The sequence below is a fragment of the Rattus norvegicus genome, chromosome 8 (assembly GCF_021556685.1).
Source record: "Rattus norvegicus strain SHRSP/BbbUtx chromosome 8, alternate assembly SHRSP_T2T, whole genome shotgun sequence".
Lineage (NCBI taxonomy): Eukaryota > Metazoa > Chordata > Mammalia > Rodentia > Muridae > Rattus > Rattus norvegicus.
In genome coordinates, this window is record NC_141541.1 from 60944000 (window position 1) to 61088178 (window position 144179).

The following is a 144179-nucleotide window of genomic DNA, read 5'->3' on the forward strand; positions in this document are numbered from 1 at the left end:
TGAAGAGGGAGTTTTAAAATGGATTAAATAGGCTGACAATATCTGAATACACTGGAATCTTAAAGTCATGGAGACTAGAAATCAAAGCATGTGCTTTTACTTGTTTTTTTCAAGAACACAGATCAACGTTCTTTACAAAACATGGAGCCTGAATCTAATCAAACCTCCATTAAAATACTAATTTATAGGAAGCACAAAACCAAAAGAATGTAAGGGACACCTCTATAGTGTGAAACTCGAAATTCAATGTGGGAAACTCTACAAAAGAAAGAACTCAGCAGGAAGAGGGATTAGAGACTCCACAGATGCGGAAGCTGTAACCATACATGTAAAATATAGATTTCACTGCAGTGACACGAGACAGCCAAGAATGAAAAAAAAATAAAGATAGTTCTTGGCTATTTGAGTGCAGTAAGCAGTAGAACATGTTATGCATGACAATTGCATCCTGGCTATGTTTGTAAAACACCTCAGATGTAGTGACCTAAGTGTTTGCAGGTAAAATGATAGGGTATCTGAGATTTGCTTCAAAAGAACTTGGTGTGATATGCAATTGATAACCTATTGGAGCAAAAACCTATTGAAGGTAATTTTCTCTTCAGTGTTTCACAGTGCCATTCTATGTCTGAAAGAGGCAGCTGTCAGGCATGGGGGTGCTTTGGGATTCTGCCTTATTGCATTGAACCATCTGACTTCTGAAGCTAGTGATATGCTATGTCAAGGGTGGGAGGATTTTCATAAGTCTTGACATTTGGTAATGAAAATTCAGGCACCTGAGTCTTAAGAATGTTGTGGCTTTTTTTAGATTTTTATTTCTATTCTGTACACAATTTAGAATGAGCTTCTGAATTTCCACTCACGAATCCCTTTGGATTTTTGCTGAAATCATCATGACTAATTCATTTTCTTTACTTCCTTTTAGTTTAATTTTTCTGTTCTTTACATGATGGTTTGCTATGGTATTTATTAATTATTATAGGCACAGTTATTAGATTTTGATTATATAACGTTTTCTCTACTTTAATGGTTACATGATTTAACTATTTTTTAGAAATTACTTTAAATATTTAATTATGCCATCTTTATCCAAGTTTTCCGTGTAACGGTTAGTAGTTTTGCCCACTTTCCCAAAAGTGCAAGGCCTTAAAATTTTAAACACACTTTCAATTTACAAACTACCATTTTGGCATGTTTGATGAGGAAAGGAGGAAAGGGTTTGTTTGGCATACACATTACAGTCGATCAGTGAGGAAGGCCAGGACAGGCGCTCAGGCAGGAATCTGGAGGCAGGAACTGAAGCAGATACCATGGAGGAGTGTCCCTTAGGAAAGCCAGCTCCCTAAAACTTGCTTAGCCTGCTCTTTTATAGAGCCCAGAATCACTTGCCCAGGACTGGCATTGTCTACAGTTGGCTGTGTCCTCCCATGTCAGTCATTAATCGAGATTTTGAGTATGTTAATAAGTTTATTTTAACTTTATGTGCATGCATGGAAGTGCAGATGCCTGCAGAGGCTAGAGGCTAGAGGCATCAGCTCCCTCTGAGGAAGCATTAGAGGGATCTGAAACCAGGTCCTCTGAAGGAGCTTGATGCACTTAACCACTAAACCATCACTCAAATAAGCTTATTTTAAACTCACAAGATATTGTTACTGTCATATTAATATTTATTTACCTATTTTCTTTTTAATTCTTCTTGGATCTTTCCAACCTAAAATCCCCAAGAATTCAATTTTATTTCTTTTAATAGGATACTGTAATAAAGGAGTTATTTTAGTTTTTCTTGACTTAGAAAAGTCTCACCATTCTTGAGGAACATTTTTGCAAGGCAGAATTATTTTGAGGAGGAGGCATGTGGTGTGTGTGTGTGTGTGTGTGTGTGTGTGTGTGTGTGTGTGTGTGTGCGCGGCACACCTATAGGCCAGAGGCAAACTTTGGGTATCATGCTTAAGTGCTATCCATCCTGTTTCTTGAAACACTGGTCTGGAATTCACTAAGGAGGTTAGCAAGGTTAGCATTGGGATTCCAGTGTATACTATCACACCAGAGCTCTTACATGTTCTGGGGGATCAGAACCAGGTCTTCATGCTTGCAAGACAAATACTTCATTGATACAGTTATATATTTCCTATGTCATCCTTTTAAAGTGTTAGTTGATTCTAATCATTGTGCCTCTCCCATCCTTCTGAGAGGCCAGCATAAGTGCTAAACTTTCTGGCTGTACCCCTATTGTTTACCTTCCCCTCTCTATCTTCCATACTTTAGCTTCAGAGGGATTTATTCTGGTATTTATCTTCATATATCCCACAGTATTTGCAGCTCTGTACAGTGAGTGGCTATTATGGTCACCACTGAGTTCTTAGTTTTGGTGAGTGTGTTTTTTAGCTCTAGAACTTTTACTCACCCATCATTCATACAGCAAACCTACCATCCCATTACCATGATTATCTTCCTATCTTGCTATCTTTTCTTTTTTAAGAATTATTTTATTTTATTTATATGAGTACACTGTCGCTGTCTTCAGACACTCCAGAGGAGGGCATCAGTTCCTATTACAGATGGCTATGAGCCACCATGTGTTTGCTGGGAATTGAACTCAGAGCCTCTGGAAGAGCAGTGTTCTGAGCCAACACCTGCAGTCCCCACAAATCTTATCTGTTGCCTATTATTCATGCACGCTTTGTTCATGGCGCCTTATGTGATACCCCTAGTTATTCATGATTATGTTTCCATCTTCTTTTCAATAGAAATTACTAAAGCCCAAGATGCTGTGTTTCTCCAAAGATAGTTTCCTTTTTGGTAGGGCCTTGGGCAGCATTCCCTAAAACAGTCAGTCTACTCCTAGCTTTTTCTTACCTATAGAGTTAACACGTCAATGTCTAATCCAGAGCAACAAGGATTCATACTCTTGCCTTAGAAGCCTGAACATTCCAGTGTCAGCTCCTCCCTGAAGCATCAAAAGGCTTCCAAATACACTGATCAGCTGTTCGTCCCATTAGCAGATGCCTGAGGAGTTAGGAGATGTCTCTAGGGACAAAGACAGCCTCAAACAGATTTGACTTTTTCTAGCTCTTAGCACAGTGATTCTTCATTGTCTTGTTAATTTACTCATTACTTTAATTAATGAGGGTTTTTTTTGTCCAGCTTTTCTATTTATCTTCAGTGGAGAACTCAGTTCAAAGGACCAACTTTACAAGTATAGAGTTCCTTGAATGAGTTTTTAAACTTTAGATTTTTAATTACTAATGCTAGGCTTTTTCCTGTAAGTAAAGAGAAAAATGTAGTTTATCACCTGCCTTCACTATGACACACATTTAACTACTGTCAAGATAGGGCATCATCGCAGGGAAGATGATGGACATTTATGTTGGAACTCCCATGCCAAGGATACATGCAAATAAACAACAGTGTGGACTTGAGAGAGAAGTGATGCTCTAAACAAGGAGGAAGGGACGTGGAAGGTCTTTAAGGAAAATGGAGCAGCAGCTGATGGTTTCCAGATGCAGCAGGGAGGGGCAAGGCTTGCTGTGATTACTGTGAGGTTACACTGGTGAACTCTGTGCCTAAAGGGAGCTTTAAAAAAGAAAGAAAAGAAACATTTTAAGGTATTTCTTTGAAGCTACAGTAAAAAAATTTCATGGAGTATAACTTTAATTACTTTAAATGTATTATTGCTGTGCTGTATTGTGTGGTGTGAGTACAGGTGCCATGGCACAAGCGTAGAGGCTAGAGGGCAACTTTGGGGAGTTAACTCTCTCTCCTTCCACCTTGATGTGAGTTCCAGGGATGACACTTCAGTCACCAGGCTTCACTTTAAGTGCTTTACCCACAGAACTGGTCTTCCAGGTGTCAAACAAAGCTTCAGAGCTATTCCTTTTACCTTTATTTTACCTCTTTCCTAAGTAGGATAGATATCAGACAACCTTAAAGTATGGTGGCACTCACACATCTAAAGCCCATAGTCACCTTAGAATGTAAAACGAAAATAAGATATATCACATTAGGGTTGGGGATTTAGCTCAGTGGTACAGCGCTTGCCTAGCAATCGCAAGGCCCTGGGTTCGGTCCCCAGCTCAAAAAAAAAAAAAGATATATCACATTATAATTACAGGTTTTAATTACAGGCTTTTAAGAATATATATTTAGAATTCCAAAGAATGTTAGTAAATCATCGTGATATAAAAATATATAATTTTACAGGGATTATGAAATAATCATCAATTAATTGTCAAAAACAAACAAGTAAAAATATCTACTCCTGTAGCCAAACTGATGGCTTACAGAATCAGAAAGGTAAGGCAAGAAGATTGTCACAGTCGGAAGCCCACCTGGTGTCAAAAGCTAACTTAGAGAATGGCATGAAGATTACTCAAATTCAAGGTCAGCTTTCTTCTTCTTCTTCTTCTTCTTCTTCTTCTTCTTCTTCTTCTTCTTCTTCTTCTTCTTCTTCTTCTTCTTCTTCTTCTTCTTCTTCTTCTTCTTCTTCTTCTTCTTCCCCTTCCTCCTCTTCCTCCTTTTTCTCCCTCCTCCTCCTCCTCCTTCTTCTTCTGTTAACAAGCTTCTTTTTTTCTTTTATTGGATATTTTTAATTTACATTTCAAATGTTATCCCCTTTCCTGGTTTCCCCAGAAATCCACTATCCTGTCTTTTCTCCCCCTGCTTCTATAAGTGTGCTCCCCCACCAACCCACCCACTGTCTCCCACCTCCCTGCCCTGACATTCCCCTACACTAGGGCATTGAGCCTTCACAGATCCAAGGGCCTCTACTCCCATTGATGCCATCCTCTGCTATATATGTGGTTGGAGCCATAGTTCCATCCCTGTGTACCCTTGGGATGGTGGTTTAGTACCTGGGAGCTCTGAGGAATCTGGTTGGTTGATATTGTTCTTCTTCTTATGGGGTTGCAAACTCCTTCAGCTCCTTCAGTTTCTTCCATTGGGGACCCCATTCTCAGTTTAGTGGTTTGCTGCAAGCATCTGCCTCTGTATTTGTCATGATCTAGCAGAGCCTCTCAGGACACAGCTATATCAGGCTCCTGTCAGCATGCACTCCTTGGCATCTACAGTGTTGTCTGGGTTTGGTGGCTGTATATGGGATGCATCCCCAGGTGAGGCAGCCTCTGGATGGCCTTTCCTTCAATCTCTGCTCTACACTTTGTCTCCATATCTCCTCCTGTGAATATATTTATTCCCCCTTCTAAGAAGGACTGAAGCATCCACACTTTGGCCTTCCTTCTTCTTGAGCTTCATGTGGTCTGTGAATTGTATCTTGGGTATTCCAAGCTTTTGAGCTAATCTCCACTTATCAGTGAATACCATGTGCATTCTTTTGTGATTGGGTTACCTCACTCAGGATGATATTTTCTAGTTCTATCCATTCGCATTCGAATTTCATGAAGCCATTGTTTTTAATAGCTGAGTGGTATTCTATTGTGTAAATGTACCACATTTTCTGTATCCATTCCTTTGTTGAAGGACATCTGTGTTCTTTCCAGCTTCTGGCTATTATAAATAAGGTTGCTATAAACATAGAAGGTCAGTTTTTTTTTTCTATACAGAGAGTTCTAGATCAACCAAGGCTACACAGTGAAATGCTGGCTACAATAACAGTTCCTCCTCCTCTTCCTCCTTCCTTCCTTCCTTCCTTCCTTCCTTTCTTCCTTCTTCCCCTTCCCCCTCCTCCTCCTCCTCTTCTTCTTCTTCTTCTTCTTCTTCTTCTCCTCCTTCTCCTTTTCCTTCTCTTTCTCCTTCTTCTTTTTGCATTTATGAAGCTGTTTAACCAGCTCATTCTTAGTGGTAACTAAAAAGACAAAATATATCATATCTCGAAAGAAATAATATATTGCCACAGATACTATTTTTACATGTATGTGGTTTCAGATTCAGGACAGATATGTGTTATTCAGGAAAATAGCTGGTGAGTCACTTGAAAGAGAGGGAACCAAGAGGACAAGAGAAGTCACCTGGGTATTCTTATAACAAAGAGGATGAGAATGGCTGGTGACCACAACACGACACAGAAGGGATTTCAACTACCTGAGTTTTAAGGTTTGGTTGTGTTAGCTTTCAGTCTTATAACCAAGTCACTAAAATCTACAAACACCTTTTGAGGAAAGGTTGTGAGCGCATATAGAGTTGCATGAGTGCACACCTGTGGGGAACATTGAGGGTTATTCCCAAGCACAAACCAAGGAGGAAATGAGAACAAATTCCACATACAGGTTACTAAGAAAGAGAATGGGGTCAGGAAAAAGGATGCAATGTATCATCCATAGTCTGAACTATTCAGAGCAAGAAGTGATTAATCCATACACATTAATCCATAGATGTTAAATCCCTACATGGTAGAAAGGGAGCCAGAATGAGACAGTATTTCTGATTGTTTTCAAAGGTTGTGTGTGTGTGTGTGTGTGTGTGTGTGTGTGTGTGTGTGTGTGTGTGTTTGTATTCCCACAGAGGTGAGAAGAGAAAGTCAGAGTCCTGGAGCTAAAAGGAGGTACAAGAAGTTATGACTCACTTGACCTGATATGGATGCTGGGAACCAAATTTAAGTCTCTGCAAGAGCAGCAAGTGCTCTTGATAGCTGAGCTGTCTCTCAAGCCCCAGTGCTTCAGATTGTAAGACAAACATGAGAATATAAACTACTAAGAATTGCCAATTCTTTCCAAGTTAGTTTTCAGATTTAAGCTGTTCCCAATCAAAATCACAACTGTGTCTTTACAATATTTTGATGAATGACTCCAAAGTTCATCTGGCATAGCTAATAAATGAAAGGAAGCGTAATGGCCTTGCTAGATAGCAAGACAGTGTGAATGCAAGCACGGCGGGATTAGCAGGAATCAGATAGACTGATAAGGCTGTGCACAGCTGGGCAACCTGACCACGCCGTTCATGGGATTAAAAGACCATCACAGATCAGGGAGAAAGGGTGGAGGTACTAAGGATCAGTGTTGAGAACCAGTTTAAATTACTTTGAAAATAATGTGTTCAATCTTGATATCATTTTATCTAAATAACTTCAAGATAAATTGAGAGGTTAGACTGGCGGCCAGAGAGATGGCTCAACAGGACAAGGTGCTTACAGATCCAATGGCCCGAGTTCATGTCTTAGATAATGCAGGTGGTGGGAGAGAACAGACCCTGAGAAAGGTGTTCACAAACACACACACACACACACACACACACACACACACACACACACACACACACACTAAATAATACATCTGAATTTTTCTAAATATATTTTAATTAATTATTAAGAAATTTTGTACATTGCACCTTTGATCATACTCATTTCCCATTCCTCCCAGAGCCATCCCTCCACTCTTGCTCCCTCCCCTCAACAACAGCAAAACAATACCAAGACCAGTTTCTGTTGCCCATATACTCATTGGAGTATGGTCAAACTCCCAGGGGCCAGCCCCTTAAAGAAAATCAAGTCCTCCCCCTACCTTCCATTCCCCACCCTCCCTCCTCCACCCCCTCCCACCACACCATAAGCCATCAGAGTCGGAGGTCATCTATACCACTACAAACAAAGCTTCCTCGCCCATAGCTGCCAGCGGCAGCACAGATCACGCACTTCCACGTGGTTTCCGGAAGTTGCGTGGATTGTGGATTTCATGGTTTCATGTGGCAGCTCAGATCATAGACATCAGATGGTTCCTGGCAACAGATGGACAACAAAATGTAGAGAGAAGTTAGACTTGGAAAGGAAGATGCCTCCGAGCAAAAGTGCCTACTGCACATGCTCGACCACCTGAGTACAGCCCCGGAATCTGTGTGTTGGAAGGAGAGCATGTACCACGCAAACTTGTTCTCTGGTTTGAACACATGCAGCATAGAATGCACATACACACAGCAGTAAATAAATAAATAAATAAATAAATAAATAAATAAATAAATATAAATAAATAAAATAAAGTTAGGTTTTTTTTTTTTAGATGAAACCATAGAAAACAGAGGACATAATTAAATGTCTGTCTCTTATTGAAACAGAAAAGGGCATTCTAGGTTTAAAAGGAACTTTGCAATATTTTAGGAATATTGACAGACTTAATAACATAAAACATTCAATGTTTAGAATTTAGATAAACCATTGAAAAGACAATCAATAAAAATTTAGGTATCTATATTTAAGATAAATGTAAAGTACCTGGAAGCCAAATAATTTGGTAAGAAAATGTTAATTGCTGTTTCATATTCCTCCTAATAAAAAGAGATAAAGTTTATAAACACAGGTCACCAGAGAAACATTAATAAACACCTGAAAGGCATTTTAATTAATTGTCAATACAAAAGTAAAACTTCTGAGGAATTCATTTTGGCCAGCTTTTTAAAACAAAGGAAAAACAAGACATGGTATATTGTAGCTTCCTGTCACTAGCAAGCTGTGCTACCGAGGACTGGCCCTGACTAGCTTGGTGAAAACCAAGTGGCTCAACGATTCTAGAAAACAGTTTTGTGTTGTATAATTTGAAGATATAACTGTTAATAGTTTTTAACCCAGAAAATTTTACAGTCATGGAAATTTACCTTAAAGGAGAATGTAAAACACGTGTTACAGTCATAGATATTACCAACCATGCTATTCGTAATCACAAATACTCGTGAATAGACCTCAGTTCTCGAAAATAGAGGTTCAGGATTCTTCTGTTTGTGCATTACAGAATATTATGCAGTCTCTAATAAGGCTTTTTAAATGAAACTGAAAATGTTAAGAAAACGACCAAGAAGTTGCATGTGGAGTCTGACTAGAGTTGAGTCAATTAGTTTGCCTGGGAAAAAGAAAGCAGAAGTGTTGACAATGTGTAATTACAGTGAAAGGTGTCATCCATCGGGTGGCTATTTTATGATTCTCTCCTTGTATGGCCTAATAATTCTTTCCCTCAGCTTTGGATAGCGAATCTACATTATTCTCATCTTATAATTTTTTGGAAAGGAAATGCTGTTTCGTTAATAATTCTTGATGAAAGACCTGTAGTCAGAAATGTCCTGTAGTCCCTATGCACTAACACATAAAATCCCACAGGGCCCTAAAGTGAGGAAGCACTACCATGACGGAAGCCTGGCCAAGCTGGTCTCTTTTTCTCTCTTTCTCCCTGAGCCTGGTCTTGCTGGCAAATGCTTGTGGCCTGTGGACTAATATATCCCCTGCCTAAGCTTTTGTGTATATTCCAGAAACAATTAAGCCCTCCTCCTCTGCAGGCCCACAGTGTAGATCATGGCCATCTCATAGGCTAGCAGTAAGTAAGCTTTTAGAACAGTGGTGGCTTTGGTGTGGTTGTTGTTGTGGTTGTGGTTGTGGTTGTGGTTGTTGATCTGCCTTACATCATTGTCCATTGTAGGAAATCATGGAATGCTTCAGAAATGTTTGGAAACTTACAGAGAGCTACACGGATTATGAACATTCTGCTCTCCCGGCACTGTTTCTGAAAATGGATTTATTCATTTAATAAGGCACTGCTAGTCCCCCCCCCTTTATGAAATGATCCAAAATTAATACAGACTGATATGTTTCCTGGAAGGTCCGCTAGTCTGGGAGAATTCAAGCCTGTCAGGGATAGATTGCCTTAGTCTGCAAATGCTTGCTTCTGTGATTCCTGAAACTCTTCACTGTCAATGGCAGCAGCTGAAGAGAAACACTTGAAATATCCCAAAACCACTCTCGATTTCTGAACAGAATGTTTAAGGGCAGAGACATGAAAACAAAAGATAGTGTTTTTTTTTTCCTCTCTATTTCTCTCTAGTTATTCAAAAATGGTTTTGAAGCTGAGAATGAATTCAAACTCAGTGTATTTTTGGAATGTGTTTGCAACTTTGTACTTTTACTTTTAAAAAGGGAGAAAACACAGTTTGACCCATGCCCCAAGGAGTCCTGCTTGCCAATCAATAATGGTTTTCCCAATGATATGCAAAATATATTGAAGCAGGTTCAAATGTTAATGGAGCCTTGGAGCAGGGTCCAAACAAAGAAAATTAATGTACTTTAGCTGCCAAACTCTAGCCTGTCCTCTACATGCCCTGTGAGGAAACCTGCCCACAGCATTCATGCCTCACCTCCATTGTAGAAAGAAACTCAGGGGTGAACTTGTTTTCCCCAAGACCACACCTGAGTGACAGCCAAGAAGGTATGAGTGTAGAGCAGATTCCCAAGCCATGCTTGTCAATCACAAGACATGTCAATCGCAAGTCACCCTCTCAGGGTGCTGGAGTTGAGTACTCACAATCACAAATGACAAATCAACAGTGAGAACACTGAGAAGTCTCGGGTTGGTGCTCAAGGGGACACTGAAGCACACCGGCCGTTCAAGAGAGAGCTGAATCGAGCAAGTCATTAATGCCATGCATGTGCAGACAGCTCTAAGGAGATTTCAGACCCACGTGATAGGATGGAGGACTCTCTTTTAAGGGTTTCAGGAAGTGTTCCAGGCCACATGTTTGGTGTGTAGTCAATGGTTGATGACTGTGGTGAAGCTATCTCTGATGGGGAACAGGCAACAGGAAAAGGAATTTGTGGCATTGTGAACATGAAAGGAGTAGAAAGGAGGAGGCCAAGCAGTTGATTTGTATCCAGTGCAGCGCCAGTAGCCCCTGATAGCCTGGAGTCTGGGGTCTTTCCACAGAATCAGCTCTGAGGATGGGCAGTGATGCAGCTGAATTCTAACAAATGCCAACTTTCCAACAGCAACAGGGAACCTTCAGGGAAATGGCATTATCTGAATCAAGACTTAAATATACACATGAAAGGAAAAGGGAATAGCTATTGCTAAAAGGTGAAGTGTCTACCCTAGATCCCTAGAACAAAGGAAACTCAAGACGGATGATCAAAATGTGAATGCTTCACTCCTTCTTTAAATGAGGAAAAAGAATACCCTTGGCAGGGAAGGGAGAGGCAAAGATTAAAACAGAGACTGAAGGAACACCCATTCAGAGCCTGCCCCACATGTGGCCCATACATATACAGCCACCCAATTAGACAAGATGGATGAAGCAAAGAAGTGCAGACCGACAGGAGCCAGATGTAGATTGCTCCTGAGAGACACAGCCAGAATATAGCAAATACAGAGGCGAATGCCAGCAGCAAACCACTGAACTGAGAATAGGACCCCCATTGAAGGAATCAGAGAAAGAACTGGAAAGCTTGAAGGGGCTCGAGACCTCATATGTACAACAATGTCAAGCAACCAGAGCTTCCAGGGACTAAGCCACTACCTAAAGACTATACATGGACTGACCCTGGACTCTAACCTCATAGGTAGCAATGAATATCCTAGTAAGAGCACCAGTGGAAGGGGAAGCCCTGGGTCCTGCTAAGACTGAACCCCCAGTGAACTAGACTGTGGGGGGGAGGGCGGCAATGGGGGGAGGGTTGGGAGGGGAACACGCATAAGGAAGGGGAGGGGGGAGGGGGATGTTTGCCCGGAAACCGGGAAAGGGAATAACACTCGAAATGTATATAAGAAATACTCAAGTTAATAAAAAAAAAAAAAAGGTGAAGTGTCCATCAGGATGCTTGCAGCCATATGTCATCCTTGGCCAGGCTTCTACGACTCGGCTTGGTCTCATGATGGTTGGCAGAAGAGAGATACCCTAATCAGCAGTGAATGCTGTTGGATGCCCACACATTTTCCTACATGTTCAGAGTTTACAAATGCTCAGGACATCAGGGCTTAAGTGGTTCATCCTGGCAAAAGGAGACAGACCAAAGCATCTACAGTATTGGAGCTTCTCATTAAATCACCACAGAAGGGTCTTCTTTGGCCTCTACTATAAGTCCTATACCTTTATGTTTGCTTGTTTGTGACAGGTTCTCATGTATCCCAGACAAGCCTTAAGCTTTCTAGGCAGTCTTGAATTTCTGACCCTCCTGGCTGTACCTCAGGATGCTGGGCTTACAGGCTTCTGACACCACACTTGGTGTATATGGTTCCAGAGGAGATCGAACACTTCAATGCACGCTGAGTGAGGACTACACCACCTGAGATACACTCCTAGTTCAGTGTGTAGATCTTCTTAGAAAGTCCTCATGATCCCATGCACTGGAGATGTGGAAAGGGGAACAAGAAAGTTGGTTAAGACACCAGCTTTTGACTTTTTCCAACACTCTGTGAGATCTGTCTGAACTGGTAAAGTGTTGGTGAACATTTCTCTAAAACCCTTAGCCATCTTTAGCAACCACTAAGTTTTAGATAATTGCCTCAGACAGCTTTGGCTCCCACAGGGAGTTTATATTCTGTTTCCCTTTCTGTCTTTAACACACTCACATATTCCAGATAGATACTCATGTACATACCTTCATCATTGATACTCAGAACTCCTCTGGCCACAAACAATAACATTCCACACCGGAAGAACACTCTGGAGGATACACTATGATGTGACTTTAAAGTCACATAAGTATAATACTGAAATGTCAGCCTTCATAACCTCCTGGAGACTCAGCTACAAGATTTTGGAATTCAGAAATTCACTAATCTTTGCTCACACATAATCTACCAGGCACCATGGTAGATACTAGGAAAAAGAGAGAAAAGTCATCTCAGATTTCCATGACATTTCAGTCTGAGAGTAGAAAATGTTATACTCTTGCAGGAGCTAACCAATGATTTTAATTCACTATCCTAAGAGCTCAACATCGCCGAGCCTTTACTGAGTTCTTATCATATGCCAAAGTTCAGTAAATTCTCTTCCCATATCATTATCACCTACAGAATCTCCAAGCAACCTTTTGAGGAAATTACCACCTTGCCTTATAGAAAAGGACACTGAGGCATGGAGAAGTTGATTAACTTGCCTGTGGTTATGCCGATTGTCACTAATTAGCTTGGACAATGTGCTTCTACAGCCTGAATTTCTGGCCTGTTAGCTCCATCACAGTAGAACAAATCAGATGACAAAGGAAGTCTCGAGATGCGCATGACCAGGTTAAAAAGAAGTCTCTCTCAGCGATGTTGTAAAGAAATAAGGGACTGGCCGGCAGAAAGGAGAGTTAAAGAGAACTCAAGAGAGGGGATATATCCAAAGAAGACTCAGGTGGGAAGTGGCAGGGGGCTATCAAGAAGCTATTTGGACCACTTTTTAAACTAAGTTGATCCACCCTCAAACAGTCCACTCGACCTTGCAAATTTCATGAGAAGAAGCAAAAACAAAACAATGAGCTAATTTACATAGTGAAAGTTTTTGTTACCATTTTGGTCAAGAGGCAGAAGCAAAATAAGGTCTTATCGAAAAACAGCTACAGAAACAAGGCTAAGACAGCTCTCTGTGCATATTTGGTAGGCAGATTTCTATTGAGCCCGGGTTTATTTCTTCACCAGCAATGGCATGCATTGGCCACTTTCCTTCAATGCCTTCAATACAGATGAGACACTCATGGTTACATAACAGACACGCGAATGTATGGATGTGAAGTGACTCGGTAGTGACATGGAGCAGAAAGAGAAATTTAATCCCTAAATCACACCAGAATCAAAGTATTCTAACTGCCAGAGAGAGATATAAGAGCAGAATGCCTGTAACCCCTGCATACAATCAAAGCCCAGATCAAACCCGTGAGAGACAAGCTCCATCCACGGCTGCCAACACTTCTTGGCTGCCACTTCTTCAGTATTCCCTTGAAACCAAGTCTGACTGTGTTCATTTCATCTTAATGTCTTTCATGAGTTACACTTTGAAAATAGAATTTGTGTGGTACAAAAAATGACCTCGATCTTATTAATAATAACCAAAGCTGTGTAACCCAGTGCTAACCTAAAGGCCTAGAACATGAAATGAGAATTTAAGGTTTCTACATATCTTACTAAAGAGAACATCCAAGGGCTAAAATTGACAGCCATACTCAGCTCTTCAGGCTGTCCTGAAGGAGGACATGTATGTTTTTAAGTAATAGTATTTACAGAATATACTTCATATCCTTCCAATTGGTGTAACTTCACTTTTTAAAAGCTGTGTACTTTTTGTGGAGGATACAAAGACAGTTTTCCTGAAAACCTGCTAGAAAATGACAAATCTATAAGGCAATTAAAATTATAAATGAGTTATTCCTAATAAAAGCATATATTTTTTTTCCTTTCCTCTCCATCCAACTCACCAAAAATAACAACAGCCCACTGGCAAAAACATCTGTACAAACAGCTCATAATATAAGTGAGAAATTATACCACCCAGGTAGAGGACAGAAATGAGAAAAAGAAACATTGAATATATGTTACAGTTCCTAGATCAAAATCCCCCTCAATATTGCAAAACATAGCGATAACAGAGGTCCTTTCTGCCTGAGAAATTCTTCATGCAGAAAAGAAAACAGCAGAACAAAACCAGAACAGCATCCTCCCACACAGCTCTGGATAAGTAAACTGAGTTTGTAGACATCAACATTGGGCCAAGCCATGGCTCCAGCAATAGGTCTAATTCTAGAATCAACATATATACCAATGAAATCTTGCTGCTCAATCAGTCTACTTATAGACTCTGACAACAGCTATCCACTGATGCCTTGGTAAGACCTACCCACACGTGTAGGCCATATGGTCTAGAATTGGCAACTAGGCCAAATGGCAAAAGTAACTTCCTTTATAAAACCAAGATACAAGACTAGGAGAAGTGACAACTTATTCATTTGTACAAATATCAAAGCAAGGAATCTGGGAAATAAAACATCATCAAAACAACTAAAGGGACTTACCAACCCTACACTGAGAGAGTTCAAAGAATAATTCAAAGACATTCAGTGAACTATGAGAGAACTAAAAAAAAGCAACTAAATGATAACAAAACAAAACACAACAACATAACAACAACAAACCAGAAGGGTGTTCAGATGCCCCGACACTTAAAACACTGTCTGCTCTTCTAGGAACCTGGGTTCAATTCTCAGCACCCACATGATAGCTCACGACTATCTGTAACTCCAGCTCCAGGTGATCCAATGCCTTCTTCTGGCCTCCTTGGCACCAGCCATGAAGGAGGAATATTTTGGTTTTCAACGAGAAGCTCAACAGAGCTAGAAAGTATTTGCTTTATTCTAGGTATTGTTCTCATTTATAAATTATTTCATCATTTTATTTGTATGGACGTTTTTCTTGAATAAACCAAAACACTTCCAGCCAGGCATATACCCAGGGCTCAGGGTCATGGGAACACAGTAAAAATTACTGATGCAAGAGATAATGAATGTTTCCCCAATACTGCCTCTCCCCTCTGACTCTAATTGATCTTGGATGTCATTGATTTTGTTCCACTTATTTTGTGACTTTATTGACATTGAGAATAAGTCAGCAAGCCCCTCCCATGATGATCCTCCCACCCACAGGACACCCTAAGACTTTAACAGTATCCCCCCCCTTTTTAGTCACATCTTGAGCCAATCTTCTAAAGGTGTATTCTTTAAAACAACAACAGCAACAGAAGTTTAAAAATGTGTCTGTTCTGAATATCACTATTCTTAAAAGACTCAAAGGAAAAATTTTACAGAATCAAGATGACCCATTGAAGAAAAGTCCCATTTTGAATAGGTAGTAAACCAAGGGTACCATCAAAGTTCAATACTGAGACCACAGTGGTGGTAAGACTGGACTTGTTGGCATGTGAAACTCTAGACTCAGTGACAACTCAGGACATAACCACATCCTCTAATGTTTTTATTTATTCATAAAAAGTGAGAAAAAGACTTCCCTTGTGGGGCTGGAGAGATGGCTCAGCGGTTAAGAGCACTGACTGCTCTTCCAGAGGTCCTGAGTTCAAATCCCAGCAACCACATGGTGGCTCACAACCATCTGTAATGAGATCTGATGCCCTCTTCTGGGGTGTATGAAGACAGCTCAGTGTACTTATATATAATAAATAAATCTTTAAAAAAAAAAGACTTCCCTTGTTATTCTTATTCCTATCTGTTTCCTTCTCTTTGAGCTCCTGGCTGTTACAGGAAATATCTTTTTCTCTGTCAGACAAAATGTTCTGAGTTTTCATAAGCATAAGCAATTCTAAAATGTCAGGGCTTCCTATCAATTTATATATGAGAGTAAAGCGACGTTTGTTGAACTTTGAGTGCCATATGCTAAGAGAGGCAACTTCTGTGTATCCCATTGACTCATGCCAATAACTATGAAGGATGGGTCAAGTTATATATATATATATATATATATATATATATATATATATATATATATATATATATATATCTTCCCCTGCATCAAAAAACATGAACAACAGTATTTTAATGCTCACAGTTTTACTTTTAAGGCCCTCAGTTGCATAGATGACAAATGTCAGGGACAAAGTTGTTTTAAGTCATCAGTGTAAGACAGCTTTGTTTTGAGTAATTATTCTTTGAGCATTTTGCCCATTTTCAAATGTTTTCCTCTTCCAGTTCCCTTCCCAATCCGTCAGTAAGGTTGGAGAAAAGTCAGCCCATTCCCTTGTTTTGTCACAGGACTTTAGTGGAGAATCATAAACAATGCTCTTCAAAACAATAAAATATGATTTAGCAGTAAAAGCAAATAGTGGGGGTTGGGTGGGGGAGGGTTGAGAGAAAGGTCCCATTTCAGTGAAAAGCAGATTCTATCCAAGAGCAAATGCTTCTGCCTGTCCTTAGGAAAAGGACAATGGGAATCTCAGGCTCAGACACCCCAAGAACAACAGGCTCAGAAGAAACCCTGGGGAAGCCCCACTTCAAGGTCAAAGTGTCTGCCGGTCCACATTAAATTGAGTAAAATACAGCATCAGTGCAGGAGGACACTACAACAGTAACACACAATATTCACTACTCCATAGCAATACTTCCCAAATCAGAAAATAAGTTACACCTTCAGAGGAGAAATAATTTTTGACACCCATATCTAAGTACCTGTCTTAACATTGACTAGTGTTGTCTTCCCATAAAATAACATCCGATCGTATTTCTACTACCTTAAAGCCAGATGTACTTCCTCATGATTTTCACGGTAGGTTTAAAAATTCAAGAATAAGTATGTACTCTTAGGGATGAAATCTCATTGCTTTTTAGGCATCTCCCTGATTCCCAAATGGTCTCTGGATATTTTTAAGTTGCACGCTCTGCTTTTTCATTAAGATTGCATACTGTTGTGAGATCCTGTGAAGCATATTGCCAATACCCTCTTGAGTGTTCATTCATTCAACCCGTTAGTATCTTTTGGAAGCGGGCAGGGATCACATTTTAAACTGCCTAAATAATTGTAATGAGCATGATATTAATTTAAAACTTTGTAGATAAGCATGAAATTTTTAATTACTTTGTGAATATGGAGACTCTAATTGATTCTGGATGGACCACAGTAGCTACAGGACACACCCAAATCACAGTGAGGCTGCAATCGGAGGAGAAAATACCAGAGAAACAAATGATTCACCCACTGTTTTATTCCTACTCCCAGAAATAGCCATGTAGAACTCCAGTCATTACCCGAGCATGCTGGGAAATCTGGACCTTCCAGTAAGATATTCACAGCATGAATTTAATGAGTATCGAATACAAATAGAAAGAGGGCTTGTTTAGTCTCCGTGTCCCAAGAATGGTCACTTAATTAAATTACCTATATTATAGTACAGACATGATAAAAGGTAATACCCCATAAAAATAATATTACAGGATGTTTAATACGATAGAAAGATATTGGTATTTTAAGAGCCCATTGATCTTATCTTTTGCAAAATGAAATTTACTTGCAAATAAATCAAGTTTTTTTTTAAGCTTGAAGCGTATGTAATATGGAAGGATTACTTTACGGAAAAAAATCCAAAATAACAAATACAAAAATGTACATATTCTTATCAGGGTCTGGAAGAAACTGCAAACTTCATTAACTTCAAACAAATCTGGTCTTGTCTGAAAGTTCCTATATAAAATTTTAACAGGCACATTCCCAAATAATAGGATGACAGTGACCTTTCATGTTCTCTGTGCCTAGTTTTCTCAACTTTCTACTTAATGAGGGAAAACCATGCTTGTTAAATACTTGTTTACTGAGACTTGCTAAAGTCTCAGTAAAGTAACATCCAGGGAAGGACACAGCCTCCCATTTTACACCCCTCCCCGTCACTGTTAGAAAACACATGGTCCACACAATTTAAAAGAAGAGTGGTTTCCTCATGTCCACAGTAGATGTCCATCATAGCAGGGGAAGCACCACAGAGTTCCTGGCAGCAGAGGCATGCAATGGAGGCTCCCACGTCTTAGCAGATCTGAAGTGGAAAGCCAGGACATGTGTGGAAGTGGGTACTGCTGAGACCTACATAAACTAGGCAGCCCCTGAGTAACATTCCTTGCTACCCAAAGCAATGCCAACATCAAGGGATCAAGTGTACAAAGCATGAGCCTGTGGGGCAGATGCTAGATTCAAACCATAACCCTGACCAAAACCAGGTTATGTTCCCTTCCTTAGTCATTGAAATTATTCCAGAGTAGAATTAATGTGTTCTATTTTCAATACAGTGACTTTTCAAAAGTACACTAGCTTTTCTTTTATACAACAAATGAATCGACAATTTGTTTAAAATTTCTTAACTTGTAAAGAGAACCTACTTCCTTGCCATTGTACAAGTTCACCAATGTCTACTGAGTAAAGTCACTGTGATGTCCCAGATCTGTACTAATGTCATTTCTGGGTCCTCCCGGGTGTATACCTCTAGTATATAGGTTTAATTATCTCATGTGTTATTCCATTGTAACCCTTTCCAGTAAGTGTCACGAATGTTCATCTCTGTAACACTCACCAGTCAAGACTGTCCTGTCTTCATCATTGCATACCCAGGACCTGGCATCACACAGTCCTGAGGACATTAAAAATCTCTTAATTATATTTCAGTAAATAAATTTGAGTAGAACATCTCCATCATTTCAACATGAATCTTGGGAATGTGTCTTATTGAGCTTAGGAACTACTCCTCTCTGTTACCCAGCTTCAAGTTGGGGCATTTCCAGGTATGAGAAGCTCAGTTCATTGGAGAAAGTCAATCTTATCCACAACCCACCTGTTCAGCAGAAAGGTCTTCTTTTCTCCAGTTCTCCAAACTCTAGTTTTTATTTTGGCTTTAATAAGTGAAGTCTAGTGGCTAGAAAGAAGATGCAGCAGTTAAAAGCCCTGGATGCTCCTCTGGAGGACTTGGGCTTGATTGCACATAGCAGCACACAGATATCAGTAACTCTAGCTGCATAGGATCCATGCCATCATCTGTCTTCCATGGGTACTGCACATACATATGGTAGGCACATGACATGTATGTACAGAAATATCCACACACATAAAATAAATAAATCTAAAGAGAACTGATTTCCCACATGTTTTTCTCTGATCTACATACACATCTGCACGTACATGCCTATGCATGCACATACACAAATAAATAAACATAAAAATAAACAAATGGGATACATCTAAGAGGCATCTATGTCTCATATATAAAAAAAAAACCAAACCATTTAAGATATCAGTCTCCATCCATAGAACATGCCCCAGTGTTTGATTTGTAGTGCTTTGGTTGTTTTATTATTTTGATTTCTAAAATAGGGTCCGACTATTTCATCATGCTACGAGCTTGTCCCATAACCTGGAAACATAGAATACAGTTTAGTTAACAGCTAGCAGACTCACTAAGGTTGGAGACCAAAAAACCGGCATGGTCGATGACTAAAAATATCATGCAAAGTTGCTTTGACCGGTGAAATGAGTCATGGTCATCAGCCAACAAGCAAGTTAAAGGTGAAATAAAAAGGCTTCAGTATGTACCTACGCCCTGAGTAAGCATTAAAGAGCATGTGATCATCTCCCTTGTCATGATAGGGGGTATGCCCAAGGTGTGTGGGCCCGCCACTGGCTCACCCACAATATGCTCAGAAAATGAACAGATCTCAGTAGAAAACACCTCAGTATTTGCATTCTGAAGTAAGTCTTTCTAAGAGGCTCTACGACAAAGAGCTCTGTGGTAGCTTCTCTTACACACCCCTTCATGATTCCTGGGAGTCTTCAACTCTCCTGCATTCCTCCTACAGTATAATGCAGAAGTAATAAATCCTCCTTCTGAAAATATTATCTCTGCAATAAAACTCCCTTTTGAACCCAGCATCCACTGTCCATGAAATCCATTTTTTTGACTTCATGAGATAAAGGACCCAGAGCCTCAGATTCAATGGAGGATTTGGTGACTACGAACAGCTAGCATCCAAGCCCCTGAGTTGAGCCCACATGAGATGAGAAAGTCACCACCAATCTCAAAGCCCCCCTTCCCCCATTTCAACTAGAGATAGAATACAAATACTACCAAAGAACTAAAATTACGTAACATGTGAACTATAGTTTGGCAAAAGTAAACAGTTAAGATAATCATAGAACAGAACAAATTATAACTCCAGCTGACAGAAGAAATGATAGTAAGTCACTTAACAGCACTAAGGAATGTGGGAAGAGACCTGGGTGATAAAGGAAGACAGAAGTAGGACCTGGAACACTAGATCCTTCTGGAAGCTGGACACAGGCCCTGGAGCTCAGAAAAACAGTGACAGCTGAAGAACAATAGACGTTTACACCTTCAGAACAAATCCTAGTATAGGAAAGGAAACCACAGAAACGGGAGAGATTTTTTACTAGTTACTTAGAAAAGATAGTCCTTAGAAAGAGGAAGAGAGAAAAAGATGGTAACAAAAAGTATGTTATTGCTCACCCACCCATCCCCAAAAGTCAGTAGAACATGGCAATAAATTGCATGAAATAAATACTAATATACGAAGAGTGGGGCGGAGGGTTATAAGTAATTGCTTCTTGTGGATGTGAAGACCAACATGTCCTGTCCTATGATGGCACAGGGGCAGTAGTGGTGGCCTCCAGGACCACTGGTGTGACACTTACTGTCTAAGTCCCAAGTGTTAAGGAGCAACATTTGTAAGTTCTTATTCAAAGTCCTAAAGGCCAGAATATCCAATCAGGTAGATCATAGCCTAAGGAAATGCAAAGTCCTGGCACAGGCGGTCAGACAGAAAGAGCAAACTCCCTTCTCCTGTTTTTGTTTTATTCAAATTCTCAAGAGAAAGCACGGTATCCCGACCCCAACATGCAGAATTAAACGCTTATCTTTTCTAGAAACAGACCTAAAGTTACTCTCAGAAATAACAGTTAGCCAGATATCTGGACCCTTCATGGCCCAGTCAAGCTGACACATGAGATTAAACATAACAAAGGGAAAGTTCTAGAAAGATAATCTTCTCTCCTCTTTTAGTAAGACACTGCTACCAAATAAGAAAAGGAAGTTCAATCTTTTGTTCTTGCATTTCCTATCCTCTTCCTGACAGATTCATGAAGCACCTGTCACTTCCACACCTCATATGGCATCTAGTCACCATCAATCTAAATGTCCATTGTCTGCAACCAGTTAACAGAAGGTCCCTGGTTGTAGGACCAAGTGCATCAGGCTGTTGGTTGATAGAGGGATATTACCTTTCTAGATTTGTTCTGGAGTACACTGGAGATTCTCCTCAACTCACTGTACTAGATGTCAGCAAACAAACTCAAAGACATGATTTATCATTTTGTTTTGTTTGAATGTTTCCCACTAAGGTCTATTTCTTTCTGGAGTGTGAACTCCTCCTAGTTGAAGGGAGCACATACATGGATAATGTTAGAGTACAGTAAGCAAGGTTTGCATATCTTTGAAGATGTCAGTGAAACCCAGCAGTAGAGCCCTGCTGATGTAAAATTACTATCACATTACCTTGCTAAGGAACCTAACTTTCCATCCAGCTTGAGTCACACGAATTATCACCGTAGATAAGTAGTCACACATATATGCTTTTCTACAAACACTCATGCACACCTTCTAGAAGGAGGTGGAGAGAGGAGGATGGAGGGAAGGAGACAGAGAGAGTCCAAGAGACAGAAAGACAAAGAAACTGCAGAAGAAAGTCACTGTAAGGAATTATTATAAAATTCCTATTATAAATGCCCTGGCATTTTATACCTTATATAGAATGAATGGCAGTTTTCTCTCATGTTGATCTTTCAACAGTCATTTATCCAAACAAGCATAGGCAGAAAACATGACTGGAAGAGCTAGCCTGGTTGTAACTAATCAAAAATAGTATGTTTATAAAGAGATTGAGAATCTAGTATTAATTCAAGTGAAGTATGCAAACTCCCTCTTCTCTCTTTCTCCCTCTCCCTCCCCCCTCTCTCTCTCTCTCTCTCTCTCTCTCTCTCTCTCTCTCTCTCTCTCTCTCTCTCACACACACACACACACACACACACACACACACACACACACATGTTAATGCAAAGCTCAGAAGTGGTTGCTCGAGGCCTCCCCCAAGAAACTCAGATTGGTGGGTATGTCTAATGCTGCTGGATTAGCCTAGATGTGTGGTTTCCATGGCGATGAATTGAGATTTTCCTACTACCTATGCTGAAGAGAAGGGTCAGAAAACAGTAAAATACCTTGTTCAGTAATGAAATATAACTATCAAAACCAACTACAGTTGCTCTTACCACTGTCAAAAGTAAGTATTTTATGAGATCCAGGATTCCTACCCTCATTAAAAACAGAATGAGGGGCATATTTACAAAGTCATCATACAATAACTTTACATCACCCTAACAGATCTAGAAAACAAACAGAAAGGCTAGTGACACTTTAAGCCACTGAGTGTGAATATGTGTGCTTAGAGAATACCAGAAGGAATTGTGACAACGAGGTCATTTGTGGCTGTGTTCTTAACATTCCCCATAAACAGTGACCTAGGGACTATGCAGTTTTGTGGAAAGAAAAAACCAACCTCTGGCCATTTTTTAGTAAGACCCCAGATTAAACTCTTTGAAGAGCATGCAAAGGTATCACATATCCACGGTGGATATCCACAGATCCTTCCAAAGTGATCTGTGAGTCAACTTTAATTTCTTGTACTTGTCAATATACTTGTCCTGGACTATACTCCATGAATAAAGTTTTAGAATACTCTAGAAATACTCAAGACATTTATTCAGTCTAATCTACAAACATCATTTACCCCAACGTGGCCATATATGCAAAGTAAGCCTGCGTTCCTTGAGAGGCTTGTACCAGGGACAGTGGTGGGAATTAACGTCATTTAATGCCTTCAGCAAATTGAAATGAATTTGGTCTGCCTCCCACCTGCTGTGGACAGTCAGTGTGGAAAGATGAAATATATAAACCTTTCTCTCAAGGAATTTAGGGTCTAACAAGGTACATACCTAATAAATCAGTGAAGTCAAAACTAGAATTTAAAAGCAAAAATCTGGGCTATGTTGGCCTTAACGAGCAAAGCTTATCCATTCATCCCAATGTTAATTAACAAGACAAGATATTATAAAAACCGAAAAAAAAGTAATTGATTTATTGGGGAAAGGAACAAAAACTGGTGACCAATGACCTTAGGTTCTTCTTCTGTGTATCGATTCAAGCTTTAGATTCAAACAGAAGGAGGAGTGGGACAGGGCCAAGAAGTATACATCACTAAATGGTCCTGATCAAGGCGTCATCCAATCCATCATCACCTTAGTGAGTCCTGAAGGTGGGCTCCTAGTCACTCCAGCAGACCTAGGTAGTTTCTTAAGATAGTCTGCTCTACCATAGAAGAATATTCTTATCTTAGGGTAGTATGGCTTGCCTTGTATGAATTTGCTGTCCCTGGAACCTAAGGTAACTTCAGGCTTAGGATAAGGATTTACCATTGTGATTTCAGCCTTCAGGGAGGTTTGAGGATGAGATAGGTTAGGGAGGCAAATCATAGAGTTTATTACGATCCAGCTGTCACCCACTCATTAACTTGTATTGCTCTCAGATTCATGGAGAGTTAGCAATGCCAATACGGATGAGCAGAGTTCAAACCAAAAAGTAAACCAGACAGCACAGAACGAAGACAGAGATTGCAGGGCTTCGGGCTTGTGTTTCCCTCACATTTTTACAATAACTTTTATATTATTATCAGAAGCAAAAGTTTGTTGTTTTCCCAGTGTCTTCATTCTATCAGTTCCATTTTACCACAATCGACAATTTAGTGTTGCACTTTCAGTAGCAGAACAATAGTGGAGTGAAAATTCTTTCGTATGTATTTGATCATCATATGTATGACTTGTTGCCAAGCGTAGAGACAAGAATAGAACTTGGAGGCCATAAGGCGCACATATGTTCAGTTTCATAGATACTGTCTGACAGCTTTCCTAAGTAGCTGGGCCAATTTATAACCACACCTGAGCACACAATCATTCAGATTGCCTGGCATCCTCCAACTCCTTTGAATGCAGTCCTCATTTGCATGGGTATTAGTGTGATTTTGACTTTGAATCTGACTAATGATGTGAAGCATCTTTTCTTAGGTCTTTTGCTGCCTGAAAACCTCTTTATCGAAGGGCTGTTTCCATCCACTGCCCTGCCCATTATTCATTTGTTCTCACAAAGATTAATCTTTATGAAGTCCTTTGTTCCTATATATATTCCTACACTCTGCAACATGTAATTTAACTCATCTCATAGTGTCTTTATAATTACTTATTCTGGCAGTAATTGGCTCCCAGTGGGTCTTACACACACCTGCCCAGGAGATCTTTGGATTTATGAATGAAAAACACAGAGAGACACAAACAAACAAACACACACACACACACACACACACACACACACACACACACACACATCAGTTAATTTTTGGCATATTGTGACTAACTCAAAAGTTGGGTACTCCTAAACTTTCCTCTGGTAGCAAATGCTCCCCTCTGGTACTCCTGAAACTCCTAAACCTTCCCCTGATACCCCAAGCCCATTGGGGAAGTGGCCAGCGGCCAGTTACCTGAATACTTACATGGCTGGTTGGCTTTCTCTCCTGCAGCTCTTAAGGCCCATCCTTCTCCTCCAAATCATGAAGGTTCTCCATCTTCCTTTCTTCTTGTTCCTAGCATGTGCAAATCTAAAAGTCCCTTCTCAGTCTATCTACCCAGTCATTTGCCATTGGCCCTTTATTGATCAATAAAAAAAATCAATTAGAGACAAGCACTTTCAGTGTTTGGACATGCAGATTCCTGATTTTAGAGGCCAGATTATTTCAAAGCATTGGAACCAATCACCAACAATGCAAAAACTTCTATTATAACCCAACTTGCCATTCATTTATTTATATTTACTGCTTTCTGACTTTTAGAAATGTTTATATGGTCATAAAATACACCATTGTGTTTTATTTTACCTTTGTTATCATGTCCTTCATATTTAGATCTATGGTTCGACTGAAATCAACTCTCACTCTGTTATGAAATGGGGAATTGAGGTTATTCATATGACTTTCTAAATCATATATAGTTCAAATTGCTAGTAAGTTGTTTTTTTCCACATAGTACCACATCCTGACCAAGCATAAGTGGTGTTTACGTAAGTCCAGGTCTGCTTCTGAATGTCTATGATGGCTTCTCTCCCTACCTACATTTGCTTATCACTTAGTTACCTAGCATTATGGTATTAACAAGGCATGTTCCAACTTATCCAAGACTGCCCCACTATCCAAGGTGACTTACATCAAAAATCAATTTATCAATTTTTAAAACAACTTACCTTAATGGGGATTGGTAGTAGCCGAAAGGGTCACATCATTGTAATATTAGATGTTACAGGCTAAGAGCAGTCTGTCTTTCCATGTATTCATTTCTCTCAACCTTACACACTTTTCTACTGCTGCGTGCAAATATATTTCATCTCATTGCTCTTCAGTCTCCCCTTTTGTGTGCTTTGGTAGGTCCCCTGTTTTGACTATTCAAATAGTTGCAGGAGCAGGAATGAACGATAATTATATTTGAATATCTTCACGGTTAGAAATAGTTACCTCTGTATGATTTGTGCTTTGGAATACAGTTGTGGGATTGTGAAATATGAATCACCTCACTTTTTGAAATGGATTTCCAAAGTGAATTTGTGCTGATTTGTAAATTCTACTAGTGGCCGTAGTGGTCGCAGAATGCAAGGATACCAACAGCTCCTGGCCCCTCAGCCAGCCCCGCTTTATGGTACTTTCTCCATCTTAGTCATTTTGGTGGGTGTGTATTCTCATAAGATAGCCATTTCTAAATGAATTTTGAGAGAGAGAGAGAGAGAGAGAGAGAGAGAGAGAGAGAGAGAGAGAGAGAGAGAGAGAGGGGTATGTGCAGGGGCCGGAAGCAGGCATCGCATTCTCTGAAGCTGGAGTTACAGGTGGTTGTGAGCTGTCTGATGTGAGTGCTGGAGACTAAATATGGATCCTCTCAGAGAGCAGTGCAGACTCTTAATGGCTGAGCCATCTCTCCAGCCCTATGAAATGGTCGTTTAATTTTAATTTTCCTGATAGCAAATGCAGCAGAGATCATTCACAGGGTTTTTTTTTTTTCATCACTGGAATATTCCACTTGTTTGTTCTTATCTATTTTTATAGATTTTTATATATCCTGGATATGTCTCATATCAGATATACATATGATAAATATATTCTTCAGCCCTGTGGGATATGATTATACTCTCCTAAAGCTATACTTTGACAAAAATATAAAAAAATCTTGACTTTAGGATTTCAATTTATAATTCCCTTCCTTTTGGTTAATATGTAATATGAATGACTGTTGGTATATAGCAATACATTTATTTGCCTTTTCATATTGCTCCCCTACAATTCTATGGCCTTGTAATTATTTATAGAAACTATTTTGGTAAGCTGTTTTGCATTTTCCTCATATACTACCATATTATATTGAAATAGACAATTCCTGCTCATTTCTAAATGTTAATGAGGATACCTCCTATTTGATATTCTTGATTTAAACCGCTGTGTAGAGCATCTGGGACAGTGTTGAAAGAAGAAGGTGTCCTGGGTTAGGGAGAAGTATGTGGACTGTTGCCATTAAGAATGACATTAGCTGTCTACTATTAGTAATGAGACTTTCCCAGAATCAGCAGGACCAGGAAGAGGATAGGGTCACGAGGACCACCAAGATGCTACATTCAAGGAAGCCAACACTTAGAACTATTCTGCCTTGCACATTAATTTTAATACATAACATTTCTACTTACAAATTGGGGATGGTATTCAGATGGCATGGGAACAGCTTGCTAGTCAGATAAAATGTTTGGTTTTAGTTTAGAGAGGAAATACAGAAGTGTTTCATGGTCATTTGGGGTATTTGCTGGAATTTCTTTCTACTGGTTAAGGGCAGCAAGGGAGAGTTAAGTAGTAGATATAACTAGAAAAGAATCAAAAAGATGCTCTAAACAGGGGTGGAGGGTGTAGAGGCAGAGATGGGGTAACAGAGATGGAGGGATCTCCTAGACATAGGTATAGGCCTCCGAGGAATAGAATGGAGCATATAGTATAATCAATAGAACAGGGAACCCAGGAACAAACTGAAGAAGCTACGTGACTCTTGACAGAGAGACAGGAACCTGAGTTGGAAAAAAGACAGACTCTTTTATAAATAGTTCTGGGGAAACTAGATATTCACACATAAGAGGATGAAACTAGGTCCCTGTCTCTTACTCTATACAAAAATAGATTCAAATGTATCAAAGATCTTAATGTAAGATCTGAAATTTTAAAATTGCTAGGGCAAAGTACTCCAAGACATATGCATAGGGGCGAAGATTTTCCGAATAGATTTCGAGTAGCTCAGGAAGTGATAAGAATTGACAAATGAGATTGTGTCCAATTAACGAGTTTCTGTGCTCCTTAATTTCCAGAATTTAGAAAGCTTGCAGAAAGGAGATCTTAAATAGTTATTCACCCAGTGGGGACTAATAGTTAAAGTAAAGAACTGAAAAAAATTACACACCAAAAGAACAAACAATAAATGGGGCAATGAACTGAACAGACATTGCTCAGAGAAATATAAATGTCCAATAAATACATGATAATTTTACAACATGCTTAGCTATTGGGGAATTGCCAATGGAAAGTATAGCTAATATCATCTCACTTCGATGAGAATAACTGTGATCAAAAAACCAAAACAAAACAAACATAACAGTGTGGAGAAAACAGCATCTTTATACACTGCTGATGAGTATGTGGCTTGGCATAGCAACTGGAAACCAGTAGGGTGTTTTTTCAGCTAATGGGAACAGAACTACCTTATTATCCATCTATATTGCTCCTGGGTATGTACCCAAACACTCTAAGTCAATGCACAATTCCTGTACCTGATTACCACAGCCTTTTCACAGTGACCAAGTTACAAAATCAGCCCGGTGACCATCGACAGATGGATGCATAGAGAAAACATGCCGTATAGACATAATGAAGGTTATTTGACTATAAAAAGGGAGATTATTTTGCCCTCAGATGTAGAATCTAGACACTTAAAAAGATAGAAAGATAGAAAGAGGTTATTTGGGAATAGAAAGTGAACCAAAGGGAAGAGAAAGGGACAGGAGAGAAGAATGGAGAAGAATACGGTGAAAGTACATCTCATATGAAAAAAACCATAGACTAATCCGTTATTGCATAGAATACACACTAGTTATACACATAGACATCCAAAGAATGTGGTACGCACACACTCATAGACAACACAATGAGTTTCTTGAGAGAAAACAGCCCACCAATTTGGAGGAATAATCCTTATATATCAGTGATCTGCAATTGCTCTGTGTTCTAGGAGCTGGCATCCTGTAATTCCGTGCACACTTGCATAGCCGTGTGAGGCATATTTCATCCAGGGAATTGCGAGGCCAGCAATCCCATCTCGGGTCCCCTTTGAGCACCATCATTTTACTCCCTCTGACCTAATTTTATAAAACCATAGTTGAAAATAAAAACAGAAGCTTCATTTAAAACTGTGTTTCCACCTTTGAACTACTCAACCGCACTCCTACACTCTCAACCGCACTCCTACACTGTGGGCAAGACAGCGTCCATCACTTCCTCTTCAGATCACAGAGATGTGTAAGGTTGGTCACGCTGTGTTAGGAGATACCTGTTGAAAATGTGGGGATGAAAGTCAAATAATATGGGTCGGTGAGAACAACCGGGGGATGAAGGTGATTGCTGCCAAGTATGAACACCTGAGCTCAACCCTAAGAACCTGCAGGGCAGAATGAAAGAACATACTCCCATAAGTTGTAGTTTGAACTCTATATGGTAGTTTGAACACACACATGAACAGACGACAGACAGACAGACAGACAGACAGATGCAGTGATGAACTTAAAACCCAGATAATCAACTATACCACTTAACACTGGTCAAAACAAACATGGAATTGGAAAGCATTTCCCATGAACTTTCAAATCTACCTTGACCAAGATACAATCTAGTTCTTCTTACTGCATACCTTAATGGGGTGTCAGCATATGTGTTGACCTTTAGATGTGCTTTTTTATGGTTTAGTGTTTCTCCAACAACCCCATAGAGTGGTCATTGTCCTTATCATAGATGAAACTATAACTTACAGAAGCACAGAACTTTCTCCAAAGCACAAATTAAGCAGTGGAAGCAGGAGGCCAGACTCAGCCAGACTCCCTAGGCAGGCAGGCAGGGAGGCAGGCAGATAGACAGACAGACACACAGACAGACACATAGACAGACACACAGAGAGAGGGGAGGAAGAGGAGGAAGAGAGGGAAGGAGGGAGAAAGGGAGGGAGGGAGGAATGCTGTTTTGCTTTCTGGAATCATATTCAATTCTCAAATATCTGTAGGTCTGTCCAGGGAAAGAAAAGACCAAGGTTCATGGCTGCACAGAAGCAGGACTAGAGTGAAGACATCCTCATCAAGCTCTCTGTCCTCCTGACTCTACCTCCTGATATCCTTTGCTACACTTAAAATAAACAAAATGTTGATTCAAGAATCAAGAAATCTCTGCGAGCTCCCAGGTGAACCACCAACCAAAGAGCATACACGGTCTGAGTCCCCTGTCACATACACATCAGAAGGCTGCCCTAGCTGTCCTCAGTGGGAGAAGATGCTCCTAGCATAATCTTGGAGAGATTTGATGTCCCAGGGTGAAGGGATAAGAGGGGGGCACCCTCTAAGAGGCAAAAGGGAGGGAGGATGGGGAAGAACTCTGATGGGAGGACCAGGAGGAAGGGCAACACTGGGATGTAAATAAATAAAATAATTAATTTTTAAAACAAATCAAGAAATCTAATGAAGGGTATATATCACTCAGATAGTGGAATCTTACAGACTTAGCTGCAACCAGGCTATGGTCCTGCAAACAGTCCCATTCTAGTGAAGAATTGCACATGCCTGCCTTGGTTGGCTATGAATTTATATTTAGTTTTATCTAACAGGGTGATCTTTCATTCACTTCCAAGTTCCTGGAAAGTGCTGCAGTCAAAGTGCATAGAAAATGATGATGTCTTGTAGGAATGCTATCACACTTAAATCATAGCCAGTCTTACTCTGTATTGTATGGAAAACGGGAAGCTATTGACATGATACAGCTCCTGCCTTGAGGGCACTTGAAATTCAGCAACGGAAACTGAATGGACGGCTGGTAATCGTAGATATGGTGAGAATACAGACCAGCTACTGTGGCTCCTTTTGAATTTGCCTGCTCTTCTCTCAAAGGAGGTTGTGCCTGCCTGTGCTTCCTCAGTTCTTCGTTCCCTTTGCTTGGCCCTCCTCTCAGAATTTTCTGAATATTCATTAATCGCCTTCTATGCCAGATTCCTCATGTCTCACAATGTGCTTGACTGTGAGAAATGCCAAATCACAACAGGGACACAGGTGGCAAATGGTTTTTGGAGAGGAAAGACTCCTTCATTTTCCTGAACTAAAAATAAGGTGGAAATGAAATTAATATTTGTCGAGTGCCTGGCTTGTGACAGGCTCAATTCCAGACATTTTAATCTCACCAGTCCCTATGTAACTACACATTTCAAGTACTAACCGCACTTCAGTGGAGTGGGACTTGAGATTATCTGGCATTGGGTTAGTTGTGTGAGTACCAAGCAGCAAAAACTGCATGTGACCCCAATCGGCCTGTCTTCTATCTATATACTGGCTTTACTGGTATCTAGACTCCTAGACTAGCATAAAAAACAAGAGACATTGTTGTTGTTCTTATTGTCATTAAGACAATAACAACAGCTAAACCCACACAAAAGTGACAGGAATTACCTGTCACTCACAAACACTCACCCCCAATCATCTGAACGATCACAGAATGGGAAGCCGTGGTTCCAAGCTGTGATCTACAGTACTGAGGCCATTCTAAAGGCAATTAGACAGTACTGGGGAGAATTCTGTGAATATTCTCGGCAGTGCAGTGGAAACTTTACAAAGCAGAAGGAAGAGATAGCTTTCAAGTGCCCGCTGCTGCCTTGCTGGGAAGCTGCCTGTCCCGGCCACTTCTCGTGAGAGCTTCCCAAAGGGACACCACCCACACCGTCAGGGCTGAATCAAAGCTGGTTGGTTTCAAGAGCAAACACGTCTTTTCATTCCCGGACATTCCTAAACCCAGTCAGTGCTGCTGTTTGTCCTAGGCCCCAAGAGAAGCTCTCTCATATGAACATAAGGAGATCTTTGCTATTGTCAAGTATCCTGAACTCAGCATACACCGTGGGAATGGTTCAGAAGGGAAGTGAAGCAATACAATTGTCTGGACTCTTGAAGACAATCTTTGGGAGAGTTGGGGAAAGCAGATGTGCAAACAAAGTAGATTTGACATTACCTCAGAAGATGGTGAGTAGCATGGTGGGGAACATTTTTATCCCTCTGCATGTCATGCATGGGGATAAAAGTCCTAGGGATAGAGAATGATCTACAAATTTAGGACTTGGATTAGCCAGCCAAAGTAGACATAAGAAGTCAGTTGAGTCTTCCTAATAGTCTTTTAAGCAAGTAGTGGTACAAGGTTGTGGGGGCTAAGGAGCTATGTGGTTCTGGCTTGTTGGATGCATGGCGAGCTTGGGGGGACCCGCTACATGTGACAGTGCATTAAAGATGAAAGAAGGGACTGTTTTATCTTGAAAAGTTAGAGTTCTTGAGCATTCACTTGAGAAGATGAAGTTTGGGGTGGGGAAAAGGGAGACTATTATCAGCTCGTAAAATCTATCATAAATCTCTTAATGACTTCAGAATAGCATTGCGTTAATCCCAGAATCAATAGGTAAGTAAGCCAATTTTGACAGTCCCCAAATAAGTGCAACATGCATGCAAACACTACATTCTTGTTCAAATGTGACATGTAGAAGCCGTGTTCCTGTTCATCGTCACCTGGGACAGCTCTAGCACCCAGATGTTTTTCTCATGAGCATTCACAGCTAGCACCATGTTCTTGAAGCCATGACCACTGCCCTGTGGTCCCTCACTGAGGGTCCTGAGCTTCCTATAAATGCCTTCATCCAGTGTGAAGCACTCAGGTTACCCCTTTGCCTTTCTTAGGTCAGTGAAGCACGCAGCCGTAAGTTGCTTTTGTCTTTGCTGTGTATCACAGATCTACATGGACGTGCCATAGCTTCCCATCAGGTTATCCAGGTAACTTGTAGTTTGGAACCACTAGAAGCAATTTTGATATAAACCATTTGTTATGCCTGATAGAGCGTACCAGCTCAGGAATGGAACTGCTGAGTCACAGGGAGTTACACATTTTGTTTTAGTATGTGATAGTTGTCTAGAATCTTTACACTAGTTTACACTCTCACTAGAAAACCTTACCAACCCCAGTGGTTGTACATTACCATAACTCTTGTTACTCATACCAGAGAGTCCCTCTGTGTAATGAATCACCACAGTCAAATGGTGATTCCCACAGCACCATTTACCAAGAGATAAGCCATTTCTGTCATTCATTTATGACCTCTGTTCTATTCCCTGTCCTACACACATTAGAGAGTAAACTCCTCAGCAGTGTGCACTCTGATGCTGTATTTCTAGCTAGAACTGGTAAAAGGCAGTGCTCAAAAAACAAATTCTGATGAATGAGTGACTTGGAAAACAATTAAATACCTCACTTCTAAGAAAGTAGATTAATTCTGTAGCTCCAGCTTTAATACCTACCATAATTAAAATATTAAAATTTCAGATAAAGGTTTACATAGAGATAAGCACCACATTTTATAATATTTATAACATTTTTGCAATCACACTGAATTGGAAATAGTCTAAATATTGAATGATTAATCATCAACCATTAATACACATTAATGATTAATTCAATGAGGAACATGATGCTTAGAAGTAATCTGTGGTTTTTCAATCATTTCAAAGACTATGTACCATCCACTGCTATGCACTCCCCAACTACATTAGAATAACATTTTCATGTGTGCGAGAGAACATGTGTTTAGGAGAAAAAAAGAAGACACTCATGTTTATGGAGTAAGATAATGTGTCAGAAGCCTTTCTGAATGGTAAAATCAAAAACAGAATTTTTTCCCTTGTATTTTTCTGTTTTCTCAGATAAGCACAAGTTTCCACTAGGGAAACAGTACTTTTATATAAAATTAATTGGGGCTCTGGCAACCATGTAATAGATCAATTCCTCCTAGAATCCTGTCTCTAACTAAAACTCAATAGATAAAAGACAATAAAATAGGAAAATTCTGAAATGCAGACAGATGGTAGATTTTATTTTATTTTATTTTTTTGAAAACCTTAGGTTGTAAGGCTTGCCAGTGGAACAGCCCCACTGGGTTTCGCTATTAGCTTCCATTCAGCACCCAAAATATGGTTCTACAGGCCTCCTTCATTTGGATCTGCCAATGGGCACATATTCAAAAAGAACAGAGCCAGGAATTCTGTTTGCCTTCCCTTCTTGCCCATCTTCATTCCTTGTGCCAGATCCGGAAACCCAGGAACGCTCTCTATCAGGGACCCCCCCAGTGGCCACATCGTCTGGACTCGGTGGACCATCGGGTGTTGACTCTCTAGGATCTGGCCTCTCTCGCCCTCAGTGCAGTAAGCAGCCTCCTGGCAGGCGCCCCTCTTCCACTGTAGCGCCACTCTGAGAACTGGTATGAATAGTGACCTTAAAAAACGAGTTTAAAAGTGCAGCTTTCTCTTTTTAGAAGAGTTTAGAAAAGATGGGTAGTTGTTCTTTTTATAAATGTTTTATAAAATTCTCCCAGGATAACATCTGGCCTTGGGCTTTCTCTGATGGGAATATTTTTGATGACTGAATCCGTCTCCTTTCCTGTAATAGACCAAACAGAACTTCTGCTTATTTATAATTCAACCCGGGTACAGTGTAAGTTTCTCCAAACGCATCCATTTCCTGCAGATCATCCATTTTGGCATATAATTATTCAAAGTAGTGTCACATTGGAATCGTGTCTCTGACAGCACCTGTGATGCCATTTCTTTCAATTCTAGTTTTATTCATGAATAACCTCTCTCTTTTGTGGTTACTCTAGATTTGATTTAAAAAACTGTCAATTCTCCCTACCTTTAAAAACATTTTAGTTTTCTTTATATTTTTCTAATTTTACCCTCTCATTTAGCTTCTGTTGTAATCTTTGGTTTCTTTTCTTTTCTTTTTTTTTTTTTTTTTTTTTTTTTTTTTTTTACTATGTGATTAGCGTCTTTTCCTTTTCCTCATGTATGTATTTGTGATACGACCTGAGTAACAATGTGACGGAATTTAGGGTCTCTTGGGAAACACACTTCTAAGTCTGTCCAGGGGTGGGGTACGGAGGGGATTTCCAGAGTGCATAACCGATAGAGGGAGATTTCACCCCAATGTCCAGCGCCTGCCAACGGATGATGACGCAGATACTAAGAAGTCCAAGGAAAAGCATCACAGGTCTGCCTTTGCTTCTCTTCGAGTGAGCACATCTGCCTTTGTTGCCACCATCCTTTGCCAACAGAACATTCCAGCATCCGTGCCCTTTCAATGTATACTGAATACTGTGACTCTGCCGGCATGCAGCTTCACCAATTTGCTGCTCCCAGGTTACAGCCTCTCTAGCATTCTGGCAGCCATAGTTAGTCTCACTGGTCCGTATCAGGTAATGCGATCTAATAAGGACCCTGCGAGTTCCATTCCTCTGACACCGCTACCCAGTATAGCATTCATCACTATAAAAGTTGTTCTTAGAACTGCTTTAGTTCCATATATTCCACTGTGTTCTGCTTCCATTTTTGTCTTAAGTCATTTCTTAATTTGCTTTTAAAGGATAAAAGCCACGGGCTTACACCCAACCTCATAGCCAATAATGGGAAACTCCGGTTCCGCCTCTCAGATTCGGAACAAAACAAGGTACCCACTTCACTGCTCTTGTTCAAAAAGGTGTTGGAAACCCTGGCTGGAGGTAAGAGAGGGAAACAGAAGGCATCGAAATCGCAACAGACAGCCTATACTTTGCAGATTATAAAAATACCTAAAGATTTTCCCCTTTGAAAATGACAAAGAACAAATGAGCTTTGCAAAACACAGAACACAAAGTCAAAGTAAGAAGTAGTGAGTGTTTCCCTGTGCCAACAATGACCTTGGTTGTATCATCATAATGACAAATGATGTGGCAGACAGCTATGAGTGATACCTCAAGGAAGCTGCAAAGACCAAAATCTTCTAAACATATTAAAAAAAAACAAAAACAAACAAACAAAAACAAACAAACAAAAACAAACAAAAAACCCCACCAAAACAAAAAAAAACAAAAAAACAAAAAAAAAGGAAACAAAATAAAACTCCCACAAAGGTAGAAGAATGTAGGTACAAACCCTAGTCACACCTATGAAAAGGACTAAAAACAATAACAATGGTTGCAAAATGGAGGGGAAAAGGATACATCTCTAATGTGAATTAAAATGAAACATATCCAGGGCTGGGGAGAGGCCTCACCCTTAGAAGAAAACACATGAAATGTGCTCAAAAGCTCTTTGTATCTTTTCTTACAACTGCTCGTTAATATGTGATCATCTCGAAATAAAAATAAATTTAAATCGCATACTCAAAGAGGAAACGGAAGCGGTGAGAAAGGAGACATCTACTCCAGTCGGCGCTGTCTAGCTGCTGTACCCCCAGCTCCTGACAGGCTAAACTATGGAGCTGGCTCCAGCATTGTGGAACACACACTCTTTTTCTGGAGTCTGCCTCGCTTCCTTGCAAGTTAGCCCAAGAATGCTGGCAGTATTAAGGAAGATTCAAGAGTTGACAGATGGAGTTATAAAAAAAAAATCATAAGCCCAAATATCTGTCAAGGATAGACTATCATAACCAAAATCAGAATTGTGTTTTAGTGAAACTGGGGGTTTATTTTGCCTGGCACATGAATGTCTACCTAGGAATTGTGGGATTCGACCATGGGAGGTAAACATGGCATGTGAAGGATCCATAGAGGAGCTAGAGGAAGCACGCGGACCAGGGAAACACAGGAGCCGAAGTGTTGGTCCACCAGGTGCTTCTGTCAGCCTCTAGAGCAGGACCCGTGAAGAATTCTTTAAAGTTGTTAAACTCCAAATGAAATTAGAAGTATTTTCATAGCTTTATTTCTGGAAGAGGTAAAGAACATTACAGTGATCTACCAAAACAAAACAAAATACTAGTTCAGCCTTGTAAAATTTCCCGCATTCACTCTGGCCACAAATGGACTCCATAGGTTTTAATGTGTGTGTGTGTGTGTGTGTGTGTGTGTGTGTGTGTGTGTGTGTGTGTGTGTGTGTGTGTGTGTTTACATATGCATATATGTATGTACATGCAAGAATTATAATTACAGAAGTTGTGAATTTGAGAGAGAGTAAGGAGGTCCTGAGGAAGTGTTGGAGGGAGGAGAGGCAGGGGGATAAATGATATAAATATAGTACTTATATTTGAAAGTCTCGAAATTGGTTGGAAATACTAATGAAAACGATATCATATTTTTAAAAATAAAACTTACCCAAAATAAAAAAGCTATAGCAAATTATAAGAACACTGGGAATTTTTTTAATTGGTATAGTTTGAGCTGTGTAGAATCATTTTAGTATTTATCTTACCAAATTTGAACAAATTCTACGTAAGTGACATGTTCAGAAACAGAAAACAGCCAAGCAGCTTGCTCCTTTTTTTTTTTTCTTGAGACAGTTTTACTACTAGACCCAACTCACCTAAAACTCGCTGTGCAGACCAAGCCAGCCTTACCTATCTCTGCCTCCTGAGTGCTGGAATTTAACATGTGTACCACCACACCCAGAGCACCACAGCCAGAGCTCCACACCCAGAGCACCACAGCCAGAGCACCACAGCCAGAGCTCCACAGCCAGAGCTCCACAGCCAGAGCTCCACACCCAGAGCTCCACAGCCAGAGCTCCACAGCCAGAGCACCACAGCCAGAGCTCCACACCCAGAGCACCACAGCCAGAGCTCCACAGCCAGAGCACCACAGCCAGAGCTCCACAGCCAGAGCTCCACAGCTAGAGCTCCACAGCCAGAGCTCCACAGCTAGAGCTCCACAGCCAGAGCACCACAGCCAGAGCTCCACACCCAGAGCTCCACAGCCAGAGCTCCACACCCAGAGCTCCACAGCCAGAGCTCCACACCCAGAGCACCACACCCAGAGCTCCACACCCAGAGCTCCACAGCCAGAGCACCACAGCCAGAGCTCCACACCCAGAGCTCCACAGCCAGAGCTCCACAGCCAGAGCTCCACACCCAGAGCTCCACAGCCAGAGCTCCACACCCAGAGCACCACACCCAGAGCTCCACACCCAGAGCTCCACAGCCAGAGCTCCACAGCTAGAGCACCACACCCAGAGCACCACAGCCAGAGCACCACAGCCAGAGCTCCACACCCAGAGCACCACAGCCAGAGCTCCACAGCCAGACCTCCACAGCCAGAGCTCCACAGCCAGAGCACCACAGCCAGAGCTCCACACCCAGAGCTCCACACCCAGAGCACCACAGCCAGAGCTCCACACCCAGAGCACCACAGCCAGAGCTCCACACCCAGAGCACCACAGCCAGAGCTCCACACCCAGAGCTCGACACCCAGAGCACCACAGCCAGAGCACCACAGCCAGAGCTCCACAGCCAGAGCTCCACACCCAGAGCTCCACACCCAGAGCACCACACCCAGAGCTCCACACCCAGAGCTCCACAGCCAGAGCACCACAGCCAGAGCTCCACACCCAGAGCTCCACAGCTAGAGCACCACACCCAGAGCACCACAGCCAGAGCACCACACCCAGAGCTCCACACCCAGAGCTCCACAGCCAGAGCACCACACCCAGAGCACCACAGCCAGAGCACCACAGCCAGAGCACCACAGCCAGAGCACCACACCCAGAGCTCCACACCCAGAGCTCCACACCCAGAGCTCCACAGCCAGAGCACCACAGCCAGAGCTCCACAGCCAGAGCACCACAGCCAGAGCTCCACAGCCAGAGCTCCACACCCAGAGCTCCACAGCCAGAGCACCACAGCCAGAGCTCCACACCCAGAGCACCACAGCCAGAGTTCCACACCCAGAGCACCACACCCAGAGCTCCACAGCCAGAGCTCCACAGCCAGAGCTCCACAGCTAGAGCTCCACAGCCAGAGCTCCACACCCAGAGCTCCACAGCCAGAGCACCACAGCCAGAGCTCCACAGCCAGAGCTCCACACCCAGAGCTCCACAGCCAGAGCTCCACACCCAGAGCTCCACACCCAGAGCTCCACACCCAGAGCTCCACACCCAGAGCACCACACCCAGAGCACCACAGCCAGAGCACCACACCCAGAGCTCCACAGCCAGAGCTCCACACCCAGAGCTCCACAGCCAGAGCTCCACAGCCAGAGCACCACACCCAGAGCACCACACCCAGAGCACCACAGCCAGAGCTCCACACCCAGAGCTCCACAGCCAGAGCACCACACCCAGAGCTCCACAGCCAGAGCTCCACACCCAGAGCTCCACAGCCAGAGCTCCACACCCAGAGCACCACACCCAGAGCTCCACACCCAGAGCTCCACAGCCAGAGCACCACAGCCAGAGCTCCACACCCAGAGCTCCACAGCCAGAGCTCCACACCCAGAGCTCCACAGCCAGAGCTCCACACCCAGAGCACCACACCCAGAGCTCCACACCCAGAGCTCCACAGCCAGAGCTCCACAGCTAGAGCACCACACCCAGAGCACCACAGCCAGAGCACCACACCCAGAGCTCCACACCCAGAGCACCACACCCAGAGCTCCACAGCCAGAGCACCACAGCCAGAGCTCCACAGCCAGAGCTCCACAGCCAGAGCTCCACAGCCAGAGCTCCACACCCAGAGCACCACACCCAGAGCACCACAGCCAGAGCACCACAGCCAGAGCTCCACAGCCAGAGCACCACAGCCAGAGCACCACAGCCAGAGCTCCACAGCCAGAGCTCCACACCCAGAGCACCACAGCCAGAGCTCCACAGCCAGAGCTCCACAGCCAGAGCTCCACACCCAGAGCACCACACCCAGAGCTCCACACCCAGAGCTCCACACCCAGAGCTCCACACCCAGAGCACCACACCCAGAGCTCCACACCCAGAGCACCACACCCAGAGCACCACACCCAGAGCACCACACCCAGAGCTCCACAGCCAGAGCTCCACACCCAGAGCTCCACACCCAGAGCTCCACACCCAGAGCACCACACCCAGAGCACCACACCCAGAGCACCACAGCCAGAGCTCCACAGCCAGAGCACCACAGCTAGAGCTCCACACCCAGAGCACCACAGCCAGAGCTCCACACCCAGAGCACCACACCCAGAGCACCACAGCCAGAGCACCACACCCAGAGCTCCACAGCCAGAGCTCCACACCCAGAGCTCCACAGCCAGAGCTCCACAGCCAGAGCTCCACAGCCAGAGCACCACAGCCAGAGCTCCACAGCCAGAGCACCACACCCAGAGCACCACAGCCAGAGCTCCACAGCCAGAGCTCCATACCCAGAGCTCCACACCCAGAGCTCCACAGCCAGAGCTCCACAGCCAGAGCTCCACACCCAGAGCTCCACACCCAGAGCACCACACCCAGAGCTCCACACCCAGAGCTCCACACCCAGAGCACCACAGCCAGAGCACCACAGCCAGAGCTCCACACCCAGAGCACCACAGCCAGAGCTCCACACCCAGAGCACCACACCCAGAGCACCACAGCCAGAGCTCCACAGCCAGAGCACCACACCCAGAGCACCACACCCAGAGCACCACAGCCAGAGCTCCACACCCAGAGCTCCACAGCCAGAGCACCACACCCAGAGCTCCACAGCCAGAGCTCCACACCCAGAGCTCCACAGCCAGAGCTCCACACCCAGAGCACCACACCCAGAGCTCCACACCCAGAGCTCCACAGCCAGAGCACCACAGCCAGAGCTCCACACCCAGAGCTCCACAGCCAGAGCTCCACAGCCAGAGCTCCACACCCAGAGCTCCACAGCCAGAGCTCCACACCCAGAGCACCACACCCAGAGCTCCACACCCAGAGCTCCACAGCCAGAGCTCCACAGCTAGAGCACCACACCCAGAGCACCACAGCCAGAGCACCACACCCAGAGCTCCACACCCAGAGCACCACACCCAGAGCTCCACAGCCAGAGCACCACAGCCAGAGCTCCACAGCCAGAGCTCCACAGCCAGAGCTCCACAGCCAGAGCTCCACACCCAGAGCACCACACCCAGAGCACCACAGCCAGAGCACCACAGCCAGAGCTCCACAGCCAGAGCACCACAGCCAGAGCACCACAGCCAGAGCTCCACAGCCAGAGCTCCACACCCAGAGCACCACAGCCAGAGCTCCACAGCCAGAGCTCCACAGCCAGAGCTCCACACCCAGAGCACCACACCCAGAGCTCCACACCCAGAGCTCCACACCCAGAGCTCCACACCCAGAGCACCACACCCAGAGCTCCACACCCAGAGCACCACACCCAGAGCACCACACCCAGAGCACCACACCCAGAGCTCCACAGCCAGAGCTCCACACCCAGAGCTCCACACCCAGAGCTCCACACCCAGAGCACCACACCCAGAGCACCACACCCAGAGCACCACAGCCAGAGCTCCACACCCAGAGCACCACAGCTAGAGCTCCACACCCAGAGCACCACAGCCAGAGCTCCACACCCAGAGCACCACACCCAGAGCACCACAGCCAGAGCACCACACCCAGAGCTCCACAGCCAGAGCTCCACACCCAGAGCTCCACAGCCAGAGCTCCACAGCCAGAGCTCCACAGCCAGAGCACCACACCCAGAGCTCCACACCCAGAGCACCACACCCAGAGCACCACAGCCAGTGCTCCACACCCAGAGCTCCACAGCCAGAGCTCCACAGCCAGAGCTCCACAGCCAGAGCTCCACAGCCAGAGCACCACAGCCAGAGCTCCACACCCAGAGCTCCACAGCCAGAGCACCACAGCCAGAGCTCCACACCCAGAGCTCCACAGCCAGAGCTCCACAGCCAGAGCTCCACAGCCAGAGCTCCACACCCAGAGCTCCACAGCCAGAGCTCCACAGCCAGAGCACCACACCCAGAGCTCCACACCCAGAGCTCCACAGCCAGAGCTCCACAGCCAGAGCTCCACAGCCAGAGCTCCACAGCCAGAGCTCCACAGCCAGAGCTCCACAGCCAGAGCTCCACAGCCAGAGCTCCACAGCCAGAGCTCCACAGCCAGAGCACTTCTGTCTGCGTGTACACTTTGATCCTCATAGTCATAGAGACACAAACACACACAAAAAAAGCCCTAAATTATCAGCCTATCAGTCCACTCAACCTTCACAAACAATCCTAACAATTCCCTTTGCCAAAACGTTTAAACACTGAAGTACCAGACAAGTGTCCTACTTTACTTTTGACAGGGACCTTTCAGAAACACCGCTGACTGTCTGCTGAACTGTTAGATTTGTGACTCACGGCTACTCATTTCCTATAAGAATGATAACAGCCTGTAGTAAAAAAGTGTGAAAAGACATTAAGAAAAATGAGAAAACACTTTATACTGGCAACTTCGACACCTTTCCAGAATTTTAAAGAAAGCTGTGAATAAACTCCCTGCTTAGAAACCATGCTCATTGCATCCTGCTTGCAGGTGACTAATAGCAGTAGCAGGGAACCGAAGAATAATACTTCACAAAAGCCAGGTACAGAAACAACTCGAAAGTTAAACAGGTTTTACCTCAATTTTACCCTAAAGGGCAATAGGGAGAAAATACTACAAAAAAAAAAGTAAAATATCTTCCAGTTTCCATCTGTACCCTGGAGCTAACCCTGTGCCACAGCTCTCCATATCCAAATTCTGCCCAGAGAGAACTGGTCTCCCAGGAGTACTGTCAAAACTAAGTTCACAGGTGAGGCCACCACTATTGCTCCAATCCCTGACCCAAGAGGGACCCAACAGGAGCCTACAGGGCAAAGGAACCACAGAGCAGCCAGGGACAGGATCCTTCTAGTTTGAATCTGCGTCCCGGAGCTAAACCTGTACCACAGTTCTCCATACCCCAACTCCTCCCCAGACAGAGCTGGTCTCCCAGAAGTGCTGATATACCCAAGATAACAGGCTCACGGACTCACTGAAGGGACAATCTCCAGTCAGAGATGGCAAAACCAGCTAACACCAGAGATAACCAGATAGGGAGAGGCAAAAACAAGAACATAAGCAGCAGAAATCAAGGCTACTTGGCATCATTAGAACCCACTTCTCCCACCACAGCAAGCCCTACACACTGAAAAAGCAAGGTTCTGATTTAAAAATCACATCTCATGACAATGACAGAGGACTTTAAAAAGGACATAAATAACCCCCTTAAAGAAATACAGGAAAGCATGTGCCAAGTCCTTGGTCCTGCCAAGGTTGGATCCCCCAGTGTAGGGGAATGTCATTGGGGATGGTGGCATGGTTGGGCAGGGGGAACACCCTTATAGAAGAAGGAGATGGGGACGAGATAGGGGGCTTATATCCAGGAAACCAGGGAAGGGAATAACATTTGAAAAGTAAATAAAAATATCCAATAAAAATTATTTTAAAAAAAGAAATACAGGAGAACAAAAGTAAACAGGTGGAAGCCCTTAAAGAGGAAATACATAAATTCCTTAAAGAAATACAAGAAAATACAACCAAAGAGTTGAGGGAATTGAGCAAAACCATCCAGGATATAAAAATGGAAATAGAAAAAGAAAGAAATCACAAAGGGACACAACCCTGGAGATAGAAAACCTTGGAAAAAGATCAGGAGTCATAGATGCAAGCATCATAAACAGAATACAAGAGATAGAGGAGAGAATTTCAGGGCCAGAAGATACCATAGAAAATATTGACACAATAGTCAAAGAAAATGCAAAATGAAAAATGTTCCAAATCCAAAACATCCAAGAAATCCAGGACACAATGAGAAGACCAAACCTAAAGATAATAAGTATAGAAGAGAGTGAAGATTCCCAACTCAAAGGGCCAGTAAATTTCTTCAACAAAATTATAGAAAACTTCCCTAATCTAAAGAAAGAGATGACGATAAACATACAGGAAGCCTACAGAACCCCAAATAGATTGGACTAGAAAAGAAATTCCTCCCATCACATAATAGTCAAAAACACCAAATGCACAAAACAAAGAAAGAATATTAACAGGAGTAAGAGAAAAAGGTCAAGTAACATATAAAGGCAAACCTATCAGAATTACACCAGACTTCTTAACAAAGATGCTCGAGGCAGATGTCATACAAACCCCAAAAGAATACAAATGACAACCCAGGCTACTATACCCAGCAAAACTTTCAATTACCATAGATGGAGAAACCAAGATATTCCATGACAAAACCAAACTTACATCTTTCCACAAATCCAGCCCTACAAAGGAAAATAAATTGAAAACTCCAACACAAGGAGAAAAACTACACCCTAGGAAAAGCAAAAAAGTAGTAATCTTCTTGCTACAAACCCAAAAGAAGAAAGTCACAAAAACAAAATTCCAACTCTAACAACCAAAATAACAGGAAGCAACATTCATTGGTCATTAATATCTCTTAACATCAATGGATTCAATTCCCCCAATAAAAAGACATAGATTAACAGACTGGATACATAAAAGGGACCCAACATTTTGCTGCAAACATGAAACATACCTCAGTGACAAAGACACTACCTCCGAGTAAAAGGCTGGAAAACAATTTTCCAAGCAAATGGTCCCAAGAAACAAACTGGAGTAGCCATTCTAATATCAAATAAAATTGACTTTCAACCAAAGGTTATCAAAAAAGATAAGGAAGGACACTTCAAACTCATCAAAGGAAAATATCCACAAAGATGAACTCTCAATTCTGAATATCTATGCCCCAAATGCAAGGACACCCACATTCATAAAAGAAACCTTACTAAAGCTCAAAGCACACATTGCACCTCACACAATAATAGTTGGAGATTTCAACACCCCACTCTCATCACTGGACAGATCATGGAAACAGAAAGTAAACAGAGACACAGAGAAACTAACAGAAGTTATGAACCAAATGGACTTAACAGATATTTATAGAACATTCCATCCTAAAACAAAAGGATTTACCTTCTTCTCACCACCTCATGGTACCTTCTCCAAAACTGACCATATAACTGGTCACAAAACAGGCCTCAACAGATACAGTAAGATAGAAATGATCCCATGATCCTATCAGATCACCACAGACTAAGGCTGGTCTTGAATAACAACAAAAATGACAGAAATCACATACACATTGAAGCTGAACAATGCTCTACTCAATGATAACTCGGTCAGGGAAGAAAGGAAAAAAGAAATTAAAGTTTTTTTAGAACTTAATGAAAATAAATGCACAACATACCCACACATATGGGACACAATGAAAGCAGTTGCTAAGAGGAAAACTTACAGCTCTGAGTGCCTCCAAAAAGAACCTGGAGCATATGTCAGCAGCTTGACAGCACACCTTAAAGCTCTAGAACAAAAAGAAGCAAATACACCCAAGAGGAGTAAACAGCAGGAAATAATCAAATTCAGTGCTGAAATCAACCAAGTAGAAACAAAATAACCCTACAAAGAATCAACAAAACCAGGAGCTGGTTCTTTGAGAAAACCAACATGATAGATAAACCCTTAGCCAGACCAGCCAGAGGGCACAGAGACAGTATTCAAATTAACAAAATCAGAAATGAAAAGGGAGACATAACAACAGAAACTGAGAAAATTCAAAAAAAAACCAGCAGATCCTACTTTAAAAGCCTACACTCAACAAAACTAGAAACTCTGGAGAAAATGGACAATTTTCTAGACAGATACCTGGTACCAAAATTAAATCAAGATCAGATAAACCACTGTCCCATAACACCTAAAGAAATAGAAGCAGTTATTAAAAGTCTCCCAACCAAAAAAAAAAAAAAACCCACACAACACACACACACACACACACACACACACACACTCACACACACACACACACACACACACACACACACACACACACACACACACACACACACTAAAACCCTCAGAACCAGATGGGTTTAGTGAAGAATTCTATCAGACCTTAAAAGAAGACCTAATACCAATACTCTTCAAACTATTCCACAAATAGAAACAGAAGGAACAATACCTAATTTGTTCTATGAAGCCCCAATTACATTTATACCTAAACCACACAAAGACCCAACAAAGAAAGAGAACTTTAGACCAATTTCCCTTATGTATATCGACTCCAGAGAACCAAATAACCCTATTAAAAAGGGGGAACAGAGCTAAACAGAGAATTCTCAACTGAGAAATATCGAATGGCTGCGAAACACCTAAAGAAATGCTCAACATCCTTAGTCATCAGGGAAATGCAAATCAAAACAACCCTGAGATTCCACCTCACACCAGTCAGAATAGAAAGATCAAAAACTCAGGTAACAACAGATGCTGGCAAGGATGTGGAGAAAGAGAAACATTCCTCCATTGCTGGTGGAATTGTAAACTGGTACAACTACTCTGGAAATTAATCTGGTGGTTCCTCAGAAAATTGGACATAATACTACCTGAGGATCCAACTATACCACTCCTGGTCATATACCCAAATGATGCTCCAACATATAACAAGGACACATGTTCCACTATGTTTATAGCAGCCTTATTTATAATAGCCAGAAGCTGGAAAGAACCCAGATGTCCCTCAACAGAGGAATGGATGCAGAAAATGTGGTCTGTTTACACAATAGAGTACTGCTCAGCTATCAAAAACAATGACTTCATGAAATTTACACACAAATGGATGGAACTAGAAAATATCATACTGAGTGACATAACCCAGTCACAAAATAACACCCATGGTATGTACTCACTGATAATTGGGTATTAGCAAAGAAGCTCACAATAACCACAATACAACTCAGAGACAATATGAAGCTCAAGAAAAAGAAAGACCAAAGTGTGAATGCTTCTGTCCTTCTTAGAATTTGGAACAAAATATTCACAGGAGTTAGAGGGTAGGAGGAACTTGGGAGGAAGAGAGAAGGGGAGGGGGGCAGGATCAGGTAAGGGAGGAGATGGGGATGATATACATAGGATCAGGAAATTGAATAGAGGTGTGTAGCAATGGGGGATTGGGAACTGGGGGTAGCTACCAGAAAGTCTCAGATGTCAGGAAAGCATAAGTTCCCAGGACCAAACAGGGATGAGATTAGCTGAAATACCCAACAAAGTGGAGGAAGAACCTGTAGAAACCATATCCAGGCAAGGAAGGGCCCTGGTTCACAAATGGGGCCACCCATTCATCTCCAAATTTTAATCCAGAATTGTTCCTGTGGAAAGGAAATGCAGGGACAAAGTATGGAGCAGAAACTGAAGGACAGGCCATCCAGAGACTACCCCACCTGAGGACCAATCCAAAATACCAAACCAAGACACTATTGTGGATACCAAGAAGTACTTATTGACAGGAGCCTGATATAGCTGACAAATACAGAGCTAGATGTTCACAGCCAACCATTGGACAGAGCATGGGGACCCCAGTGGAAGAGTTAGAGAAAGGACTGAAGGAGCTGAAGGGGTTTGCAACCCCATAGGAAAAGCAACAATATAAACCAACCAGACCCCCCAGTGTTCCGAGGGACTAAACCACCAACCAGAGTACACATGGAGCTACCCGTGTCTCCAGCTGCATATGTAGTGGGGGATGGCATTTGTCTGGCATCAGTGGGAGGAGAGGCCCTTGGTCTACTGTAGGGTAATGCCAGGGTGGTGAGGTAGGGGTGGGTGGGTGGGGTACAATGCTCACAGAAGCAGGTGTAGAGGGGATAGAATAAAGGGTTTGCGGAGGGAAAAAGGTATAACTCTTGAAATGTAAATAAATAAAATAGCCAATAAAAAATAAGAATAATAATAAAATAAAAAATAAGTCATACAATTAACCCTTTGTGGAAAATAAGCACAAGCACAGACTAAAGACATCTTCAAGAATTCTCTATATTTTATATAACTAGTCAACTAATGGACAAATACAGGCAGAATTAAAAATTTCAGCCATATATATTAGAATTCACATACTGCATTCTCTCTGCTACATAGGGCTGCAAGTGAATATACCACCAGCACCAAAAAACACCTCATCTCCAGCTCCAACTTTCCTCTACTTCATTAGCATGCCTTCCTCTCAAAGCTCCTATAATGCTTAGCTTTGTCAACTTGACACAGCTTAGAATCTTCTGGAATGAGTTTCAATGAAAGATTTTCTATAGGGTTAGCATGTGAGCACACCTTGCAGGGGAGGGGAGTCTCAATTAAGTTCATTGATATGAAAAGACCCAGCTCACTGTGGATGGCACCATTCCCTAGGCAAGGCCGTAGACTGTAGGAGTCGAGAAACTGAGCTGAGAACAAACAAGCAAGCAAGAAGCAAGAAAGCATGGCTGCATACATTCTCTTTGCTCTTGCCTATGGGTGTGACTTCCTGATATCTTGACTTTCTTACAATAATGGACTACAACCAGGAAGGGTGAGCTAAAATAAATTCTTTCTCCCCTGAGTTGTTTTCTGTTAGAGTATTTCGTCACAGCCACACAAATGAACCTAGAATAGCAGCCACCTGTATTCTGAGAATTCTTCCCTGCCTGACACCTGACATAAACTGAGGCTTCTTCATTCAAAACCTTTCAGACTCTTTCCACGCCAATCTAGTGTTAGACTATACTTTTTGGCTCTTGCACTGGGACAATTGTCTGAATCTAACGACAGTATGTACATGCAAATATTTCACTGTTTATGGTCATCTCCACTTTGACTTTGCATGACTGGTGTTTGCTCACCTGACCTTCCTTTCTTCAGCTATACTTCAGCACTGGACACGTTATGGTCACAGGTGTCTCCACACAACATCCTAAACAGTCTACCTTGGTTTTAATCAAACAGTTTTTCTCCTGCCTCTCTTCCCTCCTTTTCTCATTATCTTCTTGTAATCTCCCCCATAAACTTTAAGAGAGCAGGGAAGTGCTCTTTTTCAGTTGTTTAATCAGTGCCAACCTAGAAAATAAATTAGTAATTATAAGGGCAGGAGAAGGTTTCAAAGCTGAGAGGGAAACTGGTGTATATCAATTCCATTATACTAGGTGATATTTAGAATTTAGTCATATGTCAAGTCAGGCTTGCAAAAGCAATGTTCACTAAAGGAGGGAAAGTTGGACTTGAATGGGTACTCAGTAATTTCTACAACAGACTACATTTAAATAAAAAACCAGCAGAAGATGCCAATTTGTTTACCTCGATTTGAGCACAATACAGTACATACATGCATTAAAACACCGCATGATATTTGAGAAACATACAATTTCTTATGCATGTTGTAGGTACATGTGTGTAATGCATGTTGTGGGTACATGTATGTATCCATGTGTAAGCACACGGAGGACAAAGGACAGCAACAAATGTCATCTGAGGAAAGCCACCCTAACAGGGTCTCTCATTGATATGGAGATCATCAGTTAGGATACAATACCTAGTCAGTGAGCCCAGGGAGCCTCCTACCTCTGCCACTACAGAACTAGGGTTACCAGCAGGCACCATCATTCCTGGCATTTGATGGGATAGCTAAGGACTGAACTCAGTCAGTTCCTCATAGTTGCAATTCAAACACTTTAGGAGCTGAGCCATTCTTCCTGCTTCAAATATGTACAATTATATGCACGAATTAAAATTAAAAAGTAAACAAAAGATAATTATAGCATCAGCAAGAAGTACAAATGTATAATAAAAAGGAACAAAAAGTTACTTGTACTTGCCATAAATACCCACTAGAAGGTAAACTGAAGCTAGCATTAAAATGAGAAAAGTAGGTAGTAAGTCTTTGGCTGTCTAGATGTCTCAGGAAGGATCATGTGGATCTTCTAGAGGTTTTATATAATCACTGTATTTCTTAAACTATTTTAAGTCATTCTTTTTTAATACATAACATTATAGAGCATGTTATAGTATTGGCAATTCATGATGTCATGTAAACATTACTTGTAAAACAACTATGAAATAATCCTGTGAAACACTAGTAAGAAGAATAAACAAAGTACTATTTAAAATGCAACATTGTAGCTATAATTGTGTTTATGTTAAAACCTTGCTACAAACCAGTATAGTGGGGCCCCGGATACAGTTCAGTAAATATAGGACTTGCCACTGAGCCACACAACTTAAGTTCAATTCCCAGGATCTTAATACTGGAAAGAGAGAACGGACTTCCTCAGGTTGTCCTCAGCCTTAGTGCTTGCCCTGGCACATATGTGTATCAACAGAGAGAGAGAGAGAGAGAGAGAGAGAGAGAGAGAGAGAGAGAGAGAGAGAGAGAGAGAGCTCTGTAAACCTATCCTCTTCACAGTTACAGTCTCATCAACACAGTTAAAATAAACTGACTTAAAATAAACTGAGTTAAAAGAACCAAGTGCCATATCTAAAAGGAATAAATATTGTGCTCAAAAAAGGATTCACGAGGGGTTGGGGATTTAGCTCAGCGGTAGAGCGCTTGCCTAGCAAGCGCAAGGCCCTGGGTTCGGTCCCCGGCTCCGGAAAAAAAAAAGGATTCATGAAAGGTAAAGGAGATAATTTTCTGTCTAAAAAAGGATGAGCTGGGTAGTTTTGTGTTGACTTGACACAAGCAAGAGTAAAGGCCCAAGTGAGGATGCCTCAATCTCACTCGGGAGAGAGAAGAAAGCAATCACTGAAAGACCCCCTCCCAGAAAGGGAATTGTACAAGCCCAAGGCCCTCAACTATAGAAGTAAAAAGTAAGTTTTTAGATATGTGGGACAAGCTGACCCATCATTTAGACGAAACAGACCAGAAAAGAAAACAAAATGCAGAAACCAGACTAAATTATGGGCATTGCTCCATGGGCCACCTGGCAGGAAAAAGAAAAAGTCCCTGACCCCCTGGAAGCCCTGACCACCATGTACTTTTTGCTAACTCACTGTTATGATTATAGCCAAAATAGGTAACATACACGTATGCCTCATTTACTCCACCAATCACATCCCTGTAACCATGCATCTGCTTCTGTAAGCCTGCTTCTGCTCCCCAATGCCCTATAAAAACCCGTCCCTGGTTCTGCTAGGCGCGCCAGTCTTCCAAATTGACTGGGACGCCCACAGATACCTGTGTATCCTAATCAATAAAAATCCTCTTGCAGATTGCAGCCGGTGGACTCGGACTGGTCATTGGGGCTTGAGGATCTCCCTCCTGAGGGAAGATTCTCTCTGAGAGTCTTACATCACAAGGGGGCTGGGAGGGATCTGGCTGGGAAAGGAGAGGGGGTGGGGGGAGAGGAGAACATGATATTGGGTGGAGGAAAAGAACTGCAGCCCCGAGAGCCAGCACAAAAAAATGGAAACAGGCAATCTTGGGAGGTAGGAGGTTGGGGGGACCCTCCAGAATGTACCAGAAACCTGGGAGCTGAGAGACTCTCAGGACTTAGTCCTACAGTAGGGAGAGAGAGCTTACAGAGCCCGCTTCCAGAAGAGCATCAATTGAGGGATGGGGTTGCTATCCCACAGTCAAAACTCGACCCATAATTGTTCCTGTCTGAAAGAACTGCAGGGACAAAAATGGAGAAGAGCCTGAGGAAAAGGAGGTCCACCGACAGGCCCAAAGTGGGATCCAGCTCAAGGGGAGGCCCCAAGGCCTGACACTATTACTGAGGTTATACAATGCTCACATAAAGGGACCTATCATGACTGCCCTCCGAAAGACCCAACAAGCCGCTGAAAGAGTCAGATGCAGGTATTGCACACAACCCATGAACAGAAGCTGCTGACCCCTCTGGTTGAATTAGGGGAAAACTGGAGAAAGCTGAGGAGGAGGGCAACCCTGTAGGAGGATCAGCAGTCTCAATTAACCTGGACCCCTGAGATCTCTCAGACACTAGGCCACCAACCAGGCAGCACACCCCAGCTGATATGAGACCCCCCCCAACACATATATGGCAGAGGACTGCTGGGTCTGGGTTCAGTCAGAGAAGATGTTCCTAACCTGAAGACCTCAGGGAATTTAGAGGTCTGGTAGGGTAAGGGGGGGGCCTCTTTATGGAGACAGAGAAGTGGGAAGGAGGTATGGGATGTGGAACAATCAGAGAGTGGACCAGGAGGGGGATAAAATCTGGAGTGTAAAAAAAGATTAAATAAAATTTAAAAATAATTTAAAAATTTAAATTAAAGAGAAAAGAAAAATATGAAAAAAAATAGAAAGTGGCCCCAATGGATTGGCCTGGGCACAAATCTGTGGTCCATTTTCCTGATTAATGATCGGTTTGAGAAGGCTCTACTCACTGTGGGTGACACTGCTCCCACACCAATAGTCTTAGTGGTGTATAAAAAACCAAGCTGAGCAAGTCATGAGGAATAGGCCAGTAAGCGGCGATCCTCCATGACCTTGCCTCAGTTCCTGCCTCTGGGTCCCTGCTTTGAGTTCCTGCTCTGGATTCCCTTCATGATGGACTAAAAGAGGAAGACGAAATAAATTCTTTCCTCCCCAACTTATTTTTTGTTGTGGTGTTTTATCACAGCAACAGAAACCATAACTAAGAAAACAGCTTTGTGGGGGCTGGGGCATTGTATCTAGGAATGATTGCTTGGGTAAATTTGAAGAAGTAACAGACTTAGACCTTTTTATTCTGAGAGAAGCTAAGAGTTCTTGACAGTGCGGTGACCCTGTGGGTAGAAACCATGCAGCAGTGCCCACCCCTCCAGCAGCAGAAAGGCCCTCCACTCAGCAGTCTGTCATTGTCTCAAGCTCCCTGGCAAGCCCCCATAAAGGTTGTTCTTGGAGACTCCATCTGCCAGAAGATGTAGAGTTTGTCTCGTAGTCAGGAATGCCGTAGTCAGAGAGGGCAGGTGGACATGTTAAGGATGGCCTGGTATAAATCTCCAAGTGGTGGGGCAGGGCTGTGGTTTGCTGAGAAACAGCAGCGGGCACACAGACCCTCTCAGTGGGAAGCTGTTAGAGTGGAGGCAGCTGGTTTTGGAGCAAAGGAATCCATCCAAGTGAGGTGGAGACAGTTTTGCTAACACTGGCAGGCTTTCAAGAGACACTATACCCAAGAACCAGAAATGAGCCCTGTGTGATTACAAAAAAGGAAGGGCCGCCGCTCCCAAATTGATTCTTACCAACCTTCCACCACTCCATCCCAGAGCTCAGGCCCACTATCAACTAGTACCAACGATGTGAAAATTAAAAAAAAAAAAGAAAGAAATAGATGAAGAACCCCTACATCGGATGCAGATTCACAGGCAAGGCTTTATGCGTGGTTTGAAACCTTCTTCAACAGGAAATCAGACTGGAGACTTCCGCGGTGGCACCAACAGCAACAGTGTTGACCCAGGCTTACGTTTTCTTGTGCCGGTACCACAGATAACAAGGATTTTAGAAAGACCCACTCTGGGCTCAACACAGTGATGATGCCTAATAGGATATCAAAGGGGCCTTTAAAAAAAAATCTCATCACCAAAATCAACTCAAGGCACATTTAATATGGGGGAGTGAGATTACACAGAGAAGTGTGTCGTGGTGATGATTTCCGTGAACAGCAGTACGGAGAAATCCAAATGAAGAAGTGGGATGTGGGCCCTGGAGGGAGGCGGGAGGGAAAGACAGGCAGGCAAGGGGAAAAGGAAGAACACCGTGGGAGGGAAGAACAAACCTGGAGAGGAGCGGGTGTGAAATGAAGGTCACAGCATCTGCTGGGAACTCATGGACTCATTTCTACTGGGAAGAGATCTGATGCTGATCATTGAGCTGACAGCCTTATGTACCAGGTCAACACCAGCCCACTCGTATTATGTGAACGTGTCACGCTGACCAGGGTCATCATCATATCTCACACTCTCAGCAAGGGTGACCTACAATATCAGAACTGGTTAGACTAACCGGCTCTCCAGATAACCTAATGTCAAGGACCTTTCCTCCTGGCCGTCTGTCTTCACATTTAAACCTTAGGAACTTTTCTCCCCAGTGTGACCATTTTACCGAAGACCGTGAAACCACCCACGTTCATCAACTTTATCAATCACAAAGTATTAAATACCAACCATGAAGGGGTCATTTGGCTATTATGATAAATGACATAAAACACAGGAAAAAATCATAAAAATATAAATAAGTTCTTACACTTTTAGGACTAAAATAACAAATATATTAAATAAATTCTCAATATTATGTACCAAGGTAGGATTTGGGGGGGGGTCCTCATATCCAAAAGAAGATATGAAGGAATAGGTTAAAAAAAAATACAGAAAAGCCATTACAACCTAGAATATGAAGAAAAATGACACTTGTGAGCTCTGAATATCAGAAGTATCAGCTTAGGTTTGTGGCAATGCTGTCTAGCTATCAAGGGCTATTTATTGATAAAGATACTCAGACATGTGAAGTGAAAATGTTAAGAGTTCTCGGTTGTGTTGGACAGTGTTTTGCTTGGGTATACACATGAAGGAACATTTCATTAAAGTGGACACAGCCATGAAAGGCTAAGGCCAACTCATGAAGGAATATTTCACTGAAGCAGACACAGGAGAGAGGACGTTCTGCTAAAGCACGCACATGAAAGGACATGTGATGAAGGATTCTTGGCTAACAACATACGTTATATTGATCCACCTTACATTTCATAGTTGAGCTCCATTTGTCTGTTGGGAGTCAACAAAATCAAAGTAATTGGATGCACATGCTAAGGCAAGGCACATGGAGAACACATGATGTTTGGAGGGTACAAATATGACTTGAAAGAGTGACGGAGACGGAGCTTGGCTTGCTGGTACAGCTAGCTGTGTGACGTTGTGGGTCTCGAGTCTTCACTGATCTTTGCTTCCTTGAGAGAGGCACAGCCAAGAACTTCTGGTGGTCTCTGCTAGGTAGTGCCACCACTGCTGAGTCAGGTTTCCTATCCTGACCCTGCTGAACTGGACTGCTGGTGTCTCCTAAGTGTTTGTGAGTGGATAAAGCTGCCTGGTAACCTGTGTACAGAACTGCTGATTTCCTGACAACACAGATGGGAATTGCTTCAAAGAACCTTTCTAAACAGGCCCACTTTCCCCCTATCCTTTCTTTTCCACCACCTCTGGTGAGTAGTGGACTACAAGGGAGGTTAAGTGTTTAAGAAGCATCATTAAAAATAGGATTTGAGTACAGAGAACTGTAGCACAGGGTCAGCTCTGGGTGCAGGTGGAAACCAGAAAGATCCTGTCCCAGACTGCTCTCCTGTGTCCTGAGGGCTCTGGGTGGGTCCCTGGGAGCAGAAGTGGTGGTCCTACCTGTGCTCTCAGAAGTGCTGACACACCAGCTCTCTCCCATTGGGATCTGGGTACAGAAAGCTGTGGCACAGGGTCAGTTCCGGGCTGGGAAAAAAAATAGGATTTGAAAATATTAAAGTTACAGACATGATTTGTCTTGGAAGTGTGGAAGACTGTCCTGGCTACTTTCATGTCAACTTGACCCAAGCTGGGGTCATCTGAAAGGAGAGAATCTCAACTGAGAAAATACCTACATAAGATGTAGCTGTTGAGCATTTTCTTAATTAGCCATTTGTGGGTGGCGCTATCCCTGGGTTGGTGGTCCTAGGTTTTATAAGAAAGTAGGTTGAACTAGTGGCAGCAACCCTCCTGCCTCCAGGTTCCTGCCCTGTGTGAGTTCCTGTCCTGACTTCTTTTGATGAGGAACTGTGATGTGGAAGTATGAGTCAGATAAACCCTCTCTTCCCCAAGTTGTTTTGGTCATGGTCTTTCATCGCAGCAACAGTAATCTTAACTCAGACAAAGACTTAACTCAAAAAGAGGAAAAGAAAACAGTGGTGGAAGAAAGATCGAAGACACAGAAAATCAGGACAGGATCATTCAGAAAGCTGACAATGTTCATGTTAATGAAGCACAGCACTAAAGAGCAGGCTCTTCAGCAATAACAAAAGTAATAATAATAATTAATAATTAGGCTCTTTAATAATAATAAAATGGAACTGTTCAGAATGCCACAGACCAGACATCAGGGACCTACACGCCAGGTCATAGAGTTTGATCTTTACCATAGAGTCTCCAGGGACCCACAGAAAAATATGGCCGCAAAGCTGGGGAGAAGCATAGTGGCTTTTGTACATGCACAGGGTCTTGGATTCAATGTCCAGTATCACACATGTACCCACACATGAATGACCACATAGGAAACTCTGATCAGGTTTTTCAAACCTAGGAAAATTAATTTCTGAAAGAGTTGAAATCTTTAAAGACCACAAATCAAAGATAAAGTTTTCATGTGAGTAAATAAAAGAGCACAGTAAATAAGAATTGCCACTTCAGAAAATAAGAGGGGCCAAGGGGACTGCCTGGTCAGTGAAATGATGCCTTGCAAGCATGAGGCCTTGAGTTAGATTCACAGAAGTCATACCAGGCATGGTAGCATACACTCGTAATTCACTTACTAGGAAAGCAGAGATAGGCAGATCCCTGAGGGACAGGGGGCTGGTTACCAGCTGGCTAGCCTTACCTAACTGTTAAGTTAGAGACCAGTGGGAGACCCTGTCTCAAAACAAGGTGAATGGAACATCATCCAACACTGTCCTCTGGCCTGCCCATGCACATGTGTACCTGACACACAAACCCACACACCCTTGCACAGAGATGTACACACACAAGAGATCAGAAATTTTTTATTGGATATTTCTTATTTACATTTCAAATGTTATTCCCTTTTCCAGTTTCTGGGACATAAGTCCCCTATCCCATCCCCCTCCCCCTCTTCTGTAAGGATGTTCCCCTCCCCATCCACCTCCCCTTCCCGCCCCCCCCACATTCCCCTACACTGGTGGGGGGGTCCAACCTTGGCAGGACCAAGGGCTTCTCCTTCCGCTGGTGCCCCAACAAGGCCATCCTCTGGTACATATGCAGCTGGAACCATGAGTCAGTCCATGTATAGTCTTTTGGTAGTGGTTTAGTCCCATTCAGAGCCTGCCCCACATGTGGCCCATACATATACAGCCACCAAAACTAGACAAGATGGATGTAGCTAAGAAGTGCATACTGACAGGAACTGGATATAGATCTCTCCTGAGAGACACAGCCAGAACATGTCAAATACAGAGGCGAATACTAGCAGCAAACCACTGAACTGAGAATGGGACCCCGTTGGAGGAGTTAGAGAAAGGATTGAAAGAGCTGAAGGGGCTTGCAACCCCATAAGAACAACAATGCCAACAACCAGAGCTCCCAGGAAAAAAAATTTTAATAAAACAAAATTTAAGTAAAACAAGACAACCTAGGAAGAAATCAGATTAGGAGAACTTGAAGAAAGAAATAATATCAAATCAGCCAAAACAGATCAAATATTTCAAGACAATTCAAATAAAAGTGATAGATATAAGTTTGCAGGAGAACCAGTGACTGCCAATGGTAAAAAAGAAAAAAAGGAAAAGGTAAGATACATTTTTAAAATTAAGGACATTTTCATAAATTAAAGTAAAAGTCCACCTATAGATTTAAAGGACATATTGCTGCCGTGGAAAATAAAATGTCTACACAGCGATGTTAGTTAGTTAAGGATCTGTCCTTATATACATGGGAGCCTCCCTTCTCTGAGGAGGACTAGAGAGGGATGGGGGATGGGGGATATGGGAAGGGAGAGGGAGGTTGGGAGGAGAGGAGGGAGGGGAAGCTGTATGTAATTAAATTACACCTGGATGTAATTAAATTAATTAATTGAGAGAGGAAGAGGGAGAGGGAGAAGAAGAAGGGAAGGGAGAGGGAGAAGAAGAAGGGAAGGGAGAGGGAGAGGGAGGGAGAGGGGGAGAGGGAGAGGGAGAGGGAGAGGGAGAGGGAGAGGGAGAGGGAGAGGGAGAGGGAGAGGGAGAGGGAGAGGGAGAGGGAGAGGGAGAGGGAGAGGGAGAGGGAGAGGGAGAGGGAGAGGGAGAGGGAGAGGGAGAGGAAGAGATCTAAGTAAGAAACATCTAAGTCATTCGCCCAGAAGAGTCTCCATTAGATTGGACATCTTGACAGCCGAAGTTCACATTGGAATGCAATGTAGCACCTTGAACATAGTCAAAAATGTAAACTAGGACTTAAATCTACCCACAACTTATTTCAGCATAAGGGTCAGAGATGTGGCAGACTGGGCTACATTCTTTCCAGGAGCCTGTGTTCAGCATTCACCTGGAAGCAGCTTTAGGTGAGCAAAAAGTAGCTGAAAGGATTTTAACAATGTTTCAGGATTCAGGACTACGTGTATTTACCTACAGAAATAAGACTAAAGATTATTGTTATGATGATACTAAAACAATATCAAGTAGCAGCCAAAGTAACCGCTGTCTCTGAGGTATTTCCCTGAAGGAATCCACTACGAGTAGACAAAACCATAGCGTAGACTGCAGAAAGAATCTTAAAATGAGTCAGCATGAAGAAGTGCTGACTGAAGTGTGTGTGTGTGTGTGTGTGTGTGTGTGTGTGTGTGTGTGAGAGAGAGAGAGAGAGAGAGAGAGAGAGAGAGAGAGAACTGTAGACTGTAGTTTCTGTTAGTTTCCTTTTGTTTATTTGTGACGTAGGCTCTCTTGTACCCCAGGCTGACCTTAGTCTGGTTATCTAGCTGAGGATGAATTTGAACTCCTGATCCTCCTTGCCTCCACCTTCAGAGCACTGTGATACAGACATGAGTAACCTTTCCAGACTGAGTTTGTTGTTCTTGACCTTAACATTGTTCAGAAGATGTAGTTTACAACCAGGCTGAAATATTAAGCTTTTTTTTTTCAAAATTAAATATAGTTTAACCATTAAGGTTAGCAAGGAAGTGGTTTATTTCTCTAAAGAATTTCCTTTTGTGAATTAAACTGTAAGTGGGTTTCTGAGCTGTGGTATCTCTGGCTATGGTAAGGTTAAATTAAAAGCTTTCCTATGCTTTGGCCTTAAGTGTGGTTCATTTGTTGTGTTACAGTGTTGTCTGAACTTCCAAAGAAGAAAGTTCTGTCCTTGTAGTCAAACTTCACAGCAGTTTGAAGTTTGACAGATGTGCTTCAAGTGCTTGACCTAAAGCCAAGAAAACAGAAACTAAATTGGCTTGTGAGAGACTTCCTTCCCTTCACACATTCCCTGAATTTCTCTAATCCTCCAGTCCCACCTCGGTACATGCTGTAGTGAATAGCTAAAAATGACAGATCTGGACAAAGAAAGAGAGAGTGAATAGGAAGTAAAACGTGTTTGTTGATTAAGACATAGTTATTAACGGGACTGTATGTGTGCATACTCCTAAGCATATAAATCAATAAATGTCAATACTAATGTTCTTTTTTTTTTTCCGGAGCTGGGGACCGAACCCAGGGCCTTGCGCTTCCTAGGCAAGCGCTCTACCACTGAGCTAAATCCCCAACCCCAATACTAATGTTCTTAAAACTAAAAAACAAATGTTGCTCACACATCGGCAAACAAAACTGGAACACACTAGATCAATGGGAGAAAGGAGTAATGTTTTTAATTAGTCTCAATATTGGTCATCAGAGGAAATAAGTAAGTTATACCTAATAAGAGTGTTACAGAAAAGTAAAAATGTCTCTGTTACTGTCTGTTTTCTTAGCTTTGTGTGTGTGTGTGTGTGTGTGTGTGTGTGTGTGTGTGTGTGTGTATGTATGTATGTATATGTGGATCTCTGTGTGCACGTTTGTGTGGAGCTACTGGCATGTGGAGTCATACTGGTTACATACCTCCACATACTGGTATGTGGAGGTCACAGGACAATCTCAGGTGTTGGCTCTTGCCTGCTGCCTTCTTTGAGGAAAGGCCTCTTTGATGTTTGTCCCTACATATGCCAGGCTAACTGGTCAATGCTTCCAGACATTCTTCTGTCTGTCTCCCAGTCACTGCAGAAGCACTAGGATGACAGAAGCAAGCTATTGCTCCCAGTTTTACATCTGTGCTGGTGATTTTAATGCTGGTCCTCATGCTTCTGTGACAATCACTTGACCCACTGAGCCATATCCCCAGCTCCAGAAATGTCTCTTTCAACAAGTAAGCTTTGAAACAAAAAGGAAAAAGTATTCACACAAAGCAAAAAAGAAAATACACAAGTTTAAAATAGACAAAGTATAAAAACAATACCAAATGTAACCATCATGCCAATAAGATTATTACAAAAAAGTTATTCTCGTGCTGACTTCTTTTAGCCTATTTTATTCAATGTCTCTTCTGTTACTATGATTTCAAAAGATATTCTGGAAAAAAGCTTAAGGGTGGAAGGGCTAATTTTAGGTCCATGAGAAAAGATGGACTACTTAAAAATTAACAATATATTAAGCCACAAAAAGTTAAAAATATTAATAATTTCCACAAAAACTAAAATGGTATACTTTTATCATGGAGAAATAAAACTAAAAGTATAAACCCCTTCTTCCTGGAAATACGAACCCCACACCATTCAAATCTTGTGGCAAGAAGATAAATAATATAGAAAGTATAAAAAGTAATTGCAAAGTTTCTGAGAACTGAAAAAAATAAAATGCAGTGTTTCGCAGACAGAGGGTACGAATGAATTAAATGCCCAAGTAAAAGCACAGGACGTCCAAAGGTTTCTTGTCAGTGAGAGTGGCAAGTGGATGAAGTGCCAGCTCCGACGTAAAGAACAATGATAGCTATCCCAAAGAAAGAATAATGGGCTGGGAACTGGCTCAGCTAGTAAGGCAGCCTTGCGAGCATGAAGGCCTGGGTCCCCCGAAACCACATTGAAAAAGCTGGGCAATGGTAGAATGTGCTTGGACTCATAGCACTTGGAGTATCCCAAGGGCTCACTGCTGGCGGTTCAGCCTATCTAAAAAGTTAGGCCAGTGAGTGACTCTGTCTCAATGGGATAGGGAGAGAGATAGTGCCTGAGGAACAAGAACAAGGTTGTCCTCTGGCTTACACACACACACACACACACACACAATATTTGTTCCTTTGGATAACATTAATAACATAGGCAAACCTAGTAAACCTATTTTCCTTTCTAACAAACACACAAAGTGGCACAAATAACACAACAATCTTACCAAGGAAAACCATCGAAGTTAATTAATTTTAATATACATAATTAAATTGTAAGAGTTTCAAGAAATCGCCTTTTAAATCCTTGATGAAACAGATAAAAGGATGTCTCTAATCATCCCAAAGATTACTGTAAAAATTATAGGTGAAATATTAAAGCAGGATCTTCTGCAGTGCTGAAAGAAAATCCATAACTTGAGGTTTGGCCTTTTACTACGTATGCTAAGTGTGGACCCCCCAAGACCCGGTTGCCCGAGAGATGAGAGAGTCTGCACGTAGACCCAAGTGACCTTGCTATGTGACCTTGCCCCCAGGTTATTTCTGATTGATGAATAAAGATGTCTACGGTCTGTAGCTGGGCAGAATTTAGATAGGCTTGGTGTTCCCAGCTTTGAAGTCAAAGGAGACCGAGAGGGGAGAAAGAAGAAGGTAAGGAGGAGGAGAAAGTAGCCATGAGTTAGGAGTCAACAAAACATGGCCCTGGGGGTTGGCCAATTGTGGAGTCAAGAGCAGCCCAGATGAAACATAGTAAGGAATAACTCAGATTATCAACAGGGAAGGATTGAGTCTAAATAGCATAGAGGGTAAATATCTGCCCAGCTCTTGTAATTATAAAGGTCGCATGTGTCTTTTATCTGGGAACTAATTCTCAAAGGTGGGGTAGAAACCCCAGATTGGGATTAAAATTTTCTATAACAACTTTATTCTTGGGAAGCTAAATGATTAAATATGAGCAAATCATCCTGCAAATTATCATAGCAGCATGCCAAAGCCATTTCAACTGTGACAAACCTCTTTTTTACAATTCAACATTTATTTTTAGTCATATACACACTTACCATACATATTCATTCATTAAAATAAGAACCAATTAATGAATGTCAAAACGCTAAGCAACTGCTCCCGGTTGATTTACTCTTGAACGTGATATCGCTATAACCCGCCAATGGAATTAGGCGGAATAGATCCTTGAGAAGTAGTACTGAACCAATCCATACAGTAGAAAAATTTAAGATTAAAAAAAAAAGTGTTCTGAAGATAAGAGACTTGACAGATTAACAAGATATAAAATTGTGTGGAAATTAAGACCTTCCACATAAGTAAATGCCGAGTGTTGTGAGATACAAAAGAATAGAACACACTCTACTTTGAGAAGATTAAGCAAAACATCTGACAGCAATGAGGAACAGTAGGGCCTAGTATGAATGAGTAAAGGGAGGTAGAGGCTAAGGAGACAGCTCAGTCAGTGAAATGTTTATTGCACAAGAATAAGGACATGAGTTCATTAAATAAAACAAGTGGGGGAGTAAGGGAGGCTAAGTAACACACAATGTAATCCCAGACTGGAATGGCAGAGAGGAGATTCCTGGGGTCTGGTGGCCAGGTACTCTTGTCTAATTATGCTACAAGTGCAGTGAGAGACCCTGCCTCAAACAATAAGAAGAAACACTATAGAGAAAGACACCCAACATTGACTTTTGTCTTCCATATGTATAATGTACGCGCACACACACACACACACACACACACACACACACACACACACACACACACACACTAGAAAGAAACCTTCCTCTAGATTAAAGAAAATGTACAGGATAACTCACTTGACTGGACTGGTGTGGATGCTAATTAACCTTGGGTCTAGGGTTCTAGTAAAGTGTTGCTGACCTGGATTGGGCCCAGTAACTACTGCTTGTCTGATTTTTTTCTCTCTTAAGAAACTGTTGGGTTGGGGACTTGGCTCAGTGGTAGAGCGCTTGCCTAGCAAGCGCAAGGTCCTGGGTTCGGTCCCCAGCTCCGAAAAAAAAAGAAAAAAGAAAAAAAAAAAAAGAAACTGTTTCCCCTTAAAGACAAGAGGTGGATTAGGGGTTACATTAAATGTATTCCATTTGGAAAAAGCAAGCAAGTCCCAAATTTTAGGTCTTTAATTACTAATAATGGTACGCTGTCTTTTTCCCTGTTGTTTGTGTTTTTGTGATGGCATCTGGAATTAGACTGACTGTCTGCTCTTGTCTTTTGCTGTGGCTATCATACCCACCTCTGTTGAGTGGGGGCTTGGATCGCTATTGGATGGTACTCAAACTTGGCATATTTGTGATTCTGGATAGAACTTGATGCTCAGGCCGGAGCGGCTTGTGGTGATATATGATCGGGGAGTCAGAAGTGGTCCTAGCTCAGAGAGGACAAAGTGAAGCTTCTGACAACAAGAACAAACCCCTGTAGGACTAGTGAGATCTGCATATAGCTCAGAGTACAGATCCCTTCTGATTATTACTAGTATAGTTGACAAATCTCACAAATGATTAACAGGAGTATGAAACAATATTCTTAGTATGATTATTCTCCAAACGCTTTCCTAAAATTTAATTGAATTAAGCCCTCGGGTTTTCTAACTCTTTCTTTCATGAATACAAGATACTCCCAATAAGATTTCATCTCATTGAGAGGAAGAATCAAATTTTGTGATTTTTTTTTAAACACTCCAAATCACTGTGAATGTTTCTGGGGCCTAGAGATCAATTAGTAGGCATGAATAGAACTGGGTGGCTGGTGGAATCACGGAGTGAGCCAAGTTAATAGCAGGGTGAACGTTCCTCCTTATGAATTTGCCATCAAGCCTTCAAGCTGCTTCTGAAGGTACACAGGACAAATCAGAGCCTACAGTCCAAGAGGGGTGTGTGCTCTGTGCCTGGGCTTGCACTGCCCTGTGTCTCCTTAGAAAGGATACCAGTGGAAAAGGTATTTTCTGGAATCGTGTGTATGGAATTAGAAGTACCTAATGACTTGGTTGGGCTTGTCCTCTTTTGCTAGTACATTCTAACAGGTTATCTCTGTTTGCCAAAATAAGATCTTTTCACATGTCATCCAGACCCAACTCCATGAACATGTAACCAAACGTGTGTGTGCAATTGCAAACACAGATACAACTGGATGGCAATATAACTCATTTTTCTTCTTAGAACGAAGGGGATAGCAAATGCAAATTCTCAACATGGATTTCTAAGATAAAATTAAAGTAACATATCCACCAACCTGGGCAAGGTTTAAATAGCTTAATATTGGAGAAAGACCACTCAAATAAGTATGACTAAGGACACTCTGAAAGCTTAGGGTGTCAGCAGAGTCACCATCAAGACCACTGTCGTCAAGAGGTTCAGCTCTTAATCTTTTAAATCTTAGCAGCCACAGCCTCGTTCTCAGAACTTCCTGGCAGGGATGTGAAGAGCGTGGGATCTGCAGCCAGACACTCTGTTGTGTGGGGAGAGAAGCCTTTTCTTCTAGTTGCATGGTGGGCCATAATCTTCCTAATGGGTAGAAACCGCTGTGTGATCTATGACTGCAGTTTGTGAACAGACTGACGGGGACAAATATAGCAGCCCAAAGAGCTGGAGCTGCCATCTCTTTGCATAATAGATCACTGACCCAATGACCCTCTTAGACAAGCTAGCTAGATCTCCTATTTCTCCACTTGAGCACTACTAACAAGAGAACTTCATCATTCACCTCTTGGAGGACGTAATTAGGGTTCATGCTCAAACCCCAGAGGAGAAAGGAAGAAGCTGATGTTGGAAAGTATTAAAGCATTGCTAGGTCACAAGTCATAACATTTAATGATATCAGGACCCAGCTATAATTCATATTCACTGTCATTGTTATTGTTATTACCAGCTTTAAAGTGGGGATAGTCAGTTTACAACCTCACAGAACTTTCTCATTTTTCTAGGGTAAACACACACCTGCTAAATCCTATCTTACCATCTGGCTATGTTTTTCCTGTTATTTTTGGTGTCCTTTACTGAGTGGAAGGCACTGTATTGGGATATATGTGTGTGTAGGTGTATATGTACATTGTATGCATATGTATTTGTATTTGTATATGTACATGTATGCATACGTATATAAATATATTCACAATATTGATTAATCAGCCTTGACTTTTCATCCTGAAGTTAACTATCATCATTTTATTTAGAAAGAAATGGACAGTAAAGTTAAAAATTAGTATAACACCACATAGAGCTTAGGATGACAGACCTACAACCCAGAGCTACTCAAGAGCAATAAGCATACTTCATGCAAATGAGCCTCTGTTACATTTTGCCTCTGAAAGGCAACCGTGGCCCATGTATTGGTGCCTTTGAGTCCAGGTGGTGACACTACTTTGAGAGCAGCATTGGTATCAACTTTAGGGGGCAGGGTTTAGCTGAAGGAAGTGGGTCACTGGAGGCGTGCCTCTGAAGGTTTTATCTGGTCTCTGGTCCTTTCTCATTGCTTCCTGACTACCCTGAGTTGAGCAGATTTCTCCTCAGGCCTTTCTGCCATGACTATCTGCTTCATGGTCACCAAGAGAAAAAAGAAAGGTGACAACCACAGGATGAAACCAAGAGCTAAAAATAATCTTTCCCCCTCAGTTGCTTTTCTCAGGCCTTCTCCACAGTGAAGACCCAATTGGTTGTACCCTCCTCTAGTATTCACACAACAAACGAACTAAGGACTTCAGTTTGAGGAGATGGAATCAAGGGCAAAGCGTTCATCCCAGTGTCCATTCACGATCCATTCGCTCACTTGTCCAGTTTCTGTTCCATAAAGCACCCTGACTGGAGCATATCATTCCCTCTTCTAGGTGATTAAAAAGATGTCTGTGATCTGGAAGTTTCCTCACACCTGACCATACATCAGACATCTGGTGAAGTAGCCATTCCTTTGTCTAAAACTCAGGACCTGTGACTTGTCACAGCAGGCTTCTATCAGAGTGCTTGTCACACACTGCCACCTCTGGCCACTTGATAATCAACTAAGCAACACAGCACCAGCTCCAGGTTTAGGAGGATTACGTGTTTCCGCTGGAGCACCAGATGGGATAGGAGCCTGCAGGGCCTAAAACTCAGACCTCTATCATTATCAGCTTCACTACCATTCACTTCAGAAAAGAGAGGGAAGGAAAGTCCTTGGTATGATACTGAAATGGGCTCCTTTGGCAATTTCTCCTGGTCAGAAAGCACACGTTGTTGTAGTTTAATACCACTAGACTTCTCCATCATCTTTAGAAAAACAAAGATGAAATTACAGGCTGAAGCTGAGCAGAGAAGGAATGGTCTAGTCTGTGCTCCAGGAGCAAGATAAATGATAAGGCTCTACAGTGAAGCTGTGTGTGAAGTCTGAGCAGATCAAAGCTGGGCCCTCACTTCAAAGACCAGCACCCACATGGTGAGTTTGACTCCATTTTGTTAGAAAATTCCTTTATCAATTCCTTTTCAACCACCTTTGTAAACAGCCATCTTCCAACCTCGGTTTCATGGGTGAATGCAAATCTCAAAGGGGAATCCGAGAGATGATTCAAGCTTTTATCTGCTGCTGGGGATTCTTCCTAACCAGAATGATTTCATTATAAACTCGTGATGAGTTCCCTAAAAGGAAAATGAGAATCCCAAGAGAGATACTTTGATCGCTACAGCACACGAGCTCAGGCTGACAGCAATTGAGCTGCAGCCCCCATGTATTTTCCTGAGAATTAAACCATCACCCAGAACAAAGGAGATTTTAAGCCAGCTGAATTCAGTCAACGCACAAGAAACTCTATCCCAGGCAAGCATATAGCAGGCCTTCAGTGAATCAGTCTAAAGGTGGATTATTTGTAGATGAATCTTAATCCAGCAACCTGGCTGATCAGATCACATAAAATAAAAAATAAAATAAAAAAAATAAAAAACTTCTAGGTGTGTATGATCCAGGTGGAATGCAGAAATGCCACATACTTTTAATCCCTCTGGCTGGAATGTAGACTCACCCTTAGTATGCACCTTTAATCCTAAACAATGAAGGTAGAGTTAGTTTGTAGAAGAAAGCAGCCATGTTTGAAAGTGACATCTAATTGAAGGTCAGACAAAGTGACAAGTCAGAGAAAGGTTTGACATAATGAGTCAGAGAAAAGATATAGCCAACTCTCATGAGAACAGCTCAGGAAAGGAGGACTTAGAGAGAAATGCAGGGGGGAGGGGCAGGGATAGAGACAGTTTTACTGGACAGTTTTACGGAGACTGGTTGTTGCAGGTGAAATCAGAAAGAACCAGAAAATAAAAAGGAGCCAGAAAATTAGAACAAATTGTCAGAGTTAGTTTGAGGCCAAGCAGAGCAATTCAGTCAGAAGTCTAGAGAAGGCAGTTTGAATCAGTCAAGAGTGGTGAGGAGGGGTTGGGGATTTAGCTCAGCAGTAGAGCGCTTGCCTAGCAAGTGCAAGGCCCTGGGTTCGGTACCCAGCTCCGGAAAAAAAGAAAAAAAAAAAAGAGTGGTGAGGAATTTGGACCGGAACAGCTGAGTTGAACCAGCCAACCATACTTCAGAAAGAATTGGAAAGGGTGAGCTATTCAGCAGTAAGCCTCTGAGACAACAATTACATCTAGCAAATAAAAGTATTTGTCTTGAAAATTATCTTCAAGCTGACCATAGAGCACTGTCCCTCTGATCTAGATCAGCATAAATGGCAGTGTCCTATCAGTGGCAGGAACAGTAATCCAAGAAGATAATTTCTACTTTTTCTCCCATTCACTTTCTAAAGACATTAATCTCACCTTTTGATCCCAACTCCCAGCATAATCTCTCTTTCATTCACTGACATGTGTCTGAGCATGGCTATGTACCTAAGACAGCTAATCTACTGTAGCATGTAGCTTCTTCTAAGAATCCTGCTTTCAGCTCCAGGCAGGCAGACTGTGTGACAGCCCCTGTCCAGGAGCCACCTTGGGTCCTCAAATGAAACACACACACACACACACACACACACACACACACACACACACACATTAACTTATTTTTAATATGCTTTAGCTCAATGGCTAGGCTCTTCTAAGCCTCCCCAACTAGTGTGCCCTTCTCCTCACTCCCAGCTCAACACCCCCAAATCTGCCCTCATCTTAGTTGCATTTCTAATAACCTGCCTATTACCCCAGGTCCAGTTGGGGAAGTAGCCAATGGCCACTCCACCCAAGATCTCACATGTCTGGTGGCTCTACCTCAGAAGCGTAGAGAATCTCTTTCCTCCTGTGTCTGCTAGCCTGCCTGCAGTAAATTGGAGGTCCCACCTCTTCTTCCCAGCTACTATCCCCTAACATCTTTATTGATCAATCAAAAACCAATTGCAGAACAGGACCTTCAGCACTCATTCTGGATCAGAGCATCCAAACCACTCCCTACAATTTACCCAAAGCTACATTCCCCGAAAAGTGTGCTTTGTTTTTTCTGGGCAAATTTCCCCTCATATCACAGATGCTCTAGCACCACCAAATGACACCCACAGGGCCAGATCATACAAAAAAAACAACAACAATAGCAAAAAAAAAATCAACTTTAGAAAAGAGATGAAATAGGTGTGTCTCAAATAATCAAAATTTCAGAAGCATTCTTCATGGAGTCAGGGTGAAATGGACTGCTGAATGTTAGCCAAAAAAAAGAGGGGGTGGCAAGAAGCCTGTTCCGATACATTTACAAAAGTTTGCATACCTCCGTATATTTGCATTTGCATAATGCACTGAAAATTCTCTTGTTCTTTATTTCTCCTTAATTTTCCCATGTTACATTTTATCCTAGGCTATGAAGAATGCAAGAGAAAGAGGAAAAGGGGGAAGAAAAGGCACAACCTGCCTTATGATGCGAAGATGGTGTCTACTGGAACTCAAACCAATAAACAATGTAAACCTACAACCTAAGTCCTGGTGTTAACAAGCCGGCTGCCATCACTCTACAGCTGATCTAAAAGAAAAAGATACAGTAGGATTAAGAACACAAAGAACCTTTGCTAATCACCAGCAGCTGGGTTTTAAATTGCTACTGCCTTGCCATTGTCCTGGGGCCTTGTGCAATTGTCTCAAGATAATCTCAGGCTGTGCCTTTTTATCTACAAGTGCCATCCAATCACTGAGACATACAATAAGAGGAAGAAGGATTTTTCCCAACCTTACCAAATGAGATTAAGTGGGTTGATCTGGCCCATATCTACCAAGAGGCTGCGTTCAGTAAAAATTCACATTACCACACTTTTTGATGTAAATTTTCGAGCAATTCTTTACTAGTATAAATTAATAGGCAAAGGCAACCAAGACCAGACATCTAGGTTTCATTTTGTTTTGTTTTATAAGAATCTAAAAGCATTGTTCTGCTTTGAAGTTACTATATTTTAGTGAAAGGTTGTTTGGTTGTTGTTGTTTTTAAACGGCTGCACTTGAGGCAAGTCCGTACACAACATGGTAATATTCTCAAATCACACAGCAGTGATTTCTGAAAATATCCCTTGTCCTCAGAGAAAGCCACCACCATATCCTAATGCCGCTTAACAAAACACAATACAGTCATGTGTGTGCTTTACAACAAACTAGGTCATTGCAAATCACTCACCAAATGCTCAGATGAAGGGGCCATTATCATCAAGGAACTGGGGAAGAAATGGTATCAGTTTTGCAGGATCAAATCCATGAGTCAAGGGTATATTGAGAAAAGAATTTGTCTAGGAAATTGGGGTGCTTTAAGCACCTCAGAGAGTTCCCTCTCCTTGGCTCAAGTCTAAAACCCGGGAAGCAATTGGTAATCAACATTGAGGGCCCTCTATCCACTAGGCCCAAAGCGCTTCCCATCCTTGTCTTATCATTTGATTTCTGGCACAAGTTCTGCCTCTGCCTGGCTGATTCCATCAGGAAGCTTCTCTGCAGGTGTACTGTGTGACCTGTGAGTTCAAAAAACTTGGTTTTCATGAAGTTTAATTTCTTTGACATTCCAAATATCAACATAGACAATGACAGGAATGTTCTGCTTCTTCTTTCTTTCTTCTGTTTTGGTTTTATGAAAATTTTCTCCATAGGTATGTAAAGGATGCAGAATAGACCACAGATGGGAGAAAGATACGAGTTGGGACTGCAAAATTGGGAAGCAAATAGAATCTTCTCACATAGTTTTTAAACATTTCAATATTTGGTGCACTTAAAAAGAAAGAAAAACAAATTATTCTTCTCTTCCCCAAAAGTAAGACTGTTCTTGTTCAAACCAGCAGACTTCGAGATAAAGGACTCACCAATGTCAGTAGCAGCAGGACCTGAGCAGGAGTTCAGACAGTCCGGAGCATGGATCGCCATGTTCCAGAGCTCAGCCTAAGAAACAACTGACTACACAAAATGAGACTGAAGCAAACCTCAGACTGATGTGGATGCCCAGATGTGGTTTATCATTTATCCAGAAACATTAGGCAGGACAGAGCAGAACACCTATACTAGCTGCACTGGCCTGTGCACTGTGTGATCCCAGGACCAACAGATTGGTCTTACTCTTTTCCTAAGGCTGAAGGAAGGTGGTCCATCTGCCTGTCTTTCTGCCTGAGTGTCATTAGAGGCCTTGACAGCTTTCCTCTGGATAACTGGTTGGATTGCTATTTTAGGATCCTTTATTGAATCCAAATAGATATAATTAGTTATCTGAATACTGTTACTGAACAGAAGAGAAAGGTTACTGAGGAAATTGTTGTACTTTTTATTTTGAATTACAGAACCACAAAACAGCAACACGAAAGCATTGAGGCCACCTCCTTCACATGCTCAGTCATTCAGCGATATCAACCGAGCACCAAATAGTGTGCTAGGCATGAATTTGGATATTTAAAATAACAGTGAAAAACAAGCCTCTCTACTTATCTAGCCAAAAAAAAATAGACATAAGCTTAATCCATAAGAAAGCTGTACAAAATGCCAGAAAAGAAATAGAAGAAAAAGCAGAATAAATAAAAGATATATAGAGGAAGATGTAGGTAGGAGTCTGAATAGAGTAGTCAAGAAAGACCTCATGGGCAGGTTTCACTTGAACAGAAAATTCAAGATGAAGAAATCAGCCTTGAGGCCTCTGTATCTCTGAGGAAAGCCTTGCAGCAGAGAAGAGTCAATACCGAGACAGAAGTGAGTGGCTAGGCTTAATGGGGAGAGTGCTGCTTCCCAAGCATGAGGACCTGAGTTCAGATTAGAACAGGGATCTGAGGGGGTGGGTGGTAGTGTGAGTGGTAGATCCACAAGGGCTGACTACAGACAGCCAGTGTATCCAAAACAGCAAGCTTTCAGTTCAGTGAGAGACTCCTTCTTATAAACTTAAATTAGGTGCACAAGTGAGTTGAGGATGTCTGTTCCTTGCACACTCATGCACACACAGGTAAGCACACACACAAATACACATGCACATACTATATACATACACACAGAAGCAACATAAGAAAGATTAAGGAACGCCAAAAAAAAAAAAAAGGTAATATTGCTAAGCTCCTATGAGAGAAATGGAGGAACTACAGGACTCTGGAAGAGTGACGTCCCACAGACCTTATGGAACAGGGACTTCCACTCTAAAGGGAGCTACAATGTCGGGAGCTTTAAGCAGGAAAGTGAAATGACTGGGTTTCCTTCCATGTGACTGGATGGGCTCTGAGTTAGTCGCTGAGCAGAGACTGTAGATGTGGATTCCAGGTAAGACGCTCCTACAGGAGCCAGATGAGGAGAAGTCTAGACTAGATAGCAGGGAGGTGCCAATGGTAGTAGAGTTCGGCATCCCTGCTAAGGAAAGATCCAATCAAAGCAGTTGATGCATCCAGTGTAAGGATCGGGGAGAGCGCCAATCCAATAAAAGGATGGAGTTATCTTTTGGACTCCCTTCAGAAGGACCTTTATCCTTGAATGTGAATGGCAACTAGAGAGTTTCCTCTTTCACCTCAATCTTCTCTTTGGAGAATTAGCACACAGCGCAAACTCACAAACACCTAACTTCCCTTGTTACTGTGGTTACAAGCCAGCCCCGAGTATCTTCTCTTCTGCTGTCTTAAACATTCCTTGTGACACCTTATACTTTTCCTCCTTTTTCTCCTGTCTGAGAAGAGTGTGTAAGGTCCATGTGACCGTCATTTCATGAAAATAATCCTGGTAAAAGGTGGGACTGGAAGCCCAACTCAAACTAGACGTAGGCTCTGTCAAGAGTTACTTCAACAGCTATGTATAAGAGAGGAACTGATCTCCATCCTGTCAACCTGAGGCTTGCCCAAGGTCAACAAAGGTCATTAACAACCAACCTGCTTCTAGAATGAATCTCCCTTAATTCTCTATCCAAAGAGCATAAACTCTCTGAGGGGAAAAAAAAAACACAGAGAAACTTTTCAAGATTTAAATATCTTACTGTTTAAAATCCTTCAGTATTATCTGTGACAAATGTCATATTTATCCCAGGAAAAGAAAATACTTCTTCTAGAGAAATTACTTTTTTTCTGCCTAGTGACTAACTTCCATCCTTTGTTATGAATTAGCTCAAAGGCACATCCCTAAGCCCTCAAATGAATTCTCCACAGAAGTAGGAGTAGAGTGGGCTGAGTGTCTGACAGAATCCCTCTTGAGCCTGATAGTGCACAGGTGAGGTGTGTGAGGTCCACGCCTATAGAGTGAAATGTAAAACAGCACATTTCCCAGGCTTATGTAACAGCTTTTCAGAAGTTAAAAGCTGCTCCCCATGGCATTTTATGAACTCCTGTAGTCAGCTCAGCTGCCATGACTGTGGTTTTCACTTACAAGGGTCCTCAGAAAGACTGGCATTTTATTCTTTGTACTTCAGAGCTAAATCATCTCGCATTGCTCACAAGTCAGCAAGACTGTTTTCTACCAAACTGCAAACAATTTCTTCTGGCAGCCATTGTTCTGTGATTTCCCCATCTGTAGAGACAATGGGTTCCAATTTCAAACCTTATGCATAAATATGGCAGCCATCACCACAATAGGCTGGCTCTCTGGCTGCAAGTCAGGAAGACACTTAGACTGAGGGCATTGTGCTGCTCAGATTCGGGACAGAAAAAAAAAATGACAGCTTGAAATAACAGCAGAATAGAGTGCAGAGCATCTGACTAAGCAGAGCCCTGTGAGCAGACATTCTATGGGTCTCTAGATTTTCAATCATTTCTTAGAGAAGGATTTTCAATCATTTCTTAGAGAAGGCCAAGCAGGCAAAGTGGAGGGAAGGTGGTGGAAGGCAAGGGCTAAACGAAGTGGAGCCTGGATCCCTTGTTCCTTTTTGCTTCTTTTGTGTCTTCTTACTCCATGGAAGAATAAAATGGCCAAAAGTGTTTAAATTCATTCTGCTTGCTGACTGGGTGTAACTCCATTTATGCAAGGCAGTTTTAGACTTGATTTTCAATGGCAACAATAATACACCAAGAGCCAACCACTCTCCCTTTCCCTTGGCTTTCTACAGCTGGAAGCACTATCCACACTCTGTTCACCTTTTTCACTCTTCTAGAAGTTCAAGTCCCTCCCTGCTGTGCCCTCCACACCCCGCATCCCCAACATTACCTAAAATCTAAACAATGCACATAGACACAGACACACGCAGCACCTTAGATATCTGAGGAAGGTAAGAGCTCCTCTGAGTATCTCCACACAATGCATCTGTCTCTGGTCATCATTGTATACATCTGCACATAGTAGGTGATCAACAATAATAACAAAAAGAAAAACGTCAAGAGAATAAATGGTCGACAGCCTTGTCTGTGTCCCACGAGTAACAGAAGAGACACTATTCTTAGACTTTGACTTTCAAGCTCCTAATTCTTTCTCCAACCTGCAAAGGCCATTTTGGATCAGACACTTACTCTTCAAGGCAAACAAACAAACAAACAAACAAACCAAAACAAAAACAAAAACAAGCCCATCATCACTGTCACCTTGAAACTCTAACTGAAATTCAGGTCCAGCCCATCTTCTATACATTTTAAGAAGCCCACACTGTCCATGTCTGCCAGGAATGACGTCCCCTCTCTGCTCTGCCTGTGCATATCACTTACTGGTCAAACGTTACTGTGCAGATTTTCAGAAAATTTTGCCAATTATCTCATAAATGACTTTTCACAGAAAATTAGTGCATTTAATTATTTTTTCTTATATCCTAATCACTGTGCTAGCTGTAGCAAAAATGGTATTTATTTATTGACACGAATCTGAAAGAAACCATCCTATTTCAACATTCCGATTAAGAGCTCCAGACAGGCTAGGGAGATGGCTTGGTGGTGAAGAGTCCTGGCTGCTCCTTCAAAGGACTGTGGCTTCATTCTGACTGCCTTGCTTGCTTGCTAACTTGGAGAGACCATTACCTCAGTTGGCCTTAGTCTGTTAAAATGCAAAACAAATGCAGAGCTGTTTCTATAGGGATAGTGTGAGGCTTTAAAAAAGGATAATGTTCCTTGGTACTTAAGAAACACAAGCACCATTGCAACAATTTCTCCTCTCCTTGATGGGGACTCTTAATAACAGACATAGAAAAGTCTGCTAGACTCAGACACAGGGATGACACTCAGGTGCCTGGGAGGACCCTGTGTCTAGGAATGCATGCCAGAACAATTTGTCACTACTGAGCCCGTCACACATTGACATCAAAACACGGCTTGCCTTGCGTCAGTTAGTCATGTGACATGAACCAAGGGCCACCAAAGTGTTCCAACTCCTGGGAATATGTCCTGAGCAGTCTCTAGGTTATCTGAAATTTCACTAATGGAGAAGAACACACAGGGGCCATGACAGGAATGAGAATTCCCCGAAGGTTATTCAGGAGAAAACAATAAAAAGCCATATGAGGTCTACCAACCAACTTCTCATGACAGAGTCCGGGCACCCACTGCATGTGGTAGGAGGTATTTTGTGGAGAGAGCAAAGCCCTTGGAGGAATGCATGGAAGGTAAACTGTGCACAGGACCCTTCAAACAGCATCCTCAGCTTTCCACTTGACTGGTTTCTAAGGTCCAACCTACAGGTCTGCGGGTGCCTGCATCTAGAACAATTGTGGAAGTGAGGGCCTTCATAGCCTTCTGCTTCATAGAACTCGTGAATTTCTATATACTGGGTCTGGGCTCTGTGCCATCTACTGACATGGAAGACCCAGCATCACCTGCCAGGACTCTGTAAACAAAGAGAGAGACATAGAAGGTGGTTGCAGTGACAGGAGGCTGGTGGGACAGCAGAGAGGATCAAATATTTCGAATGCCATGAGCTGGTTAGAAAATGCCAAAAGTCCCTCCATGGAAAGAGCATAGTTTATAACTCTAATCATTTACACGTGAGCTCACTTTCCCTGGGTAATTATAGATTATTATCCAGCTAATTACAGTACACAGTTTTTAAAAGATCTGGAATTTATTAGCCCAATCTGGAAATTACTGTGAAACGTGATTTGAAAAGAAAAAAAAATCCAGTCTTGCCAGGGTTACTCGGCTCAATAGCCTCGGATCTCTTCCTGCGCAAGATGGGCTTGTAGTGCCGAATGCCCTGCAGACTGTCCTAGCAAGATTTCAGCATCTCACTTCCAAGAGACTTTTCTCTGTAAGTAGAGGTACCAGATTTACAAAAGGGGAGGTGGGGGTGGGGGGGAACAGATGTCAGTTAAATCTGAATTTTAGATGCCTATTCAATCAACTTAGCCCTCAAATGTTGCAAAAGGAATACTTACACTAAAAATTATTCATCTTGTAATTAAAATTCAAATTTAACCCAGCATCCTGTGTTTAATCTGACAAAAGAGATCAGAAAGTACATCTGAGGAGCAGTGCTCAGCAGAGACTGTAAAGGCCCACACAGGCTTACTAAACAGTATCCCATGTCCAAGAAAGGAGGGTCAGACTTCCTGTGTGTATCCAATAATACAATGCTTAAAACTTAAAACAGGGAGGGAGATGTTAATGAGAATTCCCAAGTAAGGGCTTTTACCTCCAAGTTAAAATGAGCTGGTATGTGCTATCTATGAAGAATCTCCTCAATGAATACTGAAAGAAGAAAGCAAAAGAATTATGGGGAACGCACTTCTGAGTGGGAACCCACATCTGCTTTCCCACTGGCCTGCCTCATCTCCTCATTCAATGAAGCATCACCAGGATAGACGGTCACTCCCTGCCTTCCATTATTTTGACACACCATGCTGATCTAAGGGACAGAAGGAGGCAGGAAAAAAAAAAGCATCGTTCTAATTAATAAAGGTCTCAGCAACTCAGTTTTTAAAATTTTCAAAATGCCTTTGAAAACTACTTGGGTCTAAAACAACAACTAACTAATATACTTGAAAAGAAGTACAGACTAATTAAAGACAAAGTCGTATAATAACCATCACTATGGATTTTCAAAGAATGTCACTGTGAGTTGCATGTCATCAAAGTAGTCAGATGATCCCTTCGTCCAATAAAGGCTTAATCCGTGCTAGATGCCTCATTGCAGCCACTGAGCTGCAGCTAACAAGACAGGCGAAGTCCTAGGCTCGGAGTATTCACGGTAAAGGGGTGAGAGAGGATAGGGAGAACCAGGAAAAAACACAAGAAATAAACAGTAATAAGGAAACAAAATAAACGATAAAGCACAGATAATTAACTGAGTACTAGGGGCAGAAGCTAGAGCTCTGGGGGAAATACAACAGCACCAGATCTAGATAAGACCCAGTGGTTTCCCAAAAGAGTCTCTCAATTCTAGGTTTGAGGTTGAGGACTCCTGCGTTCCATTGCTCACTGCCAGTTCTGTTTTGCAAATTCAGCTTAGAGAAGGGTTCGCCTAGTCATTCTGTGAGTCCTTAAAAGCATGAAATACAGTCCCCTTCGTGATTCATATTCTCTCTCCTCTCCCTCCCTCCGTCCTCTGCCTCTCATGCAGATAACCTTTGTATGTACAGCAGACTTTACTGAGGTTTGTAGGGGAAGAGCAAGAGAGTTTACTCACCACAAATACTTGGCACTTAGATGTCTCCAGATCCTGGAGACACTCTATTGCTTTGTTCCTTTTCTGACTCTGACATTCTGATAGTATTCTCTTCATTTCTACTGGTAAGCTTTGCACAGCCCTTACTAGTTTATCCCCTACTAAGCCATCAACTTGGTATCTTGTTGGTTTTTTTTTTTTATAAGCCCTTTAACAGGGTATTACCTGAAACAGACAACGTCCTCCTTAAGAGAAACTCTGAAGCCAGCTGTTAAGATAATTGCTGATTTCAACCGCCAAGTGAAACAGAGACCTATACTTTGTTACATTGTGTGCATCAATTGTAAAAATAATAATAATAATAATAATAATAATAATAATAATAATAATAATAATAATTCTTTGATTTGCAGTTAACTAAAAGTTTGCATGGGGCCCAGGTGCTTTCTTCTGTCGTCAGTTTTCCACATCCATTTGGTATCCCACAGGCTGTGTGCCTGGTGCACAGTAGGCCCTCAACACACGTTTGGCGGGTTTAATTTAATGTACTGCAGCCTACACAAGCACCGTGGTGAGTAGAAGGCACACATCTGGCAGCTCGATGCTGGCTTATTAGTTTGCCACCAGCAGCACTTAGCTGTAGATTGTGCATGCTGTTTCTTCATCTCGCCATTAGCAAACACTCCTGAGGTACCTTTTGAAGTGAGCACAGGGAGAAAGCATCCCTGTGGTCGAAGATTTCACACTTAAAGACACAATACACAGATCGTTCCGAGGAAAGCGGGTAATTGGACAATGTAATGAAGCTAGTGACGGCCAGGCTCACCTATTACTTAGGTCCTAAGATGAAAACATCATCACAAAGGCAACTTCATATCTCCAATCGCCCTTGAACTGTTAGCTTTCTTTAATTCATAGTTGACCTCATAGGATTACTTCCACTTTCGAAATGATTTTTTTTCCCACCTGGTGAGTATGTTTCTAGTTCATATTGACTTGGGGACACTCTCCAGCTGGAAACATTAACCCCAGCCAGGCTACATCCAGTCCCAGCTCTGAATTATCTGAGTTTATGCCCATTTGTCTTTGAACTGGCTGCTTCCCACCTTCAGGGTACCTTGTTCTCCTCTAACACTGCAACATTGTGCTAAATCTATTCATTGTCAGCATTTCTCATTGGATTATGGGCTTTTGGGGAGATGATGTGGCACCTTTCAGTTTTAGAGCTTCAGTGTATAACACAAAGTTTGGAGATTGGTTTCATTCAGTTAATAAGTATTTACTGATTGAATCAATCCCTTCCCGTTCTGAGGTAGGTAGCTGTTAGAAAGGAATGAGAAGGTCATGATATGATTAGAAAAATAAACCATTTAGATTTCTACTTACTAATGCATAAGTGTTCTGTAATATGCATGAATCTAATATCTAAATTAGAATTTGTGATGTGCTCTTTAACTCATTAATTGCCCAGAGCAAAGACATTTTCCTCTTTTAAAATTTGTAATGGTAAGTTCACTGGTTCAGTGCTAGATTCTTAGTCTCTGTGTTCTTAATTCTTTGTCATGGAAAAGAGAGTTGGAAGGATAAAATGCAAGAAACTTGTCCAAATTGTATGAGTATATAATAAATGTTTTTCCATTTGTCCCACATAACTAACACAGAACCATCTTGCTTTTTTATTGATCTTGGGGCCAATAGATGGACCTGACTAAGCAGTTAATACTATGGGGCCCTAATGAGGATTTTAGGTCACCCTCTTCTCTGCTCCATGTCTTAGTTGAAATCCTTCAGAAAGAATTGTCTCTGGATTTCTTATTCATCATCGGTATGTATGTAAACATATTTATTTTATTCTTTGAGTTACAAACTACCGTTATTTCTTTTGTTAACAGAATTGGACCCTTCATAAATTCATTGCAGTTAACTCTGTGCCCTTTAAAAACATCTGGGCCTTTTTGAAAAATTATTTGATTTGTGGCATCACAAGATGCTATAGCCAATTGCTTCTCTAAGAACAGACGCCCCAATTTCCTCTTCACTTACTTGTTTACTGGACAAACTTAATTTTCTCAAATAAAGGGTCCTTTGTCCATTTGAAAGATGGTTCTTAAGCATCTGCTGAACAACAGAGATACAGTTTTGGTTGGGACAGACGGAGACACAGACATCCCCTTCCTGGATACAATGCCTAAAACAAGCAGAATACCCTGAGAAAATGTAGAGATGACAGTTTGCTGCTCTGCACACCTTGGCAGAAAAGAAATAACTCTAGCCTCTGTCTGAGGTCCTTATTAATCACATGGAGGAAAAGCTATATTATCATCCAAGGAGAACTGCTACCCCTGCCCTTCCCTCTGTTACCATCCCCTGGGAATTTATTACCCATTGAGAGAATTGTTTGCTAAGCAAATAAGTGCTAAACTTATGAAGACTATAATTCAGGTGGTGACTCCTTAGAGAATAGCATTAGTTTATGAGGTCTACTTAATGTTTCCCTGGGCTATGCTGACTTTCATTATTCAGGGGAACTGAGAAATGTCTTGGAGAAGAGCAATAATTGGCTGTATCTATTCATGTTTCTGTATAGTCACTATGCTGGGTCCATGTAGACAAAGTTCAGTGTTTGTATATTTCAAACAGGACGACGGATCCAAAATTAAGGATGTAACAGAAAGGGATGACTTACCTTCAAGAGTACAACAAAATTATTCACTGCAGAAACTCACAGCAGAAGTTAACATAAGAAGCAAACAATCAGATAACCTATGGATTCCTTCCGTGGGGCTAGAACAAGCTATTTTCTCTGTTCTCCCTCTTCCTCCTCCTCCTCCTCCTCCTCCTCCTCCTCCTCCCCCCTCCCCTTCCCCCTTCCCTCCCTTCTCTTTCCTTTTTTTTCCCCTCTGAGACAGGGTCTTATATTGTAGCTGACCTCAAATTCAATAAGCTTTCTGCCCTGGCCTCCCAAGTGCTAGGATTACAGCTCTGGGCCACCACCAACAGGCTACAAGATGCTCTTTGTGTACACAATATTTAGACATTAAGTGTAAGATATTTCCAAACCACCTCCAAATTAGTCTACACCATGAGCAACAAAATTAAACCTAACTTGTAACGCTACTTCTAAGCATGCTTAGGTCTCCTGCACTTTGATACCAGTTTTAAATTATATGTCCTATGCCTAACCTTAGTGGTAGAGAATGAGCTGGCAATTTATGAAACAATGCCATTCTTGCTCTTGAATGTGGGTAATACTTATAAAGAAGAGGATGAATCAGTTGCCTTCCTCTATACAAAAGAGAAACAAGCCGAGAAAGAAATTAGGGAAACGACACCCTTCATAATAGACCCAAATAATATAAAGTACCTCGGAGTGACTTTAACAAAGCAAGTAAAAGATCTGTACAATAAGAACTTCAAGACACTGAAGAAGGAAATTGAAGAAGACCTCAGAAGATGAAAAGATCTCCCATGCTCATGGATTGGCAGGATTAATATAGTAAAAATGGCCATTTTACCAAAAGCAATCTACAGATTCAATGCAATCCCCATCAAAATACCAATCCAATTCTTCAAAGAGTTAGACAGAACAATTTGCAAATTCATCTGGAATAACAAAAAACCCAGGATAGCTAAAGCTATCCTCAACAATGAAAGGAATTCAGGGGGAATCACTATCCCTGAACTCAAGCAGTATTACAGAGCAATAGTGATAAAAACTGCATGGTATTGGTACAGAGACAAACAGATAGACCAATGGAATAGAATTGAAGACCCAGAAATGAACCCACACACATATGGTCACTTGATTTTTGACAAAGGAGCCAAAACCATTAAATGGAAAAAAGATAGCATTTTCAGCAAATGGTGCTGGTTCAACTGGAGGTCAACATGTAGAAGAATGCAGATCGATCCATGCTTATCACCCTGTACAAAGCTTAAGTCCAAGTGGATCAAGGACCTCCACATCAAAGCAGACACACTCAAACTAATAGAAGAAAAACTAGGGAAGCATCTGGAACACATGGGCACTGGAAAAAATTTCCTAAACAAAACACCAATGGCTTACGCTCTAAGATCAAGAATTGACAAATGGGATCTCATAAAACTGCAAAGCTTCTGTAAGGCAAAGGACACTGTGGTTAGGACAAAACGGCAACCAACAGATTGGGAAAAGATCTTTACCAATCCTACAACAGATAGAGGCCTTATATCCAAAATATACAAAGAACTCAAGAAGTTAGACCACAGGGAAACAAATAACCCTATTAAAAAATGGGGCTCAGAGCTAAACAAAGAATTCACAGCTGAGGAATGCGGAATGGCGGAGAAACACCTAAAGAAATGTTCAACATCTTTAATCATAAGGGAAATGCAAATCAAAACAACCCTGAGATTTCACCTCACACCAGTGAGAATGGCTAAGATCAAAAACTCAGGGGACAACAGATGTTGGCGAGGATGTGGAGAAAGAGGAACACTCCTCCATTGTTGGTGGGATTGCAAACTGGTACAACCATTCTGGAAATCAGTCTGGAGGATCCTCAGAAAATTGGACATTGAACTGCCTGAGGATCCAGCTATACCTCTCTTGGGCATATACCCAAAAGATGCCCCAACATATAAAAAAGACACGTGCTCCACTATGTTCATTGCAGCCTTATTTATAATAGCCAGAAGCTGGAAAGAACCCAGATGCCCTTCAACAGAGGAATGGATACAGAAAATGTGGTACATCTACACAATGGAATATTACTCAGCTATCAAAAACAACGACTTTATGAAATTCGTAGGCAAATGGCTGGAACTGGAAAATATCATCCTGAGTGAGCTAACCCAAACACAGAAAGACATACATGGTATGCACTCACTGATAAGTGGCTATTAGCCCAAATGCTTGAATTACCCTAAATGCCTAGAACAAATGAAACTCAAGACAGATGATCAAAATGTGAATGGTTCACTCCTTCTTTAAAAGGGGAACAAGAATACCCTTGGCAGGGAAGATAGAGGCAAAGATTAAAACAGAGACTGAAGGAACTCCCATTCAGAGCCTGCCCCACATGTGGCCCATGCATATACAGCCATCCAATTAGACAAGATGGATGAAGCAAAGAAGTGCAGACCGACAGGAGCCGGATGTAGATCGCTCCTGAGAGACACAGCCAGAATACAGCAAATACAGAGGCGAATACCAGCAGCAAACCACTGAACTGAGAATAGGACCCCCGTTGAAGGAATCAGAGAAAGAACTGGAAGAGCTTGAAGGGGCTCGAGACCCCATATGTACAACAATGCCAAGCAACCAGAGCTTCCAGGGACTAAGCCACTACCTAAAGACTATACATGGACTGACCCTGGACTCTGACCTCATAGGTAGCAATGAATATCCTAGTAAGAGCACCAGTGGAAGGGGAAGCCCTGGGTCCTGCTAAGACTGAACCCCCAGTGAACTAGACTGTTGGGGGGAGGGGGACAATGGGGGGAGGGTGGGGAGGGGAACACCGATAAGAAAGGGGAGGGGGGAGGGGGATGTTTGCCCGGAAACTGGGAAAGGGAATAACACTCGAAATGTATATAAGAAATACTCAAGTTAATAATAAAAAAAAAATAAAATAAAAAAAAAGAAAGAAGAGGATGAGCCAGTCTAATAAAGTAATTATTGTACCCTCAGAGAACCGTGCTCTGAATTCCATGAGGTTTCCTCTCAGATAAGCTATTACCCAACAGAACATACGTTATTTTGGAAGCTGGGGATCTGAGCTTAAGCTTGTGAAACACCTCCCTGTGTAGCTGGTAAAAATGAAGAATAAGGCCTCATCCATACCGAAGCATCTGAAAGTTTTAAGAAGATAATCCCTTTATTTGACAAAATTTGAGGACTACAGAAACATAAGCAAATACTGTTGACTTTTACCTTCGTCTAAAATAGGAGCATATAGACAAATATGGTGTTGAAAAATGACACCAGCAATAAAATTATTTTTCATTTATAAAAACCTTTGTAACAGCTGATTCTGAAAGCATGAGGCACTAATGGATTAGTTCCCCTACTACACAAAATACGAAACTGGATGCAACGTGGGAGACCGGCATTCTCATAGGTCAGACGTGAAAAGCACGGGGCAGAGTCCCGGAGAGATGTGGGAATAAGAGATGTGGGGAGATGCTGTCTAGAAAAACAGGACGGAGAGCAGTCGTCACACAGGAGAATGCTCACTCTGCTAAGCTGACACATTTGAGACCAGGTGCTGGCATCCAAAACTTTTGTGAGACTGGGGTCTCAGATCACAATACAGATGTTTCTGTCAGGTCTTTGCCCAAAGGGCAGTGTGTGTACACAGTGCTGAGCAAACAGGTTTTGGAGACTGAGAAATGAAGGAAGATTTAAAAAGGCTGGAAGAGTCTTCTCAGTACCTAGTACGTCCATTTGGGAGGCCAGAATCCCTTAGGAAGAAAGACGTACCCTACGATAGGAATCAAGATCTTCCAGTAACCTACCCAAACAAAATTCAAAATTAATTTTTAAAGAAGTAACAGTCAAGACTCCTTCAATATAGATCTTCAAAATATTATCTTCAAAAAATAGACATGTAAAGTAGTCCACAATCAGGAGAAGTAGAAGTCAGAGCCATTGATAAAGAAGACAATACTGGCATTAGTAGATAAGAAGGAAGTCAAAAGCAGCTGTGTGCAAGGGCCCGGAGCGATGGTTCAGCGGTGAAGACTGCTTGCTGCTCCTGCAGAGGACCGGAGTTCAGTGCATAGCACCCATGGAAGGTGGCTCTTAATCCCTCCAGCTCCAGGGACTCCAACACACTCTTCTGGCTACTCAGACAGCAGCATAAATGTGCACTAAGGCACATAGTGGTCAGCCTTGAAACCATATATATCCAAATAACAGAAACACTCACTCACTTAGCATATTGTATTTTATACATATTTGTGCATACACACACATGCACACACACATATCCACCAACTATAACTAAAGAAAAGGAGCCATCAACTTGAGAATTGGGGAGAAATGGGTAAGTTTCAGGAGAGAGTAGCTGATAGGGGATTTGGGGGAAGAAAAGAAAAGGGGAGTGCTGTAACTAAATCAATTAAAAATTCAAAAAAATAAAAATAAAATAAATCTTCGAACAATAACAAAATACATTCATACTTAAAGGGTGGCTATTGCTTGAACCGATGGAAAATCTGAACAAAAAGTAGAAACTATTTTTGAAATAACCAAAGATAAACTCTGTATATAAAAATTATATTTAAATGAAATTATATTAAAATGAAAAAGTCACCAAATGGAGAAAACCTATAGGGAGGGGTGATAGAGGTTGGGAGGAAGATTGTCAAGACTAAGTGCAGAGCAAACAGAATCACCAAATAATATATGAGTTATCAAAGAACACTCAATTCGTCAATCAAATTTTTCATCAAAAGAGCTTAAAACAACTTACATCATACAGAATAAAGGGTAAATGAACTAGAAATCAAAATGATAGAAATTATACTGAAGAGAACAATTTTTAATTAACAGAGCTGTCCATTTAATTACATTTAGAAAAAATAAGTGCTCTAACCTATGTAAAATTGAAATATCTGAGAGAAATGACGAAGAGACAGGGAAGCAATTCAGAGAAATTGTGATCAGAATAACAGCATCACATTGTACAGAATTCATAAACTATGCACAAGTGAGATCGACGACAATCATATGACAATGTAGAAATGAGAGGATACATGACCGATGTGCATGTGTTTTACATAAAGACACATAGTGGAGTTTGACGTCTTGAGCATCTTCATGTGCACAGCCCAGGGGCAGTAAGTGTACATGCAGTGTACATGGGCAGCCATCACAACTGTTAGTTGCCAGAGCTCTTGGATCTTCCTTGAATGAATCTCTGTCCATTAAACACATATTCCTTGTTGCCTCCTATCTGAGAGTCTCAGCAGCCATCATGCCACTGTCTATATTTCACCTCTCTATCACTTCATAGAGATGCAAACATACAGCATTTGTCTGTCATGATGGGCATTTTTCACTTAGCTCAATACCCTTCAGATTTAGCTGTGCTATACCACATTAGAATTCCTATACCATATTAGAATTTCCAAAGGGTAGATAATAAATAGTCTATTGCATATGTATACCATATTTTAAAATTAGACATTCATTGTAATTTTTTTTTGCAAAGGCTTTTGTCCTGCATGTCTCTCTGTACTGAGAATTTTGTAATTTTAGTTTCTTTTAAAAACACAAAAATATTGTGGGAATATGGTTTTGTTTTAATCCCAGGTGTGGGATACAGAGGTGCCTCCCAGGGACGTGATTTTGTCAGCTTCAGACACTTTTTGCAAGTGTGTGGCGTTTCAGACATTTGATATAAATGTTAGAGCCCTACGTTGTCAGGTTGGTTGTTTGTGGTTTGTTAAGTAGCACTTCACAAAGAAGAAATGAGAAGAAGAAATAAGATATCCTGACTGCAAAGATCAAACCCCTAATCAGCAGGAGGTGGTCTAATGATAGAATCACCCCCTCAGTATTTCCCCTTCTACCCTTTTCCCTCTCTTATCTAGTTTTAGATGGTTGAAAGGGTGAAAGAAAAGGGGTAGAGAGAGGTGGAAGAAAGAGGAACCCACAGAGTAGCAAAAGCCCAGTTACATCTCTCTGTAACACTTGTTTGCCTGGTGCCCTAGGAGGCCAGAACAGAAGGACAGATCCCCAAGGACTGAATTTCCAGACAGTTGTGAGCCTCCGTGTAGGAATCAAATGTGGGCCCTTAACTGCCAAGTCATCTCTTCGGCTTCCCACCCCGTATGACACAGTCGTTTATTCATTCGTCTGGCTGTGGGCACTTACCCTGTTTCCACCTTTGGGCTACAATAAATGATTCTATAAATATTCATGTGCAAATATCTCTTCACAGTCCTGCCTTCTTGGCTTTTGAATTTACACCTAGAAATGAAATTTAACATTTCTTAATGAAAAGTATCACAGTGCTCCTAATTATGAGGGTCTCGCTGGGAATACAGCTCAGTGTAGGACGCTTCCACATAATAAGACCCTAGGTCTAATGGGCATCGTAGCAAAAGTGAAAACAAGCGAGAGGTTTAACTGGGGGCAGGATGCAACAGACACATCCAAAAACATCTTTAGAACTGATACAACTGAGCCAAATTTTAATAAAGAAATAGGATATGTTAAGAAAATCGCCAACCCTCTTTGCCTGATTTCTATCCCAATGTATGTAAAGTAAGTATTACCTTCAAGTACACACTGATGTTCACTGAGATACACTTCACAGTGTACTGTTCTGGTTTGAACCTATGTCCCCTCACAGGGTCATGTTGAAAGCTTGGTCCTTAATGGTTGCGTTTCTTAGGGAGCCTATGAGACCCTTAAGGGGTAGGGCCTAGCTGGGGTTACTAGCAGTGGGCCTTTGATAGTTATACCAAGCCTCTGGTTCCTGCCTTGGTCTTGGTTTCCACATCTGCCATGGTGTGAACAGCCTCTGACAGAGACCTCTACCCATGATCTGAGCTGCCTCTCTATGCCTTTCCCACCAAGTTCCAAAACTGTGAGTCAAATATATTACTCCCCAAGTTTCTTCTATTAGATAATGCATTCGTGGCAATGCAAAAACAAACAAAAAAATAATAAACACACCATAAAATACCTCAGCAGATCCCAGAAATCTAAAATCATGTGTGGTAGAGTTTCTGAACACCACAGAAATAAATTAGGCATCAATAAAAGAATATTAAAATTAAGTAACACACTCTTATATAATCCTTAAGTCAAAGAAGAAATCACGAGGCAAAATTTAAATCACTGTGAACTTAATGAATATGAACGCATACTAAAAATGTAAAGGATACATCTAAATTAATGCTTAACAGCAAGGGAGAGAATTTGAGTTGAAATTCTTCTATTTAAAGGAAGAGGTTTAACACTGATTAGCCTGGGGGCCAGAGGGATGGCTGACCCTGGTGACCTGAGTTCAATCCATGGAATCCATGAAAAGGTCGAAGGACAGAACACACATAGCATGTGTGCACACACAGAGACACACAAACACACACACGTATCAGCAGCAACAGCATTACATAATGTTTAAAGCTGATTACCTAAATATCGCCATTTTAATCATAAAGTTTAAAACCAGATATCAGTGAAGTAGAAACTAAGCAAACTATAAACCACAGTAGAGTCAAAGCCACTCTACGGAGGTAAAGCCTGAGAGGCTGTGGTGGTGGCTAAGAGTCTGGTAACAAAAGCATGGAGACCTAAGTCTAAATTCCCACCTACAGTGGGAGAGCCTTGTGTGGTCGCATGTGCCTGTAACTCAGAGTTGTCGGAGGGCAGGGACAGCAGGGACCCTCAGATCGGATGGCTGCCAGTTTAGCTCCAGTTTAAGTGAGATACCTTGTCTCACAGAAGTAATGTGGACCATGCTACCTGAACACCCACAGCTTTCTTCTGGCTTCTGCACACGTTCATGAGCATGTGTATCAGCACACAAATGTGTGCATACATCACAGGTACTAGCACACATAAATGCAAATATACAGTTAATAACATTCTAAGACATCCAAGAATGGACTGAGAGAAAAAAATAAATTACCAAGTTTGGAATAAAAAAGAAAGTACTGTTTCGGGCATCATGGAGCTAGTATCAACGATGGCTAGCAGGCTTAATCTAGCTATTATTTTTGTACATCTTGAAGGCTAAGAATAATTTTCTTATACTTTGAAAGGATCACAGAAAAAAAGCGCTCTGTGGTGCATGAGAACTTTATGAAGTGCAAAGACCAGAGTCCACAAACAGTTTCGTTAGCCCACAGCCACACTTACTCTCTTCTCTATCGTCCCTGCTCACTTTCCCATACAATGGTGTTGAGTGACTATGATAGAGACACTGTTTACGAATCCCAACCTAAAAAGGAGAATTGCACACTAAAACCCACTACTTTGTGCATTCATATATGCTAAGAATACCGTAAAGGGAGATGGTGGAATGTTCAGTGGGAAGGAGCACTTATTACTCTTGTAATGCCCTAGCTGGGTTGCAGCCACCCACATGAAAACTAACATCTACAACTCTGGTTCCAGAGGTCCCAACACCCTCTTATCCACAGAAACTGCATGCACATATATACATAGAGAAAACACACATGCACATAAAGGAAATACATCTTTTCAAAGGGAAAGGAAGAATGAGAAAGAAATAGCACCAAAAGCTTTGCATTAGCTAATAAATGTAAAAGGCTGGGCGCGACTCTGCACATTTGTAATGTCCTCATTTGGAAGGGGGAAGCAGGACAAGCAAGAGCTCAAAATCATGCCAACCATGACCACATAATGAGTTAGAAATCAACCTAGACTACATGAGACTGTGTGTGTGTGTGTGTGTGTGTGTGTGTGTGTGTGTGTGTGTGTGTGTGTGGCAGGGGGCGTTGAGATAAAGGAAAGCACAATTTAACAAATGTGATTCACACAAAATATATGAATATGAGTTAGATTTTTATTTGCAATGTAAAATTTTTCCTTAGAAACCCCTAAGCACTTTAATCTACTAAATTCAATTATAGAAGGACTGTAGACCTAAAGATGAAGGGCACTGTGAGAGAAGAAACATCAGAAGACAGTTTTGAGATTAGAAAGTTTCTAACCAGGACATTAAAAAGTAGCAACCAAGGGGGACCACACAGATAAGGTAGCCTATTCCAATTAGAAATCTCTGCTCATCAGAAGGTCCCACTAAGAGAGTGAGAAGGCCAGCCACAGATGGGAGATTTCTGCAGCACATATCACTGACAAACATTGCTATCTAAAGGACAAAAGGAGCCAGGAATAATATGGAGTTTTTTTCTTTTACAAATGAGGAAAAGCTTTGAACAGTCACCACACACAAAGGGGGAAAGCTGATAAACATGAAAATCGGTCTCTGTCATTATCAGGGAACACAAATTAAACCACAGCGGGAAACACCTGCCTTTTGCAATTTAGCAGCACCTCCTGTCCTTTTAGGAGTGCCAAATTTCCTCCATAGCCAAATTTCCATTTGAAACCCACCTCTTAGCTATTCCCAGCCATGTAGCTTGGCCCAGCCTGAGTTCTAGAAAGGGGAGATGACTGACCCAAGCTGACAAACATACCTCATTTTCCAAGGCTGCAAGGTTGACTGTGAACATGAACTATCAGATCCATCAAACCACGAAAAGCTATTCCTGCAGCTTCAAGTGAGGAAGTGCCTCTCCTTTCAGCTGGAAATAACAAAAGGGCCTTTTACTTTGGTTTCTCCTGTGATGGAAAGCAACACCCTGTGACCTAGAACTACATGTCAAGAGACACCAAGCTCAGATAGACAACAGAGGGAACAATTTTCCAAGGTGTCTCTATTGAGCAGGTGTGTGGTATCTCACCTGAAGCCACTCCCACCCTGATATATTCAGCTGTGCTGGCCAGTAAATTTCTCCATGGAGAGAGTCTTTGAGTTAGACTTCTCATGACTTCAAAATGGTGCCCTCCCAAGGAAGAAGGCTGGGCCAGTAAGAGCTTTTACCACCAACCTAAGCCCTGCAGGAAGAGAATCAACGTCTGAGAATTGTGTTCAGTTTCCACATGTATGTCATGATATGCATATGGCCAGCTGAATAAACACATACACACACACACTTAATAAATGCTTTTGAATGATAAGAAATACTTTTTTAAATGCTGTCCTAATTGACGAGTTTGTTGGCATTCATTGGTGTTTTCTAATATGCCTGTGAACTTGGTAGGTACTCTTTACTCATGACATCTGAGGTTTCAAATTCCATGATATGTATGGAGGGAGAATGCAGATGCCTTTAGAATAGCTACCAGGTAGTGATGGTTGTTGTTGTTTTAATTACAGCTCATCCTTTGCTATTTAATTAAATGGTCTAATAAGATGCTACTGGGTTTATTTCTAAAGACTCTGCAGAAGGTGCACATAACCAAGCAAACCTGGTTAAAATGGCGTCCCACCCAACATCACTGCTAAGCTCCAGCCTCTCCTGAAGGGTGACCTGATTTGTCAGATCTATGCAAAATCTCTTTCCAGGGATAAGCTCCTCTTATTGGCACAAGAACCTCAGTCTTTCTTCCCACAGAATAAAGATTCTGAAGAATGGGGTACATCTACACAATGGAACACTGTTCAGCTATTAAAAACAAAGACATCATGAATTTTGCAGGCAAATAGATGAAGCGTGAGAATACCATCCTGAGTGAGGTAATGCAGACCCAGAAAGACATGTATGGTGTGCACTTACTTATAGGTGGGCACAGCCATAAAGTGCAAGACAACCATGCTGCAATCCACAGACCCAAAGGAACAGAACGCTAAGGAGAAATATGCTGTATGAGCAGGATTGTAGTTCCATGCCGGCCCGAGTACAGACCAGCACTGCTAAGGTTTTTTAATATTTTTTTACAAATTATGGAAACAACAGTTCTATTGTTGAAAACCCAAACAATAAAATGTGTGTCGCTTCTCCTAGGTTAGTCCTGAGATCTCTAGACAGCTCCTTCTCTCTTCTTGTATATCACTTAGCCCCCTTCTGTGTAACTAACACATGCCTTACAACTGAGTCTAACCATCAGGCTGACTGCTGCATGTGTTCAGATAATACACTTAACCAAGGTCCTGTTGGGCCTTCAGACCATTCCCAAAATTTAAACCTTCTATGTTGAACATTTCATTTTTTCTCTTGCCAGAATACCTCCAGTGAATTAATGTCAGAAATGAATGTTCTAAGACATTTTAAAGCTTTCAGTGTGTGTCAGTATTCACTTTCCGTTTGTTTTTAAATTGGGGTACAGAGATGGATGGCTCCGTAGCTAAAGCTTTGTCTTTGAATGAGATTCAAATTCAGACCAAGTTCAGATTCCCTGAACACACATAAAGCCAGACATCATAGTACACATCTGTAACTCCAACACTCCTACCATGAGTTAGAGGGCTGAGTCAGGACAATCCTGGAAGCTTGCAGACTAGCTAGAGCAGCACAGAGAAGACAAAGAGACCCTGACTCAAACAGTGTGGAAGGAGAGGATCAATACCCAAGGGTGTTTGCTGACCTTCACACACAGGCATGTGCATATCTGTACTCACAAACATGAACACATATATACACATCACACACATACACATACATACACACCACACACACACACACACACACACACACACACACACACACACACACACACATGAATTATACAAATTGGTACTTAAAGACTCAAACTTAGTGTTGAATCTGGTAGTTTGGCAAGCCACTCCTTGCCCTAAAACCCCTTCTTCCTTAGGGAGTCTCTATAGTTTCCACAGTTTTCCTTAATTCCTAAGGAGGAATTAAAGCAAAGGAAAGAGGTGGATGACAATAAGCCCTTTCTTAACTCATGTACAAACCTGATTATCAGAATCACATAAGGGACTGTCTCTATATTCCATGATTTTCTTTTAAAGCAAAAACCACATTTATTGAATGCCTGAAAGCATAAAATGTCTGAAACAGAACAAATTCCTAGTAAATAATTGTGAAGAAATAAATGAAAACATCTAGAATTTGAGCTGGATCTGTTCTCATCCCCAGGTCATACTCGTAGACATCTCATGAGATCTTCCTCTGACTCAGATTGAGACTCACTTCCGAAAACAGACTACGATGCATGGAGGAGAGGACGAAGTCCATATCTTCTAGACCAACCAGATTCTACCCTGGGCACTTGAAGTGTTAATGTTCCATGTTTTCCGAGAAAGATTGCATTAATTCTAGGACTCCAATGGTTCTTCAATGTTGCTAAGATCTACATGCTGCCCAGTTTCAGTAACTGACTGTGTTTATTGTTTGCAGCCAACAAACTTGAAGGTTTACCCAAAACCTGGATCTTCATCTTCATCAGCAAAGCCTCATGTGGTGACAAGGTCTTAGAAACAGGAAACTGGCATGGCGGTGAGTGCTGTCCTACCTTGGAAGTAGAGACCAGTTGCTCATGGCAAACTGCTGAGAGCAAGTCCCAGATGTCTTGCCAGACACTCCATGAGAGTGTGCGCATATGATTGGGTAAACCTCAGACGTCTCGGGAATGGCTTTCATTGTTCTTTCTCCATATGTAACAAGAGAACAGTCGGGGTGCTCTGCATGTATGGCAAGCACAACAGCGGCTACGTGAATTTTCCTATCAGAAAAGTTAAACCTAGTCTTAAAAATACTGCAGGTAGAACTCATACCTTCTGGAACCCAATTATGAGAACTAGCTGTCCTTGAATAAACCTGCCAGAAGTAAAAAGGCCTAAGGTTATTTTTAAAAAATATTTTATGACTTTTTTAATGGCTTCAGGTTTATGAAAAAGGCAATTCAAACCATCAGAAGCAGAGAACGGAAATCAGTTAGTGTAAAAACAACCTTAGAAATGTATTTAACGTACAAGCTCCATCTTAAACATCGTCCCCTTCAAAACAACTCTGGGTTACATTTACTCTCACATCGTCCATCCGATCTTTCTATCTAGCCTGTATCAGCCGCTCCCCGAGTCAGGGTTTCAATTCCTGTTCTGTAGCCTGTTCTCTGAAATCCATCTTCACAACTGGGCCAGCCAAACCCTCTGTCCAAAAAGCTACCACTGAGATAGCCCAGTATGCAGTGAGAAATGCCTGCATTAGAGCCAAGAACAAAGACCATTCCCTGTCCCACCAGCTAGCGGCAATCTGAATTTACAGTCATCATCCGTGGTATAATGATCAAGTGGCAGTCTTAGCCATGCATCCCTAAGCAGTTTCAGCACCGTGTGAACGCCACAGAGTGAACTTTACACACCTGCACAGGAGCATCTACCATACACCTGGGCTATATCACCATATGACGAAACCATTGTGGTAAATGTGGTCCACCACTGATCAAAGAGTTCTGAGGGACATGCGGAGACCAAGCCTTAAATATCCCTGAGCCTCAACGTACATCTGCAGATTGGACATCATGAGCCCCCTGAAGGATGCCACAGATGAATGGTACTTCGTTTGCTTTACTTTCCCCTAGTATGTTCTTAGAAAAGCATTCAGCACATTCCTTTCCTGTCCTACAAGGCTCTGCGTGTCCAAGAGCTCGTCTTCGCCAAATGAAATCCCTGCCCCTGCCAGGCTTCATTCTCAGCTTGTCCGATTTGTACCTCTCCTTTCTCCATGGTATATGCTGACTCCTTAGACATAATGACTTCACCATGTTCTGACATATACCACAGGTGCAAATTCCCAGGCCACAATCTCAGATGTCTAGGAATGGAATGTTCTTCATGTTTCTGTGGTTACATGGGATTTCCAGGAGCCAAGGTCCAACTCTAATTAAAGGTGGTTATTCAGTCTTAGCCAAGTTAGTTTTCCCTTGGTCAGAGGAGGCTTTGCTAGGTCTCTTCTGGATTTTTGGCTTCCTCTTCTAAGAACTGAAATTCATTTATAGCAAGAAGGTGGGGGGTGGTGCTTACAACCAAACCTAATGATATGAATTAGATCCCCAGGCAAATGTGAGAACAAACTCTTACAAATTGTCCTCTGATCTCCACACACACTAAAGCATCTGACCCCCACAAACACACAGAGATATAATACATAAACAATTGTAATTTAAATTTTTAGAGCTAAAAAAAAGTATTGTAGCTCAATTTTAAAGCATCTAACAAATGTTTGGGCCAGGCTAGTGGACAAGAAAGGCATTAGCCTCTCCCCCACCCCCAGCCCTACTCGAATGAGCATTCCCATTCTAATGATTCACCAGAGACTCCCATTTGTAAATCGGTGCTTTGGGTCTTGAGTTCTTAGGAGACCTGACTCCTCCACACCCTGGTGAACCTCATCTTCAAACCCAGTCCCTCCACTGATGTACACCCAACTTCACTGATACGGGAAGAAAGCCTCATGTTGAGTCAGAACCCTTTGTCCAGATGGCACCCACAGCCATCTCTAAATGCCTTCTCTGATCAAACCAACAATTGACAAGACCCCAAACAGGAAAGCAAGTCTCAGCTCTCCCTACCATTTGCATGGTATATTGTAGCTTGGGAAACAAAACCCCAAAATATACCATTTGAAACTTTAAACTAAGAATTTCAACTACTGGGAGGGGCTTTCCCCTGTCTCCTTGAAAGGATAGATCTTTTAACAGTCTGTGTCTAAACTCTCTTCCCAGAAGACTCAATAGGCAGGGCAAACTGGTGTGTCTGTCTGGAAAGAAGATTAGAGATGACATGGTACCCAGAACCCATGTGAGCCTTGTCCCAGGCCAATACACTGTCTCTAAAAATAATTAACATTTCTTCTAGAAGTTTCTCTATCTCCTATTGCTTCCTCCCTATGAAGAAGGTATAAACATCTCTAAGTCTTACTGGATCATGTTAACCCTGTGATGCCTTGGGCAGCAAACAAATTTGGGTGCCTTTTTTCCCGTGGATTCATCTAATTCCCATTTCAAGAGACCCTCCTATCAGAACTTCAGAGGGTAAGTTCTCTGTGCCCCACAGGTGCCTATTATCCCCACCTAAGCAAGACTCTATACAAGGTGTCCAAACCATTCCTCACTCTATTGTCAATTCTCATCTACTCTTCCAGAAACACTTTGTACCTTCTCATTTGGAAAAACTGGCTCTGACATATCTATAGTCTTACAATTCTACATTCTGAGTCTTTCAGGGTCAACTTTTGAGACTGGAAAAAAAAAGGCTTTTGCTTTTGATCTACAGGTTCTACTGTGAGTTTTCAATGTCTGATTTAGAACACAGAAGCTGTATATTATCCATCTCTTCCCTGAAGCTGCAAGCCCAGGCTGTCCCAGCTGCCACCTGGAATGGATGGATGGGTTACAGTACAAAGGAAACATCAATAATTGGAGTTAAAAAAAAAACATGAAATGAACTCGAGGTTTCAGTAGAGAAAAAATGACTCAGGAACAAAAAAATAAAAACACCGATTGATGCCAAACATCACCCCTACCATACTGGTTTGGAGCCCTTTTCTTCCAGGCTCATGCTCCCCCCTTGTTCCTCCTGTTTAGCTAATGTAAACTGTTAGTCCTGTGCTTGCCCGTCACTTCCTTGGAGAAGCTTACAGCTCCATCCTTCCATTCCAGCCCCAAAGTAAGTGAATTGCTCATTCTAGAGTCTGGCAGAATCCTAAAATAACCTGCGGTGGTACTCTTCTATGTTTTCCTTCCAGGGTTTATACAGTATGAGACAGCATTACTGCTACTCTGCTAAATTATGAGGCAAAAAGATTTTTGTCAGTGTAATTAAAGTTGTTAATTAGTTTACTTGGAGTTAATCAGAAGAGAAAGCATTCATGCAGGTCCGACCTTATCACAGGCACTCTTTAAAAGTTTTCCCTCGCTGGTTTCAGAAAAGAAAGTAAGAGATAGGGAATGTGGTGTGGGCTTGATGTGCCCTCCCTGGGGACAATGGGGATAAACATGCTGAGAGATGAAAGAGGACGATGCCAGCATCTAGCAAGAAAATGGAGACCTCAGTTCCACAATCTCAAGGAAACTGACTCTTCCAGGAACGAGGAAGCTTCAGAAAAGAACACGGAGCCTCATGAGATGCTCTCTGGCTGACACCTGCTTTTCAGTCTGGTGAGCCTGCAGGCAGAGGGCACGGTGATGCCATGCACTAACTCAGAGAAGCTGTGAGGAGCTGTGAGATAAATGTGCGTTCCCTTAAGCCACTAAATCTCCAGTGATTCGCTATCCCCCCTACCATCTTGTGATTACCCAGTTGTTACTGCATCACAATTGCCTTGGGTTGCTACTATGTCCTGATTGCCTTGCAATTTTTATGTCCAACATAGAAGAAACAAAAAATAGAAAGAAAGAAAAAGAAAGAAAGGAAGGAAGGAAGGAGGGAGGGAGGGAGGGAAGGAAGGAAGGAAGGAAGGAAGGAAGGAAGGAAGGAAGGAAAAAGAAGAAAGAGGGAAGGAAAGAGGATATATATTTTTTTTCTTTTTTTTTTTTTCGGAGCTGGGGATGGAACCCAGGGCCTTGCGCTTGCTAGGCAAGCGCTCTACCACTGAGCTAAATCCCCAACCCCGAGGATATATATATTTTTTTTTCTTTTCTTTTTTTCAGAGCTGGGGACCGAACCCAGAGGATATATATTTTATATTTATATATTTGTCCATTTTTGTATTAAAATACTGTTACTTGAGTTAGATTCATTAAGTATAATAAATAAAATATTATAATAAAATATAATAGTGACTAGCATAGATGATTTAGCTGTTATTGTTACTGTGGCCAAGAACGATTAAAGCAGTTGTCAAGTCAATGTATTAACACAAGATGTGTTGACAAGTATCTGGATGCATGAGTTCATTTTAGAGAATCTCCATATCATGACACACATCAGATTCAGAAAGCAGAGGTGGGGTGGGGGCAAAGAGGAAGGGAAGACATCAAAAATGAAATGAGAAAGGACCTGCATGAATGGCATTCAGCAGGTCCATTTGGCTACAAAAGATTTCTCTAGAGTAAAGTCAAATTGGAAAGGGCATTGGCCATATAATGGAAGATGCTGGATGCCACACTCTGAGGACGATATCCTATCCTCTAGGAAATGGGAAGTGTTGGTGGAATTGAACAGAGTTGCAATCGTCTTAAGGATGCACGGGACAAGGCAGATTTTGTAGAAAGTGACACCAGTTGAAAAAGCTGCAAGATATTAGTGACCACACTGCTATATGGGAGTGGTTAGAGACAGCAGGGATATAAGCAGAAGACTAGGGAAAGAGACATCAGTACAGAAGCAATGGAGGCCTCATCTTGCCATTGACAACGAAGGTCAAAGCCTTGCAACTCTGCAATCATACATTGAGCATCCCCTTTGGAACATCTCTCAAGAGTCCCTCTACTTAGAAGGAGACTTCTAGACTTACCCTGAGACAACTCAAAGTGTGAATCAACATTAGCAGAAGGTCCTCCTGCAAATATGGATTTGTGATAACAGATAACACCTTCTTTCCCTTCTTCAGCTTTTCAACATTTGAAAGGAATTGGAACTAATTGAATATGGGTAGGCCTGGACTTTTCCAGAAAAGGAAAAAAATAACTTGGTTGCTTAATACATGTGAGCAAGCTCTGAGAAACCCCACTGTCTGCACCCTTTGGCTAGAATAGGGTGCGCCATTCTCTCTAGGAAGGAATCTACCCAAGTTGGATTCTCCATGGTATATGAGCTCTGCAATCCTGAGTGAGGATTCTGGATTGAAGCGATCCTTCCTCCTGCCCAGATAGACAAGGATAAACATTCAAAAATACATAGGCGATGTCTTCCACATCCCTTTTGGAACCTCAACCAAAGCACATCCGTAGGCCTGAACTCTACACCTGACTCCATCTTGAGTTCTGAATCAACTTCACTGGGGCCAATGTTTAGAAAACAAAGGGCAGCTTAATTCTTTCCCATCCTCAGCTCAATGTGTCAAAGTCCTGCAGAGCATTCAACACTCACCTCTCTCGCCTTCATTCTTGTGCGTTATTCACTCTAACTGTAGACCTTCAACTTCTTCAACTTTCCCTTCTCCATCTGTCTCTATACATCTCACAGTAGCCTTGGCTTCTTCGCCAAGGCTCCCTCATCCCCCAGCCAAAGCCTTGCCCATGAAAGTTCAGCCAACCCTTGGGTCCTCTACACTTTAGCTGTCTAGCATGCAACTTCATGAAGACCAAGAGTCCTCACTTCTGCAGCTGACCCTAGGTCTTATTACGAAGTGCAAGCCACTGAACCTCTAAAACCTCCAGTATTTCCCAAACACAGTTTTTTATCCTCCCCTAACCAGCCTACACATTGTGGTCATTATTCAAATGATATTTTGGGTACAAGTTGGGATAATTTGACTCCTTTATCTTTCCACTGTATCCAATACAGTAAGACCCAAATTTGGGTTCAATCAGTGTTGGTCCTTTCTCTTGGAAAAAGAAAAATGAATAGTAATCGGTGAGAGAGTTCACTCAGTGAAGTGCTTGCCTCTCCCAAATGAAGATCTGAGTCTGTTTCCCTGAATGGACATAAACAGTCAGGCATGGTAGCATCTACTTATAACCCTAGCACTGTGAAAGTACAGAAAGGAGAGTCCCTGGGGTAGCCCGCCAGTCTAGCCTAATTTGTGAGCTGATGACCAATAAGAGACTTTTGCTCAAAGGAAGTGGGTAGTATTTCCAAAGATGATCACTAAGATTGTCCTCTGACCACACACACACACACACACACACACACACACACACACACACACACACCAACATGACCACCCTCATAAACATATACACAAGCTAAAGGGGAAAAATGGAGAATCCTGAGGCTAGAAGATGGCTTAGTGGTTAAGAGCATTCACTGATCTAGCAGAAGGTCCAGGGTCAGTCCCCAGGGCTCATGTCCCAGGAATTACAACCACCTTTAACTCCAGTTAAAGAAAATATGGCAGCCTCTTCTGGTCAACATGGGTATGCATGTGGACAAAACGCCCACAAACATAAAATTAAAGTGTATAATTCTGTTTTGTAAGAAAGAGAGAATCATGCTAACCCAGGAAGAGTGCTCAGGCATGCTGGGTAGTAATTTCTAACTTTTATAGCCCCTTCCCATTCTCAAGTCCCACAATATCTATATTAGTGTTTATAATTATTTCTACTGTTCTAGCCTTTCAGTCTGTATGAAAGAAATTTCTCTGGCCAATGAGAGATTGGCTCAGAGCCTCCCATAACCTGGGTCAGGGCAGGCACCTAACACACTTTGGCTAATAGGAATGTAACTTCCTTTGCATCTGTGAGGCTCCATAGTGATGAGACATTCATTGCCTGTAGATCTTTCTTTGGTTCTGGAACTATTTCCTCTAATTTTGAATTCTACATTCAGAAATAGTCTTACTTGGTGGCAGCGGTGTCATTACAATGGTTAGAATTTCAAGGACATTTCTGCCAGTGGGCTTTTCTACCCAAAGAATGTTCGCTAAGGTCAAAGGAGTTAGGCATGAGGACAAAAGCCTACACTCTTTCTATAAGCTTGTGCTATTTTCCACCCAAACATATAGTAAGCCCCACAAATGCACAGTATCAGAACCAACTGGCAATGGTTCTTTCCCTACACAGTTCTATCTGATAAAAGCATCAGGGTTCTAACCACAGAAGCTGGAGTGTATATTAAATTGTCTGCTGAGAAATAAACCATTTGAAGTTTAAAGGTTGGTTAGTGAAAAATATAAAATTGACAAGTCCACTATTTCATACTTCATTCCCTAAAAGATACTGTAGTCTTATGTCATAAAGCAAACTGACAAGACTCAATTTATAGGCAAATGAGTTGCACTTGAGCTCTAGTAGGACCCTAAGTAACCCCCTTAATCTCTCTGAGTGTCCATTTTTCCTGAACCCAAGTTGAACTGGACATTCAGGCATCAACGGATCAGAATTAAGAATGGCTAGAGCAAGGTTCTGGCAGTATTACCTAATGCTTGGCATTAATTAGTTGTTAAATCATGGGGAGATCCCTAGAGCTTGAGGAGATCAGGGGCGGGGGGGGAAGTAGTGACTGTTTAGTAACTAAGAGTTTGGAAATATTTTAACATTTTAATAAAAATACATCTACGAGGTTCTGTGTAGCACCATTCCTGCCTCAGCATTGCTGTGTGGAGGGCACTGAGTAACTTCTCCAGACTCCTGAGGTTTCCTCAAGTGGATGACATGAATTCTTGGTTATTTAGTTTGGTTGGAGGATTAAATGGGACACTAGCTGTATGAGGAGGCTATAGCATGTCTAAGACAGAATAGGGACTTATTAAACAGAATCCGCTAATATTGACTGTCAACTTGATAGGATCTAGTATCACCTAGGAGACACACCTCTGGGCATGTCTAGATTAGGCTGACTGAAGCAGGAAGAACCACCCTAAATGGGGGCAATGCCATTCCGTGGACATTTCTTGACTGAATAAAGAGGAGGTGACAAGTACTACCTTTTTTGTCTTTCTCTCTTCATCCCTTTTGCTCCCCCTCCCCTCTCTCTCATTCATTTCTCCCCTTCTCCTCTCTCCCTACTTCTCCTCCTTTGTCTTTTCTCCTCTTTCCCTTCCTCTTGTTTCCCTCCCTCCCACTCACTCCATCTTCTCTCTCCCTCCTCCCCACTATGAATGCCCTGTAATCAGCCATCTCATGCCCTTGCAACCATTTCCTTCCTCACTATGATCAACTATACCCTCAAACTGAGCCAAAATGAGTCCTTCCTTCATTACATGTTTCTGTCAGGTGTTTCCCTCACAGCGGTGAGAAGAGCAACTAATAGAGCAGCCAATTATGACATGAAAAAAAAAAAGAATCTTCTTTCTTACAATGTTTTTAGAAGGAATTGAAATGCTCAACGTAAGAACTGTTTAACTCTCAGTCATATGGGTCTGCAGGGTCTGCTTATTTTGCACAGCCTGCTGCTAGCACCAGTGCTACATCACTGCCTCCTAAACTGTCGGTGGTTACCCTTGGAGAACTTCACCATTTCAGCCTAGACCTCAGACTTCCAAAAGGCACACCTTGCCGCCCCAGTGAGGGATCTAAGCTTCCAGGCATCTTTGGTGTTCTCACAAGCCACACTCACCACGTTTGTAAGCCACTTGGTATAATGTTAGGACACTCCCTTTCTTCTCCCAGACTCTGGACCCAGGAAAAGGATGGATATCCCTCTCAGGATCCAGAAACTAGTGTCTAACTGCCACCAGGAAGGTTGAGAGAGTGATCATTGGCATGGATGTTTCCACCAGCAAGGCCAGATGAACCCTCTATCAGAGAGTAAACTCACCAGGCACTTGAGCATCTCTCACCCATTGGCCAGGTTAATTATGGTCATTTAACTATATTTCACCAATTGCCAAGTGGAAGAGCAGTTTAAAATCAAGAAAAATCTATAGATGTTTAACAGATGGGTAAGCTGAGACCCCCAAAGAGACATTATATTGCTATTAAGTGATTGATGAACTTGACCAGAGAGAGCCCTTACTCCTCCCAAAACCTCTCTCACACCTGAGGTATTAGAAAACAGATGCAGCAGGCAAGCGATTAAACATGAGAGAGACTAACTACATGCTGCTGGGGCAATAGGCCATAAAAATCCATAAAAACCCTGTGCTTTCAGGTAAAATATAGTATTGCTAAAAAGTAAGGCTACAGGGGCGCGTATGCCTGCCTGAGCCTTTGCAGAAATGGCAAACTCACCGTGATGCATTAGAAAACCAAAACTGGACACTGGGTACCAACGAACTCCACGGAAGGGAAGTAAGACTTTGCTGCAGCAGTCTGGTGTGTGTGTGAGTCATAGGATAAAAATGCCTGGCCTCCAGCATTCATTTGTCTTTCCCAGGGCAAGAAGCCCTGTGCCTTTCTCTGAGATACTGAAGAATTCTTAAATGGCAACGGATAATAAACAGAACAGCTGAACCTATGGCTCCTTCTTGGAACACTCCTCCTCCCCCGCAGAAAAAGGATAGGACAACATTTCCTGAAGGAAAACGAAAAGGGGTCTTCACTCTTGTTCTTTCTTTCTGAAAGATAGTTTCGTGGTCTTCCGCGTTGCTTGATCCAACTCTCTATTCACCCATTCCCTCCTCAAAGATGGCATTTGAGAGGACCCTATTCTTTTAAATCTCTGTAATAATCATCATTAGCATTGACTTACAGATTCGCATGTGTTCTCCCAGTCACCAGTATTGTATAAGGCCATGGGAGCAGGGCCTTCAGCATCCTCATGGGCAGCTATGGCTATGTGCTTCTGGCTAGAACAATGTCTAGTTAATAATGGAAGTAATGGAAAATGAGCACATTTTTTTGAATAAGAAAAAAAATCTGGCCTTGCCATCATATACAATTCCACATATACAATTCCCCATATACAAAGGCAGAGATATCGTATACGCACCCCCAAAAAAGACAAATGCCCTAGAATTTTAAAGATCACGTTATTTAATAGAACCCTGTCTAATATGTACAGTGATACTCTATAAACATATTGTAGGAGCCAACTACCTGATTACCCTCTTACCTCAGGCTTCTGTAGGCCTAACGGTCAAGTTCCATATACAACTCGACTGGGTTAAAAAAAGACATAGGTCAGAGGCTAGTGGGGGGAGTCAGTTGGTAAAGTGAAAATACTACAGTTTTGATTCCTAGAGTCATGTAAAAGCTGACCACAGTCACACACGTCTGTAACCCCAGTATAAGAGTGTAAGGGGAGATATCTTCCTCACAGGGTCAGTGTCAGGGGTTAGTATGTATAGTGAACTTATGTAATGCCTGACATAGCAGCTGGCCAGTGTGTACAGACTACAACAGCCACAGACATGGGGACACATCCCAACTAAACCTGTCCCTCTAGGCTTCCCTGCATCTCAGGGACCCACTGGAGGACATATAGCCATAATCACAAACTTTTAATTTCCAATGTTTCTCACTTCTCAGTCTTTTGACAAAGACCCGGTGTAATCTCCAACTATCACAGAGACTGTATGGGGACATGACTATTCGCTGCTGACTCTGAGAGATGACCGTCTCTTTCCCTCCAGTAACCCACTTGACAGTCTACTCAATTTTGCGATACTAGTTTGCCTGCCAGGCTGAGTCTATGTGCTCTCCCCTCCCATCAGTTCTTCCATAATTTGATGAATACAATGTCACCATGCACCCATTCGATTCTAAGATGGCGAAGACATGGACATGAAAAAGACGCACCCCCTGATCCTATGTAGTTGAGACCAGCTAGGAAAAGATGTGCACCTAACTTACTAGATGAAGGTGGAAAGAGAATGAGGAGAAAAAGTACTTTAGGGAGGGAAAAGAAGGAATCCAAAGTCAGTATTATAATCTGTCTTCAATCCCAAGGATTAACATCTATAGTCACCTGTAAAATGACATTAAAAGCCACTGAGATTCCTAATCATAGTACAGTCAGCAGCACAGTCCCATATAGAGGCTCTTTGCAAGGTCCCTGGCCATGATCTGTACCATTTACGCACAGAGCAGAGCTGTGTGAGTCCTACAGAGTGTCCTGATACTTACTGAAAGTGGAGCAAGGGAGGAAGTGACCTATAGATGCCCCACTCTGTACTCTCTTATTCCCCGTGTCTTGACCACTTGTGGGAATCCATGATCATCAGCATTTACTGAAAATTGAAGCTTCTCTGATGACATTGAGAGATGTCCTAATCTATAGGTCCCTGGTCTCTAGTACTTCCTAGAGATTCTCCCTCAACCCCATTTCAGATAGCTTCAGATTTCCATTCAATCTCCTGGCCCACTGGGCCTCTCTCCTGTCTCTCCCTGCACCTGATCCTGCCTCCCTACCAGCACCACCTCCATTTAATTCTCTTTCTCTGCATCCTATGACTATTTTGTTTCCCTTTCTAAGTATGATTCAAGCATCCTTACTTGGTCCTTTCTTCTTATTTAACTTCTTTTGGTCTATGGGGTATATCATGGGTATTCTGTACTTTATGACTAATGTCTACTTATAGATGAGTGCATATCATGCCTGTCCTTTGGGGTCTGGGTTACCTCATTCTAGTTCCATCCATTTACCTGCATATTCATGATATCCTTGTTCTTAATAGCTATATATACTATGGTGTAATGAACCACATTTTTTGTATCCATTCCTCATTTGAGGGACATCTGAGTTGTTTCTAGTTCTTGACTATTTAACAAAAAGCTGCTATGGATATAGGGGAGTATGTGTCCTTGTGATACGATAGGGCATCTTTTGGGTATATACACAGGAGTGGTATACCTGGGTTTTCAGGTAGAACTATTTCCAATTGTCTGAGAAACCACAAGATTGATTCCAGAGTGGTTGTACAAGTTTGAATTCCCATCAACAATGGAGGAGTGTTCCCCTTTCTCCACAGCCTCGCCAGCATGAGCTATCCCTTGAGATTTTGATCTTAGCCTTTCTGACTGGTGTGAGGTGGAATCTCAGGGTTGTTTTTATTTGCATTTCCTGATGACTAAGGATGTTTAGCATTTCTTCAGGTGCTTCGTGGTCATTTGAGATTCAGCTGTTGAGAATTCTCTGTTTAGTTCTATGCCCCATTTTTTAATTGAGTTACTTGGTTTGCTGAAGTTTAACTTCTTGAGTTCTTTATTTTGGATATTAGTCCTCTGTTGGGTGTAGGATTAGTGAAGACCTTTTCCAAATCTTTAGCCTGCTGTGCTATCCTGTTGACAGTGTCCTCTTCCTTACAGAAGCTTCTCAGTTTCATGAGGTCCCATTAATCAATTGTTCTTAGAGCCTGAGCCATTGTTATTCTGTTCAAGAAATTATCTCCAGTCCCAATACGTTCACGGCTCCTGCCCACTTTTTCTTCTATTAGGTTTAGAGTATCTAGTTTTATGTTGAGGTACTTGATTCATCTGGACTTGAGTTGTGTGTAGGGTGATAAATATGGGTTTATTTGCACTCTTCTACATGCAGATATTCAGTTAGACCAGCACCATTTGTTGAAGATGCTTTCTTTTTTTTATTGTATGATTTTGGCTTCTTTGTCAAAAATCAGGTGTTAATAGGTATATGCGTTTATTTCTAGGACTTTGATTCTATGCTACTGATGAACCTGCCTATTCCTGTATCAATTCCATGAAGCTTTATCACTATTGCTCTGTAGGACAGCTTGAGGTCTGTGATGCTGATTCCTTAGAGGTTCTTCTTTTCTTCAGGATTGTGCTGGTTATCCTGGGTTTTTATTTATTTGTTTTTCTATATGAAGTTGAGAGTTGTTCTTTCAAGGTCTGTAAAAAAAATTGTGTTGGAATTTTGATGGGGCTTGCATTAAATCTGTAGATTGCTTTTGGTAAAGTGGCAGTTCTCACTATGTTAATCTTAACTATGCATGAGCATGGGAAATATTTCCATTTTGTGATACCTTCTTCAGTTTCTTTCTTCAGGGTCTGGAAGTTCTTGTTGTAGGAATCTTTAACTTGCTGGGTTAGAGTTACACCTAGATATTTTATATTATTTGTGGCTATTGAGAAGGGTGTTGTTTCCCTAATTTCTTTCTCTGTTTATCATTTGTATAAAGGAGGGCTACTGATATTTTTTAGTTGAATTTGTATCCAGTCACTTTCATCAGGAGTTCTCTGGTAGAATTTTGGGAATCGCTCATGTATACTATCATATCGTCCAAGAATAGTGATTCCTTGACTTCTTACTTTCCAATTTGTATCCCTTTGATCTCCTTTTGTTGTCTTATTGCTCTAGCTAGAACCTCAAGAACTATATTGAATAAAAGGGGAAGAGTTGACAGTCTTGTCTTGTCCCTGATTTTAATGATTGCTTTAAGTTTCTCTCCATTTAATTTGATTTTGGCTATTGGCTTACTTATTATGCTTAAGTTTGTGTCTTGAATCCCTCATTTCCCGAAGACTTTCAACATGAAGGGGTGTTAAACTTTTGTCAAAGGATTTTTCAACATCTAATGAGATGACCAGGTGAATTTTGTCTTTCAGTTTGTTTATATAATATATTGTGTTGCTGGATATTTGTATATTGAACTATCCCTGGATTCATGGGATGAAGCCTACTTGATCGTGTGAATACTGTTTTTGATGTGTTCATGGATTTGGTTTGCAAGAATTTTATTGGGTATTTTTGCATCCGTGTTTACATGTGAAATTGGCCTGAAATTCTCTTTGTTGAGTCTTTGTGTGGTTTCATTATGAGGGTAACTGTGACCTCAAAGAATTAGTTCGGTACAGTTCCTTCTGCTTCTGTTTTGTAGATTAGTTTAAGAAGTGTTGGCATTAACTCTTCTTTGAATGTCTCATAGAATTCTGCACCAAAACCATCTGGTCCTGGGTTCCTTTTGGTCGGGAGAGTTTTAAAGACTGTTTCTATTTCCTTAGGGGTTGTGAGAGTGTTTATTTTATCTGATCTCCATTTAATCTTGGTATGTGGTATCTATCTAGAAATTCATTCATTTCATTTAGACTTCCCAGGTTTTTCGGAGTACAGGATTTTGAATTAAGACCTAATGATTTTTTGGATTTCCTCAGTTTCTGTTGTTATGTTTCCCTTTTCATTTCTGATTTTGTTAATTTGGATACTGTCTCTGTGCCTTTTCCTGAGTTTAGCTAAGGGTTTGTCTATCTTGTTGGCTTTCTCAAAGAACCAACTCTTGGTTTTGTGAGAGAAACCATGCCGTACAGAAAGCAAGAATATAATCTCCTTGCAATGAAACCAAAAGAGAGACACACAAACATAATTCCACCTCTAACAATGAAAATAACAGGGAGCAACAATCACTATTCCTTAATATCTCTCAATATCGACAGACAATTCCCCAATAAAAAGACATAGACTAACATAGTGGATATCTCTTTGTTTCTATTTGATTGATTTCACCCCAGAGTTTAATTATTTTCTGCCATTTACTCTTCATGTGTGTGTTTGCTAATCTTTGTTCCATAGCTTTCAGGTGTGTTGTTCAGTTGTTCACATGAGATCTCCACAATAACAGCAAGGCAATTAGTGCTGTGAATTTTCCTCTTAACATAAGTTTGGGTATGTTGTGCCATCATTGTCATTGAATTCTAGAAATTCTTTAATTTCTTTCTTTCTCTCTTCCCTAACCAAGTTATCATTGAGTAGAAAGTTGTTCAGTTCCCATGAGTATGTGGGCTTTCTGTCGTGTTTGTTGTTGAAGTCCAACCTTAACCCATGTCAACCTGATAGGATGCAAGGGGTTATTTCACTCTTTTTTGTTGTGCCCAATTATATGGTCAATTTTGGAGAAGGTTCCATTGAGGTGCTGAGAAGGTATATTCTTTTGTTTTAGGGTGAAAGGTTCTATAGATATCTTTAAATCCACTTGGTTCATAACATCTGTTAATTTCATTGTTTCTATGTTTATTTTTTGTTTTGATGGCCTCTCCATTGGTGAGAATAAAGTGTTGAAGTCTTCCACTATTATTATGTGGGGTTCAATGTGTGATTTAAGCTTTAGTAAATTTTCTTTTATGAATGCGGGTGCCCTTGCATTTAAGGCATAGATGTTCAGAATCGAGACATCATCTTAGTGGATTTTTCCTTTGATGACTATAAAATGTCCTTCCCCATCTCTTTTTTATTACTTTTAGGTAAAAGTCTATTTTATTAGATATAAGAATGGCTACTCCAGCTTGTTTCTTGGATTTGTTTGCTTGGAAAAAACCTTATCCAGCCCTTTACTCTGAGGTAGTATCTATCTTTGTGCTGAGGTGTGTTTCTTGTATGCTGCAGAATGATGGATTCTGTTTATATATCCAGTCTATTAATCTGTATCTCTTTTATTGGTGAATTAAGTTCATTAATGTAGAGAAACATTAATGACCAATAATTGTTAGTTTCTGCTATTTTAATCTTGGAAGTATTACTGAGAGTGTGTGATTCTCTTCTTTTGGTTTTGCTGTGAGTTTATTAATTTCTTGTGGGTTTTGATTTTTTGTTTGTTTGTTTCTTGGTTTTTTTGGTATAGTTACCCTCTTTGTCTCAGTATTTTCCTTCTATTATACTCTGCAGGGCTGGATTAGTTGAAAGATACTGTTTTAATTTAGTTTTGTCATAAAACTGGTTTCTCCATCTACAGTGATTGAGAGTTTTGCTGGGTATGTAGTCTGGGCTTACATCTGTGGTCTATTAGGGTCTTCCAGACATCTGTACAGGATCTTTACAGTGTCTCTGTTGAAAAGTCAGGTATAATTCGGATAGGTCTACCTCTTTATCTTACTTGGCCTTTTTCCTTTGCAGCTTTTAATAATCTCTCTTCATTCTGTACATTTAATGTTCTGTTTGTTATTTAGTGAGAGAATTTCTTTTCTGATCCAATCTATTTGGTTTTCTGTAAGCTTCTTGTACATTTATAATCATTTCTTTTTTAGGTTAGGGAAGTTTTCTTCTATGATTTTGTTGAAGATGTTTTCTGGCCCTTTGAACTGGGAATCTTTACCCTCTTCTATTCCTATTATTCTTAGGTTTGGTCTTTTCATAGTGTCACAAATTTCCAGGATGTTTTGGGTTAGGAACCTTTTACCCTTGCCTTTTTTTAAATCAATGTATCTGTTCTTTCAATGGACTCTTCTATGCCTGAAATTATTCCTTCCATCTCTTGTATTCTGCTGGTGATGCTTGCATTTATAGTTCCTGTTTCCTTCCCTAGATTTTCCATCTCTATGTTTGCCTCCATTTGTGCTTTCTTTATTGCTTCTATTTCCATTTTTAGGTCGTGGACTGTTTTATCTATTTCCTTCTTCTGATTGTATTTTCTTGTATTTCTTTAAGGGATTTGTTTCCTCTTTAAGGCCTTCTGCTTGTTTGATTGTGTTTCCCTGCATTACTTTAAGGGAATTATTTATATCCTCTTTAAAGGCCTCTCTCATCTTCATGAGATAAGATTTAAGGCCACAATTTTGCTCTTCAGGTGTGTTAGGATATCCAAGGCTTGCTGGGTATGAGAGCTGGATTCTGGTGATGCCATATTGTATTGGCTTCTATTGGTTATGTTCTTGTGCTTGCCTTTTGCCATTTTGTTGTTTCTGGTGTTGGTTGGTGTGAGTGTCCCGAACTGTAGTAGGCCTCCTGGGAAGCAGGTGGAGTTGTGTGGTCAGATGTGATGTGCTAATCTGTGACTGCTGTGTGTCCAGTAAGAGTTGGCCTCCTGGGAGGCAGGCAGAACTGTGGGGTGTGACACCACAGTGCACTGCTCCATGACTGCCACTGGTGTAGGTGTGGATAGGAAAGAAGATGGAGCTCAAACAGGGCAGGGAAAAGCCCAGGGCTACTAGGCTTCCTGAAGTCCTGGAAGGCAGAAACATTGGAGCAGGGAGGTAGGGCTGTGTGTGTCAGGTTAGAGACTGCCTCTTAGGAATTGTTTTTAAGGGAGAGGACAAAAGTTCAGTGAGTACAAAAGTAGGTTGATCCAGGAAGAGTTGAAAGGAGATGGGGGTATATGATTGAAATATCAAATAATCAAAAAATTAATATGTGTTTTGTGTGTGTGTGTGTGTGTGTGTGTGTGTGTGTGTGTGTGTGTGTGTGTAGTGGAGCAAACTATTATAATTGACACATTTCTGGGAAGAAGTGAAACTCTGGCCACTCAAGATGGAGAAACATTCACTAAGACTTTACCAAAATCTAGAAGTAATTACCAAACCATAATAAGGGCTATTGTAGATTTACATAAAGAATATAATAGTATTAACTACATGCAGTAACAACTTTAAACTTAAATTAATTAAAATTAAATAATATTTAGAATTGCCCATGAGGGGACATGGAATGGACCTAGGCTTTCTGCACATATGTAACAGTTGTGCAGTTGGGTCTTCATGTGACAGCAGGGCTGTCTCTGACTACATTGTCTGCCTTTGGATTCATTTTCCCTAACTGGGCTGCCTCTAGCCTCAATAGAAGAAGATGCACAAGTCTTACTGCACCTTGATAAGCCCAGACTGGTTGATATTTATGGGAGGCCTCCCCTTTTCTGAGAAGAAGAGGAAGAGGCTAAATTAGGGGTAAAGGAGGCAAGAGGGAGGGACTGGAGGGAGAGAAGGGAGGGGACACTGCAATCAGAATGTAAAGTAAATAAATTAATAAAAGGGAAAAAATTAGGTAATATTTAAAACTCACTCCTAAGTCTCATGAGCCATTTTTAAAGGTTTACTAGTTAAATGTGACTAATTGTAACTACTTCAGCTAATAGATACACAGCATATTTTAATCATTGAAACAAAAGATTTTTAGATATCTCCTCTGATTCCCCTGTGAATTCTATTAACAATAATGCCACTGCTTGTGAAGTAAAAGGGCAGCCATATTTACATAAACATCTTATCCACATTTGGCCATTGGTAAGTCCTGAAGAGCTTTCACTAAGGTGAACTCTCAGTTGCCACTTCTACCCTGGCTACCACCAGAACCCAACACTCAAGTGAATAATCCTGACTACACTGACTTGGAGCCAAGACAGCCTTCGACGCTGTTGTAGAGCAGTTTCTCCTGTCCTCTCCAAGTCAGTCCTGACTCAGAAAGGGGTGAAGTTGGTGAAGTCAGCTGGTAAAGGACAGTCAGAACTGTGTAAGAAATACACTGTTCATTTCGGAACACAATGATGTCACAAGCAAAGTGAATGCTGGTGTGACTCACACAGAGATGGGCAGCAGTAAGTGAAGTTGTAAAGGGGCGCTCCGTACCTTACTCACCTCTCGGTGTAGACACTCGGTGTATCAGTCAGTTACAGCAATCTGGTAATAGTGGTCGCTGCAACTCAGGTAGAACTTGTAGCAAACAACCGCTTCATCCCTCACCTATCTCGTCAGCTCTACTTTATGATTCTGAAGAAACTATTTGGTTCAAAAAAAAATGCATAAAGCAGAAACAACTGGGAAATGAAAATTACCTGTATAGAAGGCACAAAAAAATCTTAAAGCATTTTGAGTAAGACTTAATAAACATTTCTATGTGGATCTTTTCTGTCCCCAGCAACTTGAAGTGATTAAGGTTTTCCAATCATGACTGGCATAAAAACTAAGAAACAAAAGAGCCCAAAGAAGCTCAAGCACAGGGTTAACGGTGTGACCCGTGTGACAAACTTTGAAAGTGCCCCACCGTTAAAGGACCAAAGGCATTTAGAAAATACATAAAACTATAACCGCATAATGTCATCGGTGACATAAAAGGAGAGGGAAAAATAGATGAACTAGCAGAATATTAAAACTCCCCTTTACTTTATATCAATTTTAAACAACTATTTTTAAAATATTGATTTAAAGAGTCACCAGGTTATAGGCCTTTATCGATTCACCGTCTTGGCTAGCGCTTACCTCACTCACTGCCTGCTACAAGAACACTGCCAACTTCTGGCAGAAGAATTTGTGAGAGGTCATGCTTGCCTCCTCTTTCTGTCTTTGGGCCAGCCTACTAAAAGACATCTGCTGTCTTTGGGTTACAGAGTTAAAGTCCACAGGCTTTGGTGGTCTATGCTGGTCCAGCTCTGCCCATGACTACAGGCAGGGGACTAAATGATGGTTGGGTATAAGAAAGGTCACATGGTCACCATTACCACATTATCAGTCAGGGGAGGATTATAGTGCTTTTTCACCTTCATCTGTCCGACTTCCATGTTCTTCTCTTCGTTCTGATGTTCAGTGAGGACTAGAATAAGTCAGAGACTGGGGCAGCATAAGACTATGGATGTCACAGCAACAAGGGAGAATCTTGGAGAAAGGATTGCCTCTTCCCAAGTCCCTGCACCCACTGTTGGAATGTTGGAAGGTGGCGAAGGTGAATCATGCTTTGGTAGGGAACAATGACTGCCACATAAACACAGGACACCTACCTCTGGGGCATGTTTCACAATTAAGGAAGCAGTGATGGTCCAGGCTCAGGTAGCTGTGAGGATAGAGGTGTGGCAGATTTCCTCATGGCCACCATGGGCTGCCATCCAGGATGTCTGAAAACAAAATGGTTGTCTGCAGGATACCTACAAGGGGAAGCCAGCAGAATTTAAAGGGCCACATGTGGGAAGCAAGTGATACAGGTTATCTGTTTGCTGGTGAGGCACTCGTATCATGCAGTTTGCAAAGAAAGATGTGTACATTTTATAAACTTGGTGACATTAAGTTTAGGAAGGGGAAACTGCCTACATCCAGATGAAGAGAGATGGGCCCAGAAGTCCAAGTTGGTGCAGTTCTGTATCTTGGAACTAAATTTAACAGATTAACAGAAAGAATAGCATCTACCACATCAGGAGAGGCAGGCTCACCACACGGTCCTCATCACACCATATCTCGCTCTCTTACATCCAATGATCGGGGACATGCGCAGTTTTCCTTCATTCATTGACATCTTTTATTTCCAAATTCAAGCTGTTTCTTTGGAATAAGCTGGAGTGTTGAACTGCATTCTTATGTAGCACCAATCCATTGCCAACACCTACATCCCTCGCCCCATGTCTTTGTAAATTGTATCTTAAGTGATATCATAGACAGGATTGCTTAAACTTCCTATCTTCCAGTTCAGCTTCTGAGAAAATGTTTCTTTTGTTATATGTCAATCATATTTCCATTGTTTTACTTTGGTTCCTATCCCCATTCTGGTTGTGATTTGAAATCAAACCATTTTTATTAAATAACCATCAAACTGTTTTTATTCCTTGTTATTTTCCTGGGCTAATCTGACTTAGAGAAACTGAAATTCTAGGTCTAATCCTCTTAAACCTTTGGGATCTGAGATCCTTCCGTCATGATCATGTCCTGCTGTGGTTCCACTGGATGGCACCCTTTCTGCAAATTAAGACCCCAGGCACTTGATTATTCTGAAAATCCACTATTATTTTATGGGTCTCAAAAATGTGAAGTCTTGAAGTTTATACAACTAATACCGTGTAGCAGGATATCTTGGGGCCACTGTGCTGGATTTTGGTACAACACAAATGGGCAGTTTCTTATGTCCCTCTCAGATCCAGGGGTTTCTCTGCCTCAGGACTCTCTAAGGCAGTGGTTCTCAACTTTCCTAATGTTCAGCCCTTTAACACAGTTCCTCATGTTATGGTGACCTCAGCCATAAAATTATTTTTGTTGCTACTTCATAACTGTATTTTTGCTACTGTTATGAATCATAATGTAAATAACTGTTTTCTGATGGTCTCAGGTGACCCCTAGGAAAGAGGTCTTTAGACATCCCCCCTCAAAGGGTTCTCCACCCACCGGTTGAGAACCACTGATCGAAGGCCTCAGGAGACTCAGTCCTTGCACCAAAACAAAAAGACTGCTCTCAACCTCTCAGGAACAAAGGGCAGTAGGTAAGCAGTCCCCGTCCTGCTCCAGAGAGTAAGGACATTCATTCAGCCCCTCAAGGAGCGCTTCCACTGAAGCCCAGCTCTATAAGCTTCCTCCCTTACTTTCCTTGTTCATTTGTCTCTTTTTCTCTTTAACTTCTGGAGCTTTCTAAGCTTCTTTTCAAGCAAAGAAGTGCAGGCCAACAGGAGCCGGATGTAGATCTCTCCCGAGAGACACAGCCAGAATACAGCAAACACAGAGGCGAATGCCAGCAGCAAACCACTGAACTGAGAATAGGACCCCCGTTGAAGGAATCAGAGAAAGAACTGGAAGAGCTTGAAGGGGCTCGAGACCCCATATGTACAACAATGCCAAGCAACCAGAGCTTCCAGGGACTAAGCCACTACCTAAAGACTATACATGGACTGACCCTGGACTCTGACCTCATAGGTAGCAATGAATATCCTAGTAAGAGCACCAGTGGAAGGGGAAGCCCTGGGTCCTGCTAAGACTGAACCCCCAGTGAACTAAATTGTTGAGGGGAGGGCGGCAATGGGGGGAGGATGGGGAGGGGAACACCCATAAAGAAGGGGAGGGGAGCGCTTGCCTACCAAGCACAAGGCCCTGGGTTTGGTCCCCAGCTCCGAAAAAAAAAAAAAAAGAAAAAAAAAAAAAAGAAGGGGAGGGGGAGGGATTAGGGGGATGTTTGCCCGGAAACCAGGAAAGGGAATAACACTCAAAATGTATATAAGAAATACTCAAGTTAATAATAAAAAAAAAAGAAAGAAAAGAAAAGAAAAGCTTCGGTAAATCCGAGTTAAAAGAAAAAAATATCTTTAAAAAGGAAAAAAAAAGTGAAACAACTCCCCACCACTACTTGTGGCAAGTAAAAAACCCAGCCCACGTTTCAGCTCTGCTCCTGTAGAAAACCTTATAAGACACAAAACAAAAAGTACATGAGACATCATAATGGGACAGGGTTAGAGGACTCCCTCTTAAGGCAACATAGACTACTAGAGAACGTCTGTTCCCTCCATGTTCTCCCTTGCCCTTTAGTGCAGTTAATGGAGTTTGGGGGCCGCCAGTTCAGTAATGGACTACTTAGGACTGGCATTAGAGATTTATAGCTAGAAAACGCCAGTGAACTCAGAGGAGAATGTAGCTGTCTTGGTAGACCTGGATGAGCAGCACAGTAAGAGAAACAGAAAACTCTTAGAGCCCACACACACATTTCAGCTCCACTAAAAACACACCTTCCTTTTGAACATGGTTCTCAATTTTTCTAATGCTGTGAGCCTTTAATATAGTTTCTCATATTGTGGTGAGCCCTAATCATAAAATCATTTTCATTGTTACTTCATAACTGTAATTTTGGTACTGCTATAAATCGTGATGCAAATATCTGATATGCATGATATCTGATATGCAAGATATCTGATATGTGACCCCCAAAGTGCATCCCACGGGTTGAGAACCACTGCTTTTGAAGCTCAGATTCCTTTTAACCTTCCCTACAGTCTAAGAAACACTGTGGTCTTGTTAATAATGTCAGCTGCAGCTGACAACCTGACTGGTTTCTGTTAAGATCCACGGAAGCACTCTCTTTCTGCAGCCCCCTCCATATAGAAGCCCCGACATTCCTATATGAAAATACCCTCTTGCCTATAAGGAAGCGGCCATAATCTGCACTGACCCGAGATCATTTTCCCGTGTGGTTCACTTATTAAACACATTAAAGCCGCTCATAAGTCCAGGATTATTAGAAGTCAACCATGCAGCTGCAAAATAAAATGGCCGCACAGCACAATACAGAGCTCTTGCAAGCTGCCGAGGAGAAAATGCCTTGTGGCCTCTAGATATTAATTAATAATGAGAGCCACAAACCCAGGCTGCACCCAATATTATGAACCATCCCCCTCCAGATTCTAGGTTTCTCAGATCACGCACCAATAACAGACTTTGGAAGAATCAATAATTTGCACATACAGAAATCAGGCAGATGGAGATAAATCATTGTTTTATTACTGGGTTGCAGTGATAACTGACTGGTAAAATGCTTGCCCTATGAAGATGAAAACCTGAGTTTTACTCTGCAGCAGCCCAACACATACACACACACACACACACACACACACATACATAAACATCCACAAACACACACACACACACACATACATAAACATCCACAAACACACACACACACACACACACACACACACACACAAAACAAACAAGCAAAAAAAAAAAAAAAAAAACCAGGGCCCAAGACTTAAGTGCTTGAGTCTCTGGGGAGCATTTCTACTTCAAATCAGTACAGAATAGTAACACATATTATGTAAATAAAAGGAATACTCTTTCCTAACAGCCTCACCCTGTGTGTACCAGATACAGAACCTTACAAACCCCTTTACCTCAGTCATCTGCTGGAATAGAGCTTACCCCACATGTCACGAACCACTGGTCTCACTATGGAGACTTACTATTGGCCCAGGTGATGAACTGTGCCAAAGGATACATCAAGGGGCTGCCCTTCCTATGCAGAGACTCTAGAAGGGCAGTACGGGGAGACCCCAGCTGGTCTATAAGCAACTGAATTTCTCCAAGGTGCATGACCCTGTTACACTTACTTCCATCACCTCTTTTGGAACATCTCAACACCACTTTGGGCCACCTTCAGTCAGCCTCTCCCTCCTTCACCCTTACCTCTTCCCCTATCCAGGCTTAGAGCAGTGTGGTGCCCCCAAGTATGGCCTTCTTTCATGACAACTGGCGCCTCTGGAGTCCATTCTACAACTTCTTGGTTGCTATTATGGTGTTAAGTCAGGCCTTCATCCTCTATCACAGGTGACAACCAATACAACCCTCCAGTCCTCGGTCCCCCTGTCCCTAAACAAACCTGCCTTGAACCACCACTCTCTACATCCTTTATCCCATATTCCTCAAAGAACCTAAGAATCTCACATTTCTAGCATCAGATCCGTGTATACCAGTGTAAAACCAGTTGACTTAAACCTTTTGGCCTCCAACTAAAGACAACAGTGCATCAAAGGCTAGGCAATTTGAAAAGCAGACCTTTTTGAGTTGGAAAATGCATGTCTTGGCTGCCAGGAGGCCAAGGAAGAGTGGGAGGCCAAAGGACCGTCCTGGATTGCTTAAGGAAAATACAGCTAAAATCACATTTGCACAGCAATTAACCTCACCTCAGAGGCCTGCTCCCATGGCCAGGTCTAAGGCAAACTTCCCTGGCCAGAGTCAAGCAAGATGCGTGGGAGAATAAATTACCTGGGAAAGGAGTCCAATAAAAACAGTTGGAGTTTGTTGAAAAACATTCAGGTCAGTCAATATTGGACCTGAATTTCAAGAGCGGCTTACTGATCACAACCTGACATTATTCCACTTCTTTCCCACATCTAGCACATCCGAGATCCGTCCTGTAGACATTGCCTGCATGTCCCCAAATGCAGAGGAATACAGTTTTGTCATTAAAGGGAGTCAGGGCAGGGATAAAGGCAAGGCACAAAGTATTCTGATGTCTACCTCTCTCTGTGGCAAATACTGAAGAAACTTCAATGGCATCGTTCTGGGTAAAATAAGCCTCCTGAGGGACAGAGAAAGTTCTAGGTCTGAGTGTAGTTGCAGTAGAACTCCAGGACTGTGAACCAGAACAGGCTGCTACCCTAAGAACGGCAACTTTGCTTAGCCTTGAACCACAGCGTTGTGATGACATGTCTTTGAGATTCCGCAGCTGTGCACAGGGGTTAATCCTCCGGCAAGCCAGCTCTCAGAATCCCAAGGAGTCTCAGCGCACAGGTTCCTGAAGTGTGGAAGCAGCAATGGCACCACCTGGGATTCTGAGTCCTTACTCTGGTAAGATCCACTGATTCTGAATCCACATTTTAACAAGACCCCTGGAGATTAACTAACTCCTAGGGCTGTGACAGAGAGGTGTGGAAGGAAAAGAGCAGAGAGATGATTTAAAAACACACAGAGAGAGCTTCGGGAAATGCAAGCTGGGCAGGCAGAGCAGGCCTGGTGAGGTCATGAAACTCATTCTGAGAAGAGGTTACATATGAGTAATTTCCGTCTCTGATTCAAAGAATTCCCAAGTCTTTAGGTGAATTCTATAGGCTGGGATTTCTAGACAGTGACCAAAATGTTCTTCTGAGCTCTAGAAAAGCATTTCTAGATAGGAGCCACGAAGAAATGGCCGCTCTGAGAATACCGAGGAATTGAACACACTAGAAATTATACTCCATCCTTAGGGGCTGTTCTTGTCAGTACCTCAGGTTGTTCACCCAGTCTCTGCTGAGTGTCCCAGCCCTGATTCCTTCCCAGCTGAGCTGAGGCCACATGGAGCACTGTCAAAGTGCAACATTTAATCCTAATTAATAATAAACGAGCTTGCCCATGAACACGTTTCTCAATAAGAGCGGAGCACTCTGAAAAAGCCCCTGACAGTTAACTTGTATGGGCCGTAGGGGTCGAGAGCAGTTTTAGGGAAGTCAGCTCACACACTTCTTTGATCTCCTCTATCGAAAGCAACCCTTGATATCTTCTTGTGAGCATAAACCAAGGGAGCCTTTGCTCTCTGTCATTCTGGGTAAGGATTCTGAGTAGCCCTGCAGAAGAACTGGGCCCCCAGAGACAAGTTAATGAGGTCAAGATGCACAGTCAATTCTAGGAAGAGCTGAGGGAGGTCACACGGAGGGAAATCTTGACATGGTAATCCTCCTGGGTGCTTTGCCCAACCCAATCATCTCACAGCTGGGCACATCATGTCCCAGAGAAGAGAGGAGCCACCATAGGTCAGTGCCACAAAAAAAAAAGTAAACGGGAAAAGAGAATTATACATGAGTTTAAAATTTTTATTCCCGGGAATCATGCTTCCTTATTTTTTCATTAGAAAATATGTATTTGTATTGGCTTGAATAAGAATGACCCCCACAGGTTCATACATTTGAAAGCTTGGACCCTAGTTGGTGGAAGTGTTTTGAGGATTAGGGGGCATGATCTTGTTGGAGGAGGAGGTGTGTCACTGAAGGTATGTTTGAGGTTTTAAAAGCCCATGCCAGGCCCAGTCTCCTACCCTCACCCTCTTTTCTGTCTGCCTTCCTGCCTGCCTCCCACTTGTGAGCTCTCAACTACTGCTCCAGCACCATGCCTGCTATCTTGCTCCCTTCTTTGATGGTCAAGGATTTGCTCTCTGAAACGGTAAGCAATCTCCCAATTAAATGCTTTCCCTTTTAAGCTGCCTTGATTGTGGTATCCCTTCACAGCAATGGGAAACTAAGCAAGACAGTCTGATTGGGGCTGGAGAAACAGCTTAGTAGATAAAGAACATAGGCTCTCAAGCAGGGGCCCTGAGTCAGAATCCCAGCATTCTTGTAAAACTGTAAGCAGGGCTCCGTGTGCTTCAGCTACATCATTGGACCATGGAGACAGGCATACCCCAAGAGCCAACATAGCCAAAGCAACACACTTCTGGTTCATTGGGAGACACTGTCTTAAGACAATAAGGCAGGGGGTGGATAAAAGAAGAATCTCAACATCCTACTCTGGTTTCCACAGGCACCTATGCCCACACACTCACATGCGCTCACCACATGTCTACACTGCACACAACACACTTTTGTAAGCGAAAGGAACATATGTGTTACTTTAAAGATGAGATGTTAAATATTCCTGGAAAAAAATGCATAGGCATTTGCTCCAGAAAACATAGAAGTGAGCACTATTCCATCTCCATTACCGCTCCGCGTCGAGGAAATCGTTTAACCTTTCTAAGCTCCACTGTCCTCAATTTATAGTTTCTATTTTAATAACTGCCGCCTTCTCAAGTTCACAGATGTTTTGTGAGGCTCGAATAAGATAATGAGTACTTAGTCCTACAATTCAAAATAACTAAGGACAAAAAAAAAAAAAAAGAAAAGAAAAGAAAAATGACAGCCTGCCTTCTTAAAGCCTGCTCATGGCCTGAGTGCACCTCCTGAGAGCTGGCCTGCTTGCTGCGAAAAGGGAAAGGGAATATCATCATGGAGCTGAGAGATCAAGGGCCTTTGAAGTCAGGAACATGGAAAGAAACCCAATTCTGGTCATTGTTGTTGGTTTGAGTTTAGGCAAATCACTTGATCTTTCCTAGCCCCCGTTTCTTTGTCTCTAACATAAAGATTGTATTCGTGTAGAGTGAGTGTGCAAATGAGGACAAATGTATGTGCCTTGTCTGGCCCTTATGAGGCTGTGATGGTTTGTCTTTGCTTGGCCCAGGGAGTGGCACTATTAGGAAGTGTGGCCCTGTTGGAGTGGGTGTGTCACTGTGAGTGTGGGCTTTAAGACCCTCATCCTAGCTGCCTGGAAGTCAGTCTTCCATTAGCAGCCTTCAGATGAAGTTGTAGAACTCTCAGCTCTGCCTGCACTATGCCTGCCTGGATGCTGCCGTGCTCCCGCCTTGATGATAATGGACTGAACCTCTGAACCTGTAAGCCAGCCCCAATTAAATGTTGTCCTTTATAAGACTTGCCTTGGCCATGGTGTCTGTTTACAGTAATAATACTCCAACTAAGCTTTCCTGCTGGTACAATCATAAAGTAAGAGTGAAACCCTATATTCTACGATTGAAAGAATACGTAACTCAGATGTGCCTTACATCTGGGATTCAACTGAATTTTCTCCATTAAACACTCACTGGACCAGTGTGCTGCCTGCTGCCTCTGCCAGGATGGTCAGCTCTAAGAGTGAGGACCGTGCCCAGTAGCACTTGAGATGTCTGCCTATGTTATGAGACCATGTTTTCTTGACCCTTGGGACTTATAAAGTAGGGAAACCCAGGAGGATGCAAGCTGTTCACAGACACCCTGCTGCCTCGATGTCCACATAGCATAAGTGGGAAAGAGGTTTAGACTATAGCACTTGCCAGTATGTACAATGCCAAAGTGATAGTATAGACACCAAAATATTAGTGATGATTACTGAGCAAAGCCCTTCAGTGAACAACCTGGAAAGACTGAGTCACCAGGCAGACACGCCAAGGCTGAAAGGGTGATGTATCACCTTGTGAAGAAACGACTGAGAGGAGCAATAGGGACTTTTCCAGGGAGGACTTGGGGGTTGGCATGGTTGGTAGCAGCTGACACATAGGGTGGTAGAGGTGGAGGAAAATGCTTAGAAGCCTAACCATGGCCCTGGTGAGTGCAAACTGTCAAAGCTCACAGCTGAGCCTACTCAGACTCCAGACACTGATATTGAACTTGGTTGATCAGTCTTGATTTAGGTCAGGAAGAGTTCACCAAACTCACACATTGAAGGAAGGCATGGTCCCCAGCTGATGCCACTATTGAGAGGGGATTGTCTAAGGACACTAATGTCAAAGATAGCTTGAGTCATTGATGAATTTATAGCTGAATGGGCTACCAGAAAGTGAGGCATAGCTGGAAGAATTTCGTAGATCTCTAGATGCTTAACTGAGGGGTGCATCTTGTCCCTAGACAGCCCCATCTTTCTCTTTCCCACTGTCTTGGGCTGCTATATCCTTCTGTGATGTTTCTGCCTTGCCACAGACCACAAAGCAATGGAATCAGCTGATGGGAACTGAAACCAGGAACCTAAATAAACATGGACTTTAAGTTGAATCATTCAGACATTTTGTCCTGGGGTAAAAAGTAAGTTGCACAATTACTAAATTTCCTCAAAGATGGGGAATAGTCACTCTTCGAAACCTTCTCTTCTTATTCTCCCCTACAAGAAACCTCATTTATAATTTGAATTGCATACACTCAAGCATAGCGAAACTTGCAAAGTACAGTGTGAAAGTAAGCCAGGTTTATTGCTGTTATTATGACTAATGAAACACCAAAGACCCCTTACAATGTGCAAAGGACAAAACATTTTTAGAGGCATGAAGAACTTGGGAATCCATCCTAATGAATAAAATGTCATTTACCATCTTGACTTTTTTTTCTGATCTTTAGAGGTTTCATAATCTTTCCTGGCATTTCAGTAAAGCCAAGGAACCATACTCTTTTTAAAGCTAATTGCCTGGAAAAAAATTCCTCCTCTCTCCAGTGCAGAATAAAAGTGGCTGGCTGTCTAGCAATGACAGAGCCCTAAACCTGAGCCACTGCAGACAAGACAGGGACTAATTTGAACCCACGACCGCTTCTACTCTGGTTTTTAGATGAAAGCTCTTATGCCCAAGGTTCTGGCATTTGCTGGTATCTCATCCGTGTATGGGTTCCATGTCATGTATACTGATGGTTACCCGACAACCATCTCCTTCAAGTCCTTCAGAGTTGGATTTTCTAAGTTGGATGGAGCTAGGAAACCATGGTGCTCTGTCTTTGGGGAGACGGAAGAGTAACAGATAATGAATGAAAGCTGTCTGTCAGTTGGATGTAACCTGGGTCTCCTCTTTGGGAAGTATTGATAATTAAAAGCCTCAGTTTTCTTGATCATTAGTACCACCATCTGTCTCCAAGAAAATGGAGGGGAGTGCTGTTTGATTTGGCTTGGTTTTTAAACTGATTCCATAGTGAATAAGAAGCAGCACAAGCTAATAACATCAAGAAAAGAGTAGTGAATTCAAAGCAAGGGTGGATTGAGGATATATGGGCTATTAAAGCAGAATGCTAAAATTCCATATAAAATCCACAGAGAGCAGGGGCAGGGCAGAGTCAGTCAAAGAGCTCACATGCTCGGGATGTGAACACGTCAGAGTCATGGTCCCTGAGCAAACCTTGTGTTTGAAGCAAGTATCTGAGCAAGGAGGCCATATTTATTCATTTATTTATTTATTTATTTATTTATTTATTTATTTATTTGCTATGGCAAACCCTTCCGCCTATGTATGCTACTGCTCAAACCACTGTGCTCACTCTATTCATCCCTTTAAAGCACACCGTGCATCACTTCAACCAGGAAGCCCGTCTCCACCACCATCCCTCCATTCTCCTCATGCTGTTTTTTGTTATACCAGAACAAGGCCCACATTGGTAATGATTACTCTCCTTGCTTATCCTTCTTCCCCACCACACTGTGAGCTCCTGGAGGACATGGAGTTTGGCCTTCTTTATTATGTACCGCAGTGCCCGTTACACTTAGCATGGCCACATGGAAGGGAGGAAGGACGCTAGTAAATTCTTCAGCTGTCTAGGTGCTCAGCCCTTACACAAACGTCTCCACTGAACTTACACAGGGACTTTGCAACTGAAACATGCAGTAAACATCCCTCCCCCTCCAGGTCAAGGGCAGAAAGTCAGCGGAGTGTCAGTCAAGTCTCTCTCCCTCAGCTAGAGAGACAAGCTGTGAACAGCTTGCAAGCGTTCCTTGCCTTCAGTGCTGGGGGGATTTGGCTATGGGGCTCTTAACGAGATCAAGCTGAATCGCACAGTTTCATCCTGTCAAAATGCATTGGAAATCTTTCTTGGGTGATTTATCATGGAAATACACATGGCGGGGAAGGGGAAGGCAGGGGGATTAGAGGAAGCACAGAAAGCCACTCAGCCTGCAGAGCTCCGTTGGCACCATGCCCACGGTGGCCACTGCAGCTGATGGACAAGCCTAGGCCGACACTAGACAGATGGGCTCCTGTGAGAAGGCCACCTCCTGAAAATAAATAATCAAGGCCACTTCAAGAAAAGTGTTAACATGCAGCAGCCACAGCCAATAAATCCTGGACAAGTAGGTTCAATGAGGGGAATGGATTCATTCCAACCACCACCATTACTTCCCAGGCGGATCAGCTAAAACACGGAGGCTCAGATCTGCCTCACCCCCCAAGTCAACAGTAAACCAGCACTAATTTAAAGTAACAGTGCCCACAGTTACCTGAAGCTGCCGCTCCAGGAAGAATTGTATAAAACATAAAATAGCCAGGAATTTGAAACTATCACCCTGAACCTTCCCACACCTGTATGTATTCCCTGCCTTTCTCCCAGCTATGGGAGCTAACCTGGGGCCAATCCTTAGTGTTACCATACACATGCGACACTAGCAACCTGGGCCTCAAACACAAAGCAGCTCCCATTTGTCAATGCATTTGTGAAAAGGTGCCAGCTTGCACTGCAGGGCCCTTGAGGGCAGAGACTCATTGTTCCAAAGCTGAGAACCTGTTCCTTGCCAGGCACGATACGGAAAACAAAGAGCAAGGGACAGAAGGCAAACAGTTCTGCAATCTAGCAGGGCACATAGAAAGAGCCAGAGAGGAGAGACCCCAAGAAAAGATCACTGCACGTGTGCATTGTACATGTGTGTTGTACTTTGAAAGAAGTACACTTAGCCTGTCCTAGGGCAGAGCATGTCTGGCCAAGGAAAGGATTCTGGGAAGATGTGTGTCTCGACTATACGTCTATGTGCAGAGAACCCAAAAGATCTCTCCTTAGAAGTACACAGTGTAAGTGATATTTGTGTGTGTGTGTGTGTGTGTGTGTGTGTGTGTGTGTGTGTTTTCTGTATGTGTGAACATGGAGGAAGGGGAGGGAGGGGAACGAGGCGGGATGGATACCATGCCAGCCTTGAACTCACTGGTAGTGGAGGATGACCCTGACCTTGGCGCTCCTCGATCCCCGAGGACTAAGGTCACAGGCCTGCAGCAGCACATCCAGTTTATGTGGCTCTGGGGATGGAACCAAGACTTCACAGATGCCAGGCAAGAACTCTACCAACTGAGTTACATCCTCAGTCCATGGTGCTTATAGGTTTGAAAATTACTTTTTAATAATAACTCTTAAGAGACAAAAAAAAGTAAATATTGTTTCAAACCCCCAAGTCCTGGGAAGCTGCAGTGTACAGCAGTGAGGTCTCTGGGTTTTAGATCAAATGAGAAAATAAGGGAAATCATACCAAGAGCTAATTTTAAAGAACAACCAAAGCCCTGAAAGCAGAAACCAGTGTTGGCGAGTCACAGTGTTAGCTCACTGGGACCACAGTCACAAACCCTCTGAACTGGGGGACTTAGAACTGTTATCCTTTCAATGTTCTGGGAACCAGAAGTCAGAAACTGAGTCAGCAGCCCTGGTTCCTATTCTGCAGGTTCTAGAAGGAATCTGTCCTGTGCCCGTGCCTGGCTTCTGATGCTGTCAGCCGTCCTCAGTGCCCTCCTGACCAGTCTCTGGCTCCCTGGGCTTCCTCCCAGTGTGAGCCTTTGTGTTGGGTTTCCGTCCTCTTATAAGAGCACTAAGCCTTGCACTGGGACCCATTGTATGTTAGCCCAAACTCATGTCACCCAGTTCCACCTTCAAAGACCTTATTTCTAAATTAGGCCATATTCCCGGGCACTGAGATTAGGGTCTCAACATACCTTTCCAGGAGTTGGGTATAGACAGGATTTGGCCCATAGCAAATGCACATGAACCTTTTGGCTTTTCAACCACTCCTCTTTTTACCAAAGATCAACCATACATATCCCCAAATTCTATCCAGAGTATGAGGGAAGGGCACACAGTAATAAGACCCAGAAACCTTACTGCTTGTTGCCTCCTTTATCTCATTCCTTATCCTGAACCTGCCTATTAGCACTATTAGCAGTGAGGGGGGCTAGGAATTTAGCAACAAACACAAAAGAAGAGGATCTGTTCTGAGTTTTTAGCTGGACAACCATGTGGGGTGCCCATTTCTGTACACACCAAAGTGTGAGTGTGCATGCGTGCTCAGAGGTGTCCTGTCTGAGAGCCACACGTCTGAAATGGTTCCATTGCTCCTTTATTTCTGCTGTTTGCCTTCTCTGCAGAAGCTCGGCCTTCTAGAACACTGGGAATTCTGAAAAAACACATCTTTTTCTTATTACACTGTGGTAGCTAAGAGGTGAATGGAGTGCTGAAAGTAATATATAATTTGCTTTTTAATAAAGGCAGGCATGATAGAACAGTCATGTCTTAGGAGGGAAAGACTAATTTATTGTGGGGAATAAACAGAGCGTTGACCCAGTTTTAAGTTTTCATAACATCAGATGTCACTAACACATCTGGGTGTTTGTTGAGCATTTGTCCCTTGTTCCTAACCATAGCTTGAAATAATGACAGTTGAGGAAACTAAGATTGGTACTAAAGTCATCCCAAAGTTTGATGTACAGCCAGTCACCTCCCTCTTGGCAAGGGCTCGGAGTAACTGCAGCAGTGAGGAGTCTGCCAGATTTCGCCCTTGAGGTTGAGGTATTAAACAGAATGGAAACTAATCTCACTTCAGTGAAGTGTGGTGGGTACTTCATCGCTGAATGTTTGAGCGGCAATCTTATAAAGCATCTCCTCTTAAAATGATTTTATTAGAGTAATTAAACATTTGGAAAATGATGCCGTCTTTCCACTGTTGTGCAAGAGCTCTTTCCTACTCTCCCTTCATCTCCAGAGCTAAGTGAATCTACACACAGCCACCGCTGCTCTACCCGGCACTCGCTCTCTCTATATATAGACCTGTAGGTAGGATATTCACTGTGAACACAGGTCACGCTATATCCACAGGGGGATTAGTTTTCAAAACTGTAAATTCTTTTAATAGTTCACAGAGCCAGCCATGGAAGTAAAAAGTCAGAGGTACTCTTTAGGTTCCGTGGCTGCACATTTATTTCCTTAGCCACTCAGCAAATCTTTACTGCGACGTATTCATCTCACGTGCACACACACACACACACACACACACACACACACACACACACACAGAGAGAGAGAGAGAGAGAGAGAGAGAGAGAGAGAGAGAGGAGAGAAACCAGAGAAAGACAGAGAGAAAGAGACAGACATAGAGAGGAGAGAGGGAGGGAGAGGGGGGAGGGGGGGAAGAGAAGGAGTGAGGAAGGGAGAGGGAGAGAGAGAGCAGAGAGACAGAGAGACAGACACAGAGAGGGGAGAGGGAGGGAGGGAGGGATGGAGAGAAACAGAGATCCACTGATATGTGAATTTAATGCCAACAACAAAAAGAAAGGATCTCTGTCCACTAAGACTTAAAATGATAGAGACACATACCTACTGCTTTCGGCACACAGCAGACAAACCCCTAAATACAAGCAGTGTCCACAAGGAGAGAAAGCTGAAATATACGACATCTTTGCTCAGCTCCCCCTATGACGACTCATCCCCTTCATAAACCACCATTACTCTATTTCTCCACTGTCATTTTGTGGAGCCTCATTCACCTTCCATATCTGGTTTGAACCAGAAACTGCCCTGTACAGTAGAAGCTAAGAGTGACTGGAAGACAAGGGCCCACGAAGACGAAAAGCCTACAAGTTTTGAAACCATCCAAAAGGTCACATGACATCAGTCCTTTCCTGGAATTCTTAACCCTGAAGCCTGTCAACTTTCACAGTATTCATAGACGTTTCATGCCACATCAAGGTGCTGCAGACACCTTGAAGTCATGCCTATGCTCACTGTTACTGTTCTGCAATTATGAGAGTTATCAGGCAAATCACTAAACCATATAATTTTAAAAGCATACATAGCGATACATCACACATTTGATTTTTGATATTTTAATAATTTACACTTCAGTCTAGAATTATAATTCATCATACCTTATATATTCTATGAACTCAGTATATTCCAGAATGGTGCATATGCTTCACAAGGTTTCAGAAGAAACCAGACGTTAGCATTACTGAAAGAATGAGCTAGAGAAAAAAAAAAAGAAAAAGGTGACTTCCAGTAAAGAGAGCCTATAGAGAGAACTACCGCATCTCTGCTGTAACTGTGGTAGGAAAATTAAAACAAGACCATTGATGCCAGCTGTCACTGGGGAGTTTATGACCTGGGGCTGGAGAGAGATGGCTCAGCAGTTCAGAGCTTTTACTGCTCTTTCAGAGTTCAGATCCCAGGACCCAGGCAGGGCAGCTCACAGCTTGTGACTCCAGCTCCTGGGGTATCTGACCCACATGGGCCCAGAGAGACGGGGGAGGGGGGTGAAGGAGGGAGAGGGGAGGAGGAGAAGTAAGGGGGAGAGAGAGAGAGGAAGAAAAGGGAAAAGAATTTATGATCTACAGTCATAGACCTATTCACTTAATGATTAATGAGTACAAAAAGAAAACATAAGTTAATGAGAAAAACAAGCAAGATGTGGCCTCCCTGCCTGTGCTCTGAGGGTATGGGGCAGCACAAACACGCGTTGTCTTTCTCTAGGTGGAAGTGTCTGAAACTCTCACTGCAGATTTCTAACACGTTACATAAGTAATGAGCTCAAAATAAACATTGTTAAGCCAATAATGTATCACAAACAAGAGCAAAAAATAGTAAACAAAAGTCTTTTAATAATGGCCCCAAGTCATCGGATCCATCATCTGATTCAGAATTATAATAACTATACAAAATATTTACAGAAATAAAAGAATGGGATTAAAGGTCAACAAGAGTTGGGCTACTAGGAATTAATAATTCATAATGAAAGAAATGAAACTGTTGGATGTTTAAAGAAATGCAACTTAAAGGCTGGGGAAATAGTCTAGCACAGAGGATAAAGTTTAGCACAGGCGTGAAAATCTGAGCTCACATCCTCAGTACCCATCCGGCATAGCAACATTTAGCTGTGACACTAGAAAAGGAAGGTAGAGAGAGGTGGATCATGGGAGCTCATGGACCTAGCCAATCAGTGAGTTCCAGGTTTAGTGAGAAAATATGCATCCCAAAATTAGGTGGAGTGTGATAAAGGAATACATATGACATTGACTTCTGTCCTCCACATGCATATGCGTACATGCAAATATGTACACATGCATATACCACATTTACATGCATGCACACACAAAGACAAAAATTTATATTATTGAAACTGGAATATAGATACAAACTAGGCTCAAGTTCTAAAGTTTGATTTTTTTAAAATCTAATTAGACATGGATGAAAAGATAATTATGATATTAGGAAATATTTCTAAATAATGCATGAGTCAAAGATGAAACAGTTATGAAAATTAAAATACGCTTAAATTAAGTAATACATCATGAAACTTGAGAATGTCAAAGCAATTATTTGAGGGAATCTATTATTTTGTATGTTTAGCAGAGAAGAAAAAGAACAAAAAATTTAAGCTTAATACTTAGAAAAAAATTAAAACTGTACTTTTATTTTAAATAAAACATTCTAGACTTTAATAAATCTACATCCTGGTGATGCCTGAGGTGTCTCATTGGACTATCATAAAATCTCAAGTTCTTCAAGAACTATTTCTGGAAGTCTAAGAGATGCTTCTGAAGGCAAAGTCAAGGGCCAAGCCTAAGGGTCCACGCTATGACTCCCAGAAGCCACATAAAAGCTGGATGCACTAGACTATGTGTCTGCAATCCCTGCTCCCTATAGGGAAGCAGGAGGTGGAGGCAGGAGAATCAGGATGCTACTGGGCATCTCAGTTAACAAAGCAATGATGGGACCTGGTCTCAAACACAGTGTAGGACAAGGACTGACACCAAAAGGTGTCCTCTGTACTCACATGCTTACCATAACACACCTATTCACACAGAAACAAATAGCTAAGTAACTATTTCCAATAAATATCAATGTCTTTACAGAAAGGCAATGAGGAAAAATAAAGAGAAAGGATAAACGCAGGAACAGAAAGAAAAAAAGCAACACAGAGAAGAAAGATATGCAAGCCAATAGTGACAGATCCAAAGGATACCCATGGGTAATGTTGGTAAAAATGTTAAGCTTTTGGTTAGCTCAGTCAAGAAAAAGAGACACACAGCTATATTACAAATGAAAGTGGATCCTCTTGTAGGCAGAGTAGAAAACTGAAAAGATAGTTTAAAACATACAGTACCGACAAATTCCTTTGGAGAAGAGCAATTGACCAGGGGTGACAAAAGAAATAGAATGCATGGGTAGTTGTGTAAAATTAATTAATTAATTAATTTATTGGTTCATTTTTAAAAATTGAATTAGTAAAGGTCTTCTCAGATGATGTCTGAGAAGATAGATGTATTAATCACTCAGATACAAACACTTCATGATGTTCAAAGACATCAAAAAAATCAAGGTATGACCTATAAATATATATAATTATTACAATTAAAAATAGAATTAAAGGCCAGTAGTACATGCCTTTAATTCCAGCACTCAGAAGGCAGGACAGAGGCAGAGGCAGGAGGATCTCTGTGAGTTCAAGGCCAGCTTGGTTTATATATATAAAGTTCCAGAATATTCAAGACTACATACAACAATGGTTCTCAACATGGGCGTCTCAAATCGATGTTTGCTTTAAAATTCATAACAGTAGCAAAATTACAGTTTAAAAATAGCAACAAAAACAACTTCTGATTGGGTATTGCCACAACATGAGGGACTGCATTAAAGGGTCATAGTATTAGGAAGGTTAAGATGACTAACCCAGTCTAAAAAAATAATAATAATTAATTTAATTAAATTAAAAATCATTCTGAGGAATGAAAAAATGAGGTCTTAAGGTCTTCTAGGAAATACAAACAAGAAGCAGCCTCAGCTTATGCATAAAAATGCTGTCTTAGTATCAAATGTTAGAAAAAGAAAGGGCTGGGAAACCCTCTCTAACATCTAAAAGGTTCTATAAGTTGAATCCAGCCATGTATATAAAAGACAAAGCCAGTCTGGGTCCATCCCAGGAACACAGTTTGATTTAACACCCAACAATAAACTCACTACATTAATAGGTTAAAAGAGAAAAATCATTTCTTCATCTTACTAGACGGAGAACAATCATTCGAAGAAATTTAATTTTTTAACACAACTGTTTAAACAAAAATGGCAATCGCATTAGCTTACTAAAGAACACCTACAAAGGCAGAGAAAACATATCAAGAGGAGATATTAGGAATATTCTATATACAGCACAGAGCAACGTATATCAAGAGATAGATGTTAGTGTTACATTGCCACTACAATAAGAAAATCAGAAGCCATTGTGAGAGCATGAAGGAGTTTTGTCAAATTCCCAAGAATCAGAAGCTGGTATCAAATTTTTCACAATTCAAGTGGGAAAAGCAACTACACAGATGGGGGAAGGACTCCGTGGGTAAAGTGCTTGCTACACTCACATACAGGTCTGCGTTCAGAGTCTGAAGATAAATACTCAGATGAGACTTTCCCCACAATCTCATGTTGTAGGCACAGTTTCCGACAACCTCAGCATTTGCAGACAGAAGCAGGCAGAGCCCGCCAGTCAGTCCAACTGCCACAGAGTGCACCGAATTCATTAAATCTTGTCTCAAAACTAAGTGAAATTGTTATATGGTGATAGCCAAAGTTAACTCTGGCACACACGAAAGTTCACACACACACACACACACACACACACACACACACACACACACACACACACACACACACACACTGCAGCCTTACCTGTCCCTTAGTCCTTCTGCTCCTCCCACTCCACCCCCACCCTGCCACCCTCCTGCTCTGACCACTGGCAAACAGCAACCCATATTATGATGTGATGACCAACACCCTTCGAAATGATCGTGTGAGGACATAGAGTCAAACTGAAAATGTTTACACGAGAACCTCCAGCTAGCCCCTACAACCTTGGGTCCACATTAAGAAAGCCTAGTATATGCCTGGTGTGGGTTGACAGTTCTGACTAAAGGCACCGTCCCACTATAGTTCTAAGGAATGCAACTCTAAAAACAACACTAGGATTTCCATCTCCACACATCCTGTCCGTGTTCACTGAGCTTTTCAAGCCGGGGGGGGGGGGGGGGGCGGGGGCGGGGGGGGAGGTGGGTCTTCACAGAGCCCTGCGGCAGTATCCTTGTGTCGCTCCACTCACCAAGCAGTAGCGGTCGGTGGTAAGAACCGGGTACTGCTTAGAATGCTCCAGGAGCGCTTAGCTACTCACTCTCACCTTGAAGAACAGCCATTTGGCGTGGACTCCAGTACTAATGCCTTTAAAATCAAATGAGAGCTGTGCTGAGTGAAAATGCTTCCTGTGTTAGGAATAGTTGGCTGTTCAGAGTGGTTTGAGGTGCATGTGAAAAAGAACTCATTGTCAACATATTCTATTTTCTCTTATCCGTTTACTTGCAAATTGATAATATAGTTAAAAGTAACAGTGTATTAAGATAAGAAAGTATTATTTGGATGATATGACATGAAAGTGTTATTTGACAGTAGAACACTAACAGGTGTTGGTCTTTCCTTGCTGTGATTTTTCCCCAGAATAATTTACAGCAAGCTGCGCTCATCTGAATGTGAAGACAGAGGCCACTTCTGTAGGAAAAATGATGTTATTGACCTATGATCAAAAGCAGTGGTTAAGCCTGGTGTGGTGGTGCATGCTTTCTAGAGACTGAGGGAAGAAGATCACAAGTTTAAAGACAGCCTGGGGTACACAGAGGGATCCTGACTAGAAAAAGAATAATTGATAGTGAATTGTACGTGGTCTAACCATATGCTTTTCGATGTCTTTTTTTATGCTTTACCAAAGGTACATAAAGCTGAGGCCTTATTCAAACAAGGCCCCAGTTGACCCCAGGCTCAGGAATGGTGAATTGAAAACCTAACCAATAAATGGGAAATATCGCCAGTAAATTACAATCACAGTGTATATGATACTGGTTGAGTGCCATAGTCAAAGGTCAGGCCGGGAGCTCAGAAAGCAAGCACAGCCAGAGAGAGACACAAATTGAAAATGGGGAAAGCACGGAATGAAACTGAGGCATGAAGCATTAAAAATTCTATTCAGAGACTCATGAAGAGAGCTGTGATTCTATGGCTTAAACGCTAGGAATCTGGTCTTGAAGCATCCTAGCAGCTTCTAGATCCACTGCACATTTTTAAAGGGTCAACTGAGAGCTGAAATTTGTCAGAAAAATCTAAATGCCTGTTTATAAAACAATGAACAATGAGCCGAGAGACTGAGTGATGTTAGTCATGGTGAACAGGGGGGTTTCCCTGCAGGGCAAGCAGCCTTGGCTTCATCAGCATTGTGATCCAAACACCCAGGGGACTAGCTACAAGCACCAGGGCTAATGACAAAGTTAAAATAAAATAAATGAGCTAGTCAAGGCTATTTTGGTTATGGGCAGCAAATACTCAGTCTGAAATAGTTTAGGAGGAGAAATGTATATTGAGACATCTGTCTTATAGAACCCACACCAGGATTTAATGACCACTCAAGTCAGTGACACTCCAGTTCCCCTCACTCTCTCATGCCTGCTTCCTCCTTCTGCTGCAGTGTGGATGGACATGAAAGGAAGAAGTCCAGCTGCAACCCAGAGATGTTCATTTTTAACCTCTCATCTTCTCAAACCGACTAGTCTCTGATCCCAGTTAAACTATATAGAAAAAGAATGAACTTTGTGAATCAGTTTGTCATGATCCCAAGCTTGGACCCATCTGTTGGGGCTGGAATGGAGGAGTGCTTTGATAGAACATGGATCTGCAAGAAACAGAGTTGAGAGTTGCAGCTCCCAGAAGAAATAGACACTGAACCTGTGGCAGTAAGAATCCATGACACAAAGTAAAGTGACTTCATGTCACAATTTACAAAATGGGCTTGCTCTGCTATCTCTGTCCTGCAAGCAGACCCAATCCCTCAGGCGTGTCCCTAGTCCCTAGCTTTGCAGCATAACACCAGCTGCTGCCCTCTTTTCATGTCTCCTGTGGATCCCACAGACCATTCTGTCCTGACCTCCTCTCCCCGATTCATACCTGCACTCCCAGCCTCATACCAGCAGGCATTCCCTGTGAACATACCAGCCAAGCAGGTCACAAAACAGGAAACACACAGCCATCAAACTCTAAAAATCCAGAGAAGAAACTGAAACCAAGGAACAAACATTTACCCAACAAAGACAAATCCAGAAATCAGCACCTAGACCAATAATCACCCCGAACCCAGATGCCTAGATTCCAACTTGAGAACACAATAACAGCCAGGACAATATGTCTTCACTAGAACACAGCTGATGTACCACATCAGGCCCTGAACATTATAACACGACTGAACCAAAAAGGAGAGAGAGAGAGAGAGAGAGAGAGAGAGAGAGAGACAGAGACAGAGACAGAGACAGAGACAGAGACAGAGACAGAGAGAGAAGCTTAAAACCACCTATATGAAGATTAAAGAGGTTCTCAAAGAGGAAATTAAAATTAATAAAACCTTTAATGAAAGCCAAGGAAAATCAAACAGTTGAAGGAAATGAATAAAAATGTTTAAGTCCTGAATATAGAAATAGAAGCAATAAAGGGAAATTTAAGCAGGAACTACAGAGACAAGCTTCACCAATAGCATACAAGATGGAGAAGAGAAGCGCAGGCATTGAAGCTAAACGAATGGATACATAGATTAAAGAAACTGTAAAATCTAAAATATTCCTGACAACAAAGCATTAAGGAAATCTGGGACACTATGAAAAAAGAAATCTAAGAATAATAGAAATAGAGGAAAGAAAAGGATGCCAGCTCAAGGGTCCAGATATTATTTTCAACAATATCATAAAAGAAAAAAAATGCCTAACCTAAAGAACAAGATGTTTATAAAGGTGCAAAAAGTATACATAACACCAAAGATATTGGATCAGAAATTAAGGTCCCCCTGCCACATAATAATCAAAACACTAAACATACAGAACAAAGAAAGAATGTTAAAAGCTACAAGGAAATAGACCAAGTAACATACACATGTAAAGGGAAACCTATTAGAATTATATGCAGTCTCTCAATGGAGACTCAAAAGCCAGAAAGGCCTGGACTAATGTGCTATAGACTCTAAGAAACCACAGATGCCAGACTAGACTACTATACCCAGAAAAACTTTCAATCACCATAGATGGAGAAAATAAGAAATTCCATGACAGAGTCAAATATAAACAATATCTATCTACAAACCCAGCCCTACAGAAGACGCTAGAAATAAAACGCCAACCTAAGGAAGTTAACTACACCTGTGAAAATACATAAAATAGTCTCATACCAGCAAAACCGAAAGAAAATAAACACACATACAAGCACACAAGTATACAAATACACACCCACCAACACCAACAACACCAATGCCAACAACAAAATAGCAGGAATCAGCAATCATTGGTCATTGATACCTTTCAATATCAATGGTCTCAATCCACTCCCCTATCCCTCCCCTAAAAGACACAAACTAAAAGAATAAATGTGAAAACAGGATTGATACTTCAGCTGTATCTAAGAAACACACCTCAACATCAAGGATAGACATTACCTCAGGGGAAAAGGGTTGAAAAAAGATATTGCAAGTAAATGGACCAAAGAAGCAAGCTGGTGTAGTCACTTTAATATCTAACAAAATAGATTTGAATTAGTCTAGAACAGAATAGTCCTAGAATTGAAAGAAATATATACACAACATATTCAAATTTATGGAACACCATGAAAGCAGTGCTAAAAGTAAAATTCATAGCACTAAGTGCCTTCATAAAACTTGGAGAGATCACCTTCTAGCAACTTAACAGCACACCTGACAGCTTTAACAAAAAGAAGTAATCACACCCAAAGGAGTGGATGGCAAGAAATAATAAAACTTAGGGCTGAAATCAATAAAATGTAAACAAAGAGAACAATACAAAGAATCAATGAAACAAAGAATAAGTCCTTTGAGAAAATCAATAAGATAGATAAGCCTTTAGCCAAACTAACTAAAAGAATTATCCAAATTAACAAAATCAGAAATGAAAAAGAGGTCATAAAAGCAGACACAGAGGAAATCCTCTGAACCATAAGGACATGATTTAAAAATATGTGTTTCATCAAATTGCAAAATCTAAAAGAAATAGATAATTTTCTTAATAGGTACCACTTTCCAAAGTTAAATCAAGGTAATCCATTTAAATACACTTATAACGCTAGTGAAATAGAAGCAGTCATTAAAATTCTTCCAATCAAAAAAAGCCCAGGACCTGACAGTTTTAGTGCAAAATTCTACCAGATTTTCAAAGAAGAGGTAATGCCAATACTCCCCAAGTTATTCTACAAATTATAAAAATAAGAAACGTTGTTCAATTCATTTTATAAAGCCACAATTACCCTGTTACACAAACCACATAAAGATTTAACAAAGAAAAAAGAATTACAGATCATTTTCCCTTATAAACATAGATGCAAAAGTACTCAATTAAAATACTTGCAAACCAAATCCAAAAACACATCTAAAAGATCATACCAGAGATGCAGAAATGGTTCAATATAAGAAAATCAGTAAATGTGATCTACCAGATAAACAAACTGAAAGAAAAAAACCCACTCGATATCTCATTATATGCAGAAAAGGTCTTTGATAAAATTCAATACTCCTTCATGATAATAGTCCTGGAGAGATTAGGGATACTAGGGACATACATAAATTTAATAAAGGCAACTTACAGCAAGCCTATAGCCAACATAAAACAAAATTGAGAGAAATTCAAACAATCTTACTAAAATCAAGAACAAGACAAGGCTGCCCACTCTCTCCATATGTATTTAATATAATACTTGAAGTTCTAGCTAGAACTGAAGATCAAGGGGATACTAATTGGAAGAGAAGAAGTCAAAGTATCATTATTTGCAGATGATATTATAGTACATATAAGTGACCCTAAAATTCCACCAGAGAATTCCTACAGCTGATAAATTCAGGAAAGTAGCTGGATACATGGTTACTGAAAAAAAATCAGTAGCTCTCTTATATATAAATGACAAATGGACTGAGAATATCAGAGAAACAACATCTTTCACAATAGCCTCAAATAATAAAAAATATCTTAGTGTAACTCTACACAAACAAGTGAAAGACTTATATGACAAAAACTTTAAGTTTTGGAGGAAGAAGCTGAAGAAAATAACAGAAGGTGGAAAGATCTCCCATGTTCATGGATTAACATATTAAAACTGACCATCCTACCAAAAGCAATCTACAGATTCAATGCATTCTCCATCAGAATTCTAATACATATTTTATTGTTGTTTTTCTTGACACAGGGTCTCTTTGTATAATCCTAGTTGTTCTGGAACTCGCTCTGTAGACCAGGCTGGACTCAAACTCACAGATTCATCTGCCTCTGTCTTGCAAGTACTAATATTAAAGTTGTGTTCAACCGCCACCTGGTTTCAACACAATTCTTTACAGACCTTGAAATGACAATTCTCAATTTCATGTGGAAAAACAAACAAGCAAAATAAATAAATAAATAAAACACAAGATAACTAAAACAATCCTGAACAATAAAAGAGCTGCAGGGAGTATCACCATCCCTGATTTCAAGTTGTATCACAGAGCCATACTAATAAAAACCCTGCATGGTATTGGCATAAAAACAGATATGTTGATCAATGGTATCAGATTGAAGATCCAGACATACCTCCACACACCTATGGACACTTGATGTTTGATAAAGAAGCCAGAAAAACACACACAAGTCAGAAAAAAAGAAAGGATCTTCAACAAATCATGCTGGTAAAATTGAATGCCTGCATGTAAAAGAATGCAAATAAATCCATATTTTTTTTCACTCTTTATAAAACTCAAGTCTAAGTGGATCAAAGATATCACCATAAAACTAGGTACACTGCGCCCAATAGATGAGAAAGTAGGAATAGTCTTGAACATGCTGGCACAGAAGACGACTTCCTAAACAGAATACCAATAGTACAGGCACTAAGATTGACAATTAATAAATGGGATCTCATGAAACTAAAAAGCTTCTGTAAGGCAAAGGACACCATCAATCAGATAAAGTAGCAGCCTACAGATGGGGAAATATTTTTTTAAAACACCACATCTAATAGAGGACTAATATCCAGAATATATCAAGAACTCATGAAACTAGATATAACAAACCAAATAACCCAATTAAAAATGGAGTGCAGAGCTAAAAAGAGGATTCTCAATAAAGGAAGTTCAAATGGCTGAGAAACACTTAAAGAAACATTCAATATCCTTAGTCATCAGGGAAATGCAAATCAAAATTATTTTGAGATTCCATCTTATGCCTGCCAAGATGTCTAAGATCAAAAACATAAGCAATATCTCATGCTAGTGAGGATGTAGGGTATATCCTCCATGGCTGATGGGAGTACAAACTTATACAGTCTTATACTGTGGAAATTAATATGGTGGTTCCTCAGAAAATTGGCATCTGACTCAAGACCCAGCTATTACCACTCCTGGGCATAAACCCAAAGGACACTCCATTATAATACAAAAACACTATTCATAATAGTTGGAAACTAGAAATATTCTAGGTGTTCCTCAGCTAAAAAATAGCCAAAGAAAATGTGGTATATTTACATAATGGAATATTATTCTGCTGTTAAAAAAATGTCATCATGAAATTTACAGGCATTGGTTAGAACTAGAAAAAAATCATCCCGAGTAAGGTAATCCAGACCCAGAAAGACAATATTGTTGGCTTAAATTTTTCAAATCCTTCTTTTAATGATGGTCCTTAAGGCTTTCTAGTCCACCATGCACCAGGGGGAGTGGAAAAGAAAGGTTATTATGATATAGGGAAAGTGTTTAGAAATGGTTCTTTGAGCAAATCCCATCTGTGTTGTCAGGAAATCATCAATTCAGATGACAGGTCAGTAGTGGCAGCTTGATCCTCTTGCAAACACATTGTGGATGTACCAACAATCCAGTTAGGTAGAGTCAGGATAGAACTAGTGGTAGCATAACCTTGCAGGACCAGCCAGGCCTCAGCCAAATTGGCATGAATCAGCAGGAGGGACCAGGACCATTAGGGATGCCAGCAGAAGTTGTCAGCTGTGCCTCTCTCAACAAAGCAAAGTGAAGACTCAAGACCAAGAAGGGTTGCAAAGCTAGTTTTTCCAGCAAGTTCCTCTCTCAGTCCATTGAGTCCTATTTATACTCCCTCCAAACAACACATGTCCTCCATGGGTCTTGCTTCACCATGTGTCTTACCTCAGTACATGAGTCTGTCTTAGCAAAATCCATGTGAGTCTGTATCAGTTGACATCACTCTGCCAATTGGCCCGAATCTGAGGAAGCAGCAAGAAGCCACAGCATACAATAAGAAATTTTTTGGTACATTTCTCTCTATGGAGTCCTGACAAAAAGCGCTTAAGTATGCAATGTAAGGTGAACCAATACATGTGTGTCATTAGTGAAGAATGTTTCATCATGTGCCCTTTCACCTGTGTCCGCTTCAGTGAAATGTTCCTTCACATGTCTGCTTTAGCAAAACATCCTTTCACTTGTATCCACTTGAGGAAAACACTCCTTCACATGTTTGTCCCAGCAAAACACCATCTGACACAACTGACTTTCCAAAGAACCCTTAAAATATGGTAGGTATTAACTTATAAGTGGATATTAGCTGTTACATAAATGATTTTTACATCCGTAGAACCAGAGAGGTTAGGTAAATAGAAAGGCTCTAGATAACATACATGGATTCCCAGGGAAGAAAAAGTAGAATAGATTTGGTGAGTGAACTGGGGTAGGTAAAGACAGGAACAGGAGAGATCAGGTTGGAGGTGGAGAAGATGGGATGGAGGGAGATAATATGGGTAGCAACAGCTAGAATTGGGGGGGGCACATGGGGAGGTAGAAACCTAGTTCAGCTGAAATTTCCATAAAACTATGAGGATGATTCTAATGAAGACTCCTAGTAACGGGGGATATGGAGTCTGGACATCTTGACTGCCTTGTCAAGGTTTCCAATGGCAGGACTGGGTTTCATTTGGTTGCTGTTAGCCAAGGGGTTCCTATGGAGATCCCAAATAACCCAAGTTGATGTTTGGACAGAGGGTTGTTCTCAGCAAGCTGAAAGTGGGACTTCATTGCTGAAGACAAATATTCACACAGCTCATTGAACATGGAGAGGTCCAGTGAGAGCTTTCATGGAGCCTTCTCCCCTAAATTCTAGTCTCTTTGGTAAGGGAAGGTACTCTGCAGGCTATGGACACCAACCCAGCTACAAAACCTTTGACCTATAATACGTCCTTTGTGCAAGATGTGCTGAGTCAATGGTGGTGTAGAACTTATGGGAATAACCAACCAGTCTGATTTAACTTGAGGTTCATTCCAGGAATGGAGCCAATTCCTGACACTCCTTGGATGGCCAGGAACCTGAGACTAGATAACCCAGAGACCTAGAGTAGAACAAAACAAATATAATCAATGAAATGGTGTTCTGCTGTACTCACAGATGAATGCCTTGTCCGGCCATCATCTGCGAGACTTCTCACAGCAGATGAAGGTACATATGGAAACCCACAGCCATACATTACATAAAGAGAGAATCTATATTTGAGTTCTCCACTGACTCTTTCACCTCGGACCTTGAGGAATCCCACAGAAATGGGGGCAGGAAGATTGTAGGAGTCAGAGGGGATGGGGGACACCAGGATAACATGTTCCTCTAAGTCAACTAAGCAGGGCACATATGGGCTCACGGAGCTCGAAGCATCAAGCATTGGGGTCTGCAGAAGTCTGTATCAGGTCCTCTGCAAAGACATTGTGGCTGTTAGCTTGTTTTGTGTGACTTCTCTAAAGGTGAGAGTGGGTATGTCTTTGACTCCTTTATCTGATCTTGGGGCTCTTTTCCTCTTGTTGGGTTACCTTGTTCAGCCACAGTATTAGAGTTCTTGCCTTGTCTTATTGTGTGTTGTTTGTTGTGTTTGGTTGTTGTCTTTTAGTTGGAGGTCTGCTCTTTCTGAAGGGAGATGGAGGGGGTGTGGCTCTGGAGGAGGTGGTAAAGGAAACTATGAGGAGTAGAGGGGAGGGAACCTGTGGTCAGGATGTATTGTATGAGAGGAAAATCATTAAAAAAACAATATGGGGCTCAATCATTTACCAGAACCAGGTAAAACCTGAAATCTGACTCTCTCTCTCTCTCTCTCTCTCTCTCTCTCTCTCTCTCTCTCTCTCTCTCTCTCTCCTCAATACTTCTATGCAGCTTAACAAATCAAGTTTGTTCAGGCTCATTCATTTACAAACTTTGGCTGGCATCCAGCATCACCAATATGAGATCATGGGTCCCAAGGAGATCCTTATATCTATGGTCTGTGGTCTTCCACAGCTAACATCAGTTCTCTGATGCAATGCAACTGCCATTTCCACTCTGATCATGTTACCATGGGGATCACATCTAAGTTCTTTGTAAGAACTAACTGTAATGCTTCTGCTAATGGCCCATGGCCTTGACTCTTGGGATAACAGTATTAGGCAATGAAAACCCTTGCTTCTGAGATTCCTTCCCTTCACATCAAGGTGAAAGAGGACAAGGGAGAGAGTGGGGAGTGTGCCCACTGAGCTAGAGAAAATCTTCTATAGGTACTGGTACAACTCAGTGAGCTTAGATGTTTTTATATGTTAAAGAAGGAGGGGCCATAAAGCCATATCAAGAGAAGAAAAAATTAAAAGGTACTTATCAACAAAGACTTAATTTCATTTGGATGATAAATATTCATTTAAGAGATCAATATAGTGACTAAAGCCAGTAACAATAAAATAAGTTCTGGAAAAAAAAGCACTAAAGTGTAAATTTAAAGGTTAGGGTAGACTGGGATATGGATAAAAACTACACTATAAAAAGAGATTAAAGGCATCTGATTTGTGCCCAGAGCTGACACTGCCACAGCTCTCTGTATCCAGATTCCACCATGAGAGAGCTGGTCTCTCAGGAGTACTGACACACAGGCTTGCAGGATGGTTAAGCCACTTTCAGAGACACCAGGACCAGAGATAGCCAGATGGCTAGAGGCAAGAGCAAGAACCCAAGCAACAGAAACCAATGCCAATTGGCATCATCAGAACCAAGTTCTCCCACTACACCAAGTCCTACATTCCTCAACACACCAGAAAGCAAGATTCTGATCTAAAACCACATCTCATGATGATGTTGGAAGACTTTTAAAAGGACATGAATAACTTCCTTAAAGAAATGCAGGACAACACAGGTAAACAGGTAAAAGCACTTAAAAAGGAAACACAAAAGTCCCTTAAAGAAATACAGGAAAACACAACCAAACAGGTGAAGGAATTGAACAAAAAACCATTCAAGATCTAAAAATGGAAATAGAAACAATAAAGAATCATAAAGGGAGACAACCCTGAAGATAGAAAACCTAGAAAAGAGATCAGGAATCACAGATGCAAGCATCACCAAAAGTATATAAGAGATAGAAGAAGGAATCATAGGGGCAGAAGATACCATAGAAAACATTGACACAAACATCATAGAAAATGCAAAACACAAAAAGGTCCTAACCCAAAACATCCAGGAAATCCAGGACACAATGTTAAGACCAAACCAAAGGATAATAGGTATAGAAGAGAGCAAATACTCCCAACATAAAGGGCCACTAAATGTCTTCAAGAATATTTTAGAAGAAAACAAACCTAGGTAGAAAACTACCCTAACTTAAAGGAAGAAATGCCCATAAACATACAAAGAGGCCTACAGAACTCCAAATAGATTGGACCAGAAATGAAATTCTTCCCATTACATAATAGTCAAAACACTAAATGAACAAAACAAGGAAAGAATATTAAAAGCAGTAAGGGGGGAAAGTCAAGTAACATATAAAGGCAGACATATCAGAATTACACCAGACATCTCATCCAGAGACTATGAAAGCCAGAAGATCCTGGGAAGATGTCATACAGACCCTAAGAGAACACAAATGCAAGCCCAGGCTACTATATCCAGCAAAATTCTCAATTAACATAGATGGAGAAAACAAGATATTTCTATGACAAAAAATTTTACACAATATCTTTCCACAAATCCAGCCCTACAAAGGATAATAGATGGAAAACTCCAACACAAAGAGGGAAACTACACCTAGAAAAAGCAAGAAGGTAATCTCCTTGCAACAAACCCAAAAGAAGATAGCCACACAAACATAATTACACCTCTAACAATGAAAATAACAGGAAACAACAATCATTGGTCCCTAATATCTTTCAATATCAATGGACTCAATTCCCCAATAAAAAGACATAGAGTAACAGACTGGATACATAAAGAGAACCCAGCATTTTGCTGCATACAGGAAACACACCTCAGTGACAACCTCAGAGTAAAAGCCAGGGAAAATTTTTCCAAGCAAATGTTCCCAAGAATACAAGGTGGAATAGCCATTGTAATATCAAATAAAATCGACCTTCAACAAAAGTTATCAAAAACAATACGGAAGGACAATTTCATCAAAAGAAAAATCCACCAAGATGAACTCTCAATTCTGAATATTGATGCTCCAAATGCAAGGGCACCCACATTCATAAAAGAAACTTTACTAAAGCTCAAAGCGCACATTGCACCTCACATGATAATAGTAGAAGACTTCAACACCCCACTCTCATGAATGGACAGATCATGGAAAGAGAAACTAAACAAAGACCCAATGAAACTAACAGAAATTATGAACCAAATGGATTTAACAGATATCTATAGAACATTTAATCCTAAGACAAAAGAATATACCTTCTTCTCAGCACCTCATGATATCTTCTTCAAAATTGACCATATAATAGGTCACAAACTAGGCCTCAACAGCTACAAGAAGATGGAAATAATCCATTGCATCCTATCAAATCACCATGAACAAAGACTGATCTTCACTAACAACAGAAGCACCAGGAAGCCCACATACAGATGTAAGCTGAACAATACTCAGTGATAACTTGGTCAAGGAAGAAATAAAGAAAGAAATTAAAGACTTTTTAGAATTTAATGAAAGGGAAGGCTGAACATAGCCAAACAAATGGTACACAATGGAAGCAGTGCTAAGAGGAAAACTCATAGCTCTGAGTGCCTCCAAAAAGAAACTGGAGAGAGCATACACTAGCAGCTTGAGAGCACACCTAAAAGCTCTAGAACAAAAAGAAGCAAATACACCAAAGAGGAGTAGACAACAGGAAATAATCAAACTCAGGGCTGAAATCAACCAAGTAGAAACAAAAAGAACTATGCAAAGAATCAACAAGACCAGGAGCTAGTCCTTTAAGAAAATCAACAAGATAGATAAACCCTTAGCCAGACTAAACAGAGGGCACAGAGACAGTATCCAAATTAACAAAAACAGAAATGAAAAGGGAGACATAACAACAGAATCTGAGAAAATTCAAAAAATCAGCAGATCCTACTTTAAAAGTCTATACTCAACAAAACTGGAAAATCTAGAGGAAATGGACAATTTTCTATACAGATACCAGGTACCAAAGTTAAATCAGGATCAGATAAAGCATTTAAACGGTCCCATAACTTCTAAAGAAAGAGAAGCAGTTATTAAAAGTCTCCCAACCAACAAACCTCAGGACCAGATAGGTTTAATGCAGAATTCTATTAGACCTTCATAGAAGACCTAATACCAATACTGTCCAAACTACTCCACAAAATAGAAACAGAAGGAACACTACCCAATTCCTTCTATGAAGCCACAGTTATTCTTATACCTAAACCACACAAAGACCCAACAAAGAAAGAGAACTTCAGACCAATTTTCCTTATGAATATAGACGCAAAAATGCTCAATAACATTCCCTCAAACCAAATCCAAGAACACATCAAAATGTTCATCCATCATGATCACTTAGGCTTCATCCCAGGGATGCAGGGATGGTTCAATATATTGAAATCCATCAATGTAATCCATTATATAAACAAACTCAAAGAAAAAACACATGATTATTTCATTAGACGCTGAGAAAGCACTTGACAAAATTCAACGCCCCTTCATGATAAAAATCTTGGAAAGATCAGGAATTCAAGGCCCATACCTAAACATAGTAATAGCAATATACAACAAAACAGTAGCCAACATCAAACTAAATGGAGAGAAACTTGAAGCAATTTCACTAAAATCAGGGACTAGACAAGGCTGCCCACTTTCTCCCTACTTATTCAATATACTACTCAAAGTCCTAACCAGAGCAATCAGACAACAAAAGGAGGTCAAAGGGATACAAATTGGAAAGGAAGATGTCAAAATATCACTATTTGCAGATGATATGATACTATACTTAAGTGACCACAAAAGTTCCACCAGAAAACTAATAAGCCTAATAAACAACTCCAGCAAAGTGGACTGATATAAAATTAACTCAAAGAAACCAGTAGCCTTCCCCTACTCAAAGGATAAACAGGCTGAGAAAGAATTAGGGAGACTATACCCTTCACAATAGTCACAAATAACATAAGGTGCTTCGGTGTGACTCTAACTAAGTAAGTGAAAGATCTGTATGACAAGAACTTCAAGTCTCTGAAGAAAGAAATTGAAGATCTCAGAAGATGGAAAGACTTCCCATGCCCATGGATTGACAGGATTAATATTGTAAAAATGGCCATCTTGCCAAAAGCAATCTACAGATTCAATGCAAACCCCATCAAAATTCCAAATCAATTCTTCATAGAGTTAGAAAGAGCAATTTGCAAATTCATTTGGAATAACAAAAAACCCAGGATAGCTAAAACTATCCTCAACAATAAAAGAAATTCTGGGAGAATCACCATCCCTGACCTCAAGCTGTGTTACAGAGCAATAGTGACAAAACTCTATGGTACTGGTACAGAGACAAGCAGGTAGATCAAAGGAATAGAACTGAAATTCCAGAAATGACCCCACACACCTTTAGTCACTTGATCTTTGACAAAGGAGCTAAAACCATCCAGTAGAAAAAGATAGCATTTTCAAAAAATAGTGCTGGTTCAACTGGAAGTCAGCATGTAGAAGAATGAGGATCGATCCATTCTTATCAATCTGTACAAAGCTCAAATGCAAGTGGATCAAGGACTTCCACATAAAACCAGATACACTCAAACTAATAGAAGAAGAAGTGGGGAAGAGCCTTGAACACATGGGCACTGGGGAAAATTTCCTGAACAAAACACCAATGGCTTATGCTCTAAGATAAAGAATTGACAAATGGGACCTCATAACATTGCAAAGCTTCTGTAAGGGAAAGGACACTGTCATAGGACAAAATGGCAACCAACAGATTGGGAAAATATCTTTACCAATCCTACAACTGATAGAGGGCTTATATCCAATGTATACAAAGAACTTAAGAAGTTAGACTCCAGAGAGCCAAATAACCCTATTAAAAAATGGGGTACAGAGCTAAACAAGAATTCTCAGCTGAGGAATATTGAATGGCTGAGAAGCACCTAAAGAAATGCTCAATATCCTGAGTCTTCAGGGAAATGCAAATCAAAAAACCCTGAGATTCCACCTCACACCAGTCAGAATGGCTAAGATCAAAAACCCAGGTGACAACAAATGCTGTAGATGGGGAGAAAGAAGAACACTCCTCCATTGTTGGTGCGCTTGCAAGCTGGTACAACCACTCTGGAAGTTAGTCTAGAGATTCCTCAGAAAATTGGGTATAGTACTTACTACCTGAGG